General features: G+C 46.4%; 3 protein-coding genes across 7 annotated transcripts; 2 read left to right on the top strand and 1 right to left on the bottom strand.

Moving 5' to 3' along the window:
* Window positions 1–71,442: 71,442 nt before the first annotated feature.
* On the top strand, window positions 71,443–83,304 carry CXCR5 (C-X-C motif chemokine receptor 5; the record flags this gene model as incomplete). 2 transcript variants are annotated; one of them, XM_081281747.1, is made up of 2 exons in its annotated part: window positions 71,443–71,499; window positions 81,947–83,304. In XM_081281747.1, the coding sequence occupies 2 exons, from the start codon at window positions 71,443–71,445 to the stop codon at window positions 83,006–83,008; spliced, it is 1,119 nt and encodes a 372-aa protein (XP_081137873.1). In that variant the 3' UTR covers window positions 83,009–83,304. The 2 variants fall into 2 exon arrangements, with proteins under 2 accessions (XP_081137873.1, XP_081137872.1); XM_081281746.1 differs by having other exon boundaries at window positions 81,941–83,304.
* Window positions 83,305–84,542: 1,238 nt separating this feature from the next.
* Window positions 84,543–114,236, bottom strand: BCL9L (BCL9 like). Of its 4 annotated transcripts, XM_081271144.1 has the most exons (10): window positions 113,493–114,234; window positions 107,113–107,170; window positions 98,150–98,251; window positions 96,526–96,911; window positions 95,811–95,930; window positions 91,446–91,656; window positions 91,200–91,284; window positions 88,825–91,117; window positions 88,159–88,440; window positions 84,543–87,776 (listed from the first exon to the last, which is right to left on the bottom strand). In XM_081271144.1, the coding sequence occupies exons 3-10, from the start codon at window positions 98,173–98,175 to the stop codon at window positions 86,683–86,685; spliced, it is 4,497 nt and encodes a 1,498-aa protein (XP_081127270.1). In that variant the 5' UTR covers window positions 98,176–98,251; window positions 107,113–107,170; window positions 113,493–114,234; the 3' UTR covers window positions 84,543–86,682. The 4 variants fall into 4 exon arrangements, with proteins under 4 accessions (XP_081127270.1, XP_081127272.1, XP_081127271.1 ...); XM_081271146.1 differs by lacking the exon at window positions 98,150–98,251 and having other exon boundaries at window positions 113,493–114,236; XM_081271145.1 differs by lacking the exon at window positions 107,113–107,170 and having other exon boundaries at window positions 113,493–114,235.
* Window positions 114,237–116,090: 1,854 nt separating this feature from the next.
* Window positions 116,091–141,968, top strand: UPK2 (uroplakin 2; the record flags this gene model as incomplete). The annotated part of the gene is made up of 6 exons (XM_081268383.1): window positions 116,091–116,310; window positions 139,441–139,569; window positions 140,427–140,561; window positions 140,729–140,867; window positions 141,099–141,169; window positions 141,576–141,968. 6 exons carry the CDS (start codon window positions 116,091–116,093, stop codon window positions 141,710–141,712), a joined length of 831 nt encoding a protein of 276 aa, XP_081124509.1. The 3' UTR covers window positions 141,713–141,968.
* Between the last annotated feature and the right edge of the window lie 1,919 nt (window positions 141,969–143,887).

The following is a 143,887-nucleotide window of genomic DNA, read 5'->3' as shown; positions in this document are numbered from 1 at the left end:
CAGCACAATTCACAATAGTTAAACTGTGGAGCCAACCTAGATGTCCTTCAGTGGCTGAATGGATAAAAAAAGTGTGGCACAATGGAATATTACTCAGCACTAAAAATGAACAAAATCATAGTATTTGCAGGTAAATGGATGGCATTAGAGCAGATAATGCTAAGTGAAGTTAGCCAATCCCCAAAAAACAAATACCAAATGTTTTCTCTGATATAAGGGGGGGTAACTCAAAGTGGGGTAGGGAGGGAGAGCATGGGAGGAATAGATTATTTCTAGATAGGGAAGAAGGGTGGGAGGGAAAGGGAGAGGGAAGGGGATTAGCAAAGATGGTGGAATGTGATGGTCATCATTATACAAAATACATGTATGAAGATTTGAATTTGATGCCAACATACCTTATAATCAGAGATATGAAAAATTGTGGTATATATGTGTATTAAGAATTGTAATGCAAAAAAAGAGTACATGTATAATGGCATAATTTGGCATGAACATACTTTATATACAGAGATACGAAAATTGTGATGTATATGTAATAAGGATTGTAATGCATTCTACTGTTGTTGTGTATTTAAAAATAAATAAATTTAAAAAATTATTGGCTATATGGAAAAAAAAAGATTTGTCTTTGAGAGCTGGTATGGTTGCACACACCTGTAGTTCCACAACTCAGGAGGCTGAGGCTGGAGGATTACAAATTCAAAGCCAGCCTTAGCATCTTAACAAGGCCCTAAGCAACTTAGTGAGACCCTATCTCAAAATAAAAAATAAAAAGGGCTGGGAATGTGGCTAAGTGGGTTCAATTGATGGTACCAAGTAAATAAATAAATAAAATAATAGAATAAATAAAATAAAAAAAGGGCTGGTGATGTAGTTCAGTAGTAAAGCATCCCTGGGTTTGATCTCTAGTACCAAAAAGAAGAAGAAAAAAGAAAAATTGTCTTTGACTTTTTTAATTTCATTTTTTCTTTCAGCTTAAATATTACCTCTTCCTACATGTCTTACCTGATGGGACACTACTTAAAATAGCGTCCCTTCTTCCTTACTGTGTATCCATTAAATTATCTGGAGTTTTTTTATTCACATTTATTGTCTCTACCCTCCCAAGAAGTACATGCAACTCAGATCCACTTTCCCACTGAGCTTTTTTTTTTTTTTTTTTTTAAGAGAGAGTGAGAGAGGAGAGAGAGTGAGAGAGAGAGAGAGAATTTTTAATATTTATTTTTTAGTTCTCAGCGGACACAACATCTTTGTCTGTATGTGGTGCTGAGGATCGAACCCGGGCCGCAAGCATGCGAGGCGAGCGCGCTACCGCTTGAGCCACATCCCCAGCCCCCCCACTGAGCTTTGATGCTTAATTCCAAATGTTCCTTTGGGTTCCCACCACTCAAAGCTCCTTCATTGCTAAGGTGGTACAACCAGGTTGGTTCAGAATAGTCTGGGTTTTTGCAGCATAATTATTAATAGTGTGCTCACTTATCCTCAAAAGTTTCCAAACTTGGACAATAAATAATAGAATCACAGTCTTATCTATCTATCTATCTATCTATCTATCTATCTATGAGAACAGAATGCATTACAATTCTTATTACACATATAGAGCACAATTTTTCATATCTCTGGTTTATACACAGTATATTCATACCAATTCATGTCTTTATACCTGTACTTTGGATAACAATGATCATCACATCCACCACCATTTCTAACCCCATGCCCCCTCACTTTCTCTCCAACCCCTCTGCCCTATCTAGAGTTCGTCTATTCCTCCCATGCTCCCACTCCCTATTCCACTATGAATCAACCTCCTAATATCAGAAAAAACATTCAGCATTTGGTTTCTTGGGATTGACTAACTTCGCTTAGCATTATCTTCTCTAACTCCACCCATTTACCTGCAAATAATTGATTTTATTCTCTTTTATTGCTGAGTAATATTTCATTGTGCATATATGCTACATTTTTTTTGATTCATTCATTTATTGAAGGGCATCTAGGTTGGCATCTCACTCCAGTCAGAATGGCAGCTTTTATGCATACAAACAACAATAAGTGTTGGCAAAGATGTGGAGGAAAAGGCACACTCATACACTGTTGGTGGGACTGCAAATTGATGCAGCCAATATGGAAAGCAGTATGGAGATTTCTTGGAAAATTGGGAAACCACCATTTGACCCAGCTATCCCTTTCTTCGGCCTATTCCCAAAGGACTTAAAAATAGCATACTACAGGGACACAGCCACATCAATGTTTATAGCAGCACAATTCACAATAGCTATACTGTAGAATCACAGTCTTTATAGCTTTGAATCATAAGACATTTGTAAACAGTTCTTATTGTCATGCTCGAATTTGGGACCCCCAAAAGACCACCAGAGACCAAGATCGATGTAAACAGCAAAGAGGTGTTTATTGCGAGCTAGCTTGGTCCTCCGCGCGCGCGCGCACACACACAGCAACTGGTGACGCTGAGAGGCCCTGAGCCCAGGGTTTGCAGCAGTTTTATACATTCTTTGGAGAAGGCAGGGACTTCACATACATCATAGCATCTCTTAGCAAATCATCACACACCTCGGGGAAAATCAAGTAACAACTCTAAAACATGATTAGCACATTCACTGGCGGGAACAAGTTGGGTAGGGTGATTGGTCAGTACAAAAGGGGTATTCATTTGAACTGATTGGTTTAAGCCATGAGGGGGTGTACGTGCTGAACAACATGTTATCAACCACCATAAACTACTGGGAGGGTCATCTGGCATCCCAGGTATTTCCCTGTCTCATGCTGATTGGTGGCTGCTAGGGGGTTACTATGGGTCTCCACCTAGCCTGACTGAGTCAGGGACACCTGGTGCAGCAGATCTCTCCTGTTATTTGTAGATAAACAACTTAGCAGGGTGGGAATGTGATTAGGAGTGCTCTGTGGGTTTTTCCAAGGACAAAGGCCATGTCCCTTCCTTGGACAGGCTTTGCTCTGAGATAGAGGCTGGTTTTTCATTATTTCCAAGCCCAATGAGGACAGAAACAAAGGCACATTCATCTTTTTTTAAAATTTTTTTTAATATTTATTTTTTAGTTATTGGCGGACACAACATCTTTGTACGTGGTGCTGAGGATCGAACCTGGGCCACACGCACGCCAGGCGAGCACCCTACCGCTTGAGCCACATCCCCAGCTCAACATATTCATCTTTAATCAAAAACAGTTAGTAAATATTTTTCATACACATAGTAGAATTCAGAAAGTATTTGGTAAATGGACTGGATAATAGATTACAATAAGATAATGTATGTGAAGAGACTAGTATAATATCTATATATAGTAAATGTGTCATTTTTTTATTAGTTGTTGGTGGATCTTTATATATTTATTTATATGCAGTGCTGAGAATCAAATCCAGTGCCTCACACATGCTAGGCAAGCACTTTACCACTGAACCATAACCCCAGCCCAATTTTTTAAAAATTTTTAAATTTTATTTATTCTAATTAGTTATATATGACAGCAGACTGCAATTCAATTCATATTACACAAATAGAGCACAATTTTTCATGTCTCTGGTTGAACACAAAGTAGAGTCACACCATTCGTGTTTTCATACATGTACTTAGGGTAATGAATTCTGTCTCATTCCACTGTCTTTCCTACCCCCACACCCCGCCTTTCCCCTCCCTCCCATTTGCCCTATCTAAAGTTCATCTATTCCTCCCATGCTTCCCCACCCATCCCCATTATGAATCAGCATCTTTATATCAGAGAAGACATTTGGCATTTGGAATTGGCTTACTTTACTTAGCATTATATTGTCCAACTCCATCCATTTACCTGCAAATGCCATGATTTTACTCTTTTAATGCTGAGTAACATTTCATTGTGTAAATATACCACATTTTCTTTATCCATTCATCTACTGAAGGGCAGCCCAATTTTTTAAAAAAGTTCAATAATATTACCTTCCCATTTCTCAGAGAACTCCAAATGTCATGTCTCAATATCTTTGTTTAGTGACCATATTATACAATATAATACCCAAGTATGGACTGGTTTGTTTGCCTTTACTGAGTTTTTGTTTTGTTTTGTTTTTATTTTATTGTGTTCCTTGTAATAGATCAAAAGCTTTTTTAAAGTAGTTATCATATTTTATAGTTCTCCATTCCACATAGCAGAACCAGTTCTTATTTGTAAACCAGTTGATATAAAGATGTCAATATTGATTAGATGTTTAATTTGCAGAAGAGAGAAATTTTGACAATGGTATTAGGTTATACCACAGTCGGTGACATGAGTGTCAAGATCACCTTCTGTGTTTTGAAATGCACATCTCCATGTTCTTCCAGGTAGCTTCAGATATCTTCACTCCTATTGTTGGTAAAGATGGCACCTGGAGCACTTCTCTTCTGGGAGCTCAGGTCCATGAAGCACTGAATGGCTAGAGAACTGTCACCTCCAATCCCTGTGAATGGCGCGAACTTTGAATGGCGCACCTCCAATCCCTGAAGTGGCTCAAACTCTCAGCCAATGAAGAAGTAACAGCCCACTTGCCTTGCTCCTCCTCATCTTGTGTTAAGCCCATAAATATCAACACCCTGTTCCTGCTCTCTCTCTTCCTCCCTCTCCCTCCCTCCCCTCCCTCTCCCCCTCCCCTCCCTCTCCTCCTCCCCTCCCTCTCACCCCTCCCCTCCCCTCCCTCTTCCTCCCTCTCCCCCTCCCCTCCCTCCCCCCTCTCTCCCCCCTCCCCCCTCTCTCGCCCCCCCTCCTCTCCCCCCCTCTCCTCTCCTCCTCCTCCTCCTCCTCCTCCTCCTCCTCCTCCTCCTCCTCTTCTTCTTCTTCTTCTTCTCTCTCTCTCTCTCTCTCTCTCTCTCTCCCTCCCTCCCTCCCTCCCTCCCTCCCTCCCTCTCTTCCCTTCTCTTCTGCGACTGGCCTCTACAGTCCTGCTAATAAAATCTCGGTCAGGTAAACAGCTTTTCCATCGTCCTTTATACCTATCATTTTCAGTAACTACAAGGATATTGGGACAAATGATCAAGTAATCTTTATACAAACCACATTGCCTTTCAGAAGTAGGAGAAGAATGACTTTGGAATAATAAGACCTGGGTTTGAATTCCTTAGTTCTCCAACCTCCCCAAGTCTGCTTTCTGATCTGTAAAAGGGATGATACATGCCTCTGGGGAGACTGTAAGAAGAGTAAATGAGAAACACATATAAAATGCTTAGCAAGCCTCAGTAACAACAGCTGTTTTTATAGTAGGCATTCTAGGCAGCTCCAAAGCTTGTTTCAATGCTAAAGGTGAAACTAGCTAATGCAATTAAGTTCTCAAATTTTTATTTAAATCTTGTTTCTGGTGTCAATGACTAGGTATAATTCTTGTTCATTCAACAGCTTATCCTTTTTTTATTAATTCATTTTTCATTAATTTATTCAATGCCAGGTATACAATAAATGTTTAGTAAATACTACAGAGTGAATAATAAGTGTCTTGAGAGAAATCAAGATTTGGGAGCCTATGCCCTCAATGATAACTCCACATGAGCACAAAATGCCCTGTCATCAGGTCCAGGTCATTGTGCTGGATGCTTAAAGTGCAAACCCAGTCATCACCTATCTGGAGCACAGCCAAGAAGAGAGCATTTCTTTAAGCCTTCTAATCTATACCTACTCACAGCAGATGAGGGGCTCAAACATAAAGGGGAAAATCAAGGTCACGGAACTCTGTTGCTCAATTTCCCTTCTCTACCCCTCTACTGTTTCCTGTAGACTCTAGCCTTACCTCCTTCTCTGCTATTTCTTCCCTCCAACACCCCAAACAGAGTTAATCACCCCCACCTCTCTGGCACCATTGAACAAATTTCTATTACTGTTCAAATCACTTGGTTTCGGGGTTAATCTGGCTGTGAATTTGCCCTCCACAAGGACTGGATCTATCTGTGTCTCATTCCTTATATGTCCAACACATGGCCTGACATTTGGTAGAGCTCAGTACACATTTACTGATGGGATTCTTCTTTTTGTTTTTGTTTTGGTACTGGGGATTGACCCACTGACCCACATTCCCAACCCCTTTTTATATTTTAGTTAGAGATAGGGTCTCCCTGAGTTGCTTACGGCCTCAAAAATTTGCTGAGGTAGATCCAGTCTCCCAAGCCTCTGGAATTACAGGCATGCACTACCATGCCCGGCCAGATAGGGTTATTGAACTACCCCTTCCCTTTAGTAGGCTCTTTAAGAAATAACTCTTCCAAAAGACCTATTTGATAGCTCAGTCTCCACTTCCTTGTCCTAGACTTTTCTCTTTTCCCACAACCAATCTCTCACCAAGTCCTAGGGATTCAACCTCTAAAATATTTTCTGAATCTGTCCATTTCTTATGCCTCCACCCTATGCAGACAGAATTATCTTCCCTTTGCCTGTTTCCTGGTGCAGTGTCCTACCTTGGGCTATTTACCCTCTTGCCTTACCCCAGTCTATTCTGCAGGGAACTTTTATGTTATTTAAAAAATGTTAATGACATCACTAACCTGCACTTTCAATAGCTTCCCAGTGACCTGAGTGTTGAGACCCACAACCAAGTCAAGATGGCGCCTGGCATTTTGCCAGAGGAGTGATTGAGAAGTAAGCCAGCGAGCCATTAAGATGATGATAATTAAGTTAAGCTGTGTATAATTATTAAGATAATGACTGATTGCTGTAACTGGATGATGCTAAATTGAAACAAGCTGTGTATTCAGTTGTGTATATAAACCTCTGCTGTCTGGCAATAAGGCGGCTCCTGCTACCTTGGGTGCCCAATACTTTTGAGTTCCCGTTGAGTTCCCATTGGTTCTTGCGGAGTTTCCATTGAGTTCCGGTTGAATTCCCGTGGGGTTCTGGCAATAAAGTAGTTCCTGTTTGAACCTACAAGTGGCTCGTGACCTCCCAGTTATTTGTGCCCAGCCAGACTGCAGCACCTGAGAACATGCTCCAAATTCCCTGCCCTGGTCTATAAGACTCTACATGATCTGTTTTTATTTTATTTTATTTTATTTTTGGTACTGGGGATTGAACTCAGGAGCACTTGATCACTGAGCCACATCTCCAGCTATATTTTGTATTTAATTTAAAGACAGGGTCACCCAGTTGCTTAGTGCCTCCCTAAGTTGCTGAGGCTGGCTTTGAACTCACAATCTTCCTGCCTCAGCCTCCCAAACCACTGGGATTATAGGTATATGCCACCATGCCTGGTTTCTACAGGATCTGAAGCCTGTTTTCCCCTCCTACTTTAGTTCATGCCACTCCCCTAGTTGCCCATTCTGCTCCAGCCACAAAGGTCTTGGGAATCCTGATCAGCTAAACTCTTCCACTACAGGACCTTTGAACCAATTGTTTCCTTTATCTGGAGCGTATCTCCCTGCTTTTCCTTCTTATTCTTCAGGTCTTCAAGTTCATACCTCAAAGTCACCCATCTCACCTTGCTCTCTCTCACAAGATCTGATTTTTTAAAATTATCTAATTATTTAATTTCTTCATTTGCTGACTTGCTTATTATTTGACCTCCCCTGCCAGAATATAAACTGCCAATGAGCAGGGACCAAGTGTATTCTGTTCTCCATTGTGTCCCAAGTGCCTCGTACAAATCCTAGAGCAAAAGAATGTACTATACAAACATTCACAAGTGAATATATGAGTGAGTACTCTCACTATCTTTATTTTTTATTAATTAAATTTTATTAGTTAATTTTGGGGCATTGAACCCAGGGATTTTCTACCACTTAGCCACACCACAACTCTTTTTCTTTTTTCTTTTAAGATGTGGTCTCACTAAGTTGCCCAGGCTGGTCTTGAACTTGTGATCCTCCTTTTTCAGTCTTCTGAGTAACTGGGATCACAGGCAATGCTACTTACTGTCATTTCCAGCACCCTCACTGTCTTTAATTGCAAAGTGCCTAGCTCTTTTGATTTCATCGTTTTAACTTGCAAATAGTTTGATTTCCCAGACTGAAGACATCTTTCCCTAGACCATGTCTCCTCCTGCCCCCAAGATCCTGCCCTATTTCTTCTGCCAAAAAAGAGTAAGTTCTGTCTAGACTTCATCCACCTGGATCTTAAAACAGCTCTCCCCGGTATCATCAGTGACCTTTATTGTTAACCCAGTGACATATGCTCCCATTCTCAGCCACTTCACCTTTCCACAGCCACATTTCCTAAATTTTATTCTGCACTACACTAGTCCCTTGAGCTGCTCTAGTGAAAAAGTGTATCCTTGTTCCTCCTCTTACACACTTTTGTAGAATCTTGTGCTTCAAAACCAACCACTTAGCACAGTGCAATTAATTTATATCTATCTTATCTGAGAATTCTTGAGGGTAAGAATACTGTCTGTTTTGTTACTGTGATAACCTCATAATTCCAGGCATCCAAAAGATGTGTAATATTTGCTAAAATGAATGTATGAAAATATTTCCCTGTGGGGAGTTCACAATGTGAATTAACAACATGCTAATGTAAATTTCTACATAAAAATCAATGTGTTTAAATCTGTTTAACCCAGGATTTCCTAAACTCAGTTGCCCTTAACTTTCTTTGCTCTCCCAGAGCCTCAGCAGAATACCACCAAGTACGCCGAGGGACTTTTAAAACACATACATTGGGGATTAGTAGGTGCTCACTATTTCTCTACATTTTCTTTTTTTTTAAATTTTTTGATATTTATTTTTTTAGTTCTCGGCGGACACATCTTTGTTTGTATGTGGTGCTGAGGATCGAACCCGGGCCGCACACATGCCAGGCGAGCGTGCTACCGCTTGAGCCACATCCCCAGACCCTCTCCACATTTTCTTTCCTTGGCTTACATAACTCCACTTTTCTTGTTTTTTTCCTCCTTTGTGGGTTATCTCACTCAAAATCATAGCAGAATAAACAGTCATTAGGGTGCTGACAACCACCAAGTCTGGACCAAACCCAGGTTTGGGGTCCCATCTTATAACTTTGTGTATATCAAACAAAAATTATAGGAAAGGATTGTTTTGGACTAATCTCCTACACTTCTCAACAGACCAGACTAAAAATCAAAATGGAGTCACTCAGGCTAAAGTTCCATGTTGTCTAACTGAAACTAAGATGTTCCTTGACCTTCTGAGAAATCAAGAGACAGAGGTAACAGCCAGGTTTCTAATTGCATAACAATGAAATTCCCTGTTTTAATCCTTACAGAAAAGGAAACTGGTATTAATTTTCTATTATTTTGGCCTTCCTATTCTTCCTTTCAAGGAAAGTAACTTTAAAAATGAGCAATTGAGAACTTCGCTCTGGACGCTCCGACGGTTGCATGCGGGAGTCTGGGGAGACTCCACCGCTGGGCTTCCGGGCGAAGCTGGTGGTGGCGCAGAGAGTGTACATTTCAAGGGAATCTTGAATCTGTGCAAGAACTGTGGAGCTTCGACATCATTTTACTTATTTTAGAGTACTATATTGCATTTAATGACCATGGGAGTCTGTGTGTCTCTTCAGGTATTCTGGAAGTTTTGTCACCTTTTTATAGTATTTGCAGTTGGTATTCTGGAAGTTTTGTCAACTTTTTATAGTATTTACAGTTGTCAGAACACACACTGAGCCCGGATCGGCTGAATTCAAGCTCTCGTTCGCCTGCTTCCCGCAGACAAACAGCTGTGACTCAGCACTAATCCATCCGGCTGAAACAACTGGTCAGCCCTTCTGATCCTACGGAGGGAAACGAACTGTCACCATTTGCAAGAGATACCACCATGGCAGAGAACTGAAGTCATCAGACTGCGGCGGAGGAGATAACTTCATTGAAACCTGCGGCTACAGCATCTAATAAATTTATAGGAGTAAACAGTAACTCAGCAGTCAAACAGAACAAGAAGTAACATGAGCAGCTTCAAAAAGCAAGGAAGAAAAGGAGTACAAACAATGCAGGACAGCCTAAATATTCAGGAGGACCTAGAGTCATCAGAAAAATGGTCATATAAAGAACTCAAGGAACACCTTAGACAGATGGAATGGAACCTTAAAGAGGATACGAGACAGCAAATTCAAGCAGCGAAAGAACACATTGAGAATGAATTACATAAACAGCTAAAAGAAGAAGTTAAGCATCTTTATCAGGAGATAGAGATTATAAAAAATAATCAAACAATAATTCTAGAAATGAAGGAAACGATAAACCAAATTAAAAACTCAATTGAGAGTATCACTAACAGAGTGGAGCAAGTAGAAGCCAGAACGTCAGATAATGAAGACAAAATATATCATCTTGAAAACAGTCTAGCCAACTCAGAAAGGCTGGTAAAAAATCACGAGAAAAACATCCAAGAGTTATGGGATAACATAAAAAAACCAAACTTACGAGTCATCGGGATAGAAGAAGGTACAGAGATTCAAACCAAGGGAATGAGTAACCTGCTGAATGAAATAATTACAGAAAACTTTCCAGAAATAAAAAAGGAAACAGATATACAAATTGAAGATGCATACAGGACACCGAGCACACAAAATTACAGTAGACCAATGCCAAGACACATTGTTATGAAGATATCCAATATACAGAACAAAGAGAAAATATTAAAAGCTACAAGAGAAAGGAGACAGATTACATTCAGGGGTAAACCAATAAGGTTAACAACAGATTTTTCATCACAGACACTGAAAGCAAGAAGGTCATGGAACAATGTATTTCAAACACTGAAAGACAATGGATGCCAACCAAGAATTCTGTATCCAGCAAAATTAAGCTTCAGGTATGACAACGAAATAAAAATCTTTCATGATAAACAAAAGTTAAAAGAATTTGCAGCCAGAAAACCAGCATTGCAAAGCATTTTGAGCAAAACACTACACGAGGAAGAAATGAAAAACAATAACCAAAACCATCAGTAGGAAGTGCCTCGGTAAAGACAGAGGGTGAGGGGAAAGATAATCATGGAGAAACAAACTAAATATTTTTTAAAAAAGGATAAATAATCAAACATGGATGGAAGTACAAACCATATATCAATAGTAACTCTGAATGTTAATGGCTTAAACTCTCCAATAAAGCGACATAGGCTGGTATCATGGATTAAAAAAACAAATCCAACAATATGCTGCCTCCAGGAGACACATCTGATTGGAAAAGACATACACAGGCTGAAGGTGAAAGGATGGGAAAAAATATACCACGCACACGGTCCTCGTAAGCAAGCAGGGGTGGCCATCCTCATATCGAATAAAATCGACTTCAAGACTAAGTTAATCAAAAGGGATAAAGAAGGACATTACATACTGTTAAAAGGAACCATTCACCAACAAGACATAACAATTATCAATATTTATGCACCAAATAATGGTGCTGCGACACTCATAAACCAAATTCTCCTCAAGTTCAAGAATCCAATAGACCACAACACAATAATTATGGGTGACTTCAACACACCTCTCTCACCATTGGACAGATCCTCCAAACAAAAGTTGAATAAAGAAACTATAGAACTCAATATCACAATCAATAACCTAGACTTAACTGACATATATAGAATATATCAACCATCATCAAATGGATATACTTTTTTTCTCAGCAGTACATGGATCCTTCTCAAAAATAGACCATATATTATGCCATAGGGCAACCCTCAGTAAATATAAAGGGGTGGAGATAATACCATGCATTTTATCTGATCATAATGGAATGAAACTGGAAATCAATGATAAAAGAAGGAAGGAAAAATCCTACATCACATGGAAAATGAACAATATGTTACTGAATGATCAATGGGTTACAGAAGACATAAAGGAGGAAATCAAAAAATTCTTAGAGATAAACGAAAATACAGACACAACATATCAGAATCTATGGGACACAATGAAAGCAGTTTTAAGAGGAAAATTCATCGCCTGGTGGTCATTCCTCAAAAAAAGAAAAAACCAACGAATAAATGAGCTCACACTTCATCTCAAAGCCCTAGAAAAGGAAGAGCAAAACAACAGCAAATGTAGCAGAAGGCAAGAAATAATTAAAATCAGAGCAGAAATCAATGAAATTGAAAGAAAAGAAACTATTGAAAAAATTAACAAAACTAAAAGTTGGTTCTTTGAAAAAATAAATAAGATCGACAGACCTTTAGCCATGCTAACGAAGAGAAGAAGAGAGAGAATTCAAATTACTAACATACGGGATGAAAAAGGCAATATCACAACAGATGCTACAGAAATACAGAAGACAATTAGAAATTATTTTGAAAACCTATATTCCAATAAAATAGAAGATAGTGAAGACATTGATAAATTTCTTAAGTCATATGATTTTCCCAGACTGAGTCAGGAGGATACACACAATTTGAACAGACCAATATCAATGGATGAAATTGAAGAAGCAATCAAAAGACTACCAACCAAGAAAAGCCCAGGACCGGATGGGTATACAGCGGAGTTTTACAAAACCTTTAAAGAAGAATTAATACCAATACTTTTCAAGTTATTTCAGGAAATAGAAAAAGAGGGAGCTCTTCCAAATTCATTCTATGAGGCCAACATCACCCTGATTCCGAAACCAGACAAAGACACCTCAAAGAAAGAAAACTACAGACCAATATCTCTAATGAACCTAGATCCAAAAATCCTCAATAAAATTCTGGCGAATCGAATACAAAAACACATCAAAAAAAATTGTGCACCATGATCAAGTAGGATTCATCCCTGGGATGCAAGGATGGTTCAATATATGGAAATCAATAAATGTTATTCACCACATCAATAGACTTAAAGATAAGAACCATATGATCATCTCAATAGACGCAGAGAAAGCATTCGACAAAGTACAGCATCCCTTTATGTTCAAAACATTAGAAAAACTAGGGATAACAGGAACTTACCTTGACATTGTAAAAGCTATCTATGCTAAGCCTCAGGCTAGCATCATTCTGAATGGACAAAAGTTAAAGGCATTCCCTCTAAAATCTGGAACAAGACAGGGATGCCCTCTATCACCACTTCTATTCAATATAGTTCTCGAAACACTGGCCAGAGCAATTAGACAGACGAAAGAAATTAAAGGCATAAAAATAGGAAAAGAAGAACTTAAATTATCACTATTTGCAGATGACATGATTCTATACCTAGAAGACCCAAAAGGGTCTACAAAGAAACTACTAGAACTAATAAATGAATTCAGCAAAGTGGCAGGATATAAAATCAACACGCATAAATCAAAGGCATTTCTGTATATCAGCGACAAAACTTCTGAAACGGAAATGAGGAAAAACACTCCATTCACAATATCCTCAAAAAAAATAAAATACTTGGGAATCAACCTAACAAAAGAGGTGAAAGATCTATACAATGAAAACTACAGAACCCTAAAGAGAGAAGTAGAAGAAGACCTTAGAAGATGGAAAAATATACCCTGTTCATGGATAGGCAGAACTAACATCATCAAAATGGCGATATTACCAAAAGTTCTCCATAGGTTTAATGCAATGCCAATCAAAATCCCAATGGCATTTCTTGTAGAAATAGATAAAGCAATCATGAAATTCATATGGAAAAATAAAAGACCCAGAATAGCAAAAGCAATTCTAAACAGGAAGTGTGTATCAGGTGGTATAGCGATACCAGATTTCAAACTATATTACAGAGCAATAGTGACAAAAACAGCACGGTACTGGTACCAAAACAGGCGGGTGGACCAATGGTATAGAATAGAGGACACAGAGACTAATCCACAAAGTTACAACTATCTTATATTTGATAAAGGGGCTAAAAGCATGCAATGGAGGAAGGATTGCATCTTCAACATATGGTGTTGGGAAAACTGGAAATCCATATGCAACAAAATGAAACTGAATCCCTTTCTCTCGCCATGCACAAAAGTTAACTCAAAATGGATCAAGGAGCTTGATATCAAATCAGAGACTCTGCGTTTGATAGAAGAAAAAGTTGGCTCCGATCTACATATTGTGGGGTCGGGCTCCAAATTCCTTAATAGGACACCCATAGCACAAGAGTTAATAACTAGAATCAACAAATGGGACTTACTCAAACTAAAAAGTTTTTTCTCAGCAAGAGAAACAATAAGAGAGGTAAATAGGGAGCCTACATCCTGGGAACAAATTTTTACTCCTCACACTTCAGATAGAGCCCTAATATCCAGAGTATACAAAGAACTCAAAAAATTAGACAATAAGGGCTGGGGATGTGGCTCAAGCGGTAGCGCGCTCGCCTGGCATGCGTGCGGCCCGGGTTCGATCCTCAGCACCACATACCAACAAAGATGTTGTGTCCGCCGAGAACTAAAAATAAATATTAAAAATTCTCTCTCTCTCTCTCTCTCTCTCTCTCTCTCCCCTCTCTCACTCTCTCTAAAAAAAAAATAAAATTAGACAATAAGATAACAAATAACCCAATCAACAAATGGGCCAAGGACCTGAATAGACACTTCTCAGAGGAGGATATACAATCAATCAACAAGTACATGAAAAAATGCTCACCATCTCTAGCAGTCAGAGAAATGCAAATCAAAACCACCCTAAGATACCATCTCACTCCAGTAAGATTGGCAGCCACTATGAAGTCAAACAACAACAAGTGCTGGCGAGGATGTGGAGAAAAGGGTACACTTGTACATTGCTGGTGGGACTGCAAATTGGTGCGGCCAATTTGGAAAGCGGTTTGGAGATTCCTGGGAAAGATGGGAATGGAACCACCATTTGACCCTGCTATTGCCCTTCTCGGACTATTCCCTGATGACCTTAAAAGAGCATGCTACAGGGATACTGCCACATCGATGTTCATAGCAGCACAATTCACAATAGCTAGACTGTGGAACCAACCCAGATGCCCTTCAATAGATGAATGGATAAAAAAAATGTGGCATCTATACACAATGGAGTACTATGCAGCAATAAAAAATGACAAAATCATAGAATTTGCAGGGAAATGGATGGCACTAGAGCAGATTATGCTTAGTGAAGCTAGCCAATCCCTAAAAAACAAATACCAAATGTCTTCTTTGTTATAATGAGAGCAACTATGAACAGAGCAGGGAGAAAGAGCAGGAAGAAAAGATTAACATTAAACAGAGACATGAGATGGGAGGGAAAGGGAGAGAAAAGGGAAATTGCATGGAAATGAAGGGAGACCCTCATTGCTATACAAAATTACATATAAGAGGTTGTGAGGGGAATGGGAAAATAAACAAGGAGAGAAATGAATTACAGTAGATGGGGTAGAGAGAGAAGATGGGAGGGGAGGGGAGGGGGGATAGTAGGGAATAGGAAAGGTAGAATACAACAATTACTAATAGGGCATTATGTAAAATAGGGCATTATGGATGTGTAACCGACGTGATTCTGCAATCTGCATTTGGGGTAAAATTGGGGGTTCATAACCCACTTCAATCTAATGTATGAAATATGATATGTTAAGAGCTTTGTAATGTTGTGAACAACCAATAAAAAAAAATAAAATAAATTAAAAAAAAGAAATAAATAAACAAAAAAAAAGAAAAAAAATGAGCAATTGACTCTTTCTTCTGTGTTTCTGTTTTCTTCACCCCTTTGCTGTCTATAAAATCAATTTCTTCTGTTTAGCTCATTAGAACTCATTCTATTTTATGCAGTGAAGTGTTGCCTGGTTCTAGAATCTCAAGTAAGCTAATTAAGATGTTTAAAGTAAATTGTTGTAACTTTGCCTTTTGACCTATATGTCTATTCTATCTCACTAGCCTTTATTTTGATCACATCCAATCTCCTCCTCTTCTTTTATCATGTATCTTAGTATCACAAGCCATGCCCCTCCCCAGAAATTTAGGGGTCTTATCTATGATGCCTCTCATCTAACCCCCTGAATTAAATGGATCATCTTTATTTTAGAAGTATTGTTTTTTTTTTTTTTTTTTAGAGAGAGAGAGAGAGAGAGAGAGAGAGAGAGAGAGAGAGAGAATTTTTTAATATTTATTTTTTAGTTTTTGGCGGACACAACATCTTTGTATGTGGTGCTGAGAATCGAACCCAGGCCACATGCATTCCAGGCGAGCGCGCTACCGCGTGAGCCACATCCCCAGCCCTTTAGAAGTATTATAATGTTATAATTTAACCCCTTTGTTTATATCCACTGCCATTGTCGTATTATTATTATTATTATTATTATTATTATTATTATTATTATTATTTGGTACTGGGGATTAAATCCAGAGATTCCTTTTCAGTTAGTTACAGCCACAGTCTTTTTGGTTTGAGACAGTTTGGCTGAGGCTGGCCTTGAATTTGCAATTCTCCTGCCTCAGCCTTCCAAGTCACTGGGATTGTAGACATGTGCCACCACACCCAGAATCATTTCTTAAAAAAGTAAGAGGACCACACAGTTAGAAGGCAGTGTTCTTCTGAATTCCCTGTAGGATTTGTGCTGTTGCATCTCAGCACATTTCTTAGTACCTGGTTTTTCAATAAGTGTGATCATCCTTTGGAATTAGTCCCAAGACCTCCCCCCAGATATCAAAATCTGGGGGCGTTCAATTCTCTGATACAAAACGACATAGTACTTGTATATAACCTATATGCATCCTCCCAAATACTTTAAGTCTAGATTAATTATAATACCCAATACAATACAAATACTAGGTATATAGGTGTTATTTTGTTTAGGGAATAATGATAAGAAAAAAGTCTGTGCATGTTCTGTACAGATGCTATTTTTTCTCTAATACTTCAGTATTATTATTTGTTCTACTTAGTTGTACATGATCTCTAATATTTTTGGCTTAAAGCAGTTGAATTCAAAGATGCAGAATGTGCTGATAGAGAGGGCTAACTTAAATGTGGAATGAAAGACTGATAGATTGCAATCGAATGGAACAGTTTGAAAGTAGAGGGGCTTTCAGAGAAGGTGAAAGGGCAGTGGTGCACGCTCGCCAGCTAAAATGCAGGACACCCCATTAAATTAGAATTTCGTGTAAACAAAGATTTTTTAAAATGTAAATATGTTTCAAATATTGAATTTAGGGGCTGAGGATACAGCTGAGTGGTACAGCCCCTGCCTAGCATGTAAAAGGCCCTGGATTCCATCCCTAGCACTGAAAAAAAAAAAGAAAAGAAAAGAAAAAAAGAAAAGAAAAGAAAAAAATTGAATTGGGACAAATTGAAAAACAATTTGTTGTTTATTTGAAATTCTAATTTATTATTGTTTTTGCAGTACTGGGACCTCACGTGTGCTACACAAGCACTCAAGTGCTGAACTGCACCCCCAGCCCTTTTTTAAACTTTGTTTTGCAACGGGGTCTCACTATGCTGCCCATGCTGTCCTTCAACTTGTACCCTGTAAGAGCCCATGGCGGCACATAACTGGAGAGACTTCTCAAAGGAAATTATGTCTAAATTGAGACCCAAAGGGTGAGTCAGAATTAGCCAGATCAATGGGAGAGGGAGAATGAGAATAAAAAAGCCCAAAGGCAGGCTGGAGTTTGGCTGACTTGAAGTAAAAGTAGCTCGGTTGGCTGGAGAATAGTTATGAAGAAATATGAGGCTGTAAACAGGGAAATGGGGGCCACATCATGAACAGTCTTGTAGGTCAGGTAAGGAGTTTGTCTTACCTGATGGCATGGATGGTCATTAAAACAGGTGGTCAAAACACAAAGCCTGCTGGGGCAAGGCAAGTGACAAAAAGGAATGTCAGGCAAGAGAGTGGGGACTGCAAAGACTTTGAGAGCATGTGATTTCTTGTAAAACCATGATCCTGGGAAAGGGTTTTAAGCAATGGGGTGCCATGATCACATTTTTATTTTATAAAAGAAATGAGAACACCTAGGAATGGAGCTGAAGCAGAGGCAGGAAAATCAGAAGGTAATCCAGGTGAGAAGGGAGGGTTTGAGATAGGATCAAGTGTGGCACAAGACAGGAAGCAGACTGTAGGAATATTTAGAAGGAAGAATCCAACAGCCCTTAGGGATAAATTTGAGGTGAGGCTGAAGAAGTCAATATTTCCTACCACTACTGCCATGGGATTCTATAGGACACAGTGAAAGAGATGGCCAAGAGGTCAATGGTAAGAAGAATCAAATGGAAGAAAATAAAAGAAGTAAAAGGATGAGGAGCCAGGCATTTTGGCACATTCATCTGGTTCCGGTGACTCAGGAGGCTGAGGCAGAAGGATCTCAAGTTTAAGAACAACCTTGGCAACTTAGAGAGGCCCTGTCTCAAAATAAAAAATAAAAAGGGTCTGGGATGTGGGCTTAGTGGTTAAGTGTCCCTGAATTCAATCCCTGGTACCAAAAAACAAAAAGAAAGAAAAGAAAAGGAAAAAAAAAAAAGATTATATGGATCAAAAGCATTACATGTGACTGGGGACAGAGACATGGAGGCAGTTAAAAGCCTGAAAGTTCACACTGGAAATCCAATAAGAGAGGGCAGGTTAAACATGGCTAAGAATAAAAGGGGAGATAAGCTCACAAATCAACTTCTCACTCATGGGGGTCAGGAAATTATAGATACAGAGTAAAAGAAATGAGGGGTAGGAAGAAGCTAATTGAAGAGGCTAATTGAGGGTTTTTAGAGCCTAGAAATCCTGCTAGGCAGAAAAAGAAAAGTATCATAGCATACATATAACTCATTTGTGAAAGGCATCTCTTATTATAATGAAGTTAGAGGTCTGGGGGAGGCACTCTGGCAGCCCTCTTTGATCCAACCAGTTTCAGCCAGCCCACCTAAACAGGAATTTCTGGACTTCAGGTATCTTGTCCTTAAAGACAAGCAAGATTAGGGCAGGGTAGAAATCCCGATAGGCTACCCAAGCAGTGTAAGACCCGGACGTGGTAACAAGCTGAGGAGAGAAAGCCAAGAAGCAACCTGATTTTTACCAAAGAACTTTCAAATGGTTCAGGAACTGATATCTGACTCATCCTTAAATTCTTTCCTGCAATGGATTCGGGAGCTTGGAAGGTCCGAGTGAAGTTCTCCTCCAGATCTCCTCAGATCCCCACAAGGTAAAACCTTCAGGGTTTCCAAGGAACTCCTTCCTGCCTCATCCCTTCTCCCAGCAGAACATTAGAGGTGTAGTGTCTGGAGCGGGCAAAACTGACAAGACATCCAAATACTGCCTTTGGACATTTCTCAATGCAACAGCCCAACAGGGTCAATAAAGTGCCCAAATGATGAGCAACCCTCATCCTCCTACAGAGAGAGCGAAACAGTCAAAAATCACTAGGTATCTGAGGAAGTCCTCTTAATATGAAGAATATAGTGAAAAGAACAGAAAAAGCAAAAAAGAGTACTTAAACCAGACTACACAAAAGCCTACTTCCTGTCTTCCTCTCTCACTTCCCTTCCTCCTGACTAATTTATTCCAAAACCTAGAACAAGGTGGACATCTGGGTAGGGGCTATGAGAGCTGAAAGATGAGAATAGCTTCTGGGGGGTAGAGGACAATTGATGTCAGTGGCAGTGAGGAGTGAAGTTCTGGGGCCTAGGCAGGGTAAGGAGAAATGCACACAGGTGTTGAGTCTGAACAGAGTAAGGAGGGCAAGGGCAGGGGGTGCAGGAGCAGCAGCAGCAGCCTGGAAGAGCACATGGGAGTTAAGGAGGGCACCCCCAAGCCTGGGCGGGGCAGGGGTCCTTTTAATATGAAGGAGACAGCAAGGCAAACAGTAAGAAGGATACTTAAAACAGGCTACACAAAAGCCTATTTCCAGTCTTCAGTGCTTCCTAATTTATTCCCAAACCCTAAAGCAAAGTGAACACCCGTGTGGGGTTTTTGGAGCCTAAGAAGGATGAGAAGACCTGGGTGCCAGAGACTGAGCAGGGCAAGCAGGGTATCTATCTGAGGGAGCAGTAGCAGCCACGTGGTACAGCTTGGAGATCTTCATCTGAGGAAGGTGAGGAGTGATCCAGCCTCACAGTCAATGTGGTGTGTTAGAGCCCAAGTAGGGGCTATATGTGACAGTGGCCCCCAAACGGATTACAGGTGCCAAAACAGAATGAAGTGTGTCCTAGAGTGCAGGTGTCTGCAAGTGGGTTTTAGAGTGAAATGATATGAGGCAGTCCTCAGTAAAGGCCAGGTTGAGGGCTGGGGATGTGGCTCAACTGGTAGCGCGCTCGCCTGGAGTGCGTGTGGCCCAGGTTTGATCCCCAGCACCACATACAAACAAAGATGTTGTGTCCGCTGAGAACTAAAAAATAAATATTAAAAATAAAATTCTCTTCTCTCTCTCTCTCTCTCTCTCTCTCTCTCTCTCTCTCTCTCTCTCTTTAAAAAAAGGCCAGGTTGAAACAGCAAAACAGGACATTGATTATACATAGGATGATTGATTAAATAAATGCATATATTGAGGACAATGGGAGCCAGATTTCTCACTGAACAAGAAGAAATTTATAGCTATGAAAATGAAAAGAAAAACTGTGATGTTGGGTAGATAAATAAATACAGATGCATGTGTGCATGTATACACATACACATATTCCTTAACTTTCTTTTTTTTAAGTAAATATTTTTAGTTGTAGATGGACATAATACCTTTATTTCATTTAATTAGTTTTTTTATGTGTGCTGGGGAATCAAACCCAGTGCCTCATGTGTGCTAGGCAAGCGCTCTACCAGTGAGCCACAACCCCAGCATCCTCCTAACTTTCTTACCAAGAGATCTTGGAAACAGCTGCATTCCAATAGCAATGAACACCTCTAGAGCCCAAATTTTGGTCTCTAAATACCATTCTCCACCAAAAGAAACCACGGATCCTCGGGGACGTGGTTGACTCCAGGACTGAAATAAAAAAAGTACAAGATAAACTGGGACCATCTTATTGGGTCAAAATCTAAAGAGTACTTAAAGAATGCTGAAGAAATGTCACAAAGATGTGGAAGGGGCTTAAAGGGGATTCCCTCAACCTAATCTGAGCATCAAAATAAACAATGATATTTTAAAAAGTATAATCTACTAAATTAAATAGAATGAATAGTCCATACTGATATAATCAATATAAAAATCAAGATAGTTGGGCTGGGGTTGTGGCTCAGCGGTTGAGTGCTTGCCTAACACATGCGAGGCCCTGGGTTTGATGCTCAGCACCATATACAAATAAATAAATAAAATAAAGATATTGTGTCCCTCTACAACTAAAAAAAATATATTTTTTTTAAAAAATCAAGATAGTTTAAGATAAATAAATAAAGATAACTTTTTATAGTAGAGTGAAAAATGAATAAATTTAGAAGAAATAATGAAATTGAAAAATCACCACTAGGCAACCATCATAGTAATAATCATTCAGTTAAAAATAAATAAAAACTAAAAATAATGAGTAAAGTCTTGATGAGAAACAGGCTATATACATAACCTTAAAGTTCCTATCCACAAAATATATACTAATTACAAAATTCACAGTGGAAAATCCTAACAGACACCACTTTAATCAAGTGGTCAAAATTAGCATTCTCAATAATGGAACAAATTGAAATCAGGATCTACCAGATAGAAGGCAACAAGAACACAAATCACTTCTGTACTGTTCCTGCTTCCTCCCCGAAAATGTATGACCTGGATTCAATCACAAGGAAACTCAAACCTAAGGACATTCTATAAGCAACTGGCCTGTTAAAAAAAAATATTTTCAAGTCATGAAAGACAAGGAAACCTCAAGTAACTGTCCAGTTTAAAAAGAAGCAGTAAATGCAATGCACTGTTTGGATTGGATCCTTTTACTGTAAAGGGCGGTACTAGTTAAACATCCTTATTCTGAAAACCCCAAATCCCAAATGCTCTGATATCTGAAACTTTCTAAGCACCAGCAAAGACACCCCAAGTAGAAGATTTCACACCAGGCCTTATGTGATGGATTGCAGTCAAAACTCAGGCACATCCAAAATATTGTACATTAACTTCAGGGCAGCAAAGAGTTTTGCAGAAAAAGAAAAGTATCCTAGCATAATATGTAACTCATTTGTGAAAGGCATTTACATAGTCATAATGACTTAATAATCTTAGTGAGATTATTAAACTGAAAAATTTGTTCTCAGTCTTTTTCTATACCTGGGTGATAAAATTTCACTCAATGCTGCCTCTCTGTATTAGCAAACTACAAACTAACTTGGTATTTAAGCAAACTGCAAACTAACTTACATTATATTCTTGTAACAGATAACTGGGTCTCAGGCAATCACAGACTGCCAACTTATCACATCATGCCCATGTAAGGCAAACACTGATTGTAGCCACTAAGGTGGTTTCTTGTATGTTACTTCCGGAATCTCTGGCTATAAATATAACTTTCACGCGTGGTGGGGTAGGGTGTTCTAAACCAACTTTAGTTGGGCATGCTGCCCAGGTGTAGAACACTTTTCTTGCTCAAGTAAACTTTGTTAAATTTAACTTATCTGAGATTTTTCTTTAATAATTTAATAACCAAAATTCTGATATAATTATATTGGGAATGGTGGATAAGACATATAAACATATGGTAGTGGTGGGATAGGTGTATGAGTGTGTGTTTGAAAGAGAGATAAATCCTCATCTTCCATAATGAGTAATCCAATAGATAATGTCTTAAACAGAAAAATCAGCAGTAGCCATATAACTATGTTCTTTAAAATATTCTGGAAAGCCAAGCATAAAATAAATATGATGGAAAACAAAAGAATCAGTTAAAAGAGTGGAAAGTGTTGCCTGTGGAAAAGCAAGAGAGAGGAACAAAGATGTACTATTTTTGGTTGTGTGTGTGTAAGTTTGTGTGTGTGTTTAAGTTTTATAGCATAGATTTTTTAAAACGGGGAAGGGGGAGAAGCAAAACTTTAAAAAGAAAAGCCTTTACACACTGGGAGAAAAAGGTTCGAATTAAAACTGTTGAAAACTTTGAGGGATCCTTTGTTTCGGAAAAAAATTTCCCCAGGCAGTCCTGGGGCCTCTACTAGTGAAATCATGCTGTGAGGTCCAGAGAAAGGAGACTGGCCTCAACAAATCTGTTTGGCAAGTGTTAATGAAATTTTGAATATTTAGGCTTCATGATGTGTGTGGACCCTTTCTCAGAGCATACTTTCTTTTGTTTTATATGGAATTTTAACACATTTGATTCTACATGGTATAGAAAGTTCTATATAAAAAAAGTGAGACAGGTGAAGATCTTTTTTTTTTTTTTTTTTTTTTTTAAAGAGAGAGTGAGAGACAGAGAGAGAGAGAGAGAATTTTTTAATCTTTATTTTTTAGTTTTCGGCGGGCACAACATCTTTGTATGTGGTGCTGAGAATCGAACCCGGGCCGCACACATGCCAGGCGAGCGCGCTACCACTTGAGCCACATCCCCAGCCCAAGATCTTTACTTATAATAAACTATATTCATTATGCGTTAAATCATTAATTTCTCAATCTATAAAACCAATAAACTGCTGGGCGTGATGATAAACGCTTGTAATCCCAGCAGCTTGGGAGGCTGAGGCAGGAGGATCGTGAGTTCAAAGCCAGCTTGAGCAATTTAGCAAGGCCCTAAGCAACTCAGCAAGACCCTGTCTCTAAATAAAATATTAAAAGGTCTGAGGATGTGGCTCTGTGGTTAAGCGCCCCTGGGTTCCATCTCTGATGAGAAAAAAAAAAAAAAAAGAACCAAACTACAGAAATGTTAATGTAAAGTTTTTATTTGTCAGAACTTAAAACAAAAATGTAAACACCAAGTCAGTGGGTGGGGAGAGCTCATGCAAGCTGCAAAGTCCAGGAGGAGTAAGCTAGTCAAATGATGTTGTCAAGCCTGTCCCTCTCCTTCTCTCAGCTGTTTTGGTCTGTGCTAGACTCTTCATGTGGCAGCAGGGTGGACTCTGGCAGCTCAGGTTTACCTGGTTTTTATAGTATTGAGATAAGTTTGAGAAAACTGCTGTCCTGATCACTCACTCTGACAAAAAGCCCAGGGCAGATTCTAACAGATCCAGCTTGTGTCCATTCCTAAACCAATTATTAATTAGTTATGGAGACAGAATATTCTGATTGGGCTGTGGCCAATAGATAATGGTTGCAAAGGTCAGGTGAGCACTTTATAACTTGGGATGAATGGTGCAAATGTAACAATTATCACCTGCCCATGCAGATTAGGAGTTTATGAGAGAAGAGGGAAGGCGAGTCTAATATAAAGCTAATAGAGCTAAAAGCAGAGAGATATGGGAGTGAATAACAGGAAAATTGACAGGAAAAACTATAAAAATCCTACATAAAAACTTTTGAAGTACAGTTTTCTGGGACATTTGTTATATAGTAAAGTAGTTCTGAAAACTTCATTGAACCATTATTATCATTATTATCTATTTTAAAAGATTTATATATGTTAAAAAATAAAACTAGTGGGGCTGAGGGTATAGCTTGGCTGGTAGAGTGCTTGCCTAGCATGTACAAGGCCCTGGGTTCAATCCCAAGCACCACCAAAAACATAAAAATAAAACAAGTGATTGGAGAAGTCTATCCAGAATGACTTCTCTCAAAGTCCCCAGGTGGGTGATTTAGCAGGGACTCTTTCCTGCTAGGGAAGATAATGTAGGTTTATTACAAGACAGTGTTTAATGAGAACCAAGTTAGTTGTTTACACATTAAACTCTACACAATAACTATGTTTTCATTTCCGCTCTCAAGACAAAATATTGAGTTGGGTGGGTCTACTAAGGTAGAGCAATCTTCATGTTTTCATGTTAAGCTTGCTTGGCCAGAACATGCTACTCTAAAAATATACTCACTCTACTCACATATAAGATGTAAACACATCCTTCTTTATACATCTGTGTTGAATCTCTTTGGTTTTCTTTTGCAGTTTCCTCCTTAGTTGGGCATGTGTTGGAACTTGCTCTGGGCAACACAAAGGACAGGCAGGTGCTTAGCTTGTTGATTTTCATGCTGACAGAGCTTGTCCCAGAAGATGAAGTGTTTCCCCCTTTTCCTATCTTCCAAACAGCTCTAATGTTAGAGCCTCCTATTGCTGCAGGACTTTTCAGGAGCCTCTGTTCAGAGTCAACTCTCCTCCCTGGAACCGTCAGGAGAGTGGCCATACTCTACGCAGCATGTCACCACACCCTTCCCCAAGTCACGACTATACTAGGAAGAAGAGGGGAGAAGAAGAAGGAAAGACAGAGAATAGTTAAAACATAGTTCATTTATGAACCTTCCAGACTTTGATTGCTCCCCTCAATCCTTTTCCTTTGCATTTGGGCTTTGTGACAACCTAGTTTTGAATTTTACCTAGACCGCTCATTGTTGTGCCAATATGTATACATCTCACTTTTTACCTAGACCACTCATTTTGTGCCAATATGTATACATCTCACTGCTTTCTTTAAGTTCTGTGCCATTTATATTCCTATGCATAAAAATTACTATTTCCTAAGCAAATCCCCCAAAAAACCAAAGGCCCAATTTTCTCTCTGATATGCAGATGTCAACACATAATGGAGGGGTGGGGTAGAATAGAAGTTCAGTGGATTAAACAAAGGGGAATGGAGGGAAGGGAAGGGAGATGGGAATAGGAAAGATAGTAGAATGAATTGAATGTAACTTTCCTATATTCATATATGAATACACAACCAGTGAAACTCCACATCACAAACAACCACAAAAAAGAGATTCTAGTTAGAATAAGTTATACTCCCTGTATGTCTTAATATACATGCACTCTCCTGTCATGTATATCTAAAAAGAACAGATTTAAAAACTTCTTTTGTATATATAAAAAATTACATTTGCCTTATGTAACTATTTAATAGGAAATGAAACAGCAATACCCAAAGTATAATTCCTAATTCCAATCAATACAGATCTATTTTTAAAAAACACACAAATCTTTACAAAAATCAATCCTAGTCATGGAGGTTCCTTTGCACAGAGAATGTACAAGTTGGAAGGCAAATATCCATACAGTCTAGAGTGGATCCAGGGGGCTGGGACGGTAGCTCAGTGGTAAAGTGTTTGCGTAGTATTTGTGAGACACTGGGTTTGATCCTCCACGCCACATAAAAATAATAAATAGAATACAGGTATGTCCATATACAATTAATATATATATATATCAGTGGATTCACACCAGAAGAAGGAGATTGGGAGGGGAAGCCGGGGGAGAAGACAGCTTTATGGGAAGATGCAAAGTGTAACTGAACTGCACCTTGTAGCAGTGACCATGAAAGAAACCAGGGGCAGAGCTAAGGGTGAAATTCAGCAGTCCCACTAGAGGAAATTAGTGTATTTGTTTATGTTTCCATGGCAACCAAAGTACCCTAGAAACAGGAAATAGGCCAGGTGGAGAAATAAAGAGAAGTACAAATCCCCAAATTATGACATTCTCAACTGGACCTTAAGGTAGCAGGTTGTAGAGGTTTCTAAAAATTCATCTTTATAGAAATGACTGGTTTTTAGGTTTAATGCTTTAAATATTTTTTTTCGGCAATAAAGGTATTTTGAGACATTAGGAGCTATCTCTGGAGACATACACATATAATGACTTCATTTCAATCCTTTTTTGTCTGTTGGTTTTGTTTTTCCTCTTTGGTACTGAGTTGGAACCCAGGGCCTTGCACATGCTAGGCAAGCACAACACTCTACCACTGAAAGTCTACAAAATAGATAGAAGCCAAAATGGAGAATTCACCTTTCTTCATCTTTTTTCCTCTTTTGTTGGGATTTCCTTTCACTAGAAAGCCAGAGAAAAGTGGTGTAGCTATATTACTACTGATACGTTAATATCAATTCACGTTTATCAGCTCAGAATTAAACTGTAATCTCCTAGTAGGAGCTATATATTTTTTTCACTTGCCCTACACACTTTCTGTGGTCATCCACCCTTCACTTTGCTACCAGAGTCATCTTACACAAACTCTTTAATGACACTTGGGTGCCTACAGATAAGGGACCACACTATTGTTTTGCTTTAATTTTTTTTTTTTTTGAGATATGTTTCTCTTTGTTGCCCAGATTGGTCTCAAACTAGTTGGCTTAAGGGATTCTCTCGCCTCAACCTCCACAGCAGCTGGGACCACAGGCGCATGCTACTGCACGTGCCTGGGACCATACTATTTAGATGCATTCAGAGCCTTCCTCAGTCTCTCCTTATATTCTCATATCCTATTATATTCTTCATCCTTTTTCTCTATCTATTCTCAGTCTCAATTCAAAACCACTACTTCCATGAGGCCGTTACATATCTGTTTCTCCCAGTAAAATGAAAGTTCCATGATAGCTACTTCCTATGGAATCAATTTTTAAATCACTCTTCCATTTTTTCCCTGAACCCATCATTCATTCACCGACTCATTAATTCTTCCAACAAATATTTATCAACTGCTTACTCTATGCCAGACAAGTATGGCTGAATAATTCTCTTATTATAATAATGAAAATAATTAAAAAGGGAATAATAAGATGCATTGAGCATTTGTTTTATATCACTTACTATGTGTTTTCCATTTTTTTATTTGTAAAATTTTGAAATAATTATGATACACAAGAATTTAAAAACAATAGTACAGAAATGTAGTATAACCTGAAAACCAGGAAATTGACAATAGAACAATAAACCACAGACCTACAGTTTTTGCCATTTTTTGTATAAATTCACTTGTATACGTGTATGCATGTAATTTGGGGCAATTTTAAACTGTGTATAGATTTGTAAACCCATCACAATTATGATAAGGAAATGTACTATCACCACAACAAAACACACTTGTGTTCTCTTTTGTATTTGTGAGCAACACACATACACACACACCACCATCCGTATCCCCTCACAAACACTAACCACTTTTCAATCTCTATAGTTGTCATTTTGAACATTGGGGATTTTTTTTTTTTTTTTTTTTTTTTTTTTTTTTGGTGCTGGGGATCGAACCCAGGGCCTTATGCGGGCAAGGCAAGCACTCTACCAACTGAGCTATATCCCCAGCTATAGTTGTCATTTTGAGAATGCCATATAAATGAAATCATACAGTGATTGACTTTTTTTTCACATTATACATTTCAATTCACAATCTATTTTGGATACATTTTTGTATAAGATAGGCTTACGTCAAGTATTCCCCCGCCCACTTTTGCATATGGACGTCCAGTTTCTCCAGGACCTTTGTTGAAAGGTTACTCTTCCTTCTTTCTTTTGCCCTTTAACCAAAAGGGGGGTTTATGAGGGTTTATTCCTGTTTGTGAGGGTCTCTTCCTGTGGGGGTTTATTCCTGTTTGTGGGTTCCCCAACCTGGATGCATTAATTATTGATCTGTGTGTCTCTCACTATGTACTGTCTTGATTACCGTAGTTTTACAGTGAGTCTCAGAGTGATTTCTTCAATTTTATTTCTATTTTTCATAATTATTTTAACCATCCCAGTTCCTTTGCTTTCCCATGTAAATTTTAGAATAAGCTCATGTATACCTAGAGAAAATTTTCCTGGGATCTTAAATTTTAATAATTTAAAAATTTTTTTGGACTGGGGTTATAGCTCGATGATAGGGTGATTGCCTAGCACTGTGAGGCACTGGGTTCAATCCTCAGCACCACATAAAATTAAATATATAAAATAAAGGTATTAGTCCATTTACAACTAATACACACACACACACACACACACGCACACACACACACACATATATATAATCCCATTTTTAAAACAAGTTTTCTCCATTCCATTTATTTGTTTTTATTAACTTTTTTTATTACTTATACTATTGTATGCCCCATAAATGATCAGGAGAACTTAATTTTCCTTAAGAGTTATGCCACTTTTGACACAGAGGTTACCAAAAAATTGTACGTATTACCTTTACAAGTGTTCTTTAAATTTCATAGTAACCCAAAGATGCTAGTAGCATCTCCAGTTTATATGTAAGGAAACTAAGGTATGGGTAAATTAAATAACTTGTCTGATGTTTATAAGTGGAAGAGCTTGGATTTGAACCAAAGCAATTTCATTCTATGACACACTCTCTCCTTCTCTGTGCTATGCTGCTTCTCTTTGAATATATTTGTTTTATTCGAGAAATTTTTATTGAGTGCCTATTATGTATCAGGAACTATTCTAGGTGCTGGGGCTATAGCAGCCATGAGTGACATAAAATAAAGAAGTAAATAAAATAAAATTCCTGCTGTCATGGAACCTCATGTTGAAAAGGGGTGGAGAACTTATGGTATGGATGTAAGAATTATTGTTTTGTTTTTGTTTGTTTATTGTTTTGGTACCAAAGATTGAACCCAGAAGTGCTTAACCACTGAGCCACAGCCCTAGTCCTTCTTATTTTTTATTTTGAGAAAGGGTCTCGTTGAGTTGCTTATAGCCTCGATAAATTTCTGGCTTTGAATGAATTATTGTTTTGTTTAAGCATTATTTTATTATTGAGTTTACATTAGGAACAAAGAACCTCTTAGATATAAGGGTTGAGATGTTACCCAAAAGGTATGCTTGTTCACTGGATATAAACATTCACCTGCATTCTACCAATCTTCTGGGGACGGAAAATCCCTCGGTTAGTAGATAAGACCTGGAAAGACCCAGGGAAGTAGTGAGCTAGTCCACCAAGAAAGGGGTCAGAGCTGTCTAGACATTAGCTCTTGTGTGGTAGGAAGTAACACCACACCTGCTCCTAGCAGGTATTCAAGGGACTGAGAAAATAGGAACATATGCAAAATGCCTGGGCATTTGTGCAGTCTCTGAGAATGGACTGTAGATTATTCAAACCTAACTCATGAGCTAGTTAGTTATAGAATGATCAGGAAATCAGTTTGTTTTAATTATTTTCTAAGAAAATTTTATTGAAGTGTACTGTACATAAAGAGCACAAATCACAAGCGTACACCCAGTGAATTTTCACTCGTGTAAACAATATCAAAGAAACAGAACATTACTGGCTCCCCAAGAATCTCTGTGCCCCCTTCAGTCATTAGCTCCAACAACAATCACCAACTTAACTTTAAACACCATCAAATTGTTTTGACCATTTTAGAACATGAGATACATGGATTCATCGAGGGGATCCTCTTTTGTTTCTGGATTCCTTCACTCAACATTTCATTGGTGAGCTCACACTTCTATTGCAAGTAGTTCTAGTTTGTTTGTTCTTGTACCATGTGGTACTCCACTGGGTGAAGATGCTCTAACTTATTCTTCCTATTGCATATGGACACTGAGGCTGTTTCCAGTGTTTGGCTTTAACAAACTGTGCTGTTATTAACATTCTAACACATACAGAAAAAAGCACATTAGACATACTTCTTCTGAAATTGCTAGTTCCTAAGGGGTATGCATGATTTGATCTGTCTTAGTAGATACTGTCAAATAATTTTCCAAAGTCATAGCATTGTTTCAGAGTGCTTTCAAAAATGTTCTCTTGTTCTCTCTTTTATTTAGTAAATATTTTGGGGGGAATTCTAATCTGTTTCATCTAACAGCAGCAGTTTTTAAATCTGTGCTTGGGCCAGAGAGGAACTGCAAAGATGAGAAACCTGAGGGAGGCAGAAATGGTGGCGGCTTCAGGATGTTCTTCCTCTCTGGATGCTGGTGGTTCTAATTCTGTTGTAATAAAGCACAATGTTCCCTTACATCATTGAATTGAAGTGTTTTCCAGTGAATGAATCCAATTTGTCTCATCATTTCGTATATGGAAAGGAACATTGTATTTTTTAAAAAATATTTTTAGTTGTAGATGGACACAATACCTTTTGTTTTATTTATTTTTAGTGGGGTGGAGGACTGAACCCAGTGCCTCACATGTGCTAGGCAAGTGCTCTGCTACTGAGTTACAACCCCATCATAGCCTGAGACATAATAGATTTTCAGAAAATGTTTGGGCAAATGAATGAATAAATAAATAATGTTTCCAAAAGTTAGCAACTATGTATCAGAGCCTGGTGTAGCATTGTTTGTTCATTACACAGGTATTAATCTTATGTCTCAAATTCAATGATCTGAACCCTTTTATTGAATCTACCCCAATACCATGGGGTTGTATCTGAACTCTCTTGGGTGTATGCATGTGAGATCAGTCAGCTAGGGAAATCCACTCCCACAGAGGGTCATTCTGGCACCCCCCGCCTCATAAAAATCATAGTCAAAAATCAGAGGTGCACAGAGAGAAGATATGACAGATACGTCCATACAGTCAGAATGATGCAGTTGAGTCTATAACCATTCAGTATGAGCACATGGCTCATTTACATACAGTATCACATTTAATCTTCTCAAAAGCCCTGTGGGACATGTTATTATGATTTTCATTTTATAGATAAGGCAGTTCAGAGAAGTGAAGTGAGTTTTCCAAGGTCACAACCGGTAATTAAACTTAGGTCTAAATTGGGGTCTGTCTAAATTAAGAGTTGGAGATTTTGATAATTACATGTGCATAAATAATTTAAAAGTTAAATTTTCCTTGGCTCTCAAGTGCACATAGTGCTTCTGCATTTCATTTCAAATAAGTTAAATACATTCAGAGCCTACTATGTACTAATGACATTTGCGTAACTTAAGCTAACATTAAAATGAGTTCACTTGTTTTAAATATTCCTTCAGCTTCCCTGGTTAGGAGGCAGCTGGCCCTGAATGAAATTTTTTTCTGATGATGATAGGAGAGGTGGACAGGAACCTGAGTGAGTAGGTCTTGGTCAGGGTTAGGAAGGGTTTTCCAGAAGGTGAGATGAGCAAGAGCAGTAGAAAGAAAAGAAAATGACTTGAAAGGAAAAAGACAGGAAAAGTACTTTGAGAGGGAACCATGGGAATTCTGTCAGCACCTTCTGTGGTTTGTTTAACAAGAAATATCCAGTTCTTAACAGCCAAGGAAAGCAGAATAAACCCGAGGCACGTTGGCAGATCCTGGCATCACTGGGCTACTGAGTGCGTAAACACTCCAGGGTTCAGTCAGCGTGGCTGGCCACTCAGAGACAGTGCTGAGTGGCAATGAAGCAGTCTGCTGTGACCCTAGGCTGGGAGCTGGGAGAAGATGAGCACCAGGTGACACTGCAGTGAGAGGCGGAGCACTGCTGAGACGCTGTCCCACTGTCCCACAGTCCTGTTGCAGGCAAGAGGACGGAAGGAATCCTGGGGAAGAGGACAGGGAGAGAGAATGATTGTGTCACTGTTACCGGCTCTAACCCAGAAGCAAAATTCTGCTTCCTGGCCCTGCTGCCAGCATGGATAGTGCTTGGAACCGTCCCGTTGCCTGGACAGTTTCAATTCTTTGTCACATACAGCTCATGCCCTGGTGTTTGGTTTTCTTCTGCCCCTCAGTTTCAGATGGCCCACTATGGTCCCTGCTCATGATTCAGACTGAAATAGCGACCTGTTTTGCATGCCTGTTCAGGCGGCATTTCAGTTCTTGTTTCTGTGAAAAGGATCTGTTAGGGAAGCAGTATGAAATGTCAGGTTCCGGTCTGGTTTTCCCCCCCTTACCTACAATTTGTAGCTTGACCTCTGTGGGATTCCCAGTCATGCCCAGCACCCCTGCATGCTAAGAAGCCTGTCTGATTCAAAAGTTGCTAGATGATGTGATGACATCACAGTCCTGTGAGATCAAACTTTTCAACTTCATCACTTTACATGGTCCGATTAGAATCCAAATTAGTTAGTCCATCCTATTCTCATTTAGGACATGCCCACTAAAGACACAGTTATTAAAGAATTATCCATTTTCTCCTGAAAAATAACTGAAGAAGCATGTATAGATCTTTATAATGATTTGTTTCACATTTCTGAAAGATAGATAGTCCCTGTTAATATCTAACTCATATCTGTCTTAAGACATTTTAAATTTAGTCTTTCTTTTTCTGTCTAGGACATATATAGATCATGGTTTCTCATTTGTGTGATCCCTCCTTTTCTTGAAGTCTTTTCCAAATATAAGATCAGTTAGTTTTTTTGTTTTTTGGGTTTTTGTTTGTTTGTTTGTTTGTTTGTTTTGTTTTTGGCAGTACTAGATTGAGCCCAGGGCCTCACACTTGCTAAACAAGCACTCTACCACAGAAATACACTCCCAGCCTACCCTTTCTTTCTCTTTCTTTTGAACCAGGAATTGAACCCAAGGAGCTTAATTACTGAGCCACATCCCCAGCCCATTTTTTTATTTTGAGACAGGGACTCACTAAGTTACCTAGGGCCTTGCTAAGTGGCTGAGGCTGGCTTTGAACTTATGATCCTCCTGCTTTAGCCTCCTGAACCACTGGTATTACAAGTATGCACCACTGTGCCCAGTTTCCAGCCCTTTTTAAGAAAGTTTTGTTTTGAGACAGGGACCCACTAAGCTGCTCAGGTTGGCTTTGAATACTCAAGCTTTCAGCCCCAACCTCCTGAGTAGCTGTGATTACAGGCACACACTGAGCCCCGCTTATCATTTAGATTTTATCATCATCTTGAGGATTTCAAGGTTCTATATAAGACATGGGGAACTTGATTTTTAAGTATGGAAATTCTTAAGATTATAGTGCTGTATCTACTGAGGACTGTATTTTTCAACTTTTCTGGCTATTACAGCAGGTCAGAGAGGGCTACTATTCCTTTCAGAAGTGGATGGCACCTTGATCTCACTTATTCATCCCTCCCTTATCTGAAGAAAAGCCCCTCTCCAGTTATCTATATATTCTTTATTGTCCACTTTATTCAGAAAGCCTCTTTCCATATGTTCCTAGAAAATAGCCACATGAGCTGAGTTGGGGATGGATAGGAGAGCTAGGATGTGGAGCAGTCAGTCAGAATCCATCAAGGACTCACCTAAAGAAAAAAATAAATGAACTTGAACAGTTCACAAAAGAGGAAATATATCAGGCTAAAAGACACGTGGGAAAATGTTCAACTTCACTAATAACAAAAGAAATGCAAATATAAAAAACCCAGGTACCATATTCACCTACAAAACTTGCAAAAGTTAAAAAAAGAAAAAAGAAGAAAAAAAAAAAACAAGAACAGTGATGATGAGCATGCAGTGCAGTAGCTGTCCCTGTGCCTGATGGTGGTGATACTAATCAATATGGATTTTAGGGAACTGATCAGATGATACATATCAATTCTATTCCTGTTAAATTGTCCTAAGAACATTGTGCAAAATAGGTATAAAGTTTAGTCACAATGATGTGGTGTTTTTATAAGATTGAGAAAGATGGGAACAACATATATGAAAAAATGCTCTTATTTAAGTAAAAGTATTATCTAAATATGGAATAATATGAGTATTATTTAATATTCTGGTTAAATCAGTTACAAAGTAGAACACTAATGTGACCATGGAAAGATGTTTTATAGTTATAGTACCATGGGAAAATGCTTTTATTTCAATTGTTAAGTAAGAAGAGCAAAATATAAAAATGTATATATATATATATATATATATATATATATATATATATATATATATATATATACGTTTAATCTCAGATATGTTAAAAAATAGAAAATAGAAGAAAGGAATAAAATACTGTTTACTAATTTATTAAGAATGAATGATGAAGCAGGGCATGGTGGCATACGCATGTAATCACAGTGATTTAGGAGGCTGAGGCAGGAGGATTGAATGTTCAAAGTCAGTCTTAGTTTTTTGTGGTTTTTTTTTTTTTGTTGTTGTTGTTGTTTTAAGGGCTGGAGATGTGGCTCATTGGTAGAATGCCCCTGTGTTGAAGCTCTAGTACTATAAAAAAAAAGAGTGAGTGGTTGTCTTGTAATATGGAAATAACTTTTTTCTTCTCTTTCCCCCCTGTTTTTCTATAATGATATTACCTTTATAATAAAATTTTTATTAAAAAATAATAAGTGTTTGGGGCTGGGGATGTGGCTCAAGTGGTAGCACGCTCGCTTGGCATGCATGTGGCCCAGGTTTGATCCTCAGCACCACATACAAACAAAGATATTGTGTCTGCCGAAAACTAAAAAATAAATATTAAAATTCTCTCTCTCTCAAAAAAAAATTCTCTCTTCTCTCTCTTTAAAAAAAAAAAAATAATAATAATAAGTGGCTACAGTAATGAAGACTGTGATACTGGCATAAGAATGGATATATAGATCAATGGAACTATCAGAGAATCCAGAAATAAATTATTATCTTTAAGGTTAATTGACTTTCAACAAGGGTTCTAAGACAATTCAATGTGGAAAGAAGAGTCTTTTGAATAAATAATGCTAGGACAAGTAAAAAAATCCACAAGCAAAAGAATGAAGTTGGACCCCTTCCTTATACTATATACAAAAATTAACTAAACTGAATTATAGCACTAAATGTAGAAGTTTAAATTATAAATTCTTTTTTTGTTGTTGTTTTTGGTACTGGGGATTGAACCCAGGGACACTTTACCACTGAGCTACATCCCCAGTATTTTTGACTTTTTATTTTGAGATAGGATCTTACTAAGTTACTGAGGCTTGCCTGGAACTTAAGATCCTTGTGCCTCAGTGTCCCAAGTTGCTGGGATTGCAGGTGTGCACTGTGGCTAAAACTATAAACTTCTTAGAATAGAGCATAGGAATAAATCTCTATGATTTATGTCAGGGATATGACATCAAAAGCACAAACAACAAAATAAAAAGGAATAAATTGAACTTCATCAGAATTACATACTTTTGTTCTTCTAAAGACATGTCAAAAAAAGTGAAAAACAACTTAAGGAATGTGGAAAATATTTGCTAATCATATATATAATAAAGAGCTTACATCCAGAATATATAAAGTACTCTAACACCTCAACAATAAAAAGGTAACATAATCCAATTGTAAAACAGGCAAATATTTGTATAGGCATTTCTCAAAAAAAGATATGCAAATGTCAAATAAGCACTATTTATTTCCTCCTGCTATTGTAGTGACTTAAAACAATACAACTTTATTATCTTATAGTTCTGGAAGTCATGAGTCCAACATGGTCCAACGTGGGTAGAAATGGAGACTGATGCTAACAGGCAGATGGTTTTCTCAGGGGGTTGTGAAAATGTTATAAAATGTATCGTGGTGATGTTTACACAACTGTAAATAAACTAAAAGCCATTTTGTATGTACACTTTAATTGGATGGATTACATGGCATATGTAATTAAAGCTATCTTGAAATTGTCAAGTGGGTTGGCGGGGGTAGCTTAGTAGTAGGGTGCTTGCTCGGCGTGCATAAGGTCTGGGTTCTGCCCCCAGAACCACACACCCACCCCCCACACACACACACAAAGGACAAATGAATCCTAAGTAGGGTGTCATATACTTTAACCAAAAATCCAACTCAAAGTGGCTTAAAGGGAATTTATTGGCTCATTTAATTGAAAAGTGTAGAAGAAAAGAGCTTCCTTAGGACAAGCAGAGCCCAATTGTCTCCTCCCAGCCAGGAGCTGGAGCTCCAAGTAGGCAGCCTGCTACCTGATTAGGGGAGAGTGGTCCATTCAAGGTAATCCTGCAAGCAAAGAGAGGCAAACAGAAGGGCAAGTTCAAAGGTAAATATCAGAGAGTGTATGCACCAGTCATAGGCGCATTCTAGGGAAGCTGCAGCATTCCTCAAACTGAGACTTCAGAAAACCAGCTAAGAAGAGCTGGAGATGCAGCTTAGTGGTACAGCACTTACCAAGCATGAGTGAAACCCTAAATTGGATTTGTCGGGTGGAAGTGGGGAGAAAAACAGCTAAGGACAATCATAAAGACATTTTATAAGTGTTTTGGATTGACTACTGATAAGTACAGGATTTCTTTAAGTGTGCCCTTAAAAATGTTCTAAATTTAGATTGCAGTGATGATTATACAATCTTGAAATAACTAACATTGAAAACTCCTGTTTAGTGATCCACTAAAGAGAATGAAATTAAATATGAACTGAAGGCCAGTACAGTGGCCCACACTTGTAGTCCCAGTGACTCAGGAGGCTGAGACAGGAGGATTGCAAGTTCAAGGCTAGTCTCAGCAACTTAGCGAGATCCTCAGCAATTCAGTGAATCCTGTCTCAAAATGAAAAAAAAAAAAAAAAAAAAGAGGCTGTAGGGCTAGGATTATGGCCAGGGTTGTGGCTCAAGGGTTGGGGTTGTGGCTCCGTGGTACAGCGCTTGCCTAGCATGCATGAGGCACTGGGTTAGATTCCCCAGCACACACACACACACACACACAAAAAAAGATATTTTGGTCATCTACAACTAAATATATTAAAAAGAAAAAAAGAGGCTGTGGATATAGCTCAGTGGTAAAGACCCCTGGGCTCAATTCCCAGTACTGGCTTCAAAATGTGCCCAAGATGCCCCAAGGTAATAAATGAGCCTCAGTATTTTCCAGGAGTCTAGATAAATTACCAAAAGAATTTGTAGGTGTACTCATTATTCACCCTAATCTGTAAGAAATTTGGAGTATTTGGGAAAGAAAGGGGAGAAGATTTCACACACCAGTTTATCGAAAGTGGAATGGGTAGGACAAAAGTGAAAGGAATCTTCCTGGAACCCTTAGTAAAATTAAGTCCATTTCCAAGAACATGAATTCTGCAAGGTAAGGACCTCGTCTGCTCATCCACAAGTGCATTCTCAGTTCCTAGAACAGTGCCAAGCCCATTACAGGACCTTGAATTACTATTTAAGACTGAGAGCTGACACTTTTTGGTTGACCACGGAGAAAGAAACCTGATGCACCATGGAAAGCACGGAAGTAATGCTACAAAGTGAATAATGGACAAAAAGTCTTAGGTAGAGTTTGGGTTTCTTTCTTTCTTTCTTTTTTTTTTTTTTTTTTTTGGTAAATTTTGGTTTTGATTTTTGTTAAATGCTTTTTATGCATCTGTTGAGATAATCATATAGTTTTCCCCTTGATTGTATTAACGAGATGAATTGCATTAACTGATTTTCAAATGTTAAACCAATCTTGTGTTCCTAGATTAAACCCACTTTGAAATGCCATATATTATCCTTTTTACATATAGCTTTTGGTTCAATTTATTAAAACTTTTTTTTTTTAATAATGAATCCATCTGGGCCTTAAGGGAAGATTTTCAATTACAAATCTCAAATAGCTATTCCTGTCTTCTTAATGTCTATAGAAACAAATGTGATGTTCTCTCTTTATATTTACCCCAAACTAAAACAAATAAGGTCTTGGGCGGCCATACCTCTTAGGTTTCCTCTGCATATCTTCCCTCCATCCCCAACCATTGAGGATCAGTTTCAGATTTAAATAGACCTGTGAAAAAGAAAGGTAGATTTCAGAAACAATAAATGACAATGCTGACTTCAGGTAGAATTCTGGAAGAAGTTTGTGAGCAATACAAAAAACTTGAGGATCCTGAAAGCTGTCACATATTCACTAAGAACAATTGTGCTGAACTTAATTTCCCAATGGTTACAGTATCTATCGCCAGTGCTTAGTGAGGGCCAACTTTGTACCAAACATTGGTCTAAGAGTACAGACAACACAGTGGTTAAAAAAATAAAAAAAAGCCGACACGCTCCTTGCCCTTACAATGTAGTGAGAGCAATAGTCATCAACTGGTGTGTACATGAGTAATTATATAACTACAAACAGTGATAAGGACCGTGAAGGAATAGAAAAGATGGCAGGGCAGGCTGGGAACCTAACTTATATTTGATGGCAGCAGCAGGGAGGAGGGTGGTCCAAGAAAAGCCCGTAAGAGGAGCTCACATTTAATTTAAAGGTGGGTAAGGGTTAACCAGAAAAGCCATGGGAGAAAGGTGCTCTGAGCACAGTGAAGAACAGGGACAAAGACCTGGGGTCAAGACAGGGTGTGGTGAATCTGAGGAACTGAAAGAAGGCTGATGTTGCTGGAAAGTGGTGGGAGAGTGAAGCCAACTGGGGGTGGAAAAGTGAGAGGACCCAAATTAGGTAAGCTTGAAAGGCACAGTAAAAAGCCGGGCACAGTGGTGCATGCTTATAATCCCAGTGACTTCAGGAGCTGAGGCAGGAGGACCCCAAGGTCAAGGCCAGCCTCAGCAACTTAGGGAGGCCCTAAGCAAATTAGTGGACTCTGTCTCAAAATAAAAAAATAAAAAGAGCTAAGGGCTGCAGTTGTGGCTCAGTGGTAGAGTGCTTGCCTAGCATGTGTGAGGCACTGGGTTTGATTAAAAATAAATAAAAAACATAAAGGTATTGTGTCCATCTACAACTGAAAAATATTTTTAAAAAGAAAGAAAGAAAGAGCTGGGGACATGACACAGTGGTAAAAGCCCCTCTGTGTTAAATCTCCAGTGAAATAAAGTTTACTCAAATACCCCCATGTCTTATTTAGTGGCAAGGGAGGGATGGGCTTAACCTGAGACACTGGACTGATTGTAAAAGCAAATTTAAGGTGGAAAATAATAGGATCCTACTCGACATTATTTACCTGTACGTAATTTATTTACAAATATGCATAAAGAGATCTATGGCAGAGTATCCAAACTATTAGTTTTTTTGTTTTGTTTATGTTTTTGTTTTTATAGTAAGCGGGACTTCTGTTGAGACATCTGGGTTCTAGTCAACACTTTCAGTGAAATAAACACTCTAATGAGAAACCCCCACAACATTTTGTGTACACATTTGTGCCATTCCCCAGTGGCTGATCTCACACCTTGCTTTGATAACTCAATCCCTAGCATTACAGTTATCAGAAAGAATAAGCCTGTTTTGGAGACAGGCCTCATAGCTCAAATACCAAAGCCAGACTGCCTGGGACCAAGTTCCAGGCCCACCACTTACGGGCTCTATGATGTGGAATTAGTTACTACAGTTCTTTCTTTTCATCTGGAGAATGGACACAATGAAAATGTCTACATCTTGGGGTTTGTGTGAAAGGTATACTAAAGGAATCCCTCCATAAGTATTGGCTATTAAAATTATTACTTGAACCATAGAAATTGTTCCATAATAATTGTCATAATTGGGGCTGGGGAAGTGGCTCAAGCGGTAATGCGCTCGCCTGGCATGCGCGGGGCGCTGGGTTGATCCTCAGCACCACATAAAAATTAAATAAAGATGTTGTGTCCACTGAAAACTGAAAAATAAATATTAAAAAATTCTCTCTCTCTCTTCTATCTTTAAAAAAATTATCATAATAGAAATTAAACAATAATTTTTAAAATATTTGTTTTCAGCTTTCTGGAGTTGTAATTGATATAGAAATGGTATATATTGAAAGTGTAGATTTAGTTGTTTCATAATGTATATATACTTCAAATTATCATTTATACAATACAATCTGATAATTTTAAAAAATTTAAAGTAAAAAAAGGGGGGGCATGGCAAAAATGTTGGCTTTTGGGGGAGGGTGTGTGCTGGGCATTGAAACTAGATTGAACCCCACTCAGGTTGGCATGATGAGCACATGCTCTGCTACTCCCTGAGCTACATCCAGCCCTTAAAACAGTATCCTTCAAATGAAAAATGTAAACACACAAAGCAGCAATGTCCCTGTCTAGTAGTCTTAATCTTTGTTTCACTACAGATATTCCCAATGTAAAAGAATTTTTTTCATTTTCATTGACATCAGTTGAATTACTAAAAATACATACAAAAGCATCAAGTTGGGCATTAGAATACATGTTGCTTCACGCAGGCTCATTTCCTTTTACAAAGCGTGTCCTGACTCTGGTTTTACTGTTGAAATTGATAATACTTCTGAAAATTCAGATTTTAGATCACTTTCTGATTTCACTTCAGAGTACAAGTGCTCTCATCTCCTCTCTGCATTTGTTCTGTTGAAGTATTTGCAAACGACTGTAACCCACAGCAAATGTTCAAATACTAAAAAAAGCCAATAAATGTTGAGTAGCATTCAAATAATGGAACATTGGGATTTCCTGGCAGTACAGGAAATCCCAATGTTACATTATTTCAAGAATCCCACCTTGAAATTGCCAACTTAAGTTCTCACTCTGCCTCCAAAACGTATTTGTTGGATTAGCACTCCTTAGATTTCTATAAAATGTGCATATAAACTCATTACTATTTATTTTGTTTGCAAGGAAACTTGCTGTCATCAGTAGTCAGGGTCACAAACACACATCTCACACGGCAGTGAGGTAAATCAACATTGATGAGCTCATGCCAATCAAGACATTACAGCCAATTTTTATAGCCTCCATGAGTCTATCATCTTTTTGTCAACCCAGTGACAGTGTGAGCAGGACACAGATGGGTATTAGGAACTAGAGGAGATGAGATTGGATAATTGGCCTGGATGAGGACTCTCAGAAAGAAGGGAGGGCTCCAGGGCCAAAGGGGCCTGCTTTTGTGCTTGAGAAATGATGGGGAAAGCGAAAGGGGTGGCTGCACCAGTGACGACACCAGCCTGCCCTAGAAACATTAGTGATATTTCATCGACATTTGCTTGGGTAACTTTCTGTTGTCACCGGCAAACCAGTGGGACTTTCTCCTTCAAGATGAACCCAGCCCTTGCTCTTATCACTTTCACTTGTTACCTGGAGGCCATGGCTGTGCGCAGAAAGTGTGCTGCTTCTGGATGAGGGGACCATGTTGACGCCCTGGGAGGGAATCCCAGTGCACACAGCTCAGGGGCTCACAGGGTCTTGTGTTGGTTGGTTGGTGTGATTCAATTTCACTCTTGGATCTTTCTCCTCCTCGCTCCATATTTTCTTCCTTAAACAGTGGAAGTCTGAAGATGTTGAAGCTGAGATGTTGGGCGAAGTCCCTTCCTTACCCGGTTACCCTGACTTCAAATTCACAGTTCAAGGCTGAGCTATTCATACTCCTCTGATCACTGGAGTTGCCAAATCCCTTTTTGTCTGGGCTACTGGTTTTGCGGAAACTGCTCCTCCACCTTCATGCTCATCCAAAATTAGTGATTAAATAACCTAATGCATATCCATATATTGGATTACTAGGTAGCCTGTGCAGAGAAGGATGCAGATCTATGTATGCACTGATGGGGTAGATTCTATGATACATCATTATTAGGGTAAAAGGGTGGAGCTTGGGGTCTAGCTCAGTGGTAAAGCATATGCTTAGCATGCCTGAGGGCCTGGGCTCAATCCTCAGCATTCTCAGAAAAAGGAAGTCCCTGTGTGTATGTGTGCGTGCATATACACCTATGTGTTTCTAACTGCATAGAAATAGCTCTAGAAAGACAGGCAAAACTCTCTTTTTTTTTGTATTGGAGATTGAACCCAGGGGTGCTTAACCACTGAACCACATCCCCAGTCTGTTGTTTTTTTTTTTTTTTTTTTTTTTTAATATTTTATTTAGAGACAGGGTCTGGCTGAGTTGCTTAAGGCCTTACTGTATTGCTGAGGCTGATCTTGAACTCAGGATCCTTCTGCCTCAGACTCCCAAACTGCTGGGATTAGAGCCACAGACTACCGCACCCGGCCCAGGGTAAACTCTTGACTTTAATTAGAATACATATATGACTAGAATGAAATAGTAATTTCATCTTTTACTTTGATTCCAAATTATTTTACTTTGCATATATTACTTTTGAAATTCAAAACCAAATATTGAAAACCCCAAAACTTCACTCTGGATGTGTGGTAGCCCTGAAGAAAATTCCCTAAATGTGACTTCTTCTGTTCTTGACTGAAGGAGTTGACCTGGGTCACCTGCACTGTGCAGGTTCAGGAATAAGTACTGAGGAGTTAGACCTGAAGAGAGCATCTTTGTCTTTTAGGGACTGCAAAGTTTAGAGGGGAAAAGAGGCCCAGAACAAGGAAATACAGTGTGGTATGATAAATGCCTCAGAGCTAAAACTGGGGGATAGGAGAATGAAAATATTAACATGGCCATCCTTCTAGGGACAATGGGGGAGCGGGCCCAGAGGAGCAGCCTTTATTTTCCCTTTTAGTTTATTTTTTTTTTTAATTCAGAGAAAAGTGGAAATTTGCAGATCTACCACCTAGATTCAACAATTGTTAACATTTTGCCATGGTAAATTATTAGGTAATGCAAATAAACAAATGCTATCCCATTCAAAAGTTCATCCCTAAATTTTTAAACATATTTTATTTTTGGAGGGGTACCGGGGAATCAAACCCAGCTTTTTTTATTTTTTTGAGACAGGGTCTTACTTTTTGCTTAGGGCCTCCATAAGTTGCTGAGGCTGGCCTTGAATTTGTAATCCTCTGGTGTCTGCCTCCCAAATTGCTGGGATTATAGGTATGCGCCACTGTACCAGGCCTAAGCTTATTAACTTCTAATAATGACATTCTCTTACACTGTGGACATTCTCCACAATGCTATTATCAAACATAAAAATTAATGTTAATCCCTTTTAATCATCTAACAGATAGTCCATTTAAAAATCATCCCAATTTCCTTCTATACCTGCGGGCAAATGAACTGACATCATTACAGGGTTTGACAGAAACCTCTCCCACAATAGCATGGAAACCCAACCAGCACATTTATGAGCCACAAGAAGATCCCTCAGTGTTTTTCATAGGTTGTTTTTCTCACAGTCCAGGATCCATTACTGTGCTTTGTAAAAGTGAATTTGGTGAAGTGGAACCATGTTTCCCAGAACCCCCTCCCCTGAATGATTTCAGGTTAGACTTCGCCAAAAGAGGAATTTGCATACAATCTGGAAGGCAGAAATGAAGCAGCAAGTATTATTCCCTGAAGGTCATTGTGGTTAGATGAGATGACAGAAGCATCGATGAGCATCTCCTAGCTGTGCTCCCTGATTAGTGTCCAGAAACTTTCAAATTGTTGACCCAGTTGTCCACAGGTGGCCCCAGACCTACCACCAGATACTTGGTAATGGACCCATGGAGGTGGCGGCCACACAGATCCTCCAGAGCTTTCCCATCATAGTGCCCTGTTAGTGGCTAGAAGTGTTTGACTTCCCACATTGGTGGTTCCTTTTCTGATGCTCAGACTGCTCTCCTGCCCTTCACTTCCCCAGTTCCTACCACAATTATTTAAGGTATTATCCTATAATAAATTCCTTATCTCATCGTTCAGAGTGGTTCTGCTTCCCTGATGGAGACATTTACTGGTACTGGCTGTGGTTTCAGGGCAAACTCTTCAGGATGAGACTCCAGATCTTGTTCTCTGAATCTGATTAAATTTAACTGCATAAGTGCTTATCTCTGTGGTAAACGATTACTTAAATTCTCACCTGTAGTCCCCTGTGATAAATGTTTATGGAAGGAGAGACTTTGGGTAACCAAACATTGGCTGCCATAGAAATATTTTGGTAGAAATAGGAATATAATGAGAAATGTCAGTTGCTTCTACGTATGGGGAAAGTCTGGAGAAAGAAAGTGATGAGCTCAGAGATTTAAATTCCCATCCCCCAACTAGGAAAGGGACCAAAAAATTTAATTATTGCCCTAAAAGAAATTCTTACCTTTTATACTTCAGGGTCAAGATTTCTGATAACCAAACCTTAAAGGAACTGAATTTTCGTGCAAATAAAACTTACAACCTAATAGGGTCTTTTGTGTTAATATAATAACAACAACAACAACAACAACAACAACAACAACACAGCAATTAGGTAAAAGACCCAAAATCTTAGAATGGGAACACTGGAATAAATACCAATGAAGCTGAAGATCTTTAACCCAGAGTATTGCTGATCCTACTTCACAAAAAAAAATTAAAAATTAAAAAAATACAAGTGACCCTTTCTCTCTATCTGTGGTTAGTCTTCCTTGCTGCAGAACCTGTAAAGACCTTCCTAGAGGTAGTGCCTTATGGGGGACAGCTGGTCTTCCTGGAATCTAGCATTACCATGGACCCCAGCGTGACCCATGAGAAGGCAACATATACACCAAAAGAACATTGAGAGTTGGTCAATGTATGCATTGTTTCCTTTTTTATTTTGTCATAATTTTAATACTTGCTGAAAAGTATAGTGCAAATGATTCTCTTCACCTTACATCAAGATCCCTGCAATACCTGTTTACACTGACGAAAATCCAGGGAAGGCCGGGTGCAATGTTTACACCTATAATCCCAGCAACTCAGAAGGCTGAGGCAGGAGGATGCAAATTTGAAGCCAGCCTCAGCAACTTAGTGAGGCTCTAAGCAACTTAGCCAGACCCTGCCTCAAAATATACAATAAAAAGGGGAGTGGGAATGTGGCTCAGTGGTTAAGTACCTCTGGGTTCAATTCCTGATACCAAAAATAAAACAAAATAAAATAAATAACAATAACAATAAAATTAAATAAATAGATAAATAAACAAATAAATCCAGGGAGTCTGTATGAGAATGGATGAAAGAATATAATTTGGCCTTGGCTGAATTCATTAATATGGGTGCTGTATTAGAAATATAGCCCTGTTATGACTTTTTGACATGTTAAAAAACTTTTCTGGCTGTGGGGAGACTGCCCCGTCCTGGGCTAGGCAATTCTTAGAGATAGCAAGTTGCCCAGCTTGGAGTGGGTCTTTGATATGCATGCAAACCAGCCCAGAGTCAACTTTATCTGGCCCCTACACTCCAAAATGCCACTGCCTTATCCCAGGCCAGGTGCCAGCCAACTAGGGGCCACCCTGTCACCCAAAGCCACCAAAATGATTCAAACTAGCAAGTTCCAAACTGTCTACCCCCCCTTGCGTTTCCTGTGTACTCTCCTATAAAGACCCATTCTTCTCCCTCCCACCTGTTTACTGTCATCCTACCATCTTTCCCATGTGATCCTGCCACCTCCTGCCTCTGGGACCTGTGAGTGTAATAAGCTTTGTTTTCCTGAGCTTCTCTTCTGTTTCTTCTTATGGCTACACCTGACTGACCATCTCATCAAAGAATGCAAAATAGGTGCACTAAGCAGAGAGCCTGGGTTTCACGTATGTGCACAAGTGAGAGAGAAGGGCTTTAGAAATTGGCTATGAAACCCAAAGATGGCTTGCACTAAAAGAAGCTGAGATGTCAAAACTCCAGTTATGGTTCAGATATGAGGTGTCCCCCAAAAGCTCCTATGTTAGTGCAAGAATATTCAGAGATGAAATGGTTCAATTATGACAGCTGTAACCAAATCAGTCCATCCTAGTTTGAATGGACTAACTGGTGATAACTGTAGGCAGGTAGGCCATGGCTGGAAGAAGTAGGTCACTGGGGGCATGCTCTTCTCTCTTTGTGTCTGTCTGTCTGTCTCTCTCTCTCTCTCTCTCTCTCTCTCTCTCAGATTCCTAACACCCACCATGAGTTGAGCAGCTTTCCTCCTCTGGGTCTATCCCCCATGATATGTGTGCTACCTCACCTTGACCCCAGAGCAATGGAGTCAGTCATCTATGGACTGAGACCTCTGAAACCATAAGCCCCAAATAAACTTTCCCTCCTCTAAGTTGCTCTTGTCAAGTATTTTGGTCGCAGAGATAGAAGCTGACTAAAACAACTCCCAATACTGAAGAGGAAGGTATGCAGAGCACTAGAGTAGATTTGTAATGTGAAACCGGCTAACCATATTCTTTGGTAGGGTCCAAAGAATACTCCCTTCACCAAGGTTTTGAGAAATGCCTTGTTGAGAAGAGTTCCAGTGCTCCTAAATAGTCACTCTGTGGTGACTATTCTTGAAAGGCAAGTCAAGGAGCAGGAAATGCAGTTATCAAAATGGGCTTCCTGAATTAATGCAAAGGGAACAACAGGATATTGGTGTGTCAGGAGCCTAGTGGAGGCACTTAGTAACCAAGACAGTGGTAGTGTAGTTAATGGGCCACAGAGCCAAAGCAGGCATCAGAGCGGTTTAGCCTTCAGAATATGGCTTTGGCTCACTGATCATGGTGCCCCTGGGATGGAAATGGCCTACTAGAGTCTTACGTGATTTATACAAGTGATAGGTGTCTGGCAATGGTGAACAGAAGTCTGACTCTGACAGTAGTCAGGGCCCTTTAACTAATTCTCACATTGTAGATGGGTCTTAAGCCCCAAGCCTCTTGGGTAAAGGGAAGACTAGGCTCATCTGAGGAAGGACTTGCTAGTCCACCAAAAAGTTAGACTTTAAATATTCCTCTTAGCCTTTCCCCAAAATCTGTAGTTATTGCACAGGCTGAATATGCATTGGGAAAGGGAAATGACCAGGTCTAGGAATTACCGAAACTTGGCTCTGAACCGATACTCATCTCTAGAGATTCCAAATGCTACTGGGTGTCATTGTCAAAGTAGAAATTGAGGGAAGTGAGATGCTGTGTGGAATTTTGGGTTGACTCCATCTCACAGCAAGCCTAATGGTTCCCAGAATCCTTTCTGTCATTATCTCCTCAGTTACAGAATGCATAAGTGGATATACACTACCGCTTAATATTCTCAGCAGCTGCTATGGTGTGAATACAGTTTGTCACCTAGAACTCAAGTTGAAACTGAATTCCTACCATGAATTAATATGCAAAACCTTAGTCCAACTAGGGTATTCAGAGAGGTTTCCTTGGGAGGTAATTAGCATTAGCTAAAGTCTTTAGGATGAAGCTATCATGAGTAAATCCTGGCGACTTTATAAGGAGAGAGAGACCAGATCTCTTGCCATGTGATGCTCTGTACCACCCTGTGACTCTGCCAGCAAAGAAGCCATCATTACTTCCAGAGACACAGTGTCTAGAGACGCTCAGAACCATTCAGTGTTTCATAGACGTCAGAGGTTTTCCTACAGCACAGCCTCCAAAGACACTCAGCTGTCTCAAACTCCTGGTAGTAGAATCATTTACATTTACACCAAGAAGGCTGGGAAAGTACCCAGATCTGCATGTTGTGCACACCCAGGAAGGCTTCAAGGGGTTCCTGCTGTGAGACCTGAAGTGCTGATGAGATTATCTAAGACTTAAAACCTGTCAGCAGGGCCTAGGATGGCTCCACAGGTCCTCGTGTGTTTGTGACAGAACCAAGTATACTCTCCTTATAGAGGAGCAGAAAACCATTGTGAAAGTTTAAAGGCAGAAGTACAGAGTCAGAAAGCTAAATTAAAGAATGAAGCTTCTTTGAGTAATAAAAGATCAAAAGGCTTGTTCTGGCTGTGTGTGGTATGCACACCTGTCATCCCAACAACACAGGAGGCTGGGGCAGGAGGATCAAAAGTTTGAGGCCAGTTTGGGCTATTTAGACCCTACCTAAAATTAAAATAAGAAGGGCTCTAGCTGTGACTCAGTGATAGAGGACCTGAGTTCAATCCTGAGTATTAAAAAAAAAAAAGAAAGCTTATTCTGAGGCTTCTTAACCTTGTATCTGCAGAACCTTAAGTCAAAATAAACCTCTTTTCTTTATAAAATAGCCAACCTCAGATGCTTAATTGTAGTAACAAAAACCAGACTAGTATAGTAGGTATCCAAGCAGATACACTCAGCAACTTGTAGACTCCCCACATTGGTTCTCTGTTCCATGAAATGAAGGCTTGCATAATAGAAAAGGCCAAGTGAAAATCACTAGAACTGTGTCTACATACTAAAATGTAAACAACAAAAGTATCTTGTTTCTTGAAGGATCCAAGATTAGTGCCATCAACAAGGTTCTAACAGATACAGAGGGGGTGACTCCCATCACATCCCTACTCAAATCACTTGTTGCCTGTCAGCAGACTGGTGGACTTCAGAGAATGACAACAAACTATCCAAACTTTGATGATGCCAATTTAAGCTGCTCTTCCAGGAATGATTTCTTCGCTACAACAAATCAATACCTCCATGGCTTCGGTTTGCTAATGATCTGCAAAGGCTTTTTACTCTGAACTTTTCATGCCATTATCTTCTAGTTGCCACACTGCACCATACCACCCCTGTGCACGTCAGGCCGCTAACAACTTGGCAGCCTCTCATAATCTATCTGCAAGGACCTTCAAACACTTTTACTTCATGTGGATACAGGAAGGTGCTGCTGGCTGGCAGGGTGCCTCAGTTCCTCACCACAGGTGACTCTCCACAGGGGACCTATTGTCCTCATTGTCATGACTGGCTTTCCCTAGAGCAATCTAAGACAGAGTGAGGTAGAAGCTACAATGGCACAGTTTCAAAGTCACATGATGTCCTGTTGCGTTCACACAGGTGAGTACTACTGAATGTGGGCGGGGACTACCTAAGTCCAAGAATACCAGCAGGTTAAGGATCACTAGACCATCTTGAAAGCTGGCTACCATGGTATGAAATTCCTGAAAGTTTTTTGTTCTGTCCCTTCCAACTTTTCTAAGTTTAGAGTTGTCCCAAAAGAAGGATTTTTTAAATGTTATACACATGCAAATACTATTATTAACATTATCCATTGAGTGGACCAAATCCTAGACCAGAAGACCGGACCTTGGCTTCTATTTTTGCATCTGATGCTGACTCAGAACGTGTCCTTGAGCAATCCTTTCTCTTAACATCTCTGGACCTTAACTTCCTTTTCCGTGAAACAGAGAACAAATTCCTACCCCTTCCTTCCTCCCCCAGAGGCTTGTGGAAGTGTTTTTACCTATTTAAAACTCCAATGTGGACCTTAGAGGTCCATCCCATAAAGCCTTTCATTTTACAAATGCAGGAACTGGTTCCTAGAGAAGGCAAGAGGTTTGTCTAGAATCACACAGCCAGTTAGTAGCGCAGCCAAGATTGGAACCTCAGTCTTACATCTCCAGTGTCTGCCCAACCACCCTGCTTCTGTCTTAGAATGAGAGTGTCCACTTCTGAAAAGAAGTTTTACAGTATTTATGACAATCAGAGAGTAAGGACTAGCTGCCAGCTTGCAGGAGGAGCCCTAGTGTCCTGGTTCATACACTGTGTGGTCTCAGGATCCCCCTTACACTCCTAAAAATTATTGAGGTCCCATAAAGGGGATGGGGGCATGGGAGGAATGGAGGAACTGCAGAGAGGGCAAAGGGGAGGGAGGGGAAGGGAGGGACGCAGAGTAGAAAAGACTGTGGAATGAGACGGACATCATTTTCCTAAGTACATGTATGAAGACACGAATGGTGTGACTCTACTTTGTGAACAACCAGAGACCTGAAAAATTGTGCTGTGTATGTGTACTCTGAATTGAAATGCATTCTGCTGTCGTGTGTAACAAATTAAAATAAATAAATAAATTTTAAAAATTATTGAGGTCTCTAAAGGACTTTTGTTTATAGAGGTTATATCAATTAATATTTATTGCATTAGAAGTTAAAATTATGTGAAAATGTCAAATGTTTTATTATTTACTTTTAAAATAACAATAATAAGCTTATAGTATATTAATATTATTTATTAACAAAATATGGATATTTTGCTATGGTCTGATCATGTTGGTGTTCCATCCAAAATTCACGTGTTGAAACTTAACCCCATCAAGATGTGTGACCCAGCCAGATGTGGTGGTGCACACCTGTAATCCCAGCAGTTTGGGAGGCTGAGGTTAACAGATACAGAGGTGGTGTAAAACAGGTTCAAAGGATAACAGGTTCAAAGCCAGCCTCAGCAAATTAGCAGGGCTGTAAGCAACCTAGTGAGACCCTGTCTCTAAATAAAAAAATTAAAAGAGCTGGGGATGTGGCTCAGTGATTAGGCACCGCTGGGTTCAATCTCTGGTACTAAAAAAAAAAAAAAAAAAGAGGAATGGCCCAGGCTAGGGGTGTAGCTCAGTGTTGGAGTGTTTGCCCAGCAGGCCAAAGGCCCTCAGTTTCCTTGCCAGCACAGAAAGAAGAAAGAAAGATTAAAAAGTGTGGCCTTTGCAAGGGAGAAAATCACATAAACTCCAACCTTATGAATTAATATTCTTCATATATATATGAAGTTGGGGGAGCTTGTTCTTCCGTCCTGCCACATGAGGACCCATAGAAGGTGCCCTTGATGATGAACAGGCCGAATTGCTTGTTCTGTCTCACCAGACTCTGAATCTGCTGACACCTTCGTCTTGAATTTCCCAGCCTCAGAACTGTGAGAAATATATTTCTGCCTATAAACTGTTTAGTCAGAGGGATTCTGCTGAATGGACTAAGACAACTTTTAAGAAGAGTAACTATACTTCCCAAAAGGAAAAAAATGAGAAAGGGTGGTTTTGCTTTACATTTTTGCAAAATGTCTTTAATCTCTGTCTTCCTAGAAGACAGCTGGGTTCTCGTAATTGTTTCTACAGATAATCTGTTACATCATTTGGCCTCTGGTAAACCCAGGTCTGTTCGTAACAGAATAAGAGTGAAAAGTTCATTTTAACATTATTAGGAAAATAATTCTGATCGCACAGACCCTCTGAAAGGGCCTCAGGGATCTTTAAGAATCTGAACCTCACTTTGGGGACCTCTGTTGTAGCATCATGCCACAGGACTCAATTAAGGACAAAACATTACCTAGTAAAACAAAATAATCAGCACTGATCAGTGTTGCAGAAATACAAAGATGGGAAGGGGAGTATCACAAAAGGTGATAGAATTAAAAATCTTAGCCAGTCACAGTGGTATATGCCTGTATTCCCAGCTACTTGGGTGACTGAGACAGGAGGATGGAAAGTTTAAGACCAGGGTGGACAATTTAGTGAGACTCTACTCAAAATTTAAAAAAAAAAAAAGTTTAAAGGATTGGAGATGGAACTCAGTGATTAAAAAAAAAAAAAAAAAAAAAAAAAAAAAACCTGAGATCAGTTGCCAGTACCAAGAAAAAAAATTTTTTTTTTAGCAAATCAGAAACAAAATTACATTTTAAGTGGAATGTCTTATATTTACATACTGTTTTATTTTTAATCCTTTGCACGTGCATTGGAAGCAAAAGCTGGGAAGAACTGGCCTGATAGCCGTTTGTATGAAAAAGATCTGGTGGTGTAGGTGAACCACAAGCTAAACATGAACCAAGAGCTTGAAACATAATGTTAAGAAGCCTCAACAGATGTGGAACCACTGAGCCAGGGCTGATAGGCAGGGTTCCTTGGAGACCAGGTATGGAGAGAAGGGGAATGGATAGAAGGTGCACATTTGCACTTGGCTAACAAGGTGACTTGGAAAAGTTTAAATAAGTGAAAGCTAAATCCACAAACAAATTTCTCTCAAGTCCTACAGACTTTCATAACCAAAAGGACAAGGACAACCCCCGTGCTGGGTTCACTGGTTTCCACCAGGGTCTAACCCCAGCCATCTGCAGGGGATGGATGAGGGCAGCCTCGTCTGGGTGCTGATTTCCTCCAGCTTTCTGAATGTTACTCACCCCAGCCATTTGCTCTGGCCAGAGGTATCCGACCAGGGGCCAGCACCATCTAACCTCTTCAACATCATCCTACAGAATCTGGCTGGTCACTGGGGATTCTTTCCCTGGTCTGGCCTAGTAGAAAGGGTCTTGGCTACTCTGGTATTGCTATTGCCACAGTAGCATCTTTTTGTTTGTTTGTTTGTTTTGGGGTACCAGGGATTGAACTCGGGGGCACTCGATCACTGAGCCACATCCCTAGCGCTATTTTGTATTTTATCAGAGACAGGGTCTCACTGAGTTGCTTAGCGCCTTGCTAAAATTTTGACGCTGACTTTGAACTCCTGCCTAAATTATCCGAGTCGCTGGGATTATAGGCGTGCGCCACCGTGCTCAGCCATGGTAGCATCTTTGTGCCCTGGTTGTGAAGTTGTTCCATCCCTCACCTACTGATTCAAGAAACAGGTTCCTCTCAAGGTCAGAAAAGTTGGCCGAGAATGTCATGCACCTCACAGAAGGGTTTCGCCTATTCTGCTCCAGTGTGAGCACATCTTTGACATGGCACTCAAGTTTCTGCACTGCATGTCCAAGGATCATGAACAACCTGGAAAACTTCCAGAATATGACAAAGATAATAGAGGTAGCGTGCAGGCTATGGAGCCAGAGTGACATTCAAATCCAGGCTCTGCTACTTGTTAATTGCATGACCTCTGCACAAGTTACTTACACTTACACGGTATGAACCTCAGTTTACCCATCTACAAAATGAAATTAAGATAGTGGGTATTATGAAGGTGTAGCTTGGTGGCAGAGTGCTTGTCTGGCATGTGTAAGGTCCTGGGTTCAATTCCCCTAGCACCACGTGCACACGCACACAAATTGGGTCTTAGGAAGACTGAGTGCAATAATGCATGCAAAGTGTTTCTCACGGTTTCTGGCACATGGTGATCGCTCATTAAATGTTAATTGTATAAGTTAATTTTTATATCATAAAATCTTAAAGGAAAGTATGATCTGAAGAGATGCCTTTATGCTTATAGCTCAGGCCTCTATCACTACCTGACCGGAAGTGGAGCTCCAGGGAGTCCCAGGGCCACACACAGACAGGCACCTCCATTAAAGAGGAGCTCTGCTCTACATTTGCATAACTAAAAGTCCCCTCAGGCGGTTTTCCTAGAATGACAATGGATTAAACAATTGCTTTAAAATGACAGTTTTCATTTCCTCTTCATTTCTGACAAAGCTGCAAAGATTTTAAGAATGGAATTTCAAGTTTCAGAACTGAGACTCCAGGGACTGTGTGTGTCCCCAGCCCCATCCAAAGGAAAGCCTGCCCCTGGTGTCTCACTGTCCACCCAGGTCACCTCATCTCTGCCAAAATCTAAAGCCAGGACAAGATGGAGGCCCATAGAACAAGTAGTTGAAAATTATAAAGAGGGGGCCGGGGTTGTGGCTCCGTGGTAGTGCACTTTCCTGACATACGTGAGGGCACTGGGTTTGATTCTCAGCACCGCATACAAATAAATAAAATAAGGCCCACTGACAACTAAGAATATTTTTAAAGGAATAAAGAGAAAATTCCTAGAACAAATAACCAGGAATGCCCAGCCGAAATTTGAATTCCTGGGCTCCTGAGTTTCTGCCCAGAATGTGGAGGGGCAGGAATGTGGAGGTGCAGGTGTCGCGGGAGAAGAGAGGTCTCTGGAGAAGGGTCCAAGACCAGCAGAGTTCTTGGCGTATGTGACAAAAATTTTCAGCCCATGCCAGACAAAGGCATAGACAAAGTATCGTTTAGAAAGTAGACACACGTTCAAGGGAGAATGGGGGCCATCTCGAGTGTAAGATGCCCCTCCTTGGGTGGGAGATCTAATATTTGAAGGGGAGCAGTAGTTAGGGCTGGAGCCAGGATGGCTGGCACACAGGTGGTGCCAATTTTCCCTGCGCTTGGGTATTCCTTTATTTTGCAAGTGGGGAGATGGGGCAAGGGCATGTCGCTCAAGACTTACAACTGAGCTTTCTGCATCTCAGTGGCTCATGGTTGTTTCCTTCTGTGGAGACTCCCTCTCTCTCTCTTCACCCCAAATCCCCATCTTACAAGGAGGCATATCTGCTGCCCTTCCAATCCATGCCAGGGTCCCATCCCTCAACAGGGCCTGAAGGGCATACACGTGGACACCCCAACCGGAACATCCAACTTCCACCCTACCCTCCACCCTTGGCTACCTGTCAGGCCCAGGGGTATGCTCAGAGGTGACTCTCTATTCCTGGGGTGATAGGCCTGGAAGTGGGCTGGGAGCATTTGGGAAAGGAATTCCAGGAACCTAGGGGTGTATCTGTGGCAGGAGCTCCTCATGGGCACATTTTCTGTGCTCCCTTTAGGGAGGGGAAGGACCCTAAGAGGGTCAGAGCAGGGCCTTCAGAAGTACAGGCCCTAATTAGGAGCCATTGGCTCTTGTTCTGGTCTTAGGGTGTTCAGAAAGTATTTACTGAGCACTTACTATGTGCCAGACACTGTGCTGGGTATTAAAGTTGTTGCAGTCTAGAAGACTAAGGAGGGGAGGTGAACAAGTAGTGAGCAAAGAATAGCAAATATGTCCGTGTTTTGAGAAAACCCAGAGGGGGGCCCCATTCTGATAAGAGACAGAAGCTCAGAAGAAGCCAGGGAAATGGGGCTTGGAGGGGAATGGACTTGTTCCGCATAGATGGAACTGAGAAAAGGCCAGCAAAAGAGGCCACAGCAACCGGCTTTGAGGCCACATTCAAGAGTTCTGATTTTATACAAGAGTAAGATCAATTCACTGGATAGAGACCAGAATTTTCTTTTTAATAAAACAAGGATAGAAGACAAGAGAAAATAGAATCCCTGACATAATAAGGATAAATATTACTTTATTTTTAAAATTCTGATTTAACTATGAATTTATACATATGACTGTAGTTCTTTTCCTAGGCTGAAACATCTCACCTATTTCTTACTATGGGTCATGGTCAAAAAAATTTTGCAGGCTCCTTTATAGGTTAAAATGATAAAGTTTGATTATTTTAATCCCAAACTTAAGTGATTCTCCCAGCATCAGTCAAAAAACAGTCCTTTCTTACACTTCTTTAGTATGGATTAAATTCCAGTTCAGACGACCAATAAATATTTTTAGGAACCTCCTGTATACAATCCATGAGTTAGATGTGAGGGAAATCAGAGGATGGTACATAAAAACACTGTCCTTTGCTTCTCTACCGGAGCTTCTAGGAATGCTGAGGTGTGCCTGTCACGTTTGCCTTTTTATGGTTCTCGTCCTGGCCACAGTTATTGTCATTGTAGTTGTCATTTATGGAGCAGCACAGTGCTAAGTGCTTTACGCAAGGCATCTCATTTAATAAACAACGTTCTCACTCCCACTTTACAGATGAGGCTGTGAGATGTGAGCAAGCTTTCCTGAGCGGACTGTCCTAGTCTGCTTATCTGCCATAACAAAATGCTGGGGACAGCATGACTTGAACAATAGAATTGTATCTTTGAAGTTCTAGAGACTGAAAAGCCCAAGATCATGGCCCCCGCAGGTTCGCAGGTCTAGTGAGGGCTCTCTCCCTGGCTTGCCTCCTTCTTGCTGTGGGCTCACATGGCCTTTGTGCTCAGAGGGAGGGGCATTAGGGAACATGACACAATTCAGTCTGTAGCAGTGACATGTCCAGGAAGTGGTGGAGCAAGGTGTAGACTCCTCCTTCTTCTCCAGGACCTGAAATCTTACTTAACGCCTCCTTCCCACCTCCCCCGCCCCTGCAGTGCCGGGTATTGAACCCAGGCCTGGCACATGCTAGGCAATCGTGCTACCATTGAGCTCATACCCTGCCCCTTAGCGCCATTTCTGAGGGGGCAAATCCCATTATATATATTTTAGTTGTAGTTGGACACTACACCTTTGTATTATTTATTTATTTTTGTGTGGTGCTGAGGATTGAACCCAGGGTCTCGAACAGGCTAGGCGAGTGCTCTACCGCTGAGCCACAACCCAGCCCCCATCTCATTATTTTTATTTCTTAAAAGAAAAGAACAAACTCTTCTTGTCCACTTATTCTTTCAGGTGAACTTCACTGATCACTTTGACCTGTACCATGTTCGTGAGAACTGACATCTTCACCCACCAAGTCACCCCATGCAGGCACATGCTCTGTGCTGTCTCTCAGAAGTGACCTGGCTTCCCTTGTGTAGGTCTCACACACATTTCTTGCCAAGAGCCTTCTGAGCCCAGGTTTTTTTGGTTTTGGGTTTTTTTGTTTTTTTTTGTTTGTTTGTTTTGTTTTTGTTTTTGTTTTTTAGTTCAGTGCTTTCCAAACTATAATGTGCATACAGTCACCAGGGGATCTTTAAAAGCAGACTGATCAAATAGGCAAGGGACAGAGCCAGAAGTGGAACTGGGGTCCTGCCATCCTAATCAGAGTGCTGATCTGTGATTGTTGTTTAGACTCATACCTTAGAACTTGTTATTGGGATTATCTAGAAAAACTCATAATTTTTATTTGGCCAGTTTTGCATACAGTTCCCTTTCTGAACCCAGGAGGTTTGCGTGTTGCTGTGGAGACCAGCTACAGCTGTCAGCGGTGGGGAGAGAGTCTGGGGAGAGAGCACTATCACACTGGCACTAACACAGGACCTGTGGCATCCCTGTGTGGAAGTCTAGGCAACAGACACCCGTTGCCTGGCAGCAGCCCCCTCCCACCCTGGCCCTTGCTGCCCTACTGCACGACAGACTCAGACCCAGTGAATCCAAGAGCCTCTCAGAGCTGGGGCTCAAGAAATACTTGCTGGATGACTGAATAAGGACCACCCACCCTGCTCTTCTTCAAATGAGGACACCAAGGCCCAGGAATCTTATACTTGGGGGTAACTTGTTGGAGCTGAGTTATTGGTATGGCTGGAAATGAGAACTCAGGTTTTGCTTGTTTGGTTTGTTTTCTTTTTTGCCTTCTGCTCAGAGTCCCACCTTGTGCTGGGCCTTGAGAGAGACAGTAGAGAAACACAGCCCAAGATGAGGCCCTAGAACCACAACATGTTAGAACCAAGAAACCTTCAAGATCATTTTACTCAGGGCTTCTTAAGCAGGGTGTTTGGAACCATATTGTGTGTGCATAGGCCTCAGCCCTGGAGTGTCTGATCCGGTGGGTCTGTGGTAGACACTGCAGGCTGTAAATAATCCCTGGAGAGGTGACCCAGATACGCAGCTGGATTTGGGAACCACTGTCCTGTCCCACTCTCCTTGTTTTATTGAAGAGAAAACTGAGCTGGGAAGGGAAGCTATTTGCAGATGGCCACACAGCCATTCCTTAGAATTACCTTTAAGACCTGACTTCCTCTGGAAGTCTAACCACGAACTTTCTGCCCAGGAGAGGGAGAAAGTGAAGGGGTGCAGGAAGTGAGACTGACTGGGCACCTAGACCTGATGTCCCATTTCTGCAAGGACAGTGACTCACCAGAAAAATCTTTTGTGTGAGTGGGAAAGATAGTTGTCTGGGCTGGGGATGTGGCTCAAGCGGTAGCGCGCTCGCCTGGCATGCGTACGGCCCGGGTTCGATCCTCAGCACCACATACAAACAAAGATGTTGTGTCCGCCGAGAACTAAAAAATAAATATTAAGAAAGAAAGATAGTTGTCTAAGGGCCATGAATAGAGACAGGCAGAAGCCTTTCACCCCATCTTCTAAATGTCTTGCAGGTCATCCAGCAGAGTGAATGAAAAAGCAAAGATCTTTCTGGACACAGTAGCCCATGCCTATAACCCAGCAACTCGGGAGGCTGAGGCAGGAGGATAGCAAGTTCAAGGCCAGCCTGGGCAACTTAGTGAGCGCTTGTCTCAAAATAAAACATAAAAAAAGGACAGGGAGAGCGCTGGCCTAGCATATGTGAGGCACAGGTTTCAAAAAGAAAGAAGAGATCTCTCAAAGTAGAGTCAGTGAGAGTCTTTATCACAGATCTGCCACCAATATTAAAATTACTTAACCTATGAGTCAATTTCTTTACCTATAATATATACCCATTGGACAGGGTCAGCCCATAGAGTCAGAGGTTAAGCATAAGACAGTTGGAGCTGGACTATCTGTTCAAATCCCAGTTCTGCCATGTGGCTTTGGTGAGTGATTAGCAACAGCTTCCTCCTCCTCCTCCTCCTCTTCTTCTTCTTCGTCTTTTTCTTCTTCTTCTAATTTGTAGACGGACACAATGCCTTTGTTTTATTTACTTATTTTTATGTGATGCTGAGGATCCAACCCAGTGCTTCACATGTGCTAGGCAAGTGCTCTGCCACTGAGCTGTAACCGCAGCCCCGATGTAGCTTCTTTATACCTCAGTTTCATCACTTGAAAAATGATGACAAGAATAGCAATTCCCTCAGAGGGTTGTTGTGAGGATGAAATGAATTAACACTGCTTTGTAACCTCTGAACCCCGGTGTGCCCTAGGCCATGTCTTTAATCTCTCTGCTGCCTACACTTGTTTCCTTGTCTTTCAATGCCAACTACATACTGGCCAAATTTACATCTCGAGGACTGGGGATGTGGTAGCCTCTTGCCTAGTGCATGCAAGGCCCTAGAGTCAATTCCCAGTACTGGAAGAAAAAAAAAAAACAGTTGCCAAATTTGTAGCTAAAGCACATTTTTTTCCTCTGAACTCTTCATTTAGGTAGCCAACTGCCTAAAAGACTACTCTGCTTGGACATCTGATATCTTAAGTCTAATATGCCAAAAACTGGTCTCATGATCTCTGCCCCAAACTTGTTCTTTCAAAGGCTTTTCCTGTGTCATTCACTATAGCCAACCCTGTCCCTGCCTGCTCAGCCATCATCCTTGCAGTCATCTATTAACCCAGAATTCTTGGTTTTACTTCAAAAGATACCTGGAATTGGGATCACTTCTCACTACTCCCACTGTAACCATCCTGGTCCAAATCACCACCATCTCTCACCTGGACTAATGAAATTCTTGGTTCCCTGCTTCTTTTTGTACTTCCTTGTATTCTATTGTCAGCATCCAGAATGAGCCTGTTTCAGCAGAAGCCGGTCCTGTCACTCCTGCCCTCAAAACCCAGTATTTCTCAATTTCGAGTAAAAGTCAAGTACCTGCTGGGGCCTGTGATACCCTGCAATCTACCCCATCTTCTCTCTGCTATCATCTTCCTTTACAACCCCTGACCTCCTTGCAAGTTCCCACACCTCAGAGTCTTTGTTCCTTGTTCTGCCTGGAACACTTTTACCCCAGCTATTCTCCTGCCTCATGTTCTGAACACCTTCAAATTTTCACTCAAAAGTCCTCTAGTAAAAACCAGGTGCAACGGCACACTCTTATAATCTCAGCTACTGAGGAGGCTGAGGCAGGAGGATCGGAAGTTTGAGTTCAGCCTGAGCAACTTAGATCCTGTTTCAAAATAAAATAAAATAAAAAGGCTTGGGATGCAGCTCCTGTTTGTTTGTTTTAAAGGTCCCCTCATAAATACTAAGACTCTCCTGGTAGCCTCAGTCCTCCCTATCTTCCTCTTCTGTGTGACCTTTTTTAAAGCATGCCCTCCTGATATATGTTTTTTGTTTTAGTACCAGGGATTGAACTCAAGGATGCCTAACCACTGAGCAACATCCCAGCCCTTTTTATTTTTTATTTAGAGACAGAGTCTTGCTAAGTTGCTGAGGCTGGCTTTGAACTCACGATCCTCCTGCATAAGCCTCCTGAGCCCCTGGGATGACCGGTGTGCACCCCGGCTCTCAGCTCTGATACAGTTTCTTCAGGGTACTCTTTTTCTGTCCCATCCCATTAGAAAATAAGCTCCACGAAAACTGGAAGACAGGAAGTTTCATCTGCATTCACTGCTTCATCCTCAGAGCCTAGACCAAAACCCAAAACATAAAAGATTCTTCATAATAAGTATTGATTAAATTTAACAAATGCATGCTGATTCTAATAATTATTTTAACATTTTGGAGACAGTAAGGGGCAGAGAAAGAACAATCTTGAGCATTGACATTTCATGGTGAAAATGAAAACCTCTAAACAATGTTTATGAGCTAAATGAAAAGGCATACTACAAAATCCCATGTATACTATGCTCACAAATTTGAAAGACGTGTATATAAGAAAAAAGAGAGCACACAAAAGTTATGTTAGTTCTTGTTATAGGACTCTGACGGATTTTTCCTGCTGCTTTACAATTATATGTGCTGTTGAGTCTTAAATAAAATAAAACTTTAACTTACTACCATTTGAACATGATATCCTTAACATAAAATCAAACCAAAACTAGACCTTATGTTTTCTGTGGTGCAGAGAACAGGTAATACACTAGCCTGGTTTACAGTTATGTCTAAGATGAGTAGGAAGTAAGATTGTAGGTGCTGATCAAAGGGCTTTTGCTATAATGTTTTAAAAGAATGTGTTTTTATATTGTGTAATTAGATTTTATTATTATTATTATTGTAAGGATAGAAGAAAGCATTTAAAAATTCTGAAACAAAATAAAGTGTGAGTCGGGCACAGTGGCACACAACTGCAATCCCAGCTGCTCAGGAGGCTGAGGCAGAAGGATCGCAAGTTAAAGCCAGCCTCAGCAACTTAGCAAGGCCCTAAGCAACTTAGTGAGACCCTGTCTCAAAAGGGCTGGGAATGCCGGGCATGGTGGCACACGCCTGTAATCCCAGCAGCTCGGGAGGCTGAAGCAGGAGGATTGCTAGTTCAAAGCCAGCTTCAGCAATGGCGAGGCCTTAAGCAACTCAATGAGACCCTATTTTTAAATAAAATGCAAAATAGGGCTTGGGATGTGGCTCAGTGGTCAAGTACCCCTGAGTTCAATCCTTGGTACCGAAAAAAGGACTGGGAATGTGGCTCAATGGTTGGATGCCCCTGGGTGAAATCCTAAAGGGTCCCAAAACAATAAAATTTTCTTTTCCTGTCCAGGCTCAATTTGCCTTCACTTAAGACACAAATGAGAGAGGCCTGGAACCTTCCCCCCCCCCTCCCGTTGAGGTCTTGGCTCCTGGTGACACACCCCATGTCTTCTGCTTGTTCTAGGGATGGATGGGGTGAGGAGACACCTCTCCCCTTCTCCCTGCGTCCAGCAACTCCCATGAGAGCCCTGAGATCCAGAAGGGAAGAGCAGATTAGCCTTCTGCCAGTGAATTACTCACAGTTTAGCTTGCTTGGTTGGAGACAGGCTGGCCTCCCAAGGGTCATCTGACTGCAAATTCCTCCAGCTCAGTGACAACCAATGAGCAGCTGCAAAGCCTGTTTCTCTCAAGGACACACCCACACATGTCACATCACCCTGCAGTAGCTTTGGATTATAGAGAGGAGTCCTTCATTACCCTTTGGTGCCATTGTGCATTCCTGAGACCCTCTTTGTGATGGCTTCCAAATTCTGCCTATACTGAAGAAGAAACTAGGTGCAGGGGAGGCTGGCAAGGCCAATGTGGGGACTCTTCTTTCCTGTCCCCAGGCACCTCTCCAGCCACTCTCTTTTCCCACTGCCCAGGGCAAGGAGTCTTCTCTGCCACTGACCAGGGCTCAGCCCCAGAATCTGTCTCCAAAACAGAAGTTTCCAGAGTCAGGAAGTCTGGCCCATGTCCTTTTTCCAGACACTAGGCTGGTTCTTGGTGACCAGTCCAATGCCTGTTTCTCTGCCCCAACCCACATCTGGGAAAGGTGAAAAGGCACTAGGTGGTTTCTGGGCCAGTCAACAAGCAAAGGGTGACTGTCCTCATGGGGGAGCTGAACTCTCTAAGCCATTCTGTCTTTGCAGAGCACATCCCCTCAGCACCAGTGGGGACTCGGGAGGGTGGTAGGGCTGGATCATCACCTGGAAAACAGAATTCTTCCTGTCCTGAGGCTGGCAACAGGGACAGCTGCAGCTTATGATCATTTAGTTTCTTGAGTAGAATTTTAGGCAAATGTTTTTGTTTGTTTGTTTTGCAGCACTGGGGATCAAACCCAGGGCCTCGCACATGCTAGGCAAGTGGTCTACCACTGAACTACACTCCAGCCTTCCTGGGTAGGATTATAAACTCCAGAGACTACTGATTCAGTCATCGGGTATGTGTTCATCCATCCATTCATGACCTTCGTGGACTGCTGAGTCCATCCTGTGCCTGGCACCGTGCAAGGATGTTATTCAGTAGTAAAGAAGGGATAAGTACACAGACATCTGTATGACAAAGAAGAGTCAGGTCACCCTTTGCTTGTTGACAGAAACCACCCAGTACCTTTTCACCTTTCCCAGATGTGGGATGGGGAGGAGAAAAACAGGCAATGCCACCTACCCCCATCTAAAAAAAAGATACTTGGTTAAAAACAACAACAACAACAACAACAACTCTCAGTCACATAATTTGACATTATTTGAACACAGAGATATGTCAAGTGTCATGAACCTACTAAGCACCAAACCTGATATCCAAAGCTTGTGTCATTTTTCTTTCCCTTGTTGGCAACCCCAGCATGGGCACAGCAGGCCCTGTGATGGAAACGCTCAGGAGAGAGACCTGGGCCCTTCCTACCCCGCCCCCACCAGCCCAAACTTGTAGCCTCTTCATCTCTTCATTCATTCAGTCAATGGGTCAATGACAGTTGCTGAGCATCTACTTGTGCAAAAGTTTTGAGGAAGGAAGGAAGAAGAGGAATCATAAATGGCTTTGTCATCCATGGGTCTAATAAGAGCTTATGGTCATAAATAACTACAGTGCAAAGAGACAATGAGAAATATGGTAGGTGCTAGCTCAAGTCAGGGCAGGTGTTTGATATCAAAGACTTCTTGGAGGAAAGGACACTGAGATGGGCCTCAAGGACATTTAGGTCTGGGTTATTGGAGCTGTGGGTAAAGGGCTGCCCAGATTTCAGAAACAGAAAGCTTATAAGCAAGGGTGTGGAGGAGGGAAAGACTGGAGGCACAGGTACAGTGAAGGCACCCGGGTCTGTCTTGTTGGAGGGGAGCGTTGGGAACACACCATCGACCCTCTATAAATATCTATTACTTGAAAAACAAAAATGGGGGCTGGGGTTGTGGCTCAGTGGCAGAGCGCTTGCCTAGCATGTGTGAGGCACTGGGTTCAAATCTCAGCACTGCATGTAAATAATAAACGAATAAAATAAAGGTCCATCAAATATATATATATATATATATATATATATATATATATATATATATATGAAAAAAAAAAACAAAAACGGTAAATTTAGGTCAGGTTACAGAGGACTCAACATGCCACGCTACTGAGCTGGCACCTCTTTCGCTCGTGTTCGTCCATGCCCTCCTTTGGTGAGGAAGGACAGGTGGCAGCTCCCCCTCTGCGCTCTCGCTCTTGGAGCTGGTCCCACAGTGTCAGCAGCCCTGTCTCCCACTGCTGTGTCATCAGTTGCCCTCTTTCAAGTGCCTAGCCCACACCCAGCTGCCCCCACGATGCGGCCCAGAACGTTTCCTTCCTGGGGCAGCAGGGCCAAGTCATTTGGAAACCTCTCTCTGATGAGCTCCGTGATCAAGGTGCTGATATGGCAGGTGGGCCGCCTCACCATGTCCCCAATCTCGGAGGTGAATGCGGTAGGGAGTTTCGTTGACCTATCTCCTCCGCCTTGGGCCCTCTTCACTTTCACTGCAGGCGACCCTGCGGCTGCATCTGAGGATGCCACAGGCCACATCACGATCCTACTTCGGCCGTTTCCTGCCTGTCCCATTCTGGGCCACCCAAGGTCACGCCTCTAACCAACTAGTCACTGACCACAGTTCCTCACGCTAAGACTCTGAGGACTGAAAATGGGGAAGATGAACTTTGTACCATTTTATTTTTTATTTTCTCCTCCAGGACCAGCAGGCTAGCTGACCCCCAGGGGACAGTTCATCTCTTGCTATTTGGAGGGCAGAGCTCTGTGTCCTAAGTCAGAACCAGCTGGGATTCCCTTCTACCTGGATAGACTCCTGAGACCTGAAGAGGCTATTATTCTCATAAATAAAATAAGTTAAGAACTCTAGGCTGGCTTCCATCACAGGCTGAGATGAGGCCCTCATGAGACAAAGGATGTGAGAGGTCTCCGTAAACTGCACATTAATCTGGAAGCATTGCGGTGGAGGTTATTAGTTTATGAAGATTGAGTTCACATTCTTATTTGCTCTCCTAGCACCCTGTTCTTTTTCTTCATAGCATTTATGGATTTTCATAACTACACTGTAAGTTACTATTATCACGAGGCACATGGTTTATGTGTTTAATGCCTGCCTCCTCAGCAGGGCATAAGCTACGATGGAGCCCGAGCCACGTTTAATTTTGTTTCTCATTACTCTCCCAGCACCCAGTTCAGTGCCTGGAATGTCACAAAGGCTCAAGGAATAATTAACTGAGAAGTTATTTGAGGACCCACACCTCTCTTCACTCGAGATTTTTTTTTTTTTTAAAGAAAGAGTGAGAGAGAGGGAGAGAGTGGGAGAGAGAGAGAGAATTTTAATATTTATTTTTTAGTATTTGGCGGACACACATCTTAGTTTGTATGTGGTGCTGAGGATCGAACCCGGGCCGCACGCATGCCAGGCGAGCTCACTACCGCTTGAGCCACATCCCCAGCCCCCACTCGAGATTTTTTATAAGGCTGGTCTGTATTGCTCACTGCGAAGCCTGGCATGTCATAGGCAATTATAAAGGCTTTTTTGGAAGTGGGAATGACTAAACCTCCCTAAATGCCATTGTCATTGTCAGGTTCTGTTTCTGAAAGCTCTGCTGTATTTCTGTTTCCCCCTCTGTGATCCCAATGCCCAGACAGCCTTCTGGGGCCTCTCAGACCTGCACTTATGGCCTCCTGTCCTTCTCCCTCATCTTCCTCTGCTCCAGCCCAGACCAAATATTCACCAGCAAGGTGTTCCATACCCACTGCAGTTCCGCCTCAAGTTCCTTCCTTTCCAACTTCCCTTTTAAAAGCACAAGTGTGTTTTTTCAGTGGTGTGTGTGTGTGTGTATATGCATGCATGTGTGTGATGGTACATTTTCCCCGTGGAGAATTTCTCCTTGGAAAAAAAGGCTTTCATGTGCACAATATTATTCAAGACAAACAATATTGAGATTGGCCATGCAAACAGTGTACCTGGTAGGAAACTAAGGCTCAGAGAAGTTATATTTGGAGATGTTGTTGTTGTTGTTATTTGTTTTGTTTTCTTTTTTGGTACTGGGGATTGAACCCAGGGGTGCTCTACCACTAAGCTATATCCCAAGCCCTTTTATTTATGTATTTATTTATATTTTGAGACAGAGTCTGGCAAAGTTGCAGAGGTTGGCCTCAAACTTGTGATTTTTTCCTTATTCAGTCTCCTGAGTCACTGGGATTACAGATTGTGCCAAAATGCCCACGCAAAAAGTTATATTTGTAATTTTCAATCTGGAGATTGCACCTTATGTATGGATCCATGAAAACATTTTGGTTGAGTGGCCTGCATTCAAAAAAAGAAAAAAAAAAGAGCAAGAGAAATAGAGAGGGAAGGAAGGAAGAGTAGAAAATAGGAGTATATTATGTATACTATGCATTGTTCATGATATTTGGTGTATGTGCATATGTCCCAACTAGGTTGTGATATAAAATATATCTCTTACTATGAGTCATGGTCAAAGTGGCAGGATTATATGACATGATAAAGGTTTACTAGCAGAGCTTAAGATCCACCAATGATAGATTACAGAGAGGTACTGCAGTCTGGGAGGCACAGTAGAAATCTCAGCTGTTCCAATTAGGCCTGAGGGAAGCCGGGTGTTCTGGGGAAAACCAGCTGGGTTGTGCTGGGTGTGGGAAGCGCTGTCCATTGTTCTATAGAGGCCTCAGCTCTGGCACTCTGTGTGGAGGGACTGAGAGACCTGCTGGGATGGGGTGGGAGCTCCAGTTCAGGATACTAGTTGTGCCAGGGCAAATGTACCAATTGATACATCCATGGGAACCAATCCTATGTGCCCTTAAGGAAGTGGTTCTCAAAGGGTAGCTCTAGGCCAGCAGACCAGCATCAGTTGGACACTCGACAAAATCAAATTCTTAGAGCCACCCAGACCTCCTGAGTCAGATACTCTGGGAGTGGGCCCCAGCATTCTGGTTTACCATGCTCTCCAGGTGATTATGGCATGAAGATGAGAACCAAAATCTTAAGGATGTCCTGTTTGGCATTCTGTGTTTGTGTGTCCTAGGACATTAAGCAGGACCTGGTCTAACAGCAGCCATGCTGGCCAAGGATGGTGTCTGCCTGAGCCTCTTAATATGAAATCTACATTCTGTCACCCACTCAGCCTCACAGTTTACCCAGCACTTTTACACACAGCACTTTTGTGAAAGAATGCTGTGTGTATCCTTCTTACTCCATGTGCTTTCTGGACTCAGCCTGTACTGTTTTCATTGACATGGTTCAGTTTTATACAGGGCTCTAAAAATGTTCTCAACATTCACGTGTATACCAGTGTGCAAACTTCCATTCATGCATCTGTTCTGCCTTCTCTGTTAGACGCTGCTCCTGGGTTAGTCTCTCTTCTCGTTAGTGCTCAGCTCAGTACTCAGCAGATAAGCACCAGAGTCCCTCTCTAACCCTGGTTACCCTGCCTGCCCCCAAATACACTGATTACCTTGAAGTAATCTTGATGTGCCTACCCAGCACCTGCAGCCCGTTTCCTCCCTGCGGACTCCTACCTGTTACCTAATGACAGAGGTGCTATGCGTGGGTGCTGCCTCCCAGCAATGACAACCTTCACCACCCACTTCCTGTGTTGACTTGTGTTGTTGGGTCCCTGTTGTCTGAGTGAGCTGTGAACATTTATACTACTTCCCACTACCGTCTGAAACTCAGTTTCCACATCTGTAATGTGGTAATACCAATATCTAACACTTACGGACGGTTCAGAGGATGAAAGGAAATGATAGTGTAAAGAACTTAGCTCAGCTCATGGAACATAGTAAGTACCTGATAAACAGCCCGTGAAGAGTTCAGGCATAGTTTTCTATCCCTAGCAAAGCAGTCTCTTCTAGAAGGTTGTGTGATCTTATATAGCTGCAGATTCGGGTTAAATATAATTAAATGTAAAGAATAAGTGAAGTATTTTTTTTTAAAAAAAGAATAAGTACAAAGCCAGGTGAGGTGGCATACACCTGTAACCCCAGTGGCTTGGGAGGCTGAAGCAGGAGGATTGTGAGTTGAGAGCCAGACTCAGCAACTTAACAAGGCCTTAAACAATTCAGCAAGACCCTGTTTCAAAATAAAAAGGGCTGGGGATGTGACTCCGTGGTTAAGTGCCTCTGGGTTCAATCCTTGGCACAAAAAAACCCTAATAAGTGAAATATGAAAGTTTAGTAAAGCTAATTTTAAAAATTGTAAGGTGTAGAGGCTGGGGATTGTAGCTTAGTGGGAGAGTACTTACCTAGCACATATGAGGCACTGGGTTTGATCCTCAGCACCACATAAAAATAAATAAATAAAGGTATTGTGTTCATCTACAACTAAAAAATATTTTTTTAAAAAAATTATAATATGGGCTAGGGTTTTGGCTCGGTAGGAGAATGCTTGCCTAGCATGTGTGGGGCACTGGGTTCGATTCTGAGCACCAAATAAATAAATAGTGTCCATCTGTAGCTAAAAGTATATATATATATTTTTAATTGTAAGGTGAGGCCAGGTGCGGTGGAGCATGCCTGTAATCCCAGCAGCTCGGGAGGCTGAGGCAGGAGGATCAAAGCCAGCCTCAGTCACTTAGTGAGGTGCTAAGCAACTCAATGAGACCCTGTCTCTAAATAAAATGCAAAAAGGACTGAGGATGTGACTCAGTGGTTGAGTGCCCCTGAGTTCAATCCCTGATACCAAAAAAAAAAAAAAAAAAATTTGTCAGTTGTATATATTGGTAAGTGCTGTGTGAATGTTATTATGAGTCTCTCTGGGGGCCTAGAGGGACACCCCACTCTTCCTGAGGCTGATGAGGTAGTAACTTGTGGAGTTCTGTTCTGCATTGTTGAAACAGAGAAAGAAGAGAGCAAGGTCTCTGCCCACATCAAAGGAGAGCATACCAGGTTAAAGAAAGGAACAGGGTAAAATCCCAAACCATCCCTACAGCAGTACCTCAAACCTCTGTGGAATGGTTGAATTTTTCTGAAGACCCAAGTGATTATTATATCTAATATCTAGAACAATTAGAAATTTAACATAACCTCTGAACAGCAAGGTATAATGACAGAAAACTCCACTGAGCTGATCCCAAGCAGCCACCCACACCAGACACAAACCCAGTCTTGGCAAAGCCACCCATGGTCGCTTCAATGCGAAGCCTAGAACACAATTCAGCCTCGGTGAAGCTGCTCACTAAGCAGGTGGTGGGATCCCACATAGATGAAACATAAATAGCAAACAAACAGAATTTGGACTGCCTCACCTGGAAGGATCCCATCCCATCTGATTGTCACACACAGGAGGAAGCCCAGCCATTGCATCTTTTAAGTCAGGATTGTAGCTTAGGCATTGCCCTCTCTACTTTGGGGAAGCTAGTCTGGCTTTATGAGTTTGAAGATCATATGATCAAGTGTTAGTCAGCTTTCTGTAACTGTAACAAATGCTCCAAATCCACTGCTTATAAAGAGGGAAGTTTGCCAAGCATGGTGGGGCATCTCTGTAATCTCAGTGACTCAAGAGGCTGAGCCAAGAGGATTGTAAATTTGAGGCCCCCTTTAGCAACTTGGTGAGACATTATAAATAAACTATAAAATAAAAATAAATAGAGAGAGAGAAAAAGAAAATAGTAGGTACCTAAAGTCAAACCATGAAGCAGGGTTTGACTTTGACTTTGTCCTGTTAATGTTTTCTATTAGGACTTGGATGGACCAAAGATATCTTTTGAATGCTGTCATCACATCACCAGATGACTGAAATCAAGGTCATAAAAGTCTCCCTCTGAAACAATGAGCTAAAACCACACAAATGAGAGCCATTGACATTGTTGTCAAGGGGAGCGGAAATCCACAGAAAAAAAATCATGTGAATTGCAGTTATATAAATATGGAGTCTTTTTTTTTTAAAGAGAGAGTGAGAGAGGAGAGAGAGTGAGAGAGAGAGAATTTTTAATATTTATTTTTTAGTTCTCGGCAGACACAACATCTTTGTTGGTATGTGGTGCTGAGGATCGAACCCGGGCCGAACGCATGCCAGGCGAGCGCGCTACCGCTTGAGCCACATCCCCAGCCCAAATATGGAGTCTTAACAAGGAAACCCATACCTTCCTAGAGTTTGTCTTAGAGGATATCTGGACCATGACCCAGAAGTCACGCAGAGACCAAAGAATAGGCTGACGAGGAGCCTAGAAACCAAGTGTTTGAAGAGCAGTTGAAGGCAGTTGGGAGGGGGGTTTTGGGGGACTGAGAAGATTCACAGGCATGTGATATCTGTCTTCAGAGGCACTTATTGGAAGAGGAGCTTTATGATCTGGACCAAGGCACAGCCAGGACCCCTGGGGATGAGTTACAGGAAGACAAATTTTGACTCAGCTTGAGGAATAAGTTTCTAATCATTCAACCATCCTACACTGAATCATATCTCTTGAAAGGAGCAAATTTCTCACCCCCTCCCTGTGATGTTTGTCCTATACTGAGTGATCATCTGATGAGGACGCAGTGACAAGAATCTTATATTTGCTGAGGGTGGGGGTGGCGTGAAGATGGTCTGATTTGTCCTTCAAATCGAAAGTCTCTTTTGATTCCATGAGTCTCAATGCTGCATCCTTCCTGATCTATGTACTTACAGTAGCAAAAGCTACGTTGAATATGCTGATGTTCTGGAGGGGCAGGAGCATGGTGGGTAGTGTCGACAGGATGAGGAGGCCCAAAAAGCTTAGGACCCTGGAAACTTGGAGGCACTTCCTCCCAGCAGGTTTTAGGACTGGAAGTTCTGGAGGGGATCATTGACCCCTTGTCCTAGTATTCTTACTCCTCAACAGCAGTTTCTTTCTGGTTTTTTTTGTGGTTTTTTTTTGTCCTGGGGATTGAACCCAGGGGTGCTTTCCCACTGAGCCCCTTTTCATTTTTTATTTTGCAACAGGGTCTTACTAAGTTGCTAAGGCTGGCCTTGAACTTGTGGTCCTCCTGCCTCAGCCAGCCAAATCACAGGAATTGTAAGCATGCACCACAACCCTGGGCTTGTAAAGCAGTATTTGAGGGGAGTGAATGGAGAAGGGAAGGAGAACAACGCAGACAGCAAGAAGCTAAAAATTATACCACCGAAACCTGAAAAAGACGCATGTGTTGGGGATGAGGTGGGACCAGAAACAAGGAGTGTAAGCAAGAAAAGGGAATGATGAACATGGAGGAGAGGATGAGAGAAGACATTGGAAAAGGTAGGATCTCAATGAGATTTGGCTGGAAGAGGATGATAACAAGGGGGGGGGGGCAAAGAAACAGTATACCCTGTGCAGGTCCCTCTGGGAGCAGACATCAGTTTTACACCATTGTGGACTAACACATCCACGCGTGAGGACCCTCTCATGGAAGAAAAACCACAAAAAAGAGACCTGGAGGGAAAATGGATCCACAGAAGAAGAGGCCCAGGCCCGCAGCAGGGCAGAGCCAGGGTTTCCTGGAGCCTTTCAGAGCAGCCTGTGGAGCAGCGAAGTGCTGGATGTGGAGTTGGGACTACAGTCTTAGCTCTGCCGCTGGTTAGCTGCAGGATCCTGGGTAAGTTACTCCCCCTCTCTGGGCCACAGGGTCCTCTTGAAGAAAACCCAGGGATTGAACTCTGATGTCCTCTCAAGCCAGGTAGGCTATGATGTTAATGATTTATATGCCAACCAAGTTCATCCATAGGTAGAACATGGTTATTTGAGAATCAGAAAATGACCCCGTGACTATGTTGAAGTTGTGCTTTCCTTTGGTAATTTCATCTTTGCCTTCCAGTACTGTTTTAGGGTTGTTCCCTTTGAAAAATCCTAACCTATCTCTTCCAAACTTGAGCTGGCAAGAAAAGGGTGTTTGCCCCTGACTGGGCAAAAGGATGGTGGTATATAGGTTAACTGAGTGCCCTGGTTTGCCCAGGACTCAGGAGTTCCCCAGGACCAGGGGCTTTCAGTCCTGTCCAAGCAGAGATGGTTGGTCACCATGGTGGTAAGAAAGGTGAAAAGGGTCTAGAGGTAGCTTGGAGGAAAGGTGGTTGGAAGGTCGCTTCTCCTACTGCTTTTCCTTGGGGAGTTTCCCTTGTCAGCTGTGGTTTTTGACACAAGGCACAAGTCGCTTCAGAGGTGCAGGGACAGAAGCGAGAGACAGCCTTCTCGCCAGTCCCAAGCCCCAGTTAAGACTACAGTTGCCAGGAAAGACGTTGAAATGCTTGATGAGCACTGGTGCTGTGGGGGATTTTCCCTTTTTATTCAAAAAAACAGAAAAGACCCAGTGGAAAAAAAAAAAAAAGATGATTGGTGAGTGGTAAGGCAGGCAGCGGGCCGTAGGCAGCCCCAGGAGACTGCGTGCGAGTCATTTGTTTAAATTTGCAGCTGACGCCTGCCACCTCTCCATAGGCACCAGACGCAGAGCCTCTCAGCATCAGTCAGTGACCATCGTGGTGACGCACAGCTGCAGCCATGAACTACCCCCTGGCCCTCGACATGGACTTCACAAACTACAACCTGGGAGACCTGGTGAGTAGGGGCAGGCTGCTCTCTGTTGCCCAGGCCCTACTTGGAATTCTAAATATTCTATGCCAGAGTCTAAGGGAGAGAGGACAACTTGGGAGTCCCCTTCTACTGTAGATCTACAGAATCTAGACAGGTCCATCAGCTCTTGCCTTTTAAGGTTTTATTTCCCATTCCAGTGGATAAGTAAACTTGCTGCCCTTGATGGACATCTTTTAGAAAGAGTTGGAAGACCCAGGTCCAGGCCCGGCAGCTTCCCCTGACTTGCTATATGACCAGTAACCCAGGACTCTGCCTCTCCATTCTCAATACCAAATCCTCCCCTCACCTCTTTGGGCTGGAAGAAGGGACTAGACAGGAAAGCACTTTGGAGGTTGTCCTTGTGTTGGGAGGCTGGCACTGCTACAGGATCAATCAATCAATGTAGAGCTGTTCATCTCTTGCTATATGATTATATCATCAGGGCATGACATTCTATGTTGGATGGAGAAGTGGAAGACTTAATCTTTGCCCTCAGATGACTTATGGCCCAGCCAAGAAGAAAGTAACCTTTGGAATCTATGAGACAATGATTATGTTCTAGACCCAAGGAAGCATGAATCCAGATGGTAGCAAGGGAGAGGATCCCTGGGGCCAGAGTTGGGGAACAGGGGTTGCAGAGTTGGGGAGAGAGCCCTGTGTGAATTCTATAAATGTCTTATAGAGCATGTTGTAGCCTTCTGCAAAGAACTGGAATCTCTAGAGGTAAGGTATTCTTGGAAGGGTTTCTTACGTGGGCTACAAAAATGATCCCCGGTACCACACACAATAAAAGGGTCTGGTACACTTGAGTCTCTACAATGAAGCATCATGGTTCAGTTGACTTGGTTGTCACTGGACTCCTGAAAGAAGTATGTGGAAAGTGGCTCGACCGGAGGACCCCTAAGGAGGGATCTGGTATGCAGGCAGCAGAGGACTGATTAAGAAGGTTTCTTGGAAACTTCGTCTTGGTCTTTGGCCATCCCTAGTGAAAGGGCTTTACTCTGAGCTGCACTCTGGCCTAGGTCATAAAGGATTCACCTAAGCAGGTGTTCAGTTCCCTCCTTCTATAACTCTACCCACTGTGATCCCAGAGTTGCTTGGAAAAGGCTGCCTTTCTTCTTGCCCAGGTCACAGATTGGGAAGTGTCAGTGGGATATGGCAGAAGTGAAGCGAAGGGAAAGGTTCTTTACACCAAGTCTGGCCTCTGGGATCTAACCGGTTAAAACAGATGTGTAACTAATCCAACTATTAATCAGGTCCTGCTGATGACTTCTCGAGTCCAATGCCAGATGAAAATGCAGGGCCCCTTGTTGAAAAAGTGTTAGTACTTTCAGGATAGCAACAGCAGAGCCAAGTGAGAGCTCCTTCTAAGCTCAGGCCCTCTGTGACTGCCCAGAGGCACGCCAACACAGCCGGCCCTGAGTCTAACCACAGGTCTGGGCTGTGCCCCAGATCAACCTACAACCTCACTGCCCTCCAAGGCAATGTGCTCCTGCCCTGGCCCCAGGCCAGTCACTGGCCGCACCTCATAGGCTGCCGGGTGTCCTCTACCCGAAGCTTCAAGCTGTCCACAAGCCCTGACCCAGTTGGATGTTTTAATAACCACCTGGAGATCTGGCCGTTCCTGGCTTCTGAGAAACCTCAAAAGTTTCCCCTAACTGCACACCTCACTTCACTTCGTGACCTACTAGAGGCAGGTGGTGGCAGGGGGATAACCGGGCACGTTCCATGTCATGTAGAAAAGCTCCATCCCAAGGAGAGAGACCTGGCAACTTGCTTCATGCTACACCTTAAGCCAGTGGTCCTCATCCAGGCATCTGAATGTGCCTGGACCCCTCAATCAGGGTCTAGCCAAGAGCCCAGGAGTCCTGAAACCCTGCAAGCCCTGGAGCCTTTCTTCAATCAGCCACCACCAGTGCCCCCTCCCTTCTTCACCTACCTCCTTCACCTCTCTATCTGAGGCTCTTGTCCCCTTGGGAATGCAGACCGTCCCCCTCCAGCCTAGTCTCCCTGCAGGGCCCTGAGCTGCACTGCTCAGTAGACTGTCCTTAGCAGCGTCATAGCACAGAGGCTCTGGGCTGAAAGAGCAGGCAGAAGGGTCCTGCCGGAGTGCCTTCTTAAACAGTTGCTTTGAGTTTGTGTTTTTTTATAGAACTGAGGATGGAACCCAGGGCCTTGTGTATACTAAACCACAACAACTGAGTCAACTGAGCCACCCCTTGCTGCAGTAAATATTTTTTTGGTACCAGGGATTGAACCCAGGGGCACTTAACCACTGAGCCACACCCCCAGCCCTTTTTGATTTTGAGATGAGGTCTTGCTAAGTTGCTTAGGACCTTCCTAAGTTGCTGAGGCTGGCTTTGAACTTGTGATCCTCCTGCCTCAGCCTCCCAAGCTGCTGGGATTACAGGCATGTGCCACCACACGCGGCCCCAGAAAATATTTGTTGACTTAGGGTACAGTTGAATCCTTAGCTCACATTTCCCTCTGGAATCCGTCCAGCTTCTTCTATTCCTTTTGCTTCCTACTCCCCTCCCTGTCTTTGTCCAAACTAAGTACTGGTCCATTTTTCCAGATTATTTGGTTCTACACTTCAGTGTTGGGGTTGGAACTGGGTTTCTTGTCCATAAACCAAGGACTGGCCATCCTGTGTTCCCTTCCTGCTCTTGAATTCTAAGATCAACTCTGACCATTTAAACTGCCTACTTTCATCCAGGCACAGTGGTTCAGGCCTGTAATCCCAGCAATTTGGAAGGTTGAGGCAGGAGGATCACAGACCAGCCTCCACAACTTAGTGAAACCCTATCTCAAAATAAAAAATGAAAAGGACTTAGGATGCAGCTCAGTGGTAGAGTGCTCTTGGGTTTAATCTCCAGTACTGCAAAAAATAAAATGAAATGCCTGCTTTCCTCAGGTGGGCTGTTAATTTTCATAAATGAAGGATACAAACAGAAAAAAAAAATCTAGATGGCTAAGAACTGGAAAGAAGGAGCCAGGACCTCAGGGTGGACATGCCAGGGAGCCACCTTGTTGGGAAGGTAGGTCTAGACAGGTCTAGATAGACAGACAGAAGATCCTGTCTAGAGGAAGCTTTATTGGAGAAAGTACTACCTCTGGGTAGAACCAGGACCTGGGCTGGTCATGAACTATACCTCCAGCCCTGCCCTACATACCAGCCAACTGCCATAGAACAGGGGGAGGCTGGTCTAAGCCCCAGAACCTGATTTTACCTGACCCCATCACCACCAACCATGACCTCAGTGTGACCAGAGCATCACAGACTACAAATCCAGTCCACATCACTGTCACATTTCACCCAAGAGGTGAGAAGAAGAGGAACCAAAACCAGTTCAGGCTTTTCTGGGCTTTACCTAGGGGCAGGGAAGGATCCCCCCACAGCAACCAGCTCAAAAGTCCCAGAGGAACCCAGTGGAAGGCCCAACTGCAGGGTAGCTGTAGGGGTCAGAAATGAGGGAGAGGCCTGAGGCCATCCTGGAAGGGATCAGCATTGGGGGGAATCTAGGTTCAGGCACACAGACCACAGAGATTCTGTCAGTTTCTCTTGCCTTCCTTGGTGACACAAACTGGATCTGACCCCACTCTTAGCAGGATAGCTTTTCAAAGTGGCCATGTGGGGCTGGGATTGTGGCTCAGCAGTAGAGCACTTGTCTTGCACGTGTGAGGCACTGGGTTCTATCCTTAGCACCACATAAAAATAAATCAACAAAATAAAGGTATTTGTCCATAAAAAAGAAAGAAAGAAAAAAGTAGCCATGTATTTGAAATGGAGAATCAGAACACAAAAATGAATATTCTTTCAGGAATGGGAGGGGGGGTGAAATAGTTCAAATCAATACTATCCCAGGAGATGGTTTTAAGAACTTGCTAGGAGACATGTCTACAGGTGCTTTGCAGTCCCTAAAATGCAATCTGATATTGAGGTGCAAAGTGGGGATCCCTTTAAATCTAAAGATTCAATGCAGAGGTGAAAGTAGCTTAAAGTCTCCCCCAAAACCACTGTCAGAGCAGTGCCACACTCTTAAGGGCCAAAACCCTTGGGTAGAGAGATGAAAGAGGGGTCTGACTGCTTGCTCCTGAAAAAGGGGTAGAGAGAAAAGGAGGAGCTGGAACAAATGACCCGCAAGAGTTTCAGATGATCTTCAGAGTGTGGGCCTTCAGGAAGAAGAGTGGGGCAAGAGGTGCAAACCTACATCCACACCAGGAGCCCAATCTCACCCCTCCAGACCCCTGGGCCTTCACATGGCTGAAGAATGAAACGACAGAGGCCCTGGCTGCTCCACTCCCAGCTCTTGACTGCTGGGATGTCCATGCAGAGACACGTGTGGTCCTCATGGCCACAGCTATGATCCATCAGCTTCTGTGTGTAGATGCCTCCCTAGCCCAGGGTGACTCAGTCTTTGGAGTCTTGAGGTTGGGCCTGGGGGGGCCATGTGCTTGGTGGGTAGTACTGTCCCCTCCTCAGGGCTGGGAAATTCACTGGTTGCAGGACAGGCTGGGGGAGAAAAGACTTCTGGTACTGAGGGGGAAAAGATCATGCTGAGAACCACTAGTCCTGGGCAAGGGATGGGAGAATCAGAATGGGAACAGGGAGCTGGGAGCCGGGAGCCGGGAGCCCAGAACAGGAGCTGGGCGCATTAGGCAGCTGAAGGCCACATCCAGTCTCCTCCTTCCCAGGGCAGGCAGGAATTTCTTCCCATGAACTTGCACTTAAACATTTGTCATCACAAGGGCCCCTTCCCAGTGTTAGACAATTTTGCCATTGGAAAGTTATCCCTCCTTTGACGGAAATTCCACCCCTTAACTTCAGCCCATTCCTCCTACCTGCCCCCCTGGAAGCTCACACCAGGGTCCATCCCTGCCTTCTTGCCCACGGGGGCTCTTTCTAATTCTTGAAGACAGCTCTCATGGACTCCAGTGTTCTCTTTCCCAGACTCTACACCCCTGGAACCTGAAAACTTCCTTCCAGGACAGTCTTCTAAACCCCTCAGCAAAGTGACTACCTCATCCCTTGTCCAGACCAACCAAAGGCTTGCCATCAGAGGCTTCTGTTCACCTAGAGATGACGTTACCTTGCTGCAAGCCACAGCACTCTAATGACTCATTTTAAGCTTTCAGTCCACAAACTCCCAAGTCTTTTTTCTCACGAACTGTTGTGACCAGCTCTTCCCTCGCTTTTCCCTGGACAGTTGATGCTTTGTCTCTCTCCTGTTATTTATTTATTTTTTTTTTGGGGGGGGGTTCTTCTTAGGTTTTTCTGTTTTGTTTGTTTTTAGAAAAACTAGAGTTTTTATTTGTTTTGGTACCAGGGATTGAACCCACTAGTATCAGCCATTTTTATTGACAGAGTCTTGCAAAATTGTTTAGGAACTCGCTAAATTACTGAGCCTGACTTTGAACTTGCGATCCTCCTGCCTCAGCCTCCTGAGCTGCTAGGATTAAAGGCCTCTGCCACCACACCTGTTTCTATTCTCACTCATGCAATCCCACCTTGGGGCCTGTGGTGCCAGCTCATGGAGAACTCTGAATCGTTTAAAGTATCCCCCAGCCCTGTCTCCATCCCAGGCAGGACTGAGAGTGCTAAGGAGGAGAGAGGCCAGGGTAGATCCCTGAGGAATGCCCTAGACCACCAGCCTCACCCTGCAATACCTGCTGACAGAGAATCTGAGCCAGCAAATCCTGGCCAGTCCAGGGCATTAAGGTGGCCTCGTTATTCACAGAAGTCACACGGGGTTTGGAAATCTTAATTGCCAGGGAGGGGCCTGGGTCCTACATGGAGGGAAGGAGAAGAGGAACATTTGTGGACCCCACCTTGGGCCAAGTACTTTGAATCTCTGCACCCCACCTTCCCTACTCCACCCTACTGCCAGATGCTGACCTAGCCCCACCCTGCCCCAGTACTCATGGCAATTTTCTAACTAGATTCCCAGCTCTGTGCCCAGCTTCACTGCAGTTTTCATGTTTTCTTGCCTTCTTTGGGGCAGGGGTTCCTGGTCTGTGTGTTGGTTGTGGTCTGGTGGGTGCCTGTTGGTGCCACATGCTGCTATGGCCCCAAATGGGCCCCCGTCTGTGTCCAAACAGGGTGTCTGTTGCCATCAGAGTGGGCATGAGGGCCTTGGGTTTCTGCTGCTTCTTATGGCAAAGAGTGGAGTGAGCCTGTCATCCAGCTGCCCACCCTGCGCTCCCTCTGTTGTAAGTCACGAGCGCTCTGGTGAGCAGTATAGGCCCCACAGCATTCGGGATTCCTGACTCCTCATCTCTTTCCACCAGGGGCAGAGCCAACCTTGCATTACTAAGGGTTTTTTTTGTTTTGTTTTGTTTTGTTTTGGGGAGGAGCAATGAGAACTCCTGTGTATGAGAAGTGGCTTTAACACATGTCACTCACAAACCCCCAAAATGTCTGTTTGACACCTCTTGCTGATATGTACTACCAACTTCCAGTACCCCTCAAACCAGCTTCCTCCCATCTTCCACTCTTTCTGGGCACTTTGCAAAACCAATACCTATTGTCAAGGAGAAAGAGACAGACCACTTCCCACAAACTTGGGTTCTCTGGAGATGGGGTCCCTGGAGAGATGTTCCACGTGTTGACTTTAAATAGTCAATAACCAATCAGCCTAGATACTCTGAAGGGCGGGTGAGAAGTTGAGCCTGTGGGCCAGATAGGCTGGCTGGTCCTGTGCCCTCTCCTGAACTATGGGGCAGCCAGGCTCCGGCCACTGCCCAGCTAGGTGGAGTCCAGCCCCACTAACTGCCTCAACCTCCGAATTTCCCCTCCCTGCCTGAAGCCTGTGCTCAGCAGGGGGACGGCTCACCTCTGTTTCCCCTTGACCTCCTGCTCAATTGCAGTAAGAGGCCAATGGGTCATATTAAATGACTCTTGAAAACAATTCCCAAGAAGGCAAAAGAACCCTAGATAGATGCAAGAGGCAAGAACTGCAGAATATAAAAGCAGACTAAGTCCTGTTGACCCCAAGCAAGGCTGTAATTTTGTGGAAGGAACTAGGAAGGCTGTATGTAGGAGGTTGGATCTTGAAGGAAGGGCAGGAATTATGTAGGCAAACTTGAGGAGACAGGCCTGCTGGGCCAAAGCAGGAGTTTGAGCAAAGGTTTGGTGGAAGGAGCAGGTGGGGTGTTGGGAACAGCAGCTGGTAGAATGGTATCCCTGGAGCACAGAGTACTTAACACAGTAACATGGAAGATAAGGTTTGACAGATCAGAGGGATATACATTTTGGAGGCATTTAAAGGTCCTCAAAAGGAGTTTAGATCTCACTGTAGAGGTCCATGACTTGCAAATGAAAATAGAACAATTTCCTTAAACAAAAACCTATGTGTTGGGGGTTGGAGTTGTGGCTCAGTGGCAGAGCGCTTGCCTCATACATGTGAAGCGCTGGGTTCGATCCTCAGCACCACATTAAAAAAAATAAATAAACAAAACAAAGTTTAAAAAAAAACTATGTGTTTTTGACCACACAGTCAAGAGTGAACAGCTCAAGAGCTAGGAATATAGCTCACTTGGTAGAGTGCTTGCCTCACATGCACAAGGCCCTGGGTTCAATCCCCAGCACCCCCCAAAAAATAAATAAATGAAGAGTAAAGAGCTCCAGCTGGGTGTGTTGGTGCAAGCCTGTAATCCCAGCAGCTTGGAAAATTGAGGCAGAAGGATTGCAAGTTCACACCAGCCTCAGCAATGGCAATCTGCTAATCAACTCAATGAGACCCTGTAATAAAATACAAAATAGGGCTGGGGATGTGGCTCAGTAGTTGAGTGCCCCTGAGTTCTATCCCTGGTATCCCCCTACCCACCCACCCCCCCAAAAAAGATTGAAGAGTTCTGGTTCAAAGGCAAGAAGGAGAACCTAGATACTCAACTCCAACGAACCATTCTATATATAATCAAGGGCACTTGCTAAGTCTACAGAATCATGTTGTGTGGAATGACTGCAACTGATTCTGAAATTTAGCAATGTATATTGAACATCTTTCCCTGCCAAGGAGACCTGGCAAGAAGCCTCATTTGTTTCAAGTACGCACTGTCTTTGTTGTGAATGCAAGGAGTTCCACTTACTCCATTCTTCTCCTGATGAACCTTATCACAAAAGTGCCTTTTTCTGGGCTGTGGATATAGCTCAGAAGGTAGAGTGCTTGCCTTGCATACACAAGGCCCTGGGTTCAATCCCCAGCACCAAAAAAAAAAAGCCTTTTTCTTATCATGGCCTTGCTATTAAATATGAAATTGGAAAAAAAATAAAGACAAAATGAAACAAACACTGCTTACAGGTGGCAGGGAACCAGGAAGGGACTTTAAGCAGGACACTGATGTAATGAGATTTGTGGAGGGCTTCTTTGCTATTGTTTTGCTTTTGAGACTATGTTGCCCAAGCTGGTCTCAAATTTGTGAGATCAAGTGATTCTCCCATCTTAGCCTCCAGAGTAGCTGGACTATGGCATGTGCCACCCAGTTGGGATTTATGTGTTAGAAGACTCACCCTGTCCTCCATGCAAGAAGTGGACAGAAGTGGAGAAGTTGGCAGGAAAGGGACCCATGGAGAGATGGCAGTCCCGAACAAGAGGGTGAAGAAAGGCTGCACTGAGGCGATACAAGAGGCGTCTCCCTCCCTGCTAGGGGGGGTGGCAGATGGCTTTGTCATTGCATCACTGTATCTCCCCATCCCCTTCTCATGGAGTCATCTTCTCCAGGGACCAGAAGGAAAGACCCAAGTGGGGAATGGGCTCTTCCACCACTGGGAGTGAGGGTGTGAACCATTTTGGGGCTCCTGTGTGGCAAGAAAGTCCTGTGGCAGCCAGTGAATGACCCACTGTTTGTGAAAGACCCTTCCCCCGCGAAAGGGGGCTGAGTGAGACCACCCAGAGAGGGGACAGAGTACTCCACCCACCTCTGCCTCCCTGGGGCTGATCATTTATAGAATTGTCTTTAGAACCCACATAAGTTGGGAATTATGCCAGGCACGGTGGTGCATGACTGCAATCCCAGTTATTTGGAAGGCTGAGGCAGGAGGATCACAAATTTGAGGCCAGCCTTGGCAATTTAAGGAGACCCTGTTTCAAAGTAAAATAAATAAATAAAAGGGCTGGGGATGTAACCCAATGGTAGAGCGCCCCTGCACTCAATCTCCAATACCACATACACACACACAAAAAAAAGTTGGGTATCATTGGTTTTGCATTGCACGGGGATGGGGTTGATGGGGAGGGTGGGAAGAACAGATCTGGGAGGTGAGGAGGAGCAGGTGCAGGGGCAGCTGTGAGTGAAAGGTATGAAAACAGGCACCATGTCTTCCTCTGTGGTTAGCTGGTAAACAACCCCAGTGCTGGGGTGGGGGTGCTGATGGAGAGAGGAGGAGGATGGGGAGGAGGGAACTTCCGGAGACATAGTGGGCACACCCCCTTCAGTTAAAACAGGCTCCCTCTCTCCCCTGGGCCTGGTCTGATGCCTCCTTCACTTCCTTCTGCCCCTGGGCTTTCTGTTCCGGGGCTCACCTCGCCTAGAGAGTTTGCTAGGGATAGGCATCTGCCCTCACCAGGCATCTTTCAAGGCAAGCCCAGGTGGTGCTGCTCATTGGCTCCAGAGGTAGATAAACATGAGTTCAAATAAACCTGATCTTCAGCAACACTCCTCTAAAAATAAGAGTCATATGGCATGCCTTGAGTTTCTTATGTGGATTAAACTAGATGGAAGGTCGCTGCCACAATTTCAATGATAATGAAGACAGGCAAGAATAGGAGGAGAGATCAAGAAGAAGCCAGCAGACCACATCAGTACCCACTCTCCCTCCCTGCCAGTGGGATCCCCAGTTTCAGTGCCCTCTATTCTGTTCAGAATTGGAACAGTTATCTCCTTGTCCCAACTAGATCCAGTCTCCAAATGGCAATCCTGATGCCAGTCCCCCAGCCTGCAGCCTTCCATACCTAAGGACACATAAATAAAAAATAAGTCACAGGTACACAATCCCTTAGAGTCTACAAAGCATATCCACAGCATATATCCCCTTTCATCCTCATCATCAACCCGTTAGGGATTAATCCCTTTTACAGATGAATAACAGAAATTATAGACCGGGGGTGTGACTTTGTGGTAGAGTGCTTGCCTAGCATGCATGAGGCCCTAGGTTTTGTCCCCAGCATAATAATAAATAGATAGGTAGGTAGATAGATAGATAGATAGATAGATAGATAGATAGATAAGAATTTAAAAAGGAAGTCAGAAATGACAAAGTGATTTGTTCAAGGATACTCCAAAGAAAATTAGAATTTCATCAGCAGGACTTATGAGAGAATAGGGCCAAAAGCCTCCTGGAGGGATAGAAAACATCTACGCATCATTAGGCTTCCTCTAGAAAAATGGAGTCTCAGTTTCTCACCCTTCTGTCTCCTTGTCCTTGCAGTACAAGGAGTTTGCCAACTACAATGACAGCACAGAGACCCCCCTACAGGAAAGTCACTTCTGCTCCACAGTTGAGGGGCCCCTACTGACTTCCTTCAAGGCTGTGTTCATGCCTGTGGCCTACAGCCTCATCTTCCTCCTGGGCCTGATGGGCAACATCCTGGTGCTGGTGATCCTCGAACGGCACCGGCAGACGCGCAGCTCTACGGAGACCTTCCTGTTCCACCTGGCGGTGGCTGACCTCCTACTAGTCTTCATCCTGCCCTTTGCTATCGCTGAAGGCTCTGTGGGCTGGGTCCTGGGAACTTCCCTCTGCAAAATTGTGATTGCTCTGCACAAGATCAATTTCTACTGCAGCAGCCTGCTCCTAGCCTGCATCGCTGTGGACCGCTACCTGGCCATCGTTCATGCCGTCCACGCCTACCGTCACCGCCGCCTCCTCTCCATCCACATCACCTGCGCAACCATCTGGCTGGCAGGCTTCCTCTTTGCTTTGCCGGAGATCCTCTTCGCCAAGGTCAGCCAACCCCACAGCAATGACTCCCTGCCACGTTGCACCTTCCCTCAGGAGAACCAAGCTGAAACCAATGCCTGGTTTACCTCCCGCTTCCTCTACCATGTTGGGGGCTTTCTGCTGCCAATGCTGGTAATGGGCTGGTGCTACGTGGGGGTGGTACACAGACTGTGCCAGGCCCAGCGGCGCCCTCAGCGACAGAAAGCAGTCAGAGTGGCCATCCTGGTGACAAGCATCTTCTTTCTCTGCTGGTCACCTTACCACATTGTCATCTTCCTGGACACCCTGGCCAGACTGAAGGCCGTGGACAACAGCTGTGAGCTGAATGGCTCTCTCCCGGTGGCCATCACCATATGCGAGTTCCTGGGCCTGGCCCACTGCTGCCTCAACCCCATGCTCTACACTTTCGCTGGAGTGAAGTTTCGAAGTGACCTGTCTCGACTTCTGACCAAGCTGGGTTGCACTGGCCCTGCTTCCCTGTGCCAGCTCTTCCCTGGCTGGCGCAAGAGCAGTCTGTCTGAGTCAGAGAATGCCACCTCCCTCACCACCTTCTAGGTCCCAGCACCCCACTTTGTTTCTGCTTTCTTCAGGGCAGGCAGTGGCGGTGGAGTCCCTTCCAACAGGAGCTGGGGTCCTGAGTGTTACATGGGCTACCTCCCAGCAGGGAGGCAGCTTCTGTCTAGGACATCCCTGTCACTCTTCCACCAGCCCTGAGGCTAGGCTGGAGTCCAGGGAGGGGAAAGCAGATCAAAAGCAAAGCAAAAGGTCTCTGTACCCATCTGCATCACCCTGGGCTGAGAGGACTCCACACACCTCCCACCCTAGCTGGCCAAAGCCCTGGCCACAGGGAAAGTCAATCCCCTCCCAGAATACACTCATCCTCTTAAGGGCTGCTGACTGCCACAGATACCCACCTCTCCTCCCATACCCCATGCCAAATGGAGCCAGGAGAAGCTGGAACTGGGGATGAGCAGAAATTAAAACTGAGATGGCCAGCTAGTGACAGAGTGTGGCCTTAACAATTCTTAGTTCCTTAATTCGGACATTCTGCCAGATCAACTCTGCAGCTGTCTTGACCAAGCAGGAAGCTCGGACTGATCTTCTTTAGATCACGGACAGTGACCAAAACAGCACTGGGTTGGCCCCATGCCAAGGGGTCCTGGATTACAGAGGACAGACTCCAAGTAGGAAGCTAGCCAGTGTCCTAAGGAACAGCAGAAGGCAAGCCAGCAAAGGAGACTGGTGGAAGAAAGGAAAAACTCCCACCAAAGCCCCCAGAGAGGGACAATCAAAGCCAGCTGTCTTGTCTGCTCCGGGACCAGACAGAGGTGGGTGGAGAGCTCCCAGACTGGGCCGGGGAGGCAGGATCCAGGGTCCTGGTGAACTCTGGGCACTGATGGAAGGAGGCAGACTCGTTCTTTCCTTGCCACCCTCCTCACAATCAATGGGGCCATGAAAATTAGAGCAGAGGGTCCTGGCCACAGCAGAGGGGACCCTTAGCCATGAGTAAGAATGGAGACAGAGGTCCCCTGGAAAGGTCCTCTGGAGTCATCTCATCCAGCCCCCCACTCCATGGTGTCACCTTAGGCAGGGCAGTGTGAGAAGCAGACCTGGGCAGGGAAGTCCCCAAACCCCAGGAAGCCATGCCCAGCCCCTCAGAGGATACTAGTCAGATGGAACCAGAGGAAGCTACTCCTCGCTCACTCTGGACTCTCCCTCTCAGCCTCTATCTGGGGTAGAGGATCAGGGACTCCTGCATTTGCTGGGGACCCTCTGGATAGCCCAGTTCCACTAAAATCAGTCAGGACCACTGGGGGCCTCCATTGGAAATCAGAAGTATGGCCTGGGGGACTGTGCCCTTACCACAGAATGAAGGGGAAGCCCTGGCATCCCCCCTTTTCTCCCAGCATCCAAGAGCAAGCTGGGCAGTGGAGGAGCCAGACACAGAAGCAATAAGGCAAAAGGTTGGATTCTGAATTTTCTTTTTAATAAAAAGGCACCTATAAAACAGGTCAATACAGTACAGGCAGCACAGAGACCCCCAGAACAAGCCTAAAAATTGTTTCAAAATAAAAACCAAGAAGATGTCTTCACATATTGTATTTATATATTTATATTTATATATATATATTTATATAATGGTACAAAATGGCTGGGGGTATGGCCATGGATGGAGGGAAGAAGGCTGACCTGTGGAGTTCACCTTAGGAAGCTAGTGGCGGAGGTGAGAGAAGAGGGGACCTGGAGGGCCCTGGGCCCTTTGTGGTCTGAGCCCTCTCCTCAGAGCAGGAAACACTTAAAGGAGGATAGTTTGGGGCAGTCTTGGGACAGGGTGGGGGCTCCAGGGCATAGGGCCCAGGTGGAGGGAGGGTGGGCAGATGGAGGACAGGTGCCCCCCTACCCAATGCAGAGGGCCTGGCCATGGCCCCTGGGAGGTGCTAAGGGAGTCAGGAGCCTGCAGCCAGCCCTGGAGAAGGAAGCGGCGCTTGACCTGGCTGATGGTGGACCTAGAGGACAGCACCAGACTGGGAGAAGTGGGCGTGAATTCCCTTTGTGTTACAGCTGCCAAGGGGAGGCCAGGCCTGCAGGTCCGGAAGGCTAAGGACCGGGACCTGGTAGAAGACACCCTGTCTAGAATGACCCTTGGCCCTGGAGGCAGGGCATAAACGGCCTCAGCCAGGGAACTGCCCTGCCACCTCACAAGGCAGGAAAGGAAGTGAGAAAAGGAGAAGTTTTTTACTCCTGGGACCAAGGGGGGCTAAACACCCAGTCATGTATGGCTTCAGCTCTGACCAGTGGCGGGTAAGGAGCTCTTCTGGGAAAGAGCAGAGGGGGTTGGGAGGCAGTGGCCGCGCCTGGGTGGCATAGACAGATCTGGTCCATAGCCCTGAGCCTGGGCAGAGGAACCTTGCCAGCAAGTGGGCAGGCAGAGTCAAGGCGGCAGGATGCTCCCCAGCCCCCTCCAATACTTCCCCCATTCCATCCTCAGGGGGTGGAGGCTGGAGGGGAGCAGACTGACTCAGCCAAACCCTGTTCCTTCCTTCTTTGGTAAGAAGTAGGTGGCGGCCTCTGGAAGAGTCAGGGCCCCCACACCCTGGGTTACCTAGCCCAGGGCTACTGCAGCCATGGGTTCCAGTGGCATCATACCACCTCATCCGTGGCTCCACTCAAGGGGGCCACCAGATACTGCCCCTTCTTCCTTTTCTTCATCCCAGACTGGGGATAAAGGACTTCAAGTTCTGGCTAAGATGTAGCAGCAGGGGCACCCAGACATCCACAGCAGGAAGCCGGGGCCATGTCACTGGTGTGGGAAAACACGTGCACACGTTTCTCCCTGAATGACTCAGCAGCGGACAGGCTGCCACCCTGGGGTCTCAGCCCTGCTAGGACTCACCAGGTGGAAGCCTCGGTGATGTGACCTCAGTTTAGGTGTGGGCATCTTGTTGTCTTACTATTTGGAGAGGGGACAGAAATGGTATCCTTTATGGACCCAGAGACACTGCAAACGGAGGGGTGGGTGTGTAGGACTGCATGTCCCTGGGTCCAGGGGAATGGAGGGGGCAATCATCTGAAGAAGGGGAAAGGGTTTCTTTTATCCTTTGTTTTTTTTTGTGTGACTTCTATCAAAACACAGAAATACAGCACACGCACAAACCAGCACAAAAGCGCAGCGCTCTATTTACAGCTCCAGCTGGCACCTGCCCACCTGGCCAGCCGCCTGCAGAGGGGGTTGGGAGAAGGGGTCAGCCACGTCAGCAGGGAAAGGAAATGAGGCAGGAAAAGACAGAAGGAAAACCGGGAGGAGCAGAGAAACCGAGAGGAGAGAAGTGGAGCTTGGGCAATGAGGAGAAAGCGGCACAAAGGGACAAAAAGGGGAGACCCTTCCTCTCCTTCACCTCTCCCCCAAGGACCCAAAGCATAGTTGAAAGTGGGGGTGGTGCAGAGAAAGAGGGAAAACAGAGGTTCCATAGGAATCGGGAGGGAAGGGAGGGGCAGTCCTGGAGGCAGAAATGGAACAAACCCCAAACCCAAACCCCCCACCCCACTCTGCCACTTCCCCCTAAGCTGCCAGCACATCTGGTTTCCACAAATGCCACTCCCCACACAAGCCCCTTCCCACCCCTCCACCCCAACCCTGGACCCAGGCCATCCCAACACTGGAGGGAAGAAACTTTTTTAAGGTTAGCATATTTGCAATATTGCCCAGCTTCAGCCCCCCAAGGGGACGACTAGAAGGGCAGGTTGGCCATGCTGCCCGGCGCTGGGAGGTAGCCCATCTGGCTGTCCAGAGACACACTGCGCTGCCGCAGGGGGTGGGACACCATGAGGTTCTGCTGGGGAGGGGGGCCCATGAGGGAGCCCTGTGGGGAGAGCATATGGGGGGGCTGGCTGTAGACCTCGCCCCCCACACCCCGTTGCTTCATCAGCATGAAATTCTGCTGGGTCATGAGGCCTTGTGGTGGGGACATGACCCCCTGGTGCAGGCCGTGGGGCACCATGCCCTGCTGTGGGGGCACACCTGTCCTTCCCAGCAAGGACATCTGTCCAGGGTGGCACATGGACATGTTGAGCCCCCGTTGGACGCCCTGCTGGCCCGGGAGGTTGGGGGGCCGAGACGGGGTCTGTTCCGCCATCATGTTCTGCAGGTTCATGAGATGCAGATTGGGGGGCTGGGCCTTGGGGGGCTGGTTCTCACTCTTGGGGAAGTACTGGAGGGTGCTGCTTGGCTTCTCAGAGGGGATGATCCTTGATAAGTCGAACTCAGGGATCCCCGTCGGGGTGGGCCGGATCACCTCGCTCAGCTCAGGGTCGTTCAGCACTGATGCCACCCCAGGGAGCACCCCTGGTGGGTATGCGTCTCCCATGCGCCCAGCCATGCCTTTGCCCATTAGATGCTGTTGGGGGGGCATGGGGCCCGGCGGCTGGGTGGGCAGGTCCTCCGGAGGCAGGGGCATGCCTGAAGGGTAGTGCTGCTGCAGGCCAGGTCCCCCGCCCCCACCCCCAGCAGGGGCCATGGCACCATGGGGCTGCTGCAGCCGAGGGGGGAAGGGCATCATTTGGGAGGAGCTGGGCACAGGGCCACAGGGGGCATTCAGGGAGTCTGGGCCCCCTGGAGCCATCATCATTGAGTTTTGGGGAGGCCCTCCTGTCCCCTGTGCATTGGGGTGCAGTGGAATGTTGGAGCCCAGAGGGGTGGGAGAGGGCAACATGGTAGGTGGGGGCTCATGGGACAGGGGCTGCTGGCCTGCCAGGTTCATGCCCATGGGGCTCTGGGCAGCAGCGGAGTTCAGGTGCATCTGGTTGGGCTGGTTGTTGCTGATACCTGTAAGAAAGAGGACAAGGAGGTCAGAACTGTGTGCACCAGCTGGGGGAGACAGAACCAGTCCTTCTCCCCACTCCCCACCTTTTACCACTGGCCAGCTGCCCTTGATTGCAAGGGAAGGGACTGGGAAAATTTAAGCTAAAAGCCAAGAGCCCAAGATCTGGCCCCATTTGCCATGGACACAGTGTGGGATGCAGAAAAGACCACTTGAGTGCTGTGGGCTGGGTTTCACTGAATGACTACCAGAATGGGAACAGGGCCCCAGACCTCACACCAATGCCTAGAGCCCTGTGGAAGCATGGAGACGCCAGCACGACCACAGGAGCGACTCCCGGCCATGCCCACTCTTCCCATTCCCAGTGGCCCCTGCCTGTCCTCGCACCTGGCCCGGAGCCCTGGGATGGTGGAGGAGGGGGTAGCAGGGGCCGGTCAGACAGCAGCTCGTCGTCTGAGGTGGCGATGGTCTTGATAGCATTGTGGTAGAGCGGGGTGGAGCTGGGCATGGCGTACTTGGACATCTGGGACATCATCAGTGACAGGGGGTTCTGGGAAGGTGTGGGATCTGGGGAGGAAGTGAATGGTAGGCTGGGGTTCATGAGGCCGCTGGGAGGATTGGCAGGAGGCGCTGAGGAGCTGCTTCGAGGGCCGCTAGGCGGGAGGGCACCTATAGAAGCAGGGAGACAAAGAAAGTGGGGAGTGACTGGGGAGGGGAAAGTGAATTTGCTGCTCTTAATAGGGGTTTAGGAAGAGGTCAGCCCACCAAATCTCCACCTAACTCCACCAGGCACAGCTACATCCCACTGAACACAGGCCCCTCACAACCACCACAGCCCACCCATATTCAAAGCAATTCCTGTAGCCTCAGGGCCCCAGGCAGTGGGGAGATCCCAAGTCCCAAGTGTGACCCCTCAAAATGCCTGGGACATGTACATGGTACCTCAGACAAAGTTCAACACCACTACCACCACCTGACCCAGCCCACGCCTACCCACCACAGAGGTGCCCAACTGGAGTCCAGTAACCCCGCTGGCCTATCCAGCTGACTCACCCTGTTCCATGTTGCCCAGGGTGGAAGAAGAGTTCATGTTGAGAGGCGGCTGCTTATTCTGGGAGACCCCAGGGCTGGGCAAGGCTGTCTTGGGCGAAGCCACCCAGCCTGGAGAAGGCACCGCCATGGAGGGAGACTTGAGCCTGCTTGGTGAGCTGGTGGGTGAACGGACATTGAGGGAGGAGCTGAGGACCTGGGGCGATTTGAGAGGTCCTGGAGGGTTGGCGGAAGGCAAGGGCACCATCTGCGAGGGAGTCTGGGGTGACTTGAGGTTGGCGGAGGGTGAAGTGACCAGGGGTGAGTGCACCTGGCTAAGGGTGGGTGACTTTAGGTGCCCCATGCCTGGCGAGCCCATCTGATTAATACTGATGGTGAGGTCTGAGGGCCGTCTGCCCAGTCCCCGACTGGGGGCTGAATGCACAGACCCAGGAGGAGGATTGGATGCAGGGGGCAGAGGCATGTGGCTGAGCCGAGTGGTACCCACAGTGCCCATGGGCATCGAGCTCTGGTCAGGGCTAAACATGTCTTGGGTGTTGCCCAAGTCCTGGGGCATGGCTTGGTAGGGTGCCTGGCCCCCAGAGAATCCCTGCTGGCCCTGGTTGGGAAACTGTGAAGGCATTAGCATCTTCTGTGGACCGCCCATCATGCCACTGCTATTCTGAGCCCGAACCCGGGCCATCTCCTCAGGACTGAGGCCCTGAGGCCCCATCATGTCCCCAGGACCCCGCATCTTCTGCGACATCAGCATCTGTTGCTGCGGGGTCATCTGCACGTTCAGGTTCATGTTCATGTTCATGTTCACGTTCATGTTCATGTTGAGGTTGCCTGGCCCCATGGGTGGGTCCACCTCCCTCAGCCCAGTCTGCCCCATGGGTGGGCTCAGGAGGCCACGACCTCCACCAAACTCCATGCCCATAGGTGTTCCCGCCAGGCCTTCACCACCAGACATCTGCCCAGGAAACATGGAAGGATCCATCTGTCGGTGTGCTTGCATCATCCGCTCCATCTCCATGCTCTGCCCCATGCCGCTGCCGGCCATACCCAGGGGCCGCTGCATGCCCATCGACCGCTTTTCCAGCAACTGGTGCCGTAGCAGCTCCTCCCTAACCCGAGGGGTCATGAATCGCTCCGCCTCACCCTGCCCACCTGGGTAGGGCACAGCATTCTGGGCAAAATTGCTGGGTCCCCCCATAGGGGGCAAGTCTTCAGTCCAGCCCATGCCTGGCCTCACAGGCCTCTGCATGGCATTCATGGGTACCTCCATGGGCATACTCTGCATGCCCCCAAACCCAGGCACCCGTTGCATCTGGTTGCCTGGGAAACGGGGACCAGGGAAGGGAGGTCCTCCCCGGAGCTGCATGGGATCTTGGACATCCATGGGCCCCCGCAGCTGTGCGCCCATTCCAGGTGGCCACTGGTCCCCAGGCTTGCTGTGGTAGGGAGGCGGGGGCCCCCTCACCATCATGCCTCCCATGCCCATCATGTCCTGCAGAGGGCGACCCCCATGCAGTCCAATCTGCTCCTCTTTCCGCCGCTTCTCCTCATAGTACTCTTCCTGAAGCTTGCGCCATGCCACTTGCTCAGGCGTCAGGCTATCCTGGCCTAGCCTCTGCATCATCATGTTCATCTGCTGGCCCATGTCCCCTCCTGGGGGGTGCCCAGGCACTTCATGCTCCAGTGGTGGACCCCCGAGGCTCTGTGTCTGTGAAATCATGGACTGCAAGGGTTCCTCATACTTCTTTAGCCCACTAGGAGGGGCTGTGGGTGGCTGCTGGGGGGCAGGAGGGGCTTGTGCTGGTGGGCCCCCCTCACTGGCCGCTCCTGGGGGCCCCTTGAGGAAGGGCTCAGTCTCTCCGCTGCGGAGCAGCAGCCGCTCAATGTCTCTCAGCGTCTGCAGGGAACGCTCCCGATGCTCTAGCTGCTCTTTGGACAGGCCCTCGGAGCCCACCAGGCTGCGCTGCCCATTGCCGGTGGGTGCAGCCTCCCCCAGCAGGGTGGGGCCAGGGGCACTGCTGGGGTCTCCTCCGGGAGGCAGAGGGTTGTTTGTGGTGGCAGCCGTCGGGGTGTTAGGGTGGGTGCCCCCAGTCCCACCACCTGTGCTGGCAGCTCCCACTGAGTTGGGGGCCAAGTCCTGACTGGTGTCCTCAGGAGGTCCCTCCGGGGGCAGAGCAGGTGGGGCACTGCCAGGGGCTGAGGGTGGTGGCGGCGGCAGCGGAGGTGGCTGGGACTGTGGGGTACCTGCTGACGGTGTGCTCAAGGGCAGCGGTTCTGGGGTGGGTGGCACTTTGGGGGCCTGCAGGTGGACAAAAGCAGAGTGTAAGATAAGTAAGGGACATCCTAATCAATCTCAGAGCCAAACCAGGCACCACACTCACCTGGTCAAGCTTGGCCCGGGGCACATTCTGCTGGTGGTAGGCAAGGATGGAGTCTGCCCGGCCCTGCAACACCGCCTCTGCAGCCCTGCAGCAGAGCACCAGGCACGGTCAGCTCACAGAGGTGGGTAGGAGGGAGCCCCCCACCTCACCCAGCCTACCCTGCCCCCCTGTACACGCTCACTTGGAACCCCAGGCTGAGGGGCACTGGGCAGACACAGCAGACCTGGTCTCCCCTGAGGCACTTACGTGTTGGCCAGATGTGTGGTGAAGACGTACACGAACTGCGAGGGAGGCTTTCCAGGGACACCCCCGCCCCCACCCCCGGGGGCATCAGGACGAAGGCCTGGTGGGGGGCCATGTGGAGGGCCTGGCGCGCTGCTCTCGTTGAGGGGCAGTTGGGCAGTTTGGCCGGGACCCAGCTGTGGGGTCGCCATGGCTGGGTCTGCTACATTACAATCTGCAAAAAGAGAGAGGAGAGGAAAGGGGTGAGTGTCTCAGATGCAAGGAGAACCAGCTGGCATCTCCTGCCCAGGAAGCCCACTGCCTCCCAGTGCCTTTCTGAGGGTCCTCTGTTCCTGCAGTCTGGTATATTCACCAATCTTGTTTGCCCAAGCTCAGTCCTTGCCCAGGGTGGCAAGAGTGGTGTCCACAGGGAGAGGAGGGAGAGGGAAAACGTGGCCCTTACCAATAGGCTCCCACATGCCTGGTGTTCTGGATACTTACAGTTGTGATTTCATGTAATCGACACACCTTTGGAAGGAATGCATCACACTCCAGGTTACAGAGGAGGAAACAAGCCTGGCAGGGATGAACTGACTCACCTAAGGTCACACACCCAGCCATTAGCTGGGATTTGAACCCAGGGTAGGCATACCAAAGTCCTCCTTAGCTGTTCTCACCCTTCCTGCTGTGGTCTGTGTGTGTGTGCGTCTATGTACCGTCTAGTAACTCAGGCACAGAGAAAGCAAAGAAGTTTCATGAACTGATGATTCAATGATTCATCCTATCCCCACCACTAACTGACTTGGTGATTTATGAACAAGACATGTTCTCCCTCTAAGCCTGAGCTTCTTCATCTACACAATGGGAACACTATTTTACCAGCCTGTACAAGGGATAGATCAAAGAAATATATTTACTATGTCACAAGAAAAAAAAAATCCATTTGAAAAATGGAGAAGGTTAGAAAGGCTATGTAGAAAAATAAACTATTTTCCCTCTCCTCTCACAAAACAGTAAATGCAGACTTCTGGTCACCAAGAATTATGTGGGGATTTCTCCCCACCAACAACCAATCAATCAATTCTGCAGGAGCAGACTCCAGCTGGGTGGCCTCTAGTTCAATTCAATTCTAATATTATCTACCTGCAATAGCATTTAATTGAACAAGTTAAAGGCTCCAGCCCACAAAACCAATACCATCACCACCACCACCACCACCACCTCTTCCCCCACCTGATTCCAATGCCAAGCCAACTGCAAGCCCTGGGTTGTCTACCTCTGAATGACCTGCAAACTGACGTTCCCAGGACCCACTCCTGAGATTCTACTAATCTGCTAAAGCAGCTCACAGAACTCAGGGAAACATTTTACTTCCTTTTACTGGTTTATATCATAAAAGACATTACAAAGGAGACAGATGAAGAACTGCAGAGGGCAAGGTATGAGGGAAGGGGTGCACAGCTTCCACCCTCTTTCCACAGGTGCAAACTTCCAGGAACCACCGAGTTATATAACTATATAATACTATATAATATACCAAAGTGGCCACGGGTGGTCAGCTCAACCCTCAGTCTCCCTTGCCCGGGAGGTTAGAGAATGGGACAGAGAGTCCAATCCTGTCTTGGTCTGTCTAGAGACCAGTCCCCATGCAGAAGCTACCTAAGAGCTGCCAGCCACCAGTGAACTAATTAGCATATAAAAACACACATCACTGTGGAGATTCCAAAGATTTGAGGAGTTGTATGCCAGGAAATAGGGCAAGATCAAATACATATTTCATAATATCACGGGCTGACACACTGGGAACACTCCCAGAATAGAACCGCTACTCTCAGCACCAAAAGTTCTATTCCATAGCCACAAACTTGACTCTCAGTCCTAGCCTACAAAAGATCCACAATTGGATATCAATGGGTCTAGGTAAGTGGGTGGAACCATTCCCATGCCAGTCAAAGGCCCTGGCCTGCAGACAATAACAGTACTGTCAGGTAACACAAGACCACCGCCTAAAGCTACCTCCCTGTGCCAGGCTAGGGGCACCCTCCGACAGCTCATCATCAGGATCCCTTCTTGGATAAACCTCTGAATGACCCACCACATATTGGCTCTGCTCTGGACCCTGTTTCCCCAATTTCACATAGAAAAGCAGAACCAGAAGTTTGTCCTGGGGGAGACCTGAGAACAGACCTCAATGCATGAGGGCTGCCCTGGGAAGTAGACAATATAAACTCAGCATGCATAACAGGCTCCTGGCTACAAGGCATAGGGAAGGAGTCAGAGTTTATATCAATAAGGAACTTTCTAGTACAACAATAAAAATACAAGTTAATGCTGTTCTAAGTGTGTTACATGTATGAACTTACTCCTCTTACCTCTTATCTTTGAGATAAAGATTATTATTTTGGTGGGGGAGTAATGGGAATTGAACTCAGGGGCACTCAACCACTGAGCCACATCCCCAGCCCTATTTTGTGTTTTATTTAGAGACAGAGTCTCACTGAGTTGCTTAGCACCTTGCTTTTGCTGAGGCTGCCTTTGAACTTGCAATCCTCCTGCCTCAGCTTCCCAAGCTGGGATTACAGACATATGCCACCACACTGGGCAAAGATTATAGAGGAGAAACTGAGGTCCTTTCCCAAAATTTATACAAATAACAAGTGGTTGGGCTGGGGTTGTGGCTCAGCGGTAGAGCATTCACCTAGCACGTTCACCTAGCGTGTTCAAGGCCCAGGGTTTGATCCTCAGCACTACATAAAAATAAATAAAATAAAGGTATTGTGTCCAACTACAATAAAAAATAAATATTAAAAAAAGTGGAGACTCTAGGATGCAACCTAGGCAGTCTGATCTCTGACCCTATGCTATTAATGTCAGCACTGTTCTGCCCCTCCATTACGAACTCTTCAAGAATCCAATAGCATTAAAACTAAAATAATCATTGTGGTTTGGTATGGAATTTTAGTATAATTTCTTTGCGCCTACCTATGTTTTCCAAAGTTTCTACAAGGTGTAGTCTAATATTACAAAAGTGAATGAGAAGTGTTGGAGGGGTCCTCTCCTAGGAAGCAGTGAAGGTTCTACCATTGAAGGATTTAGCCAGAGGCCAAGGGCCACCAGGCAGTGCCACCTGAGAGAGGGGACCTGGGACTAGATGGTCTTTGAAATCCCAGCCAGCGTTTTCCCTCCAACATGGTGTAATCATTCCACATTTGCCGTTTCCTCCTCTGCAATAAGGATGAAAGGATTAAATGAAGTGGCCAGTATATTTTTTCTTTCTCCTTTCTATGGTCCCTAACTTCAAGAAGTTCACAACTTACCATTCTCTGATGATTCTTTATTTCTATTTTTTTCTTTTAGGTTTTTTTTTTTTTTTTTTTTTTTTTTTTGGTACTGGGGATTGAACCCAGGGTGCTTAACACTGTCTACATCCCCAGGCCCTTTTTTCTTTTTAAATATTTTTTTAGATGTTGATAGACCTTTATTTATCTATTTGCAGTGCTGAGAATCAAACTCAGTGCCTCACCCATGCCAGGCAAGTGTGTTACCACTAAGCCACAACCCCAGCCCCCCAGACCCTTTTTCATATTTTATTTTGGACAGGATCTCGCTAAGTTGCTGAGGCTGTCCTCAAACTTGTGATCCTCCTGCCTCTGTCTTCCAAGTCACTAGGATTACAGGTGTGTGGCATCATCCCCAGCTTCTGGCTAGTTTCTTATGCATTAAGTTGCCCCTAACCCCATAGAAAAAAAAAAAAAAAGATGTAAATTTTGAAGGAAAAGCGCCAAATAAATTAATGCAGGCTTCCTAAGGTCAGTGGCTGTGCCCGTTCTCCCCATTACTCACAAAGGCCCAGGTATACATTGATCGATAAAAGAACATGAGGAGTGGGCATTTATCCACAACCACCACTCCTCTTCCTAGTTAACACACCCCAGGTACTTGCTGGAGTCAGTCAGAGGTTAGGGAAGGGCACCAGAGATCCAGCCAAGTGTCAACTCACACCCAGGCTTAGCACTGCTTTGCACAGCAGATCCAACTTGTCCAAACTCCCAGTGAGGTTGGAGCCTCACCTCTCTCTCTGCTGACCAGTAGATGGCAGCATAGGCCAGGAATTCATGGTAAAGGTTCAGGTGAGTTGGACCGGAAAGTAGCCACCTAAGAGAGCCCCACCCCACAGGGGTCCCTAAGGAGAGACAGCCACTGAGCGCCGGGAAGGTAGAGACTAGACTGTCACAGTTCAGGAGACAGTCTAAGAGGTAGATAGGAGAGAGGAAGCCTGGAATCCTGGCTCTTGATATTTTTTCCCAGACTCAAGTAGGAGGCTTCCTTAGGGCAGCCATCCCTGGGGAAACCATGAGCCACAGCATCATGGCATCAATGGACACTCACTGTGGGTGGCCCCAATGGGCTTGTCATCCTCTTCACTGTCAGGTCCAGAGCACCATTCGTCCCCACTGTATGGCTGCTTCCGCTCCAGGACACAGCGCCGCTTACTCCGGGGTGCCACTTCTGCTCAGGCAGGATGCAGGCAGGCAGGGGTAAGACTGAATGCCCAGAGGTCCTCTTCTCCCCAACCCAGGGTCCCTCCCAAGCCCGTTCTCCAGATGCCACACCCCAGAGGGCACTGCCGAGACCATGGTGGGCACTTTGCCAGTTCATAGCCCCCACCACACCACCATTTGTTTCTGATTTCTGTCTCCAGCCCCAGCTGCCTGTCTCCCCTCCCCCCCCCAACACCAAGCACAGCATAATCCCCAACCACAACTGGTTCTAATTAGGGCTGGGGGGGGGGGGAGCTGCATCAACCCTTCCAGGCCCCAGTGCCTGTTCCCAAACAGTTCCCACTAGCCAGGAGCCAGGCGACCAGGAGGTTTGGGGAGGTGTGTGGGTCTGTGGTGGGAAGGCAGGACAGAATGAGACCAGAAGCCCATCATTCTGTGTGGCCCTTCCACGGGTGGGATGGGGATAAGGGAAAGGTGCCAGTACCTAAATACTGGAGAGACATGGGATGAGGATTAGGCAAGCGGGCAGAGAGATGGTCTCCTGGCCAATTTAGGCTTGGATTAGATGTTGCAAAGGTTTTGAGGATAATGAAATGAGGTACCTTTGGCTTCTGAATCCAGGGATGGGGTCCCAGCCTCCCGCTGCTCTCCAGAGTCCACAGACACGCTCCGCTCCCGCTTCACCTTGCCCTTGTGCGAGCTGAAAGAGGGCACCCCTGCTTGGGGGTTCTTCAGACTTGAGTTGCTAGGTGAGATCTGGTTGGCTTTGGCCCCATGGCTCCCCGCCCCCACGCCCTTCGAGCCCAGGTTGCAGGTGGGTCCTTGGTTCACATTCTGGTGCTGGGATTGGGCCCCGCCATTCCCTGTCTTGCCATGATTGGTCAATTTATTTTCTGGGTGCATTGGCTTGGCTGGGGCAGGGGGGCAGTGGCCGCGGGGAGACAGTGGCGGGCTCCCTGGAGCTTCTCTCCTCCTGGGGTGGGGTAACCTGGGAGAAGGTAGGAGAGATGTGAAAAGTTAACCTTACTAGGGGCTAGGTATGCCTGGATTTTAATTGTCCCATCCTGTCTTAATTAATGGTGGATATGGGGGGATGAGTAGCATCTCAAGACCACCAGCTATTCCCTATCTCCCTCCATGGACCCTCAGACAAGAGTTGATGCCCTTGCCCACCTTGGGGAGGGGAGATGGGGCAACCTCCCCACAGCTCCCACAATTCAAATGAAATCCAGGGTCTGCAGTTGACAGAAATTGCCCACTACAGGCCCAGTATCCATCAGACTGCAAACTTCTCTGGCAAACCTGTCCCCCAGCACCTAACCAATACTTTAGCACCCTCTCTTCTAGGGTTTACTGTCTTCAGATTCTTTCTGAGGTCCCAAACCTCAACTCCCACGTCCCAACACAGGCAGAGAAGGAACATGGGACCTGTGCGGCACTGCTCATGTCCCAGCCCCACTCCCCTGGGGAGGTAGGGAAAGCACACTTGAGAGTGGTACCCACTGGTCCAGACAGCTCCCCAGAACAAGAGGGGAAGACCTGAAGAGGGTGGGCCGGCAGGCCTGGCGGGCAGGCAGGAGCAGGAGGGGGGAGGGGAGCGGCGTGTCAAGCAGCTTGAAGCCAAGGATTCCTGCAGCCTAGGCTGCGGGCCCTTTAAGCTCCAGCCCGCTCCCCCCACCGCCTCCCCCTCCCCGGAGACCTATTAATAGCCGCTGGAAAGATCACATCACGGGAGAGGATATTTATCCCCCCTCATTCCACACCAGCTCAGATTTATTTCAGCTCTGCTGTCCTGCTGCTGCCGCCTGGCCCTGTCTGCCAGCTTCTCCAGGAGAGGAGGAGGGAGGCAGGCACCACCCCCACTCCAGCCTCCACCCCCAGCTAGACTGAGGCCAGGGGGCGCCATCGGACCCCACAGTAGGGTGGATGGAGGTCTGCTCTAACCGTTTTTTGGAGGGAAGAGCTAGAAGGGACCAGAAGCAGCAGGCATAGCTGGCTGCCAGGCCCCGCTGTCCCCTGGGCCTGGGTGCTAAGGTTGGCAGCGGCTCCTGCCTGGGGCTAGGCCTTCTTCCCACTCCACCCCGGCTGTAGTCCACTGGTGGCTCGGGAGCCAGGTGTCCAGGTGGACTTGCTCCCCAAACCAGCACAGCTCGGTCCCATCACCACTGGACCCTTCCCTTCCCCGCTCTCCACACACACATCCCGCCCTCCACGTCACCCACACACCTTGTCTTGTTAGCCAGGATCCTCATGGCTCCCACACACAGTGGGGCTACGGCCCCTGTGCGTGCCCAGGGCCCAGCCAGGTACTCGGTACTGGAGCACGGACTGCAGCAACAAGCCCCAAAGAGAAAACTTGTGACTTGGTGAGGGGGTATGAGAGGGGGAGGGGAGAAGGGAGGACCCAATAGCCCTGAGACTAGGGAACTGGATAAGGCAAGGTGGGACTGGAAAAGGAAGACTACGAGATCGGGTCACGATCCTAAGGACCAGTCCTAACCCCATCCCTCCCGCACCTTGCCCTCAGGGAGCTTGCAGTCTCCAGCAAGCCACCCTGGCCCCCCACGGGCTGCAGACGCAGAATTCACTAAAAGGCTAGGTTGCAAAGGTGCCGCGTGGGGCGGCCGCGAGGTCTGCTCAGGGCCCCTGGGGGACTCCCGCTCCCTGACACGCCCCTCACCCTAGGCTCGGGAATCCCTCACGCCCCGCCCCAACGCTGCGCCCAGTCCCTGGGCGCTCCAGCCGCCAAGGGGCCCGGGGTGGGGGACAATGCCCCGCCCCCAGCTCGAGGCCTAGCCCGTGCCCATCCCAGCAGGCCCGGGCGGGCAGCGAGAGGCCTGGCGGGGCCCCGGGGCTGCAGCTGGGCTCTTCTGGAGACCAGTAACGCTGGCTCAGATTCCTCCCCGACCGCAAGAATGCAGGAGCCTCCCCTCCCCCCGCCCTGCACCCCCACCCCGCCCCCTTCGGCAGAGCCCCAGCGGAGAGGCAGAGCGAGCGAGCGACAGAGCCAGCGAGGCAGCGAGCAGGGAGCAGGGAGCAGGAGGAGGACAGGGCTGCAGCGTGGTTCTTCGCGGTCCGCGCGCGCGCGGACAGACACACGGACGAGTCCCGCGAGGGGCTTTGCGCGCGCCAGCCGGCGGCGGGCCCTTGGCGCGGTGGGGCTGGGGCTCAGAGACCCACAAGTACCCGAACTCTGACTCACACTCTCACAGCTCACACGTGGACAGGGAGACAAAGACACGCACGGAGCCCAGGAAACTAGAGGCGCGCTCACGGCCAGCCCGTGGAAGTATGCGGGAGGCCCCAGCAGCGCTGCTGGGACAGGAGCCACCGACCGCTGTGGAGCGCACAGACACCCGGGCCGCCAGCGAGCCGAGTGGGAGCTCAAGGACTCATTGAGCAGATGAGAAGACTGAGGCCCCGCTAAGAGGGAGCCATAGAAAGTTGAGCTTTACAGTCACAAAGAAACACACAGGGCCATAGATACACCAACAAACAGACTTAGACAAACACAGACGCCTCACCCAACCACCCCCTGCTCGGTTCCCTCCCCCTCCTTCAGCAGCGGATCCCGGTAAAAGGTGGGGGAGGGAAGGGGAGGAGTCTTGGCCTCAGGAGCGTGTCCGGTGACAGGCCCGACCAGACACACCCGTGCACACTCCCGCAGCTCCCTGTGTGGCTGCGGGAGCCTAGTCTGGGACCTCGGGTGGAGGGGGCCCCACCCGCCACCCTGTGGGAATCTAACCCTAACTTCACCCAAGAACACATAGACTTTCCCCACTCCAGCCATGCCTCTAGAGAGAAAGGCTCCTCAGGGAAGGTTCCAAAGTCCATAGCCAGGCTGGGAAGAAAACCCACCCCCACCCTGGCGCCTAAGCCCCCATCAAAACAGGGAAAAGCAGAGGCAGAAGTCACTGGAGACACCTGGGCTTAGGGATGGGCCTATGGTTGAAAGGTATTCCAGGCTCTCACCTCACTCCCTGGTAGATTTTTGAAACTACCCCATTTCACAATGAGGAAACTGAGGTCTGGGGTAAAGAAATGATTTGCTTTGGGTTTAGGTGACAGCATTGGTACAGGACCTCAGGCACTGCTTTGTCACCTGGGAGCCATGACTGTTCATCTGAGCCTACACCAGATAAGCTGACTTCCTACATTCCAGTTGCTGTGTCCCATCCAGTGTAAGGGGGTCAGGGTAAGGCAAAGGCCACCCACTAACTTCTATTAACAACCTCAAAATTTGGGAACCTGTAATATTTGTAGAGGAGCTGGTAGAAAATTAGTCCTCTCCAGTGGCCCCAGTGAGGCTAAGGCTCCTCTCCAGAAGATTCTTTGAGTTGCCCTCTCCTCTAGGCCTCCACTCCCTGCTCCCACCCAGCCCCAGTGCGAGCTGAGTCAAGCACGGATGAGTCAGGACTTTCCCATCTCACACCTCCCCCCTTAACCCCTAAGGAGTTGGCCCCAGCTCCCAAAGACCCCCTCCTCCTTCACACAGTCCCAGAAGACACTGGGAAGACCTGGCCAGGGAAGGCAGGAGAGCTGATTCCTGGTGGGAGGTTTCTAAACAATGAAGGGGCCTTCCTAGCAGTAGGTCTGGAGCCCTTGAGACAGTGAAAAGAAAGGAAGGGAACTCTGGGAACGCGTCACTTTTGGGCAATAGGTGGAGGGAGGCGACATGTGCTCAGAAACAGGGAGCAGGTGCAAGTCACCTGAGTGAAAGGCCAGTAGCATACCCAGAAGAATGTGCCTCGAGGCAAGATGGCTGAGAAAGCCTAAGATCACTGCCCTGGCTGTGTAACTAAAGGGTGGGAGCCAGCTGCCTAAGGGTCAAAATGGGCCTGACCCCAGGTAGAGGAGAGAAACCAGGAAGGCTCAGTGCCAGAACCTCCAGGTGGATAGACTGCTAAAGGCAGGGCAGGCATTCACACACCAGCGGGAAATTGCTTGGTTGACCAACTGGCTTACAGGTCAGGGTCAGTCACATTGCCCTGCTGGAAATCACCTCAGGCTGGAGATGCCCCTCACTGAGAAGTTAGAGCACTTGATCAGCATGCCCAAGGCCTAGATTCCATCCTCAGCATCACAGGGGTGGGGGGGGAACACCCCAAAGAAGCAACCAGAAAATGCTTTGAATGGACCATGTACCCACACACAGTGTGAAGGCACCTCTATAAGAGGAAAATGAGCAGCTAGGAACCCCATGATGGGAAGAAGGATAGGGCCCTACTGAGGGTAACTGGGATCAGATCCTTGGCCTCTGGCTCAAGGAGATACAGCCCCCAAGACAAGTCCCCAAGTCTCCTTTCTCTTGGGTCTCAGGACTCCCTGGTCCTTAGACCTCTCCTCTACCACTCAGGTCACTTCCTCTTCCTGAAGTGGTGACTCAGCGGGGTGGGGAGGTCAAGGATTCATAGCCCAGCAGGAAATCTGCTCAAGGACCAAGGTGTTGCTCAGGGACCCTCTACATGGGGACTTCCAGGCTCTGAGGGCCTTCCCCTGGCTCTGGTTCCTTGCAACTTTCCCCATTTCCCCCCACACCAAAGCGAGCTAAAGGAGACCATGCAAATCAACCATTTTTGCTTGGGAGGTTTTGCCTGGGAGTTTCCAGCCCCACTCCACCTATAGCCCCAGGGTAAGGTCAGGCAACTCTAACCCTGCAGAACCAAGGAAACTCCTGGTCCTAGACCTCTCCAGTCTGGGATCTTTGAACACAGTGCCTGGGAGAAGACAGTTCTGCCCAAACTGGTCCACTGTCCCTTCTGGAGCCTGCAGGGACAAGTGGCATTGCCTGGACAGGCCTGAGGTCACCTCACTTCTCTTGGCTCCTTCAACCATTACCAGTGTAGCCAGGCCTGGGGAAGTAATCATGCCCTGGCAGAGGGGTGCCCCCAAAGACTGCTGCCCAATCCCTAGCTGTTCCTCCCCTTGAGGGGAGGGGTGGGGAGAGGGTGGGGGGCATAAGGAAACAAGACAGGGCAGGAAGCCCAGGCAGGCGGCGGGCACTCTGGGCCAGGCACAAACAGCCAACACAGGAAACCACAGCCCACCCCCGCCCACCCCACCCACCCAAGGCTTTGGGAGAGAGGAGTGCCAAAAGCCTGGTACCCCAACAGAGGCCAGGGCCAGGGGTTAACCCGGGGCAAGAGTAGTGTGCTAGGCTCTCTGTCACTCTCTCCGTCCCAGACCCTACCTGGGGAGGGGGAGAAGAAGCCCAGCTGGCAGGGATGGTGCTGCCTCTTTAAATCCACCGAAATCCTGAGCTAGGCCCAACCCAGCTCTGGTTTCACAGGAAGGAAAGGAGCTCAGGAGCCAGTAGGGCAGGCGGTGGTAGCTGGAATTAGCCCCACTGGGCCCAAATATATCTGGTCTCCCCTGCCACTCCATTGGCACTTCCTGCCCCCTGGCACCTGTACTAAATTGGGGGTGGGAGAGGGTCTAGGTGCTACTTCTACTCTGTGGGGGACCTGTATCTCAGGAGGTGGCCTCTTGTATGGTACACGTGGGTAGGAGGTGACTTCACAAGCCTGGATTCTCAGAACAGGGAGAGAAGAGCAGGGACGCTCCCTGTGGCCATCACCTGGTTTCAGTCCTCCAAGGGGTTAATCTGGCCCCTGTTTAGGGGGGTAGGGGTGGCCGAGGAACCTCCTCCAAACTGCCTGGCTGCTCCGAACAATGGAGCCATTGTGGGAGGAGTGGAGTGCGGGCAGGCTGCTGGCACAGCCAGCACACCATGGGGCGGGACCTCACCCAACGCCTGCCTGCCTGCCGGGCTCTGCTCTCTCCCCCAGGTACACATCCTTCCAGCACCCTCACCTTGCCTGCCTGGCCTAAACTCTTGGCACCAGCAGCACCTAGAGGGCTATTGAGTTCTGCCCACGTTGACATCCAGACTGCCATGACCCTCCAGGAAGCAGAGGCATGTGGGCCAGGACAGGGTGGGGGTGGGGTGAAGAGACAGGATGTATGCCTGTGATCCTCCTGCAGGGGAGACAGGAAGGCCAAATGGGGTTTCTGGTGTCAGTCCTGGCACCCTCAGGCAAGAAGGGCTTTAGGATATTGTAAGAACAGTGTCAGGCAGGGTCCCCTGCCCCCAGGCCTCCTTTTCCACACCCATTCCATAAACCTGTACTCTGAGGTAGACTAGTGGCCCCCACAGCCTGGGATCCTGGTAGGCACCATGGTATAGTGGAATATGAACTGGCTTTGCAGTCAGGCAGACAGGGGCCAATCACACTTTATCCCTTCTGAGCTATGAGATCCTATCCATACCTTCATCCCTCCAAGCCTCATCTACAAAATGCGGATGAGTGTGTGAGTATGTGAGTGTGTGTGTGCTGGTTGCTGGGGATCAAACCTAGGGCCTCCTACATGCTAAGCAAACACTCTACCACTGAGCTACAATCCCAACTCTCAAATGAAGATAAGTTTACAGAGTGAGATATACGGTAGTGGAACTAAATAATAAAATAACTAAGATTCACTCAGAATCTCCTCTGACCATCAGGAGATGGTCTTTAATTTTTTAATTTTATTTTTAATTTAATCTCTTGCAATAGCACCCAAATACATGGGCATGTGGTAAAAGTAGGCATTGTCAAGATATTTGCCCTTCTAGTATCCAAGTCAGCAAGGCCCATGAGCATCATATTAGTGTTACCGAGTACAAAGACTCAGCTTTTCCTCTGGTCTCCTTGAGGAGGCCAGCTCCCTCTGCTACCATGCCCCTGGGCACCCCTAGGCTCACTGACATACTCAAACCCAAAGCAGGAACCCAGAGAGCAGCTGTGTACTCTCTTAGCTTCAGGTTTGTGTCTAAAACCCCAGGAGGCAAGTGAAGGGGATTTCCCTTCCACAATGACCAGCATCCCCTCCATCAAACACCCCTCTCCCTGCCTGACCCCTTGGTAATCCCCCTGCAGTGTTGGGCTGGGAGGAAACATGGCCTATTCACTCACCATGGGCTTCTTTAAAGAGTGGAGGGCCTGAGAGAAAGAAAAGGGCAATTGACAAGCAGTTCTAGAAACTAGGAGATCCAGGAAAAAGACCTGTTCTCTTCTAAGCTAGAGAGAGTTATACCTCTCAGGGTGGCCCCACAAGCTCCCAAAGGGTTAACAAGTCCCTAAAAATAACCTGCTCCCAGCAGGACCCGCTGATCAGAACCCTCCAGCCATCTGTTCCCATTTTCTCCTGTTCACATTGGAACATCTGAAACCAGCCCCAGAGCCCCAGCCCAATCCCAAAAATAGCCCCAGCCTGCCCAAGGAACAGGCCCCAGAGGCTGGGCACTGAAGGCATGGCCAGCCCAGCAGTGAAGCATGGCCCGTGCAGACAGTGATCTCTGACCACCCCCCATGCCTGGCTCATAGAAGAAGGAGATCCTCTCTGTTCCAGAAGGAAGAAGGGAGCATAGCCAGGGGCTCTGGCTCATCTCTCTTGGTGCCAGACCAGAGAGGGCACCAGCCAGCAAACCTAGGCCTCAGACCCAGGTGCCTTGGTATCCCAGGCACTTCTGCCACATCTTAATCCCTAGATTTCCACCCATCTTTTTACATAGCTCCCCTTGTTGTGAGTGACACTATCTACTCCAGGGCTCCTCAAGCAGAAGTTCCCAAGCCTCAGTCCGTCCACTATGCATTCCCATCCCAAGGCCTTTGGGAGCTCTGGGCACCCAGTGGCATTCTTTGCTCCAGGGCATACAGGCTAAGGCAGAACTAAATAACTTACTTTCTTTCTCTTTCTCTTTTGTTGCAGTGCTGGGGATCAAACCCAAGGCCTCACATGTGCTAAGCAATGCTCTACCACTGAGCTACAACCTCCAGCCCCAAAGCAGGACTCTCTCCAGCACGGCCCACACTCCCCCACAGAGCCCTGGGAGAATTTCTGGACACCATGGATGCTGATGACTCTGCTGCTCTCTGGACCTAAGGATACACTTGACCCTCTGCAGCCAGCAGGTGCCAGGCATGCCCATTTGGGCTTCTCTATGCACACAGGCCCAGGCATTGCCCCTTCACACTCAAGAAAAAGAAAAATGCCCAGACAGGGAATCCAGGGAAGCCTGAGACCTGAGGCAGGCCTAACAACCACCATCCATAGCACAGCTCCACACTACCACTCTTCTCCCCAAGGAAGGTCCCTGACCTCTAGGCCAGGAAGGAGAGGAGGCAGCCATTGAAGTCATTTAAGGACTGAGTGTCTTGTTCAGCCAGATGAAAGAACAGAGCAGCAGGGGATGGATGGTGGGAGGGGTGCTGAAGCTGAAGGGAGGAAACAGCCTGGGGGAGGGAGGGCTCAGCCCTGAAAAGTGTGGGGAGGTAGGGAGAAAGTCCATAGCTCCCTATCCTTCTCCAGGTCTTCTGGCCATCTGGAAACCTTGCAATCAAGGTGTCATCTGACATCAACAGTGGGGAAACTGAGGCAGCAAGAAGTTGGGTCTGGAATGGTATTAGAGTTGAGGACTCAGGAGTGCTAGAAAGTGCTGGAGGCCCATGCTCCAGCCTTCCCCTGCTAAAGCCCCTGGGAAGGTCAAGAGCTCCTGTGAAGAGTCTGGCAAATAACAAGGAGGGGGATCCCAAACATTTACTGAGCCTTTACTCAAGTCCTTCACTTGCCTTGTATAACTGAATCCTCAGAACAACTAGTAAAAAGTACTTATTAGTATCACTATTATTATTGTTATTACTACTACTACTAGGGAGACAGAGTCTTATTATGTTGCCCAGGCTACTCTCAAACCTCTAGTCTCAAGGGATCCTTTTGCCTCAGCCTCTGAAGTAGTTGGGACCAAAAGCACAGGCCCCAATGCCTGGAACTTTTATCATTCATATCTTACAGGTAAGAAAAGGGAGGAACAGGAAATTAAGAAGCTTGCCCAAGACATACAGCCCATAGTCAGAAGAGCTAGATGAACTTGGCAACTGAGTTCTTAACCAATGCACAATGCAGATGTGCCATGGTATCAGTCCTCCTGCTGCGATGGAAATGAGCGTTCCAGTCTCTCATCTTCATCCCACACACCCTCCCTCCGTTCCCGATGAGTCCAGGTCCAGCACTGGAGGTCACAGTTCCTGCCAGGAGAGGAGATCAAAGAAGCACTGTGCCTCACCCCCTCTACACAGGTGCCCTGCCTGGCCAAAGCTACCAGAGAGCAAAGTTCTTGGTACTAGCAGCAGCCCCGCCCACTCCAATCCGTTACCTCCTCACCCATCCAGGTCCCTAACAGTCAGCAAGGTCACAAGGCAAATTTCCAGGTCAACAGAACAGAGTCCCTGCTGAGAGATGCCCTAGGCTAGAATGGAGTCTGAGGTCCCTCTCAAACCCCAGGTGAGGGTCAAAGGTCAAGTTTGACCTGCCAGGGAAGGGTGGAGTTCAAGTCCTGCTCCCCACCCACCTGCTCAGCCACACCTGTCCACTGATCCCCACTTTTTTCATGGCCTGAGTTGAAAGCAAGTCCACTTCCTCCCTGTTCCATGGGGTAGTGGTCTCCAGCAGGGAAGGGGCCATTAGGTGAACGGACTAGAAGCCTCTCCTTCCTGAGGTTGGTCCAGGAGAAGCACCTCCTTATCCCTGGCTTCCTTTAGCTTTCCCTAGTCCAACAGGAGCCCACAGGAGTGTTTGTTATGAATTCAGGGAGTTGTTGCTAAGTAAGGAAGAAGGGGAGGGAGGGAGGCTGAGAGAGAGAGAGAGAAAAAACTGTGTGTGTGTGTGCACACACATGCACGAACACATGCTTGTGCTTGTATATGTGAGGTGCACCTATAGGGCCTGGGCAGCAGAAATCACACTGGGGTGGCTGGCAGTTTGACTGAGCCAGGAGAGGCCAAAGCCAGGGAGCGGGAAATCTACCTTGTCCTCCAGGGGGGCTGGGATGACTCTCCCACTTTCCCAGGGAAAGATGCAGCTTGGAATAGCACTGGCCCTTCACTGGAGTCCAGCTTTAACCCTTCCTGTCCCAGCCCTGCCCCCAATCCCTCCCAGTCCTAAATTGAAGGCTATTTGCCCAATAGGAGGTAGAAAAGACACCTCCTCTGGGAGGAGGGGAACGCAGGAGAAGGGGGGAGGCAGAAAGCCAGGAGAAGGGAGCCCAAAAGACAAACTGCCAGGCAGGAGGCTAAGCCAGGATGCTGCAGCGGCTGCAGACACAGATCAGGGAGGCCAAAAAGGACACACAGAGCACATGGACCTCTCACCTCTGGAAAAGTATGTGTCGGGCTCAGGCTCAAGGGTGTGATCTGGGAAGGGGGCTCCCTGTGGAGAGAGGGTCACAACTAGAAGCCCCAGACCAGCAATCTATGCCCCTGCTCCTCCCAGAACCCCAGCCCCAGCGCCCCCACAACATAAACATGTATACACGTACACACAGCCTGCAGCTCCAGGAAGTCTCTGGCTGCTCAGAACCCCCACCCCCTAGGACTTCTGTGGACTGGCTGGGAGCCAAGCCTGACCTAGTTGCCCCACAACGCCACTCCCCTCCCTATCCTGGAAGCAGGAAAGGAGAAGCACTGGAAGACCTCAGAGCTCCCTGAGAGCTTGGCCCCACAGGGAGAGAGGAGAGGCGGAGGACTCCCACGACCTGGCCTGAGGACCTGGGGGAGGGAGGCCAGGGAGGCCTGAGGACCCTGGCTTCCAAATGCAGCCACCCCCAGGTTACCCTATGTCAGGAAAAAGAATAGCTGCAGGGCCTATGTCCCTGTGTGGTCTCTTTGGCTATAACCCTGGTTCCCTGAAGACACAAAGTCCTGGGGACCTGGTCTGGGTGGGAGGGCCTGGGGTGAGCAGTTCAACAGAGGGGGCTGGGTGAAGCTCCCACAGTAGGCGGGAGGGAAGCTGGTGGCTGGGCTCAGTTTGTACTGGGGGTCAAAGGGGAGTTCTTTTCCGAAGAATTCTGGGAGAGACGCCAACTAGAGCAAGCTGCTAACCACCCCTCCCTCTCTCTTACTGCACTGGTGTGTGTGTGGGGGGGGGGGGGTCCCTGCCAACCAGACTTAACCCTCTCCAGCCTGTGTTGCTCCCAGGGCTGCTGGGAGGGGTCCTCTGGCTGGGCTCAGCTTTCAGTGTTAGGGGACCGGTAGCGCAGGGCACAGGGTATCAGCCTACAAGAACACGGCTGGTTCCACATGGCCCCATCTGGCACCACCCTGTCCTACCAACACCTGGGTGACTTTTCTGGGCTCCTCTCCTGAAGGTGTCTGCGGTGACGTGTGTGTGCGTGTCTCAGAGACAGATTGAGAAACAAACTGAAAAGTCCTTGCCAAGGCCCTCCCCCTGCTGGGTCACTGAACACTGTGCCAACCTGTGCCTCTCCCCCTCCCTCCTTCCCACTGTGCCCTGGACCAGAGGCCACAGGGAGGGGGGTTAAAAGGAACAGCTATCCTCATGCTCACCCCTGCTGCTGTCTCCACAGGTCTTCAAACCATACAAACAGCCCCTGCCTTGGCCCTCTTCTTCCTCCCTGGCTTGCCACATATACTTCTAGAGGAAAGCATTCAGTTATTGCCTGAGATTCCAGAATGGGAAACTGAGTCAGAACAAGGTTTCAGGGCTTCTAGAGCCCATATCCCACACAAATATAAGTCCACCATCACCACCCTTGCTTTGCCCAAAAGAAACAAAAAATAGCTGGGCATGGTGGCTCATGCCTATACTTTCAGCGGCTCTGAGGCAGGAGGATCACAAGTTTAAAGCTAAACCTCAGCAACCAGGTGAGGCCCTAAACAACTTGGCAAGAACCTGTCTCAAAATAAAAAAATATAAAATGGGATGGGGATGTAGCTCAGTGGTAAAGCACCCCTGGGTTTGATCCTCAGTACCAAAAAAGAAACAAACAAAAAATAAAACCCTTGGGCCCTCCCCTCCTGCAGAACACAGTCTAACTGCAGTAGGAGGGAATGAGATAAAACATCAAGAAGGACTTCCCTGGATCAAGGATACAATAGCAGCTGGTCCCACCCCAAATGCCTGGGCCTGGATTCCATGGTCCTCTGTCTTTGGCTCAGGCTGAAAATATGAGTGTCTTATCTTATTTTGTTATTTGCCCCTAGCGGGGGAAATCAACTGTTCTGAACCTTAAATTTGCTACCAAGCTTGCAGTTTCCATCTGGTTGGCTGTTCCCTGTCCCCAATGAAGCAAATGCTCTTAGGGGTGAAGGGGTCACTCTCCTTTCCCTAGCCCTTTATTTTAGAGCACTGTTACACTGTAACTGCCACCACTGTATCCTTAGGACAAGAGGGTGGACCGGCCCCTGGCAGCAAAGGGCAGAGGGAGAGGGAAAAGGAGAAACTCCAGCTCTTGGCAAAAACCATTTATCCCAAAGAATCCCCACTCCAAGGACCACAGAATTGCCAGAAGCCTCGGCCCTACTCCAAGAAACCTCCCTATCAAAGGGCAGAGGACTCCATGTCCCAGGGTGCTGCAGGAGACCCGTGACTACACACCCCAGACATGTTCCCAGGGAGGGGGGAGATGCAAAGCACAGGAGTGAGTGTGTGAGCACAAGCACATGCACACATCGCAGACACACCCCAGCACACATTCCTCACAGATACCCCCAGATGCATGCAACCAGAAAACAGGCACAAAGTATCTCCTTATACCCCAAACTCTTCACAAGTAGCCCCTTAAGACCCACAGAGATGCCCAAATGTACAGACAGCTCAAGAGAGGTCAGGAAACATCCAGGACCAGGATACTGGCCAGTCACACAGAACTGCCAACAGAAGATACACCTACCTACTCTGGGATACACGCACAGCCACATACACACAAAGTAGTACATGGCCATGTGCTAGCACACAAACTCAAAGGAGCCACCACACAACGCACAGCGTGAAGTCAGATTAGAGGACAACCCCTGGGGGCGGGGGAGTTAGAGGGGGTGGAGAAGCACACAGGGATTTCAAAACAATCCTGGTTTCGAAATGCTAGAAATGCTGGATTCAGGGCCATTCCCAGTAGAGGCTGGGGGGTGGAGAGTGAGGGGGAGGGGAAGACAGGCTCGCCCAGGGCTATCAACCCTGGCAGGAGAAGAGTGAGTCCCAGACCATTAGAAAGGGGGCCCAGAAAGAGACACCAAGGTTAGGAGGTACAGCCGGCCCAGAGCCAGACAGGGAGGGCCTGAGCTGCTGGACAGGAGGCAAAGAAGGAGAGGCCTTGGCTCCTGCCGCTGACAGTGGCAGTGACCACTTTCTCTACTCCAAGATAGCCTATGGCTCTGCTTCCCTGGCTGCTAGAAGAGCCCTAGTGTAGGCTGAAAACTAAGGGGTCAGAGAGGGTGGGGGGCAGCCCAGGCATACAGAGTTAGGCATCTTCCAGGACTCCACAAATTCAGGACAGGGTAAGGGACCAAGACTTCCCTATCCTCCACAAGAGGCCCCTAGGGGAGACTGAGGCAGTGAAACACAACATACCCCACACCCAGGAAGTTACCCCTCCCATGGCAGCCAGGATGCCCTTACTGCCCCTCCCCCAACCTCTAGGGAAAGTCAGCAGAGCTCACAGAGGGAGGGGGGAGAGGAGAGGTCAGGCCAGGCTGGGGGCGGGGCTGTAGAGGCCTGGCCCTGGCACCCAGCAGAGGAAATTCCAGGCTGTAACTCCAGGCTGCCTTCAGGGCCGCCCATCCAAGTGACATGCAGCAGTTCAGCTGCTCCAAGGCTATGGCCTTCTTCACCTGGCCCCTTAGCCCATGACCCTGGCTTTCCAGCTCTGAAGCCTCAGCTGTGGGGCTTAGAGGTTGGGACGTAAGAAAATTAGCACTCCATGAAGAGATACTCAGCCATGGCAAGAGCCCTTGTGGTCCCTAGAGCCAATCTGAGTCTCTTTCCACAGACCCCTGGTGTGAACCTCCAGAGTAGCTATGGGTGGGCAGCTGTTGGGTCTGGCAGGCAGGGGCACAGATGCCAAGCTAGAGCAGCCAGGTGCTCAACAGGTTGAGCCAGTCCCTGGAACAGCCAGCCCCACCCCAGGGAGAGCGGGCTGGCAGAGGCTCCCTGCCCGCGGCACCCAGCCTGTAGCTGCTTCGTTCCCACAGCTGCCCACTTTCCCACAGTGCCATCCCCCTTTATTCATCCCCCACCCCTAGTCAGCAACAGGGCAGTGCCCAGGGTTCTGGTACAAGGAAGCAAGGGATGCCATTTTCCCGTCATCCTTGGGTGCCCAGGCTCTTGAGGTTCCTCACTATCAGCAACCAAAGAGCTTCGGGGAGAGTGAACATGGCATCAGGGCAGCAGGAACCCCACAGTGCCCTCCACCTCCTTGAGGGCCTCTTCTGATCCTGGGAAGACTGGACACAGACACCATGGCTCCCCAGAGCTGCCCCAGGGTGCTGGGACAGAACTTCAGCCTGCAGCCGAGAGGCAGTGTGTGGGGGGTTGTGTCCCAGCTTCTCCACTTAGACTCCCTGGAGAGAGCTGTAGAGCTGGTGAGCACTGGCTCCCTCCACTCTTGCCAGAGCTGCTGCTGCCTGCAGCCCCTAGCACTTTCTTCCCACCACCCTCCAGGGCTCCCTGGAGCTCCATCCCAGCCACTCCCCCCAAAGGCAGGCAGCCCCCCCCCCTTTGCACAGCATCTCCTTTAATCTGAAGCAGGTGCCAGGCATTCCAGCCCTTGCTGAGTCGACACTGCCACCCGCTAGGCCTCTGCCCAGAAAGCTACTGCCCTGCCTGGTCATGGAAGTTGAGCCACTGGCCTAGGGCTCCTGCCTAACTCAGGTACCAGGTGGCAGGAACTAGCTAAGCAGAGTCATGGGTGCCCAATGCACTTTCAGCAAGCAAAATCACTGGTTTCCAAATTAGCACTGATGTGCTGAACCCCAGATTTCTGTGGCTGGAACACCAATCCTTCTTTAGGACCCTGCATATCTGCCCACTCCCAGATTTTCCACTCTAGTAATCAGAGACTTGTTCTGAGCTTTCCTATGGACCTCTAGAACCCATTTCCAGCTATAGAGCCCCTGCTACCTGGGGCACAAGAGTCACTCTGGACCCAAGATTATAGGTCTGCTGCCCTTCACCAGCACTTCTCCCAACATGAACCCTTATCCCAGTTGGGGTAACTGAGAATCCCCTAGAAGGAAGTGGCCAAAAAGCTGGGCTTTCAGGTCTGGTCTAGGCCAAGGAGACAGATCACTTGGGGAAGGCAATGTCTTCCTTCCTAGTACCAGATCCCTGCCTCCCACTTTGCCCCTCACCTTCCTCTTCCAGGCTCACTCAGTCCTAAGGCGTCTATCAGCCAGGCCTCAGAACAGACATCAGGAAGACTGGGACTCAGCATACTCTTCCCCTGGGGCCATGAAATCATGGTCCTGACCCAGAGAAGGCAGCCAAGCCTGTGCTGGGGGGTAGCAGAGGAATCCTTGCCCTGAGGAAGTGGCTGCTCCTTGGAGAGTCAAGGATATGGAAAGAAGAAGGAGAATGGAAGCCCTCACCACCCCAACCCCAGGTATCTTTGAAAGAGCTGCTCAGAGACATTAGTGGGATTTTGGCAGATACAATGCAGACAGCCTTCCCAGGTAAATCAGTGTGCCAAGGTTAGGAGGGAAGGAGGGAAAAAGATCAAGGGGGCTGCAGAGACCCTTTCCCAGGACTCAGGCACAAGTCCAGCTCACCTGTGTCAGAAGAACACCTTTCCTCCTGCAGCAGAGGCCCCCCAGACAGGGACACAGACACACACCCCAAGCAGCAGACAGACAGGAGGAGGAGGGAGGGAGGGGGTGTCAGAAAAACCCGGAAGGAAGGAAGCTGGACAGACAGACAGAAGCTGATCCTGGCTTCACTGCTCCAGGGAGACACCCTCCAGACTCCCAGACTTTAAGGGACATTCCCCTTCTCAGCCCCCAAGAGGGAGAAGGGGAGACCCGACTTCCCTGTTGCCTAAAACCAAATTCCAGCAGCCCTGAGGTAGTACTACCCGTTTGGAAAAAGGCCTAAGTCTCACTTTGCTTCCTCACATTCTTCCCAAAGGCTTGTTTGGACCAAGGCAGGGGCCACCTCCCCTTAGCAGTACAGGGACACCTCCAAGGAACTGTGACTGCCCCACCCCCAGCCAAGCCCACAGCACTCAGAATCCTTGGCAGAGAAGGCTCCCCCAGTCTCTGGGCTCCTACTGCTCAAAGGCAGTGCCTGGGGGCAGAGGGTGACCCCAGCTCTCTCCAGCCCCAACCCATCTTCTTCTGGAAACTCCCATCAGCCAAGGAAGGAGTGCTGGGGTGCTGGGACCTAGGGGGTTGTTGAGCCTGGGAGGGGGACTACATCTCCCAGAAGCCCCCAGGGCAGGGTTCGCAGCTCCAGCTGGCCCAAGGCCGGCCTTGTTCTCTATGCTAGGGTGGCAGGGTCCCCAGGCTGCCCCTAAGCCCTTCTCCCTATGCTTTGGGGCTGCCAACCTAATTGGGGGCCTATGAGTAGCCTCCACTGACCCTGGGGGCGTCCCCCTCCCCTTGAACAGTCTGGGGGTGCGTGCCAGAAGGCAAGAAACAATCAGACTGTGTTTCCCCTCCCCGATTCAAACTGGATCTCCCTCCTCACGCTGCTGCTGGCCTGCCATGACTTTCGCCCTAGCCCCCAGCCCACCCCTCACCTCGCGCGGGTCGGGGGTCCTCACGCCAGGCCGGAGCTGGAAGCCATGACCAGGTGAGGGTCGGAGGGTGGATTGGGGTCCTCCTGCTTGCCACTTGGACGTGCGGAGGGGGCGGGTAGGCGGTAATCTTTTGATCCTGGATGCCTTGATCTCAGTACCAGCCGGGCCCGGGAGAGGGTATCCGGGGATCGCTGGGAGCCTGGGTTCCTGCCTCCCGACGGCGGAGCATGGTCGTGGGCGCCGGGCAGCGGCGGGAGAGGGTGCACACCCGCTCCGGCCGGGGCTCGGGGCTGGGGTCTCGGCCCCGAACCTCACGCTCGGAGTCCTGCTCCAGCTCCTCCTCCCTTCCTTCCTTCCTTCCGTCCTTCCTTCCTTCCTTCTCCTCCTCCTTTCACTTTCCCCGAGGCCCGCGGGGACGGCGGGCGCGGGGCGGGGAGGGGGCTGTCTAGGCGCTTATTGTTGGTCGGACGCCGAGGGTCCGGGTCGCAGCCCCCGGGCGGCGCGGCGCCGGGGGACCCAGGCGTGCGGGCGTCCGGCCGGCTGGCTCCGGGCGGCGGCGGTGGTGCAGCGGCCCCGGGTCCGGGGCATGTCCGGCCACTGGCTCCTCCGCGCGCCGCCGCCTCCCCGGGCTCCCTTGCACTGCCGGAGCCTCGCTCGCCCCTCCACTCGGCTCCTCTCCCCAGCCTGAATAAGCATCGGGGCTCTCTGGCTGCCTCCTTCTGCCTTCATACCAGAGCCCGGAGAGGCCCCTGTCAAAATAAGAGCTCCCCCATCTCGCTAGTCTCCTCGCCCAACCCGGCTCCCCCAGCCTCCCAGTGGTCTGACTCGGTAAGGCGCCCAGCCGGCTAGCGCGAGGTAGGTTGGCCCGGGGGCGGGGAGGGGGGCTTCTGTCTTTCTTTCCTACCCATTCCTGAGGACTGGGGAGGAGACGCACCAACAGCATCCCAGGCTAGCGAGAGGTCCCACAAACCTACCCTACTGTATGTGCGGACTGGATGGAGTTGCCTGGACACACACACACACACACACACTGCACAGGCTTCCCTCTTCAATGTACCCACCCACATCCATTATGCACTGAACATCTCTTTTTTCCTCTCTCTCTCTCTCTCTCTCTCTCTCTCTCTCTCTCTCTCTCTCTCTCTCTCCTAGTACACCATGAGGACATAGACTGAATTTTCATCTCAAGTCTCAGCAGGGGTGTAAAGTGGATGGTAAGAAAATGTTTGTGGAAGTGAAACCTTTGTCTTCTCAAAAGAAATTTCTCCTAACCTTAAAAGGCTTTCTTTCCCCCACCTCCTCTCTACCTCTCTCTCTCTCTTTCTCTCTCTCTCTCTCTCTCCACCTATAGAATAGTAGATACATTGAAAAAGAAATTATAAGGCACTTTTTAAAAACATATCACATGTTATTTCAGTGTTCATCATGAACTTGCAAGAAAGATATTTTGGCCCCATTACACAGATGAGGAAACTGAGACTTGCATTATATAAGGATTTACTCAGGATTACACAACTAGACCATGGTAAGCCCAGGACTAGAAGTTGGATTTCTTTATCCCTGGATACCTTCCCCACCCACCCAGAATTAATTCCAACAATTGATAAGCATGGACTATTTCAGAAGAAAATGAAACTAACAAGTCTATTTGCTCCTTTCTGTTCCCACTGTCCTCTCTCTCCAGAAAGCTCTAGCTCCAGTGACCTCCCTCTCTTCTGACCACCTATTATTTGTGCACCACCCATCGGAATGCTTACTTGTATTTTCCTTGTTTCTCCTGTGTGTATGTCTGGTTGGTGCCAAAAGATTCTTAAGGGCTCAGACTATGCCTTCTATCCTCTGTGTTGGCCCAAGGTTGGCTCAAGTCCTGGCTAGGTGCATAGTAGAACTTCAGTAAATCTTGACTTGATGGATTGATGGTGCCAGAAACTAGGTACTGTGCAAGGTCTGGGGAGGCCCAAATGTGTGTGTAGTAGGGGGATGGAGATACCCTGACAAACAGATGATAACATAACCTTTCCTGTGTGCCTAACACAATCACAGTTTACAAAGCACTTTCATGAACATTATCTCACGATCATGCTTTAATCCAATCAACAAAACTTTCCCAAGTGCCTACTAAGAACTGTGCTAGGTTAGGGGTTGAAATGTCATAATTCTGAGTTAAGTCTTATCTTCATTTAAAGGCGATGAAACTGAAGCCCAGAGTGACTATCCCAGCACCTAGGATAGTACCTGGCTCTGGAAATTAGGGTTTAATTTCTTTTCTTTTCTCCAGGATCCCCAGGGGATAGACTGGATCGCAAAGCAGAGGGCCGGTCCTAAAACATAATAGTTTTTAGGAGGGTCCACTCCATTTACTTGGGTCAGTATCACGTATATGACAAGCCACACGGGCCTTTTCGGATCCTTTTGGCACAAGTTCAATTCATAGTAGGTCCAGAAAACAATGTTTGTAGGGATGAGGGTGGACTTGTTGCAAGGGGTCTCAAATGTGGTACACAGTCAAGTTCAAGAGTGTTCGGTATGTTCTGTGGAGCGGAGCGCTCCCCAGGGTGGGGCTGTGACTCATTCCCCCAGCGTAGGTTCCAGGTCGAGATGCCGAGCAGAGCTCTGGGCAGCCACGAGTTCTGGGTGGAACCCTGGAGCGAAAAAGGAGGCGAGCGGCCCATTGCTGGAATCGAGCAGCTCCCTCTACTGGAGAACTCGGGGAACCACTGTGTTTCCGTATATCTGTGTGTCACTGTGTCACGAGGGATGTCACAGGTGTGTCAGCGAGAGTCGGTGTGGGCATTTGTGGGTGGATGTGCCGGCATGGGTAAGGGTGTGTGAGGGTGCCTGTTCGTGGCTCACTGTGGCTGTGCCAGCGCCATTAGGGGCTTTTTCTGGAAACACAGTGTGTACCCACAACCACATCTTGTGTTATAATTTATTTACTTTGGGGATGGGGGTAGGGGAGGCCCTAGCGATGCTTATTATCTGAAATTACGTATCTTCCTGTTGCTGGAATTACTGGGAAGAACCGATCTTCCAGCTGGCATTCCTCACCTGATCGTTCAGTAGCTTGAGAAGGTGGGAGCGGGTCGGGCCAGGGGAGCATTTCCTGGGAAGCGACTCCACGCGCTGAAGCAACCATGGACCCAAGAAAGGGTTAACCCGAAGCCCCACAATGACTTCAATCATTGGTTCAGCGTACTGTCAGTCAGCGTTATGAGGGCGGGGTTTTCGAGGCAACAGTCGGATTGCCTGACGCCCCTCAGTTGCCCCTCGACCCCCCACATCATTTCACCCCCATCTCGGTGGAGAAACCTTCCTGGGCCCTGGAGGAAGAGCAGATCCGGGCATCCTGGCTTCCCTACTCTCTCCAGCTGCCTGGCTTCCTGATAGATGGTGATTATTATATAATAGACTTGCTGGACAGAACCGTGCCAGCGCTCGGAACACTTTGCCCCCTCCTCGAAGCCTGCTGTAGGACCTGGCACCTGCAGCCCAGAGCCTGCTGCCCAGCTCTGCCGGCGCCCCAAGCACCGTCTCCATCCCGGGGCGGGATCCCAGAGCCACCTTCTCTGGTGGCCTGGGGCCGTGTTCTAGGATGAGGCGGGCGCCAGGCTGGGGAGTCGCGCCGGCGTCTCTTAGGTCTCAGGGTCGGCTTGTGGAGTGTGGCTTTACCAGCGCCTAAGATTATGGGATCCACTAGATCCCCTCCAACCTGAACTTGGAACTTAGGAGCCAACAGAGGTGGGGCTAGGGGGCGCAGGGGCCAAGGTTGGAAAGGGAAAGTAGTTTGGAAAAGGTGCGGGGGCAGGAAACGGGAGGCTGAGAGAGGGGGCCGACGGGGGCAGCGGGGGAGGGACTCTTATCCTGACAGAGCTCCCGCCTTCCCCGACTGGAAGGTTTGGAAAAACTGAGCAGGCAGCCAAGGCTTGGCTGGAAATCCTGCAGCCCACCCTCCTGGGGACACAAAGCTGTAGGGCGGGGGCAGGGCGAGGGAAGAGAGCACGACCCCGGGTGGGCAGGGCCTCTTTTGGGGCTGGGGGCCCAGGGGCCAGGTCCCTGGGGAGGGGGTTCCTGGCGCTGTCTCCCTGCAGTCTGCTTCCCCCTTCTCCCGCTCTCCCCCCTCCTCCCCCTCCCCCTCTCAGGCTCCAGTCTTGCAGATTGCGGGCAGACTTAACTCCTTGCACTCCAGCTCGGTGGAGTCTCAGATGGTGACGCTGCGAAGGAAGGAAGGAGGGAGGGAGGGACTCCAGACCCCACTCCCACCCACAATTTAACACCTTGTGGCCCGGAACGCCATCCCGGAACTTGTGCTGGTCAGACCCTGACCGGCTGCCTGGTACAGGAGGAGCCACACGCAAAGCCGCGCACCTGGAATTGTGAAATCCAGTCCACTTTTTGCCCAATCTTAACCGTCTACCCTCTCCGCTCCCACCTTCTGTGTCGGTCCTCCACTCTCTGGCCACCCTCCCCGCCTTCACCCACTAGTTGGGGCCGGGGGCCCCTGGCGGATAGAAGGCTGCTGGGAGCCCGGAAGTCTGCGTTTGGAAGCTACCTGAGCTTTCTCCTCTATATCCCTCCTCTAAGGCCCCCTCTCAGGTGACCACAGCCCTTGCCTCTTTCACTGACAGGCTCTTGCACCCATTTGAGGGGCTAGCTACCCAACTGAATGTTTACCTTCCCCAGCTCCAGCTAGCACAAGGAACTGAGTTCCTGGAAAATCTGACTTCACCTCTACCTAGACCCCCTCCTCTGTCAGATTTGTCCCCCAAGTTATGCTACGAATGATTCTGCCCGAGAGGTACTGCAGACTAGGCAGGAAGGAGTTAACGAAGCTACTGGGCTCAGCGTGACAGCCAGGTGAGGCACCGCCCTTCTTGGCCTCAGGTGCGAGTGGGTGGGGACACTGACCTTAAGGGCTGCTTTCCTTTTGCCCCCTGGTGGCTAGATCAGGCTTAGCAACCTTTGGCAAAAGTCTGTTCACGTGGAGGTTCGCGGAAGGACGACTTTGTGAACTGCTAGAAGCTAGAAGTCCTCCTCTTCCAAGGGAGAGAGATCCTTCTAGGGGGTGCGGAAAGGGAGCTCCCACGATCCCTGCCTATCGTGCTGTCCCCACTCAGAAGACTGCCAGGCGCTTCCATATCCTTATCCTAGGAACTCTACTTACGGGACCCAAGTATTCGAGACACCTGAAGGAGGGCATGGAATAAAGCAGAAGACACCAAGTCCTGACCTCTCAGGATCTCCATATAATAGAGGGGGGTAGAGGAGGAAGCTGCCCTCCCCTCCCACACACACACCTTCTTTCCTTTTTTGCCCCAGGCCTTTTCAGAGCTCCTACTCCCTTTAAATCCCAGCATCAGATACAACCCTCAGGCCAGGTCCAAAGCTCCTACCAGCTCCTACCTTGTTCCTTAAGCTTCCCTCCCATCAAGTGAAGCCATCTTCTGGATCTCGCCCCCATAAAAAGACTCTCCTTGCTGGAGCCTAGGAGCTCACAGCCACTTCCTCTTATTCCCAGCATGGCTGCATCTCTTCCCATCTAAAAGCCCTCTCAGGTTAGCAAAGCCAAGGATTTGAAGCGTTCCCTTTCTCCTCCCACCCCCATCTTCAATTGCCTCACTTCTCATTTTCTTTCTTTCTTTCTTCCTTTCTTTCTTTCTTTCCTTTCTTTCCTTTCTTTCCTTTCTTTCTTTCCCGGGGATTGAACTGGGGCACTTGGCCACTGAACCACATCCCCAGCCCTATTTTGTATTTTATTTAGAGACAGGGTCTCACTGAGTTGCTTATACCTCACTTTTCCTGACACTGGCTTTGAACTTCCAATCCTCCTGCCTCAGCCTCCCAAGATGCTGGGATTACAGGCGCACCTGGCTTCTCTTCTCATTTTCTGCTGTCTTCTAAGATTTACGGTACCTGTATAGGCAATTCACCCAATGGGAGACAATTCTGTCATTTTGTACATTGTGATATCTAACTTATTTACCTTTTCTTCCAGGAACTCCTTTCTGATGGAGGACTCTGCCTACTTATTCATTCAACAAATACCTATTGAGATCTACTATGTGCCAGGCACTGGACTAGAACTAGACATATGTTAGTGACAAAACAGATAAGGTCCTTACTCTTACACAGCTGACAGCCTAGCTGGGGACAGACAGGTAAAGAGAGGATTTCAATTCAGTGTAATTAGGGGTTAGGGAGCACCTTACCCGTGTTTTGGGTAACTGCAGTATGGATCACCATCTGAACTGAGACTTCATACAAGCTTCAGGTGTGGTTCAATCCAGGCAGACAGTGCATATCTCACTGGAGTTCCAAAGATAGACAGGATTGCAGCAAGAGGTCTAGACCAGATGTTATAAGAGATCACTAAGGCTTAATTTCCATAAAATCCCTTGCTAATAAATTCTCCAAGTCCCCAAAGAAAGAAGATGGGCCTGAGAGTCCAGAGTATATGACATTGGCCTAGTCAATCCCACTCTCTGGGCCTTACTTCATTCTTCTTGTTCTTTTTTTAACCTACCTCTCAGGCAAGATCTTGGTTTTCTTCAAATATTAAAAAGAAAGAAAGATGGGTTGAATTTAGCTCCAAAATCTTTATTCTGAAGACCGCAATTAGATAGCAGGCTTGTTGAGAGGGATAAACACTTAGCTTTGACCAGCATGGGGAGGGGGCAGAGTTCTTAAACCCAGAAGCAGGTGCTTGCCTAGTGTGTGCAGCGTCCTGGGTTTGATCCCCAGCACCACAAAATAAATAAGCAAAAGCTAGGAGAAGTTATCAGAGGCAGGATCCTCAAAAGAAGTCGAAACCAGTCAACCCTACTCCTTGCCTGCTGCCCACTGGTCTGGCAGTTCTAAGTCCTGGGAACATAATTCTTGCCATTTAATTCTTGTGTTAAAGGCAAGAGCCTTTCTGAGATACTTCTGGGAGCAGAGTGCTTTGGGGGGCAGTGCTTACATTACTTTTATATGTAGCACTACCGAACTGATATTTTTAAGAGGTGAAAGGCTTCCACACTGGTGAAAGGACTTGCCTGAGATCACGTGATAGATGAGTGATAGCTGGAAGTCTAATTCCACATCCAGACTCTTTCCACGACATAGCACTTGTTTCCAACTTTCCATTGGACTTCTTCCTGTGTCTGGCTCATTTCCCTGTGAGGCCATAAGATCTGGGAAGGCAGGCTTGGCCTCCTTATCTGGACCCCTCAGAGCCTGGACGTGGTGCTCAGAACTGCTAGTCTCCCAGGTACCCCCTTTTTTCTCCAAGCCTAACCCTATTGACATGCATATAGACCCCTGGGTCATTTTTAAAAAGCTTCCCTGGATTATGGACAAAGCCCTGGGCCAGGCATAGTCAAAGTACCAGTCAGACCTAAAACCTGGTCTGTGACTTGAAGTAAACTGATTAACTTCCCTAGCCTTCAAGTTCTGTTGAGACCCATAACCTAACTCCTAGGCCTTTTGGCCTTTTGTAACTTGAAATCCAAGCTTGGGAAGTGTTTTTAAAAAACATAGCTCAGAGGGGCTGGGGATGTGGCTCAAGCGGTAGCACGCTCGCCTGGCATGTGTGCAGCTCGGGTTCGATCCTTAGCACCACATAAAAACAAACATGTTGTGTCCACCAAAAACTAAAAAATAAATATTAAAAAAATTATCTCTCGGGCTGGGGTTGTGGCTCAGAGGTAGAGCGCTCGCCTAGCATGTGCAAGGCCCTGGGTTCGATCCTCAGCACCACATAAAAATAAATGAACAAAATAAAGATTGTGTCCAACTACAACTAAAAAATATTTTAAAAAAAATTCTCTCTCTCTCTTAAAAAAAATATATATATATATACATATATATATATAGAGAGAGAGAGAGCGAGCGAGCGAGCTCAGAGGTCTTTTTGTCTTTTTTCAGAATCCCACAGCCTCAGGACCATGTATGTGCTATCTGCAGGGACTGGGGTGCTATGAACTAGGGCACTTACACCATGGTACTATGCTTAGTTCTATGAAAGTTACAGGATGTGTGAGCTGAATCTATTCTGGACCCCTACAACCCAAACACTGATCATAATTGTAAAACTGAATTCTAGGTTTTACTTGTATCTTTGGAAGGCTGTCCAGTTCATAACCTACAACCACATGCGTTCAAATTCCCTTTCTTTTGCTGCTTTGCTACACCTTGCAACAGTCACGGTCACTCTGAAAACTCCAAATCAGCCCCTCGGTCCTTGGTAGTCAACAGAGCTTTTGTCTTCCTCTGTCCACTGTCATCTCCCACTTGCACACTGCATGGATTGGTGGAGACACTCCGCTTTCATTATTTTCTTCTTTTCTTCCCCCTCTCACCTACTGTCCTGTCTCCTAGTTCTGTATTACAAAAGCCCTGGGAGGAGCAGGCCAAGACAAGATTTCCAGCAACAGGTGAGGGATAAAATTATCTTGGGGGTGAGAGGAGGTGGGGCAGAGGAAGGCTGGGGGCAGTCAATTTTTAGTTTTTTTTGGTTTTGGTTTTGGTTTGTTTTGTAGTACTGGGGATCAAACCAGGGTCTCACACCTGCTAGGCATGTGCTCTACCACTGAGCTACATCCCCAAACCTTTTTATTTTATTTCATTCAGTGTCTTACTAAGTAGCTCAGGCCAACTTTGAACTTGTGATGGTCTTGCCTCAACCTCTCAAATAGTTGGAATTACAGATTTGCACTACTGTATCCAACTAATGATTAGGAAGTTTTATCCTGTCACAGATAACATAGGTATCTACCCTCTAGGGGCAAATGAGATGGGGATAATGAAAAGGTGTGGAGGTTATGCAGTCAGTTCAGGTTGCAAGCTCGGGGAGATGGAGAATGAGGAAACTGACCTGAGTCTGGAAGGAGAGGCCAGGTGGGTACCAGGGAGCACAGAGGGCCAGGTAAGGGGCACAAGAAGAGCACAAGCAGGAGCAATCCTGTTCTTGGACCTCAAAAACCAACTACCTAGGAGCTGGGGTTGTGGCTCAGCGGTAGAGTGCTTTCCTAGTATGTGTGAGGCCCTGGTTTCGATCCTCAGCACTACATAAAAATAAATAAAATAAAGGTATTGTGTCCAACTACAATTGAAAAATAAATATTTTTTAAAAAATTGTTTAAAAAAAAAAAAACTACCAAGTTCAAATTCTTTCTGGTGTGGAACTCCCTGCCAACATTTCTGGCAAGCAGTGTCCCAGAATCATCTCGAACATCCCCAGGAATGGAGAGCTTATTGCCTCCCGAGACAGCCCATTTCATTTATGAGCATCTGCTTTTCCTTCCTCTGAGCTGAACTCTGTCTCCCAGTGGTCTCCACTGAACTGAACTTCACTTTGAGCTGAACTTCACTTTGAGTTCCTGGTGGTCCATGTATTATATCATGGGGGTCACACAATGTAAGTCTAATTCTTCACATATTTGAGCTTCAGTGACCCTGACTCTTATCTTCTTTAGCTCAAACATTTCCAGTTCACTAAACAGTGACTTCATGATAACATCTGACCAACACAGAGTAAAGCAGGAGTGTCTGTCCTGTCCTTTATTCCAAATGCCATATTTCCAGCAAAATATTTCTTACTGAAACCCTGATTCTTTTTCACTGAAACTACCTCTCGGTCATGCCTGGCCCATTATGTGCTACTAAGGTCTTACGTTTTTGTTTTGTTTTGTTTTGTTTGTTGGTACCAGGGATTGAACTCAAGGGCACTCAACCACTGAACCACATCCCCAGCCCTATTTTGTATTTTATTTAGAGACAGGGTCTCACTGAGTTGCTTAGCACCTCGCTAAGTTGCCAGAGACTGGCTTTGAACTTGTGATCCTCCTGCCTCAACCTCCCGAGCCACTGGAATTACAGGCTTGCAACACTGTGCCAGCTCTTACTAGCATTTCTGAACATTTCATCTTATTTGGTTTACCTACCATTCTATGCTTGGAGCCAATTTATGGATCTTTATCCTGTCTTTCAATGTCTACTATCCTTCCAGGCTTGTTATCTGTGAATTGTGATGTTAGATCTTCACTTAAGGTGTTGATCAAAATAATTAACAGGACAGAGATGAAAACAATCCCTAAAGTGCACAGATGTTTTTCATTGATACCAATTCATGTCACATTGAGAAGTAGCAAGATTGACTCAGGAGACTGAGGCAGGAGGATCATATTTGAGGTCAATCTGAGCAACTTTGCAAGACCTGTCCCAAAATAAAATAAAAATAAAAAGAGCTGGGAATGTAGTTCGGTGGTAGAGTGCCCTGGCTTGAAGAAAGAAAGAAAGAAAGGGGTGAGAGGGAGGGAGGGGAAGAAAGAAAGAGAGAAAGAAAGGAAGAAAAGCAAGATATATGTATACGTACGTAGGAGACATATTTGTATGAGATGGAGTCAGATCAGATAAGCCTTGAAAGCTTAATGGAAAAATAAGGAAATAGGCTCAGAAGTGTTTGAGTAGAAGAGTAATATGGGTAAAAAACACTACCTTGGGAACTCTACAAATCTGGATTTGAGTTCTGGCTCTGGCTTACTAACTGAAGAGCATCGAAGAAATCAATCACTCCAAGCACTGATTTCTTCTTCATTAAAATGGGATAATATCTCATTTATAAAGTATTGTGAAGATCGGGATTCCACATATGAAGAGCGTAGAACATAGAACAAGGTAAGGTGCTCAATACAGGAAGAAGAAAACTAAGGAGGGGTGAGGAGAAGGAGAAGAAAGCTGTGCTTAAGACAGCTGTGCTTAAGGCTGATTTCTGAGTAGGGATTACAGTAGGCGAAAGAGAGGCATTCACCTCAGGGACAGCAGTGAGGGCCTAGGATGGCTTGCTGGGTGTTTGGTGTAGGGTGATATACTTGGAATGGCAAAGGAACAGAGGCAGATATGAATGGCATTTCACAAGGAGAATTGATACACTCTGGACTATGGAGAATGATCTATACCCTGGAGAGGGGTACCTATACCCCATGGCACATTGACACCATGCTGCATCCTGTGAAAGTTACAGGACATGGAAGCACCAAGATTTTTACATTGAGTAGTGACAGGGGAGTACAAAGAGGGATGATGGTTTGGGGAAGATGGTTCATGTTTAGGGTTATTGAATTAGGCATGATAGTAGGATATTCTAATAGGTGTGACTGGTGATGAGGTGGAGAGATTTGATTGGAACTTGGGAGGGAGAGAAGTTGGCCAAAGTCGGGTTTTCAGGAAGCACCCCTTGTCAGTGGTAATTGTAGGCATTGGCTGAGGTCTCTGACAATGATTTGGGAAGCAAACCAAGGGCAGTGCCTCACAGGACACCCCAGGGCCATCATGATTCTGACATAGGGCTGAAGAAGAAACTGCCCAATACTGCTGTCCCTCCCCACTGTTCCCAGCCCCTGGCCAGAGATGAACAGGCCACCCACCAACTGCATCACTGCAGACAGACCCACACCCCACTTAACTCTGCCCCTCCAGGGCTCTCCCTTCTCTGCCCTGATAGCAGGAAGGACACAGGTTCTTGTCTAACCCCCACTGGTTGCTACAGTTGTGGAGTTGAGAAGGAAGAGACAGGAGGGAGGCTACAGAAAGAGGTCTGGACAGAGGATTCAGGGTGTCCTTAAGGAGCAAAGGAAAATCGGAGAAGCTGAGTGATAAGGACACAGGTGAGCACCCTGAGTCCACGGAAAAGCAGACCCCCCAGAGGAAGAAGAAAGAGAGACTGAAGGAGGGGGCAGAAAAAAAGATTTGCCGACAAGCTGATGAAGTGCAACTGAGAAAACTGTTGCCATGGTGACAGGTCCAGAGGAGGGAATAGGAATATAAATCGGATTATGAGTTGGGGGAGTCCGTGGGGGGCGGGTGTTGAAGGCCCAGAGGCACTCTGCCATATCGGGCTCCCCACCAAACTTCCTTCCACCTGTGAGGGACACCTTTCCCGAGGGTCTCTCCCCCTCCCCAGCCAGGCAAGGAACACAAGAGCAGCAGCACAGGAGGGGCCCAGGGCTCAGGCACAGCTCAGCCCTTCTCCCTGGAGTGAAATAGAATAGACCTGTGTCCCTATCGCCCAAGGTGGCCCTTCCTCTTGGAGGCTTCTCTCCAAGGGCCCTGGTTTATTTGATCCAACCTCTTCTTCAGAGGCTCAAAGAGCAAGAGAGAGGAATTTGTTTTAAGCACCTACTATGTGCCCAACTGTCCTGGGCACTTGCTGCCTCCTTTAATTCGTCCTTGCCACCACCTCCATTTAAAGACAGGAAACTGAGATCAAGGTCATTAGCTGGAAGTAGCAGACGACAGGAGGTATAGCCCTGGCCCATCTGTTCCAGAGACATTTGCTCTCCTAGCCCACTGCCTACCTCAGGAACCTGCTTCCCCTCTCCCTGTTTTTTCCTGCACCCTTACAAGTCATAGGAGCTGCTCAAAGAATGGATTAATGCAAGGTCTGCCTCTATTCTTAGAGATACAGAGAAGTGGGGAGACATGAGGCAAATATGTCACAGCCAGCCAGGCTCAGACTCTGGGAGGCACAGGGGAGCTCTGAGCTCCAGGCTTGGGGAACAGGCTGGGCTGGGGTTGAGAGGCCCTGTGGTGGGTAGTGGGAAGCTCAGAGGCCAGGCCATTTCCGGCAGCTGAGGAGAAACTCTGAACACAGCTATGTAGGGAGCTGGGGAAGTGGCAGCCCTGTGTAGCTAGCCAGTGAGAGTGACTGGGGTTGGTATTTGCCTGCAGGTCCCTGCAAGTAGAAGTGGCAGGAGGAGGAGGGAGGAAAGAGGAGGCAGCGCCTTCCCTCCCTCCCCCTCCTTGGGCTTCTGAACAAATAACAGTTTTGCAAAGGGCACCATATCTGATGTGCATATCAAACAGGGCCTGGGAAGGTGGAAGAAGGCCATGTTTAGGGCTGTGGCCTGGGGAGGCATGACAAGACCACCTACCCACCTCAGGAGAAGGAATTGGGGCCAGATTTAAAAGCTCTCCTGGCCCCTACCCATCATGTCTTGCTCTTCTTCCTGGTAGCTCTCATGAAACATCTCCCTGTTCACTCTGGGGACTGGTTTGGGTCACACTCTAACCTGGAAGACCCTGTTTGGATTGGAGAGTTGGAAATGCTGGACTCTAAGAGGGGTTAAAGGTCACAGTTCAGGGCTGGGGTTGTGGCTCAGTGGTAGAGCACTTGCCTAGCGTGTGTGAGGCACTGGGTTTGATTCCCGGCATCGCATATAAATAAAAACAAATAAAGGTATTGTGTCCATCTACAACTAAAAAAAAACAAAAAAAGTCACAGTTCTCTTGGGTCCTTTAGCCACTAGGCTGGAGACCCCAGGTCTCTGTCCTCATACCCCTTCTGGGAAGGAGCTCCAGGATCAGCTCACTTCTGCTGCATTATCAGGCCTTCTCCACACTCCACCCATCTCCCAGGAAGCCCCCTGACCCTCCCTACATATGCCCATCAGGCAATCCATACAGGGGCCCATGAGGAGCCAAAAAGGTTTAAGGAACTGCGGGGGTGGGGGGGGAGATCTTCCCCTGTCCTTCCCCTTCTCTTGACCTCCTCAGGCTGTCTGGCTTAAGAAGCCTTTCATGGAGTCCTAGATCCATCTCCCCACAGCCATTTAGTCCTTCAGAAGCCTCTTGTGCAGCCCTGTCCCTCATCCACGCGCCTCCAGTTTGAAAGGATCTCCTATGGCTCCTACTTGCCAGATCCAAGGAGCACATTTCAAATCTCTTTGATTCCCTGAGGTCCTGATGTTGCCGTACTGTCTTCTGCAATTGTTCCCCCCGCACTTGGGCACCTGGGAAACCATTCCCTCCTGGCTCTTTTCTTTTTTCTTTTCTGGAAGCTTCTGGATCTCCTTTACAGGCTCCTTTTTTTCCTTTGTCCACAAATGAAAGGGTTCCTCTGGTGCTGTCCTTGACCTTGCCTTCTCAGGGGCATGCACTCCTCTCCAAGGCATCAGATGTCAACACCTGCTCCCCAGAGCGTGCACCCAACCATCTTCCCCAGACCTCCACCCATTGTCTGACAGGTACCTCAACTAGCCAGTTCACAGAAGCATGTCCACCTCAGCCTCTGCCCACAGTCTCTTTCCCAGCTAGTGATAGTGCTTTCCTCTACCCAGCTGCCCAAGGCATATCCTCCCCACCTAATCATCACCGGAGCCCCAGTACCACAAATGACAACAGCAATAACAAGATAATACACACACACACACACACACACACACACACACACACTTTCTTAAGGGATTTTAAATCTCTTCATCTAGTCTCAGCTACTTCTCCAGTGACTTCTCCAAATTATACTCTAAACTTCCAACGGGTCCATCTCTGACTTTAAGTCTTTGCAATTCTTTAAGCCTCTCCTTCCCTAGTTCTTTTAGGTCTCCCCTCTCCACCTCTCCCTGCACCTTGCTCTTACTCAACTTTTAAGGTCTCCACATATTCACCACTCCCTCCAGGAAGCCCTTCCAAAACTCCCACCCAACATCCATGTCAATTGCCCCTTTGGTAAGGAGCCTCTTTGGCAAGTTTACTTACCTTTTCTGTGCTGAGGTTTCATCAATGAATCCAATGAGAATGACAGTTCCTACCCCTCAGAAGTTGTTATGAGGAATAAACAAGAAAATATATGTAAATTCAGGCATGATGGTGCACGCCTGTAATCCCAGCTATGTAGAAGGCTGAGGCAGGAGGATCACAAGTTGAGACCAGCCTAGGCAATGTAGTGAGGCCCTAAGCAATTTAGCAAGACCTTGTCTCAAAATGAAAAGTAAAAAGGACAGGAGATGTAGCTCAGTAGTAGAGCACCCCTGGTCTCAGTCCAATACCAGAAAGAAAGGGGGTGGGGGAGGAAAGAAGGGAAGGAGGGGGAGAAAAGAAAGTATATGTAAAGGATTTAGTACAGTGCCGGGCACATGGGAAGCATTCATAAATAACAGCTGTTCTTATTCTCCTCCTGAACTCCTGGTGCAATGCGGTAGTGGGTGGAGTCTCCTCAGCACTGTTTCCCATCAGACCCTAATTTCAGTGACAGCTAGTCTCACTCACCTCTGCATGTCCAGTGCTTAGCACACAATCGTTTAATAAACATTTGCTAATTAAATTAATTCATGTGAATTTGTACCATTTCCCCCACCCCCACCCCCTCAGTGCTGGGAATGGAACCCAGGACCTTGTGCATGCTGGGCAAGCGAGTGCTCTACATCCCAGCCCAGTCTTTATTCCTGTGTGCATGAGCTCTTCTTTAGGCTCAGTTACCCCAAATCAAGCCTCCACCTAGTCTCAGGGTAATCTTTCAATAATTAAACGTATGTCACTTCCCTGCTTAAATCCTGTCAGAGACCCCTCATGTCTGCAGAAAACATGTAGGTCAGGCCTTTCCAGAGCAATCGATCCTCACTCCTCCACCCTGCCCTGTTCCTGTGCAATCCTTTCTTAGCAGAGCTCTGTTCTCTGGCTACAATGAACACTTTGCTAGAAACCTCCAGCCACTATCCCCTCGGCTCCAGATGTCCTTGTATGGTTTAGATATTGTTTGTACCCCAAGGTCCTTGTGCTGGAAGCTTGGTCCCCAGCGTAGTGGTATTGAGAAGTGGTGGGATCTATTAGGAGGTTGGTGAAGTCATGGGAGTAGCACTCTAGGAAGGGATTAATTCCTGTCTCCTGGGGGTGGGTTAGGTATCATGGGAATGAACTGCTTCTCTCAGGAGCTGATTGCTCTTTATAAACAATACCACCTCATGTGCTTGACTTCTTCTGCACATGGTTGTTTCCTTTTCCACTTCTATTCCATGAGAATGTGACCCTCACAGAAGCTAAATAGATGCTGTTGCCATGATCTTGAATTTGCCTGCTTCCAATACTGAGAGCTAAATATTTTTTTTAAATATGTAACTCACCAAGCCTCAGGTATTTTGTTTTAGCAACACAAAATGGACTAAGACACCTTCCTCTTGCTCACTTGGCAAAAATTCTTCTCCCCTTCCAACACCCTGTCCCAGATGGCACAGCCTGGGGTCCCTGAAGGCTTTGAAGTATATATATTTAGTGAAAGTACATTTTAATAATGTGTTAAAGTTGTGAAAATAAGGACATTTTTACCTAAAAATCCAGATTTCTGGAACTTCTTGAAACAATGAGGCCAACTAGGAAACAATTTAGTTGCCCCTTACAGCAACACAATTTTTCAAGAGCCAGGAATGGCCACTTCTCGGTGGACACAACATCTTTGTTGGTATGTGGTGTTGAGGATTGAACCGGGCCACACACATGCCAGGCGAGCGAGCTACCGCTTGAGCCACATCCCCAGCCCCTGGCCTCAGAGTATTTTGACCCATTCAACTGCAGTGAGGACCTGGGCTTTCTTTCCTCAGCAATCACTAGTTGGTCACCATCTGTGTTCAGCGCCAGCCCACTCTCCTGGCTCCGTGCTCCTCCCCTTGCCTCTGCACTCCTGTGCATCACTAGCCCGATCTTATTCTCCGTCCACTCTCACCAGTACCCACAATTTCTTTGCTTTGAAAATCCCAACCCGAAGTCAATACAACCTGACAGTATTATCATTCCTTCACTCAAGCTGTTAAGTAATTTGAAAAACTCCCAAAATGTCAAGGTTGATGTGATGGTTAATTTTTTTTCATTTAAATCTTTATTGCAATAGATGCAAGCATTTCAGATTATATAACATGAGAAGTATAAACAGAAATGAGTGATTAGCTTGCTTAACTTTTTTGACATGTAGAAAAACATACTTCATTATAAATTTTATGGCTTGATCACCAAGAGACATCTCTCTTTTTTCTTTTCTTTTTCTTTTTTTTTTTTTTTTTTTTTTTTTTTTTTGCTATGGTGGATTGAACCCAAAGGCGCTTAACCACTGAGCCACATCCACAGCCCATTTCCCCCTTTTTAATATTTTATTTAGAGACAGGGTCTCACTGAGTTGTTTAGGGCCTTATTCAGTTGCTGAGGCTGGCTTTGAACTCATGATCCTCCTGCTTCAGCTTCCCAAACTGCTGGGATTACAGGTGTGTGCCACTGTGCCTAGCAAGAAATCTAGTTTATTTTTAAAGTTTATTTTCAGGGGCTGGGATTGTGGTTCAGCGGTAGAGTGCTCACTTAGCATGTGTGAGGCCCTGGGTTTGATCCTCAGCACCACATAAAAATAAATAAATAAAATAAAGGTATTATGTCCAACTACTTCTAAAAAATAAATGTTTTTTAAAAAAGTTTATTTTCAAATAATATCCATTGTTCTCTATAGCTAATATTTTTTTACTTTCAATACTACTTCAAATTTATGGTTGTTTTAGGTATCAATTATACATTTAAATACATTATAAAGAAATACATATATCATACTTAACAAATTTTTAAAACTTTTGTAAATGTATTTGAAATAATTGGTTTCCTTTCTAAACCTATTTTTTTCATGCACTTAAAAATATATTCTGAGGTCTCGGGTTGTGGCTCAGTGATAGAGCACTTGCCTACCATGTGTGAGGCACTGGGTCTGATTCTTAGCACCACATATAAATAAAAAATAAAGATCCATCAACAACACACACACAGAGACATATATATATATATATATATATATATATATATATGTCTGTGTGTGTGTATGTGTGTGTATATATATATAAAATCTGGGAGCAAATCTACAGAATATAACAGATTCCTATTGAAGTAGTCCATGATGCGAAGACAGGGTGCCACTACTTTTTTCCCCTCATTTTTTATTGGTGCATTATAGTTGTACATAATGATGAGAACTGTTGTTACATATTTGTACATGCACACAATATAACAATATAATTTGTCCAGTATCACTCCCCATTACTTCCCCCCTTCCTCCCTCCCTCTTATCCCTTGGTCCTTTTTCCTTTGCTCTCCCTTTGATTTTCAGGAGATCCACCCCAATATTTATTTTTTGTTTTTCTGCTCTAGCTTCTGCTTATGAGATAAAACATTCAACCCCTGACCTTCTGAGTTTGATTTAAGTAATTTGAAAAAAAAAAATTGTCAAGGTTTACATGATGGTTAATTTTCCATCTAGCTGGCCCATGGTGTTCTGAGTTTGGATTGAGTCAAATATCATTCTGGATGTTTCTGTGATGGTGTCTTTTGGATGAGATTAATATTTCAATAGATAGACTTTGAGTAAAGCAGATTACCCTTGGTAACCTAGGTGGGCCTTGTCCAAACAGGCCCTAATAGAACAAAGACTGATATCTCCCAAGAAAGAAGGAATTCTACCAGAAGACTGACTTTGGACCTTTTTGAGTCTCCAGTCTGCTAAACTGCCCCCTACCATCAGATTTTGGACTTGCCAAGGCTCACAATCATGTGAGTCAATTTCTTAAAATACTTCTCTCTTTCTATCCATACACATAGTAAGAATTCAATTTCTCTGGAGAACCCTGACTAATATAGTTGGTGCCACTAAAGACCAGTTGGCCTCAAACTCAGCTGGATCATCCCCACCAAGGGCCTTTGGAACCTCTGACCCCCAAAACAGCTATTTCAAACTCTTATACCTCTTTGCCCCCAAATTCTTCTCTGTAGTGAGTGAGTTTCTTCTCAAAAACTACAGGCCTTCAGGAGAGAGCTCCCTTAACTTATGCCTCCCCTTCCCTACTCAACTCCTCCCAAAGTATAGCATTTGGGGGGCATTATTGTCCCTATTCTTCTTTCCATGGGGAATGTCACTCCTGTGGCCAAGGCTAATGCCTCCACTCTCCTGATCAGAATCCCATTTTCTTCCTCTTCCAGAAGGTTCTCCATCAATATTACCCACTTATTTTTCAACTGTTTTTAACTTCAAAACAAAACAGATAAGGCTTTCCTGTACCCCAAAATCCCTCCAGTTAGCTGTCTCCTTTCTTTCCTAGCCAGCTTCTTCCAAGAGCTGTCTGCACTGTTCTAACCCTAGATCCTATCTCCCTGTCCCCTCCAGGATCTGACATTCTGGGTTCTACCTTCCTCACCTGCAGAAAACTGCTGTCTCCAAGGATGTACAGATACGCAGAGCTCCAAGATGCCAGGCCCCTGTGGACATGTTTTCACTGCTTACCTTCCATATCCTGATCTTTTCATCTTGACACCTCTTTTTTTTTTTTTTTTTTTTTTGGCAGTGCTAGAGATTGAACCCAGGGCCTCCAACATGCTGGGTAATTGCTCTACTATTGAGCCACATCCCTGGCCCTTTATTAACATTTTGTTTTGAGACAGGGTCTTGCTGAACTGTTGAGACTGGCCTTGAACTTGCAATCGCCCTGTGTCAGCCTCCCAGGGGCTAGGATTACAGACGGGCACCACCCCCGAGGGCATCACCATGCCCAGCAATACCTCCTTTTTAAAACTCTCCACACAATCCCTAGTTTTCCTAATTTTCATTCTTCCTTCATCAGTTTCTCTTCCTCTGTCTGTCCTTTACCTTTTTCTTTTCTTCGCGCCCATCTTCTTTACCTTCTTCCCAGAAGCTTGTCCACGGCTGCCTTCTCCTTCCCTCTCCTATTCTTCAAGGAATATTCCTCCTCAGTGATGATTTTAACCATCCCACTTCCCTCCCTAGGTATCCCCTAGTCCTCTGTGTTCCAGACTCAGATGTTCAATGATGAACATGCCCTACTGGACATTTCCCAAGGTGTTGGTATTAGTTATCTATTACTGCCTACCCAATTACTCCCAAACTTAGTAACTTATCAATACAAACATTTATTCAGGGAAAAGAATCTGGGAAAGACAGCTGGGTGGTTCTGGCTGACTGTCTTGAAAATCTGCAGTGATGGTGTGGGCCTAGGTGCAGTCATTTAAGATTTCACTGCAGCTGAATGGAGGACCTCATTCCCCTGGTATTGCTTGGGGCCTCAGCCTCTTGCCACAGGGACATTACTTCATGCAGGTCCTCCCAAGTGAGCAAGGGAAAGGTGAGCTGCCTCTTATGGCCAGCCTCAGAAGTGAGGTCTAATTTCTTCTGCTGTATTTGTTGTTTTGTTTTATTTGTGTGTGTTTCTTTTTTGTTTGTTTGTTTGTTTGTTTGTTTGTTTGTTTTGCCTGAGACAGGGTTTCGCCTTGTTGTCCAAGCTGACCTCAAACTCCTGGGCCCGAGAGCTCTTCCTGCCTCAGCCTCCCAAGTTCTGGGAATACAAGCATGTGCCACTGTGCTCAGCTACTTCTGCTGTATTCTCCTGGCCACACAGGCCAACAGTGTAGGAGGTGGCTACACACAGAGCACAAGTATGGGAAAGCAGGATAAAAACAGGTGTTTTAGTCAGTTTTTTCGCCGCTGTGACTAAAAGACCCAACCAGGACAATTGTAGAGGAGGAAAAGTTTATTTGGGGGCTCATGGTTTCAGAGGTCTCAGTCTAAAGACAGCAGACTCCATTCCTCAGGGCTCAAGGTGAGGCAGAACATCATGGTGGAAGAGTGTGACAGAGGGAAGGAGCCCACATGATAATCAGCAAGCAGAGAGTGATATCTCCAATTGCCAAATACAAAATATATACCCCCAAATCACGCCCAATGACCACCTCCTCCAGCCACACCCTACATGCCTTCAATTATCACCAATTAATCCAATCCTAATACCACTGAAATTCATTGATTGGGTTAAGGCTCTCACAACCCAATTATTTACCCTCTTAAACCATTTACATTGCCTCACATGTAAGCTTTCAAGAAACACCTCACATCCAAACCATAACACCAGGTATGGTGGCATACACCTATAATCCCAGTGACTTGGGAGGCTGAGGCAGGAGACTCCCAAATTCGAGGCCAGCCTCGGCAACTTAGTGAGACCCTATATTGAAATAAGAAATAAAAAGGTTTGGGGATGTAGCTCAGTGGTAGACACCTCAAATTCAATCCCCAATACCAGAGAGAGAGGAAAGAGAGCAGACGCACACACACATGCAGGATTATTAGGGGCTGTCATGGAGCCTGACAATCACAACACCTCAGAGTTAGCAGATCCACAGTGAACTTTCTTCTCCCCGTCCTCCTTTCAAATCTGTTCTCGGCCATACGGCTGGAAATCATTCTTGATTCTTCCTTCCTTAAACATACTCTTCAGTCACTGATTCCAGTCCATCTCTCCTTAATACCACTGCAATCTGTCTGCTTCTCTCTATTTCCATGCTTATTGCCTGGCCACATTTTTTTATTCTTTTTTCACTTGGATCATTTTGCTTCTCACCCAGTCTTCTTGCCTCCTGTCTAACCTGCTGCCAACCCATCCTCCACACTGTTGCCAGAATGATCTTTACACAACTCACACCACTCAAAGGCTTTCATTTTTCTTGAGGGTCAAAACCAAGCTCCTTGGCATAGACTACGAAGCCCCTGATGGCCCAGCGAGTGGCTCTAGCTCTCACCAGACCCATCTTTGGATATTTCTTCCTTGCTAAGATACTTGATTTACAGTTCCCAGAAGGTGTGAGGATAACATATATCTCTGAGCCTTTTCATATGCTGCTCCCTCTCTTTAGTTTACCTTCTTCCACTTACTTGAGTACCACTGACTCTGATTCACTCTTCAAAACTCAGAAAATTGGGAGCAGAAATTGCGTCCTGTCATCTCAGTGATCTCAGCACCTAGCAAGGTACCTACCATAAAGGAACTGTTCAACGAGTAGACAAGTGGTTCCTATGTGCCTGGTACCCTGTGGGATACTTGGTGTTATGGTTTGCATCTGCAATGTCCCCCAAAGGCCATGTATTGAAGGCTCAGTCCTTGATGCAGCTATGTTCAGAGGTAGAACTTTGGGGAATCAGCTGGATCATGTGGGCTCTGACCATCTGTGGATTAATCATCCTGACTGAATAGACTATGGGGAGGTGGTAGAACCTGTAGGAGATGGTGCCTACTGGAGAAAGGGGGTCGCTGGGGGTGTTCCCTGGAAAGGTTTATTTTGTCCCCAGCCCCTTCCTCTCTTGCTGCTCTCTCTCTCTGCTCCCCAGATGCCACAAGGTGAACAGAGGTTCACCATGGTCCATGGTGCCTCTCCTGTGCCCTTCCACCATGTTTCTGCCTTGGAACCAGCTGATCAGGGACTGAAACCTCTTGAAGCTATGAGCCAAAATAAATCTTTCCTCTTGTTTTTCCCTCAGGTGTTTTGGTTATACCATGAAAAGCTAACACCCTTGCTGTATAATGCCCATATCTCAGCCATTTTCCCCTCAAATTAGTTTCCCCACCCCAAACATTTCTTTTTGCATCAATGACAAGGCTGGAAAAGTGAATTCTGAGTTATATCCCACCTCATTCCTATTTGCTCTGTGACCTTGGGAAAGTCATTTATTGCCTCTGTGCCTCTAGTCTTTATCTGCAATAAGGGTTGATAAAAAGGAGAGGATAAGATGAATTACTTAAATTAGTATTTATTGAACCAGAGACTGTGCTAAACACTTTTAAATAAATTAGTTTGAGTGATAGTCACAATATTCCCATGAGACAGATTTTATACCCTTTATACAGAAGAGGAAACTACAGATCAGAGCAATAAGATGGATAACTTGGCCCAAATCACAAAGCTGGAAGGTTTGGGGTACATGACTAAATCACAGGCTACATTAGGAAAAAAAAAAAAAAAACGGAGCATCCAGGTCCTTCCAACCCTGAATGATGAGGAGTTTGTTTTTGTGTGTTTGGTTTTTGTTTGTTTTTGTGGCATAGGATATGAAGCCTATGTTAGGGCACTAAGTTACATCCCCAGTCTTTTTATTTTTTTTTTCTTTAGTTGTCAATGAACCTTTATTTTTTTATTTATATGTGGTGCTGAGAATCGAACCCAGTGCCTCACACATGCAAGGCAAGTATTCTACCACTGAACCACAGCCCCAGCCCCAGTCTTTTTATCTTTATTTTGAGGCAGGATCTCACTAAGTTGTCCATCTTGAGCTTGAACTTTCAATCTTCCTGCCTCAGCCTACCAAGCTGCTGGAATTGCAGACATGTACCATCACATCCATCCCTGAAGAGGAGGATTTCTTATTGTCACAGCCTTTTCTAACCTTGGATGTCAAGAAGAGAGGACCTACCACTTCCCAATAGAGCAACATGTGGTGAGTATGACATCTGACCTCCAGGCCCAAGCCCTCAGTCCTCCCCTGGGTACTCCTACAGTTCTTGACAATGATCTCCAGAACTCCTTCTGCACCTTTATTTTAAAACATATTTTATCTCGCTAGATCTCCTGAGTAAGGGAGGAATCAGTCTCCCCCCCCCTTTTTTTTTTGCTACTGGAGATTGAACTCTGGGGCACTCGACCACTGAGCCACATTCCCCAGCCCTATCTCATATTTTATTTAGGGACAGGGTCTCCCTGAGTTGCTTAGTGCCTCGACATTGCTGAGGCTGGCTTTGAACTTGCAATCCTCCTGTCTCAGCCTCCCTAGCCCCTGGGATTTCGGGTGTGTGCCACCACGCCTGGCTAGAGGATTTCCATTTTTAAGATGAAAAGAATGAGGCTCAAAGTGACTTGCCTAAAAAGTCATATGGCATTATTCCTCAACAGGACAACAGTTGCCATCAGAGGCTTGTATGCCTTGGATGTGTTTTTCTAATTGACTAAGAGGCAGAGGAGTGGCATTGTGGACAGAGAACCTGTTAGACAGACCTTAGGTGCATGTTTGTCTGCTTTTTGGTACTGGGGATTGAACCCAGGGGTGCTTAACCACTGAGCCACATCCCCATAGTCCAGAAGGTCCAGAAAGAGGAGGTCTGTTTTAAGAGGTAATATAGTCTGACCAAAACAAAGAAATCAGGAATACCTTAAGTTCTTTGAGGGCAGAAACTCATCTTACCTTTATATTTCTGGTCCTAGTACAGTTCCAGTGACATATTTGGTACTCAATAAATGTCTGTTGACTTGAACTGGAAATTTGGAAGAAGAAGGCAAAGGAGGGAACTTGAGAGAGTTCAGAATCAAGAATCAAGGGAGACACCTAGAAATACAGGGTCCAGGAGAGAGACTCCAGACATGTGGTCCTGATTCCCTTACTTCAAGCCATTGGGGAATCCTCCAGAGGAACAGGGTGCTGTGGCTTTAAATGACTTCAGCATTGTCAATGAATCTGCTCTGCTAAAAGAGTTATCCTCTTGCTCCTGCGCTTGGCCTCCCCCTCCTCTCAGCTCCCCAAACCCTTCTCGGCCGCTGTGATGGGATAATTAGATGCGAGAGCTCAGCACAGATGATGCTCCAGTTGCTTAGCAACTAATGGTTTCCATGGAGACCGCAAAGCACAGCCTCCAGAGCAGCCAGTGAGCAGCTCGGCAGGGCAGGGAGAAGACGCAACTCTCTGCTCCTCCAGAAACCTGGGGAGGGTTGGGGTGGGGAAGGTGGGGGGGGGGTTGGAGGGAGAAGGGAGGGCTTAAAGGCACAGGGCCCTCATATCCCTTTAAAACCTGGTCTGAGATCTGCCCTACCCCAATCTGTCTCATCATAATTTCAGATGGGGAATGGGAGCTTAAGGGTGGACCCAAGGCAACCTGCCCTGCAATAAACTCAACCTCTTCTCCTTTCTGCTTCCTGGTTACGATTGAAATGGAAAAAGATACCTCTCAAACCCAAATGTAAACATCCTGCCAGGGGGTGATGGAAGTTGAGAAGTGTCGGGAACATCCCCTTCCCCAGGCATTCCACCCTTGACTCCCTTCTGTCTCCCGAGTTCTCTTTCATGTGCGAAAAATCCTCTTTCAGTTTATAAAGCAGGGGTAGGATCTGAGCTAAAGGGGACAAAAACCAAGGAGCAGGAAAAACAGAATTTAATTCTCCACCAAAAGGCAGCCCATCCTGGCAAACTGGGGGGGGGGGAAGCCCCACCCCTGCCTTCCATTGGAAAAGACCCAGAGTAAGTGTTGGGGGGCAGGTATCAAAACCAATCTTCTGCAAGTACAAGTGAGCACCATCTGTGTTACCTGAAAGTTCATTGGAAACGCAGAATTTCAGGCTTCGCCTCAGACCCTCTGAATCAGAAACTGCATGACAAGAGATCCCTGGTCATTCATAAGCACATAAATTTGAAGAAGCTCTGGCCTAAGACCCTTCTACCCTCAGCCCCGGTCCTCTTTACTGTTGTCCCCATTCACACCCAAGATGGAAGCCCACCCTTCCCACCAATGGGGTAGGAACGCAGCTCCACCAGCCCCTTATGATCATACAAGGATGCTGGCCTTCTCTGGGACGGGGAAGATAACAGGGTCATGGAGCAAAGAGACCTACAGCAATTATCTCTGTAGAGCATAGGCCTTTATAGAATTCCACAACCTCTCCTGACAGTGTTCTACTTTCCACAAGTGACTACCTGAATTTCAGTTTCCACATTTACAAACGGGAACCAGTAACATCCATTACTCGGATCGCTGTAGCTTATGTATGTGGGAACACAAGGAGCCCCTGGCCCATGCCCAGAGTAGGGGCATCCTTGTCTCCCTCATGGCCCCCCTTCCCCTTCTGCTGATAGTTCCTCCTTCACCTCTCTCTCACTGGCCCAGGGCAGGGAGTGGTCATAAGTTGTGTCAGTGTTTTTTTTTTTTTCATTTTCTTTTCTTTTTTTGAACTCTGAAATTTATAGAAAGGGTAATGTACCTTTTTTTTTTTTTTTCATTTTCTCTTACCAGGTCTCTTTCCATTTTATTGTTTTGCCTCGCTGGGGATCAAACCAGGACCTGACATGCTAAGCATGCTCTCTACCCCTGAGCTGTAGCCTCAGCCCTCTTTCTCTTTTTTATTCTCAATTCAACAAATGTTTGCTGCCCAAGGCTGACTGTGCCCACCCCACCCACGCTTGTCTCTCCAGAAGTCTTCCCTGGATTCCCTTGTTCCCACCCACCAGAGGAATCTGAAAGCCTACATGTCAGTCACCCCTGCCTCTCCCAGCAATAGCTGGGCCTCGGTGAATACCAAGAATTAAGCCCCCTGCTCTGCTACCCCTCTCCCTGTGATCAGTCTCTTTCTCTCCTTTTAGAAGCTCCTCAAGGTTACTCTCCTCTTCCTACATACCAGGGCAACTTCGGAATTCATGCCCTTCCTGGGAAGACCCCTGCCATCAAGGGAGAGCAGCCCCCCACCCCAGGCCAGGCTCTAGACCACACAGGTGCCCACAGGAACACTGCTTTACATATGGGAGGCCCAGAAAAGGGGGTGGTTTACCTTGCTCCTCTGCAGCTGACTAATCACCAGGACTCAGACAGGGCACCCCCACACACTTCTGGCCTGAAGGCCAGCTCTCTGTCCTGAAAAACCTGTCCCAAACTCCCCCTAGGCCATAGGGCCCAAGGGGCAGGTTGGACTGGATTCCCCTTCAGCCCCTCCCACCCCAGGACAAAATCAGCCACCCCAGGGCAGGGCCTCACATGCCTCAGGAAGCCCCAGCCTGCCAGCACCTGTTCCAGGATCCAGGTTTCAGTCCAGCATGGCATCTCTGCGGCCTGTCCAGACCTTGCCCTTGATCCTGATTCTGCTGGCTATACTGGCCCCGGGGGCTGCAGGTCCCTGCAATCTCTGGGGAAAGGTTCAGAGGTCTAAACAGGGGGCCCTGGGCCTTCCAGGTTCTCAAAGGGAAGCTGGTCTGGCTGGCTAGGGGTGGGGGTTGGTGATATCAGTGACCGGGCATTAGACTAGGATCCAGGGCACATTCCTGGGCCTCTTCCAGACCCAGGAGGCAGAGAAGTGTGGGAAAGGGTCCAGGGCTGCCCGTGGGGATAAGGTTGGGCGCTGCCTGCCTCCTGGTATCCGAAGTCTGGCTCCAGGGCAGCTTGGAAGAGTATGCAGCTTCTGCGGCCCAAACCTGCCACCTGGTGGTCAGGCTCGAACAGGCTTGGCTGTTCTACTCTCCGGCTGCAGAAAGGGGAGATGGATTTCACTTCCTTAGCAGTGGCCCCAGGGGGATGCACCAGATCTGATGGCTGGACAGGGACTGATCCCCATCTGAACTCCCTTCTGGCCTCCCAGCAGAGTTCAACATCTCAAGCCTCTCTGGTCTGCTGTCCCCAGCGCTAACCGAGAGCCTGCTAGTTGCTTTGCCCCCCTGTCACCTCACAGGAGGCAACGCCACACTGACTGTCCGAAGAGCCAATGACAGCAAAGGTCTGCCTCCTGTTCCCCAGGCATCCCAGGGCCCCACCGGCATCCCTTCCCCTATTCATGCCTCCTTGTCAAACCCTCTCTTGGGGCATTCAAACTCAAAGCTGCCCCTTTCTCCCTGGAGCCTCCAAAAACTTGACCCTGACTTTCACTCCCAATTTCCTGCCCAGTGGAGAAGTCCAGTTTTATAGTGCCTCCATGCCGAGGGCGCAGGGAGCTGGTGAGCGTGGTGGACAGTGGGAATGGCTTCACAGTCACACGGCTCCGTGCATACCAGGTGACAAACCTCCTCCCAGGAACCAAATACTAGTAGGTATCTGACCCATGCCTGGAGCAACTGAGGGATGGGGATGCCGGAAGAAAAGCTGGGAGGGTTCTGGTGGGGGGGGGGGAAACGGCCAAAGGGTGTGCAAAGTGTCCTCTCCTGGGGGAAGGCACAGCCATGAAGCTAGGTTGGGGAGCCCACTGGAGTCCTTCTTTCCCTAAGTCCCAGATACTCACTGAACATTTTCTCCTCTCTCTCCAACCCTACCCCAAAAGTATTTCCTACCGAGTAGAGAAGGGGACATCTACCGAGTCCAGCAGAGAGATCCCAATGTCCACGCTTCCTCGTAAGTAGTGCTCTGCCTCCGTCTCTGGGTCCACAGACCTTCCCGGGACACTCTCACTCCATCCCCCAGTGTGGATTAGCTGCCCGCCTGCGCCCCCACAGCACCTTTGCATCCTACCACAGAGGCCCGTGGCAACTTCCTGTTGACTCATCTGTCCTACTATTAAACTAAAGGCTCCTCATGGGTAGGGTCGGTGTCCTCACCTCTGTATCCTCGGGGACTCCCCTAGGAGATGTTCTGTAACTTTGGTTTGACGGGTGTTTGGGTCCACTGCCTGGCTGGTCGGATGGATGAATAACTGAAAGAATGGACATTGGCTGGGTGGCCAGATGAGAGCTAAGCTGTGCACCTGGGGAGCCTTGGGCCCCTCCTGCCCTCAAAGGCATCCCTTTTTCTCTTCTGACAGGAAGGAATATGGAGTCCATTGGTCTGGGAATGGCCCGAACAGGGGGCATGGTGGTCATCACAGTGCTGCTGTCTGTGGCCATGTTCCTGCTGGTAGTGGGTTTCATCATTGCCCTGGCTCTGGGCGCTCGAAAGTAAGGAGGGCTGACCTGCGCGGGGCTCCTCCAGGAAGTCCAGAAACTCTCTGTGTCCCAGCCTGCCTCCTCCTGGGCCTCAGCCACCAGCCTCTGGCTCCTTCAGTGCCTTCATGTCCCTCTCCCTGCCCCCACCCTGCCCCTGGAGCCCTTTCCTCCCTCAGTCCCTCTCCCTGCCCCCAGTGCCACACCACCCAACACTCCCTACCATTCCCCTTGCTGCAATCCTGTGGGAGTCGACATTCCTACCATTTCACCATTCTGACCCCCATTACAGTCCACCCTTCCTCTGTGAACTTGGTCTCTACAATAAAGGCTAATCCACATCTACCCTGTGCGGTTCCCTTTAATGGGCTCCCATTGGAGGCAAACCTATAGAATCCACATCCAGGCTGCAAGTGCACCTGGACTCCTCCCTGCCTCAAGCCTCAGCATATAAGACACCAGGAGTCAGAGCTCTCAGACCCACACCTGGGCTGTGGCTTTCATATTATGCACAGCACGAAGAAGACCACCCAACCAGGGTCCTGGGTTGGCGGCAGAGGCTGAGGCTGGGGCATCAGGTAGGGGCCAAGGGGCCTGAGGGACTGGCTGGGGCTGGCAGAGCAGGGAGAAGCACTGGGAGAAAGAGCCACTGTCTGGGAAAGACAAAGACCCGGCCACCAGGGTGAGACCCAAGGATAGGGCACTGGAGGGGGAAGTGGAAACAGAAGTGGAAGGACCCTGGCTGGAGGGGGACAAGGGAGGTAGAGTGTGGTAACTAAGGGAAAAGGGCAGGAGTCCCTTTCTTTCTTTTTTTTTTTTTTTTTTTTTTTTTGGTAACCAGGGATTGAACTCAGGGGCACTTAACCTCTCAGCCACATCTCCAGCCCTTTTTAATATTTTATTTAGAGACAGGGTCTTGCTAAGTTGCCTCAGGCCTCGATAAGTAGTTGAATCTGATCTTGAACTCAATAATCTTCCTGCTTCAGCCTCCTGAGCTGCTGGGATTACAGGCATGTGCCACCATGCCCATTCATCCAGGACATATTCCTTACAGGGACCAGTGATCTTTACATTGTCTCTTTCTTCTTTCTTTCTTTCCTTCTTTCCTTCCTCCCCCCTCCCCCTTTCTCTCTCTCTCTCTCTTCTCTCCTCCTCCTCCTCCTCCTCCTCCTCCTCCTCCTCCTCCTCCTCTTCTTCTTCTTCTTCTTCTTCTTCTTCTTCTCTCTCTCTCTCTCTCTCTCTCTCTCTCTCTCTCTCTCTCTCTCCCCCCTTCTTTTTCCAGTATTGGGGATTGAATCCATGGCCTCAAGCAAGCACTCTTGGACTGAGCTACATTCAGGCAGGCCTAATATATCCCATAACTTCCCTGCAATTTTTACCACCATCCTTCCAAGATACTGTGTTCCTGCTTTCCTCAGGACCTTTGCACAGAGTATTCTGTGAGCCAGAACTGCTCTTGTGACTACTCCCACTGCCTCTTCACTCCTATTTACATAGTTAGCTTCCTGTCCCTTCTCAAGGGAAGCCTCTGACCTTCATTCCTCCCTTTAGGTTGGACTCCCCTATCCCGTCTCCAGTATTACCACATAGTTTATAACTGTGTTTGTGTGATTATTTGATTGTCTCCTTTATCAGATGGTGAGTTTCCTGAGAGCAATTGCTTTGCTCCTATCTTTGTTCCACACTGCCTGGAACATAGTAGGCACTCAATAAATACTTGTTGAATAAGTGAATGAATGAACAAGCCCATAAAGAGAAGGGGGAGTCTGGGAAAGGACCAAAAATCCTGTGAAAACAACCAGAAAGGATTCACAGGAACCTTGATGACCTCTTTGTAGAGTGATCCTAGAACTTGAGACAGGGAAGCAATGGAAGAGAAGGACAATGATCTTTCTCATTCCACAAATATTAACTGAGCATATGCTATGTGCCAGGTGCTCCTGAAGGATCTAGGCTCACACTGTGAAGAGACATCTTTCTTCTCTCATGGAATTAACATGGAAATCAATTAAATAGAAAATGTAATGAATGCTGTGAGTAATGGAAGAGGATCAGACACTGGGCTCTTCTTTACTTTGAGTGGGAGTAACCAAGCCAAGGCTGAAAGCTGGGGAAGTCAGGACTTTCTTCCCCACCCTATTGCAACAGCCCAGGAAGGTTTAGGAGTCCGGCCTAAACCTACAGGAGGACACTG

The sequence above is a fragment of the Spermophilus citellus genome (genome assembly GCF_964194105.1).
Source record: "Spermophilus citellus genome assembly, chromosome: 2".
In the NCBI taxonomy this organism is placed as follows: Eukaryota; Metazoa; Chordata; class Mammalia; order Rodentia; family Sciuridae; genus Spermophilus; species Spermophilus citellus.
This window is presented reverse-complemented; position numbering and strand designations above follow the sequence as displayed.

What these genes read in the sequence shown, in the direction of transcription:
- BCL9L (XM_081271145.1), bottom strand. Translation starts at nt 98,175, where the DNA reads ATGAGGATCCTGGCTAACAAGACAAG. An exon ending in ATCCTGGCTAACAAGACAAG is followed by an intron (nt 96,912 to 98,149) that starts GTGTGTGGGTGA and finishes ACCTTCTCCCAG; the next exon opens with GTTACCCCACCCCAGGAGGA. An exon ending in CCTGGGCAACATGGAACAGG is followed by an intron (nt 88,441 to 88,824) that starts GTGAGTCAGCTG and finishes CTGCTTCTATAG; the next exon opens with GTGCCCTCCCGCCTAGCGGC.